The sequence below is a fragment of the Pristiophorus japonicus genome, chromosome 7 (assembly GCF_044704955.1).
Source record: "Pristiophorus japonicus isolate sPriJap1 chromosome 7, sPriJap1.hap1, whole genome shotgun sequence".
NCBI lineage: Eukaryota > Metazoa > Chordata > Chondrichthyes > Pristiophoridae > Pristiophorus > Pristiophorus japonicus.
In genome coordinates this window covers 76,837,805-76,981,983 of record NC_091983.1, presented here as the reverse complement: position 1 = coordinate 76,981,983, position 144,179 = coordinate 76,837,805, and the positions used below count along the sequence as shown (strand labels likewise).

The 144,179-nt window shown below is 47.4% G+C and overlaps 1 long non-coding RNA gene across 1 annotated transcript; it reads left to right on the top strand.

Annotated features, from left to right (window-relative positions):
• Positions 1–54,851: 54,851 nt before the first annotated feature.
• On the top strand, positions 54,852–124,387 carry LOC139266792 (uncharacterized). Its single transcript, XR_011593772.1, has 6 exons — positions 54,852–54,974; positions 102,798–102,952; positions 118,169–118,473; positions 120,585–120,668; positions 123,319–123,417; positions 123,700–124,387. It is a non-coding gene; the product is annotated as an uncharacterized lncRNA (long non-coding RNA).
• The last annotated feature ends 19,792 nt before the right edge of the window (positions 124,388–144,179 follow it).

Here is a 144,179-nt window from a genome sequence, read left to right as displayed (position 1 = left end):
TGAATCGCAGTCTGATGAGCCAATCACAGACAGCCCATTCGAAAGGCCGATTGTCTCGCTGCCTCCTTCCTCCCTCCTGTTCTTCCCCCTCATCCTCCTCTTCCTTGTCCTCTTCCTCCTCGTCCTCCTGCTCATCCTCCTCTGCCTCATCCTGCTCCTGAGGTGGTCCTGCAATCCCTGCTGGCAAGAGTTGCGCTCTTGCGATGGCTAAGTTGTGGAGCATGCAGCGGACCACCATAAAATGGGACACCCACTCTGGCAAGTAACGGAGGGCTCTTCCCGAGCAGTCAAGGCAGTGGAACCATTGCTTCAATAACCTGATGGTCTGCTCGATGATGTTCCTGTGGCAGCATGGATCTCATTATATGAGTCCTGGGCACGAGTTTTGGGGTTGTGGAGGGGAGTCATGAGCCAGGTGCAGAGCGGATAGCCCTTGTCTCTGAGCAGTCATCATCGAGCATGATGTGGTAGCTGGAACAGAGCTTACACACTAGTCTGGCACAAGCTAAAGGCAATATGGCTGCTGCCGGGATAGCAGGCATTGAAATTCGCTCTCTGTGGTCCCACACCAACTGCACATTAGGGAGTGAGTGATTTTTAGCAAGTGTTGTACTTTGAATCCTTTCAAAAATAATGAGGGACTTTTGTACTTGTCAGAACTGATACCAAATAACCTTGAAATGACTAAGAAAAACTCTTTTAGTAGCAGGAACTAGCACACAGCCACTCAAACTTCAAAACATTGACAAGTCCGAGTAATTAGTGAGGATCCCTATAAAAAGCATTGCTGCAGCCAGCTTCCTGTTGCTGCACACCACCTGGAGTTGTCTTTGCTTTCTCCAGCCGGTAAGTACCTTGGCTAAAATGAAGTTGGGAGATCGGGTAACCAGTGAACATTGCACATTCACTGGCATCATGATCTCCATCATGGCGAGCTCCTTGGCCATCGAGGTTACCGGCAGTGCTACTGGCGTGCGGCGCTGGAACCGGCATCAGCTGTCATTACAGCTATCAAGGGCATTTTAGCACCATTGTGGTGCTAACATGTGGCGCAAACTATATGAATTTCTAACCCACTATTTCTAGTGTTAATTAAAGGCCAAGGAGTATTCTAATTAAATATAACTTTTTTGGTGCATCAGTCTGCATATTCCTTTAAAATAATATTTTTCACAGTGACTTGAATGTGCAAAATTATTTTAATATTTCCTGTGAAGTCAGATAGCGCCCTCCTGCCTTCTCCCTCACGATTGACAGAGTGCAGGCAGCTTGACTTTAGCTATTATTGTTGGGAAAGCAATGGGTTGGGTAATGTAGAGAAGCAGGCCTGAGAAATGGCTCCATTTTTCGGGGAGAATGGAGGGCTGGAAGGAAGATGAGTGCTTTGAAATATTTGTCACATATGGATTTTTTGAGACTGGGATTTATCACGGAGAGATGGGAAAATTGCCGAGGCTAGAACTGATTGCAGAGATTCAGGGGTGAAATGGCTGAGACTCAGATTGATTGTGAAGAAGTGAAGGACAATTTCTGTTAAGCTGTCACTGATCACGAGACAAGCATATGATGAAACTAGTGAAGCAAAGACTTACTGTGATAAAGTTTTACAGGTTGATGTGTATTTGACCATTTTTTTCAGGAAAAAAAAGGTTAATAACCCTGGGCTGCAATACACAGTGGGGAGATAGTAGGATACTAACGTGCAAACACTGGAAAATTCCTGTCTCCACTATTTTAGTTGTTGCTAAAACTCATTTAAAACAAATGAGTTAACACCTCCAAAAATAGTGGAAAGGAACTTCAGATAAACAATTAGGCACTCATTAAGCATTTTCTACGTTACACCAGTGACTACACTTCAATGGTACTTCATTGGCTGTGAAGCACTTTGGGACGTCCTGAGGTCGTGAAAGGTGCTATATAAATGGTATTCCATCTTTCTTTCTTTTTCTCTTAAACAAGCAATCCCAGAAATTCCTTACTGCTGCGAGTCCAGAGGGAGACTTGCAAAGAAGTGAGACTGGGAATAATTTTAACACATAACTTACTCTCAGGTTTGCGGTTTACTGCGTGTGAATACAATGGTCACCAAAGTTAACCCTGGTTGTAATCCCGGTGGTTTGCCGAAAGTGACCTTCAGTACTGGAGTATGCAGGGCCTGCAAAAGGGCACCTCATTAGCATTGGGATAGGCTCGAGGATACAACTCTTCAGGCGCATCTCCAGCATGCCCCTGGCCCATATCCATGGGTAATCACACGACCGTTGGGGAAGGGACCAGCCATCACCGCTGACATCACCAATGTCCCTATCATCTCCTTGAGCAAGGAGTAACTGTCAAAGGAAAAATACATTTTTCAGAGTCCAATGCTGCTTGCCTGGCTTGGATTCCACCAGTAGGCACACGTAAGTTCTTGTGTAGGATGGTATAGAAACATAGAAACATAGAAACTAGGTGCAGGAGCAGGCCATTAAGCCCTTCTAGCCTGCACCGCCATTCAATGAGTTCATGGCTGAACATGAAACCTCAGTACCCCATTCCTGCTTTCTCGCCATACCCCTTGATTCCCCGAGTAGTAAGGACTTCATCTAACTCCCTTTTGAATATATTTAGTGAATTGGCCTCAACTACTTTCTGTGGTAGAGAATTCCACAGGTTCACCACTCTTTGGGTGAAGAAGTTTCTCGTCATCTCAGTCCTAAATGGCTTAGCCCTTATCCTTAGACTGTGATCCCTGGTTCTGGACTTCCCCAACATTGGGAACATTCTTCCTGCATCTAACCTGTCTAAACCCGTCAGAATTTTAAATGTTTCTATGAGGTCCCCTCTCATTCTTCTGAACTCCAGTGAATACAAGCCCAGTTGATCCAGTCTTTCTTGATAGGTCAGTCCCACCATCCCGGGAATCAGTCTGGTGAATCTTCGCTGCACTCCCTCAATAGCAAGAATGTCCTTCCTCAAGTTAGGAGACCAAAACTGTACACAATACTCCAGGTGTGGCCTCACCAAGGCCCTGTACAACTGTAGCAACACCTCCCTGCCCCTGTACTCAAATCCCCTCGCTATGAAGGCCAACATGCCATTTGCTTTCTTAACCGCCTGCTGTACCTGCATGCCAACCTTCAATGACTGATGTACCATGACACCCAGGTCTCGTTGCACCTTCCCTTTTCCTAATCTGTCACCATTCAGATAATAGTCTGTCTCTCTGTTTTTACCACCAAAGTGGATAACCTCCCATTTATCCACATTATACTTCATCTGCCATGCATTTGCCCACTCACCTAACCTATCCAAGTCACTCTGCAGCCTCATAGCATCCTCCTCGCAGCTCACACTGCCACCCAACTTAGTGTCATCCGCAAATTTGGAGATACTACATTTAATCCCCTCGTCTAAATCATGAATGTACAATGTAAACAGCTGGGGCCCCAGCACAGAACCTTGCGGTACCCCACTAGTCACTGCCTGCCATTCTGAAAAGTACCCATTTACTCCTACTCTCTGCTTCCTGTCTGACAACCAGTTCTCAATCCACGTCAGCACACTACCCCCAATCCCATGTGCTTTAACTTTGCACATTAATCTCTTGTGTGGGACCTTGTCGAAAGCCTTCTGAAAGTCCAAATATACCACATCAACTGGTTCTCCTTTGTCCACTTTACTGGAAACATCCTCATGTTATATATGCATGTCAATGTATGTACTGTAACACCTGACCACTGAATGTACCTTCATCCTGTATACACTATACCTGTACCACCAGAGGGTGCTGCTGCTGGAGACCTAAGGGTCACCTGTACATTGCAGGTCACCAAGTATAAAAGGGAGCTCACATCTTGGTGTCCTCACTCTAGGAGCTGCAATAAAGAACTAAGGTCACTACAGTTCAAGTACTATACTCTTACCCTGTGGAGTTGATATTAGAGTGCTTGCATACACAACAATTGGCGACAAGGTTACAAATTTCCAAGCACAATATGTCTAACCTAAGCAACTTCCAACAATTCGCTGATGTGGAAGATTGAGATGCCTTTGTGGAAAGGCTAGAACACTTTTTCATCGTGAACGACCTGGCTGGGGACTCACTGACCTTGCTGGAAAACAAGCGCAGAACCATCCTGCTCAGCAGTTGTGGGCCCAATGTCCACGGCTCGTCAGGGACCTGCTAGCCCCAGCGAAGACGACAACCAAGACCTATACGGAGATCGTAACTTTAATACAAGAACAACTCAAACCCAAAGAGAGCATCTTCACAGCCAGACACCGGTTCTACACCCACTGGTTGCCCGAAGGCCAAGAAATTGCTAAATATGCTGCAGATCTGAAAAGATTCGCTGCACCGTGTGATTTTGGCGACCACCTCACCGAAGCACTAAGGGACATCTTCGTTATTGGAATCGGCCACAAGGGCCTCCTCCATAAACTGCACTCTGAGGACACTACGGTCAGCCTGCAGAAGGCAATCAAAGTGAGCCAGGCATTCATGATTTCGGTCTGCGACTCCAAGAGGATGATGACTCACCCCCAGGACTCTAACCCGACAAGTACAGTGAACCGAATGGCGACTTTCAGAGGCAAGACTGCTGCCTGAGTCCCGCAACCCTGAGTCCGCCACATGGGCCAACCGGCTAGCCCCGTGCTGGCGCTGTGGAGGAAACCACAGGGCCCACCAGTGCCGATACAAAGACTATACCTGCAAAGGCTGTAACACTAAAGGTCATCTTCAGTGAATGTGTAGAAGAAGTTTTACTCACCGAGTCGCTGAAGAGTTGGCCGATCACCCGGGCTCCAGAACTGATGAAGATGAAGCTGCTCAGCCCCTGGAAGAGGTGTACGGGATATATACCTGCTCCACTGAGAATTCCCCATGGCAAATGGAAGTAGAACTCAACGGGGTTCCAGTCTCGATGGAGATCGACACAGGGGCGAGCCAGTCATTGATGAATCAGACGGCCTTTGAGAAACTCTGGGACAACCCCGGCAAATGACCCAAAATGTCCCCAATCCAGGCAAAGCTGCTCACTTACACAAAAGGCACCATCCCGGTCGTTGGCAGCGTGGAGGTCCAGGTATCCCATGGCGGCGTGATGCACAAGTTTCCCTTGTGGATTGTTGCCGGTGATGGTCTAACGCTGCTGGGGAGAAGATGGATGAAGCAAGTCCAAATCTGTCGGAGCGATGAAGGTCTCTGGGCCCCGGCGATCGACATCCTGCGCCGTCCCAAACTTGGATCCATTGCAGCACCTGAAAATCCTCCCATCCGACTCGACTGCGCGGCGACGACACAGACTGCACAACTCAGCGGCGAGATGATCCAACCTGAACGACCAGACCTCACCTTCCAGGCTCCAGTGGCAGGACTCCAAGGGAAGAAGATCGGCGCAAAAGGTAGATTTCCAGCATCCATGGCAGAACCTGGGGCGAGAAGGATCACCTCAGCCTACCTCGTGGAGAGAAAGAAGTTGGTGCCCACACCACGAGGCGAAGCACCTGGAATCAAGACGGTCACGGCCAGACCACGAGGGGCAGCATTAAGGGAGCAACACGTGTTACCGAGCGTCGAACCGGATTGGGGTAAAGATTGCAAGACCCTCTTAAAGGAGACCGGCAACCCAAAACAATTAAAGGGACAATTCCACTCTTGGCACAGCGTGCCAGTGATATTAAAGATAAAAGTGTAATTAATGAATGCAGGTATACAAATGTACTGTTGAATGGTGATGCCGGCAATGCTAATGGGAGAAATGTAACGAATATTTCAAAAAGTGATGTAAGTGACAAGTTTGTACTGTTGAACAGTGATGCCAGTAATGCTAACGTGACAAATGTAACTAACAAAGGCAGGTATTCAAATGTAACCTTTGTACAGAGATACTGATAGCACACAAGAAAGCGTTGTAAGTGACAAATGTGAAAGTGTAAAGAGATATAACAATGTCGAGTCGGCTAGTTGCGATCGGAGCCAATGTATCATGTACGCTAATGATAGAATGAGAAATAATACCGGGTTCTACATGTATACTGACAATGCCAAAAGTAACCCCCCGTGGGAAACACCCAGGTCCAGCGGGCTACCTGATCATGTAGCCTGTGCTTCCGGGACCAATGTGATGTCCCAGGAAGGGTTCATACACACCCAGTGGGAGCATACCCACTGTAGGGACAGCGGTCAATGGGCAGAACAGCCACCACCTTCACCTTCACCTTCACCCTGTATACACTATAGTATGAGTTGAAGAGGATTTACTGTGATTGAATGGCTGCATTACAGGGAGCAGTGTGCGGTGGCGCGGTCCCGGCCTGCAAGACCATCAGCAGGCCGGGGCCATCAGAGGGAGCAGCAGCAGCAGCATACCACTGCAGGAGGGCGACGGCTGCGAAGTCAGGTCGCTGATTGAAGTGCGGGCAGGCACATCAGGAGGGGCGAAGGAGCGGTAAGAGGAAGTGACCGGGGCCCAGAAGAGGCGTGACTTCGGGGCCCAGAAGGGGTGAGGGCCCAGGGGCAGCATGGGCCAGCCCACACTGTGATATGTGTGCGCGCTCGGTCCGTGCAGCAGAGCTGGTCTCCAGTCGTCTGGGGTAATCCTTGCTACTGGACCAAGACCTAGCTCTGTCAAGCTAGTGTGCAACGGCCACCACACGTTAAAAAACTCCAACCACAGGCATCTTCCACCCTCCAAGATGTAGTTCGGGATCTGAAATATTAGGTCCTTCATTGAAACACGTGAACTCATCCTTTTTTGGCATGGAAGCAAGTCATCCTCGCTTCGAGGGACTGCCTATGATGAAACTATACCTGTACCACCAGAGGGTGCTGCTGCTGGAGACCTAACGGTCACCTGCACATTGCAGGTAACCAAGTATCAAAGGGAGCTCACCTCTTGGTATCCTCACTCTAGCAGCTGCAATAAAGGACTAAGGTCACCACTGTTCAAGTACTATACCCTTACATCGTGGAGTTGTTATTAGAGTGCTTACATACACAACAGTATGCTTCTGCTCGCTGGGCATACACCCACCATGTAAACATTGTGTTCCATCTGAGGAGCAGGAGTGGGAACGTCCAGCTTAGGGAGTCTCTGTTCCTGACCCATCCCTGCCTATTATGTGAACCTGGAAATGGTGGAGATACGGCATAACTGGATCTCTGCTGCTTCTGCTGGTCGCCTGCCAGAGTTATAGTGGGAGACCAGCATAATCTCCGTGGATGTTAGCGACAGGATCTGTTCACAATAATCAGAAAGTAGAATTAACAGGTATTTCAACTAATATTGTTTGGGATTTCTTCTCAGGTAAAAATATTATCAAATCGTTTGAATAAATCTATACACCTACACAAGCACACAGAGAGGGCTGGATTTGGGGCTTTTAGTATGTCGGGGCATTAATCGCGGCGGGGCGTTAACTTAGCGCCTGAAAATAGTTTGCGCCTTTGACTGCAAGTTTCACAGAAAATGTAAGTTGGAGGAACGTTGGCGTTAAGTCAGTCATTGCACAATGAACTTTGTGTGCCTGAGCCGAAACTTGCGTTGATAAAGGAGGTGGTCATTTTGCGCACGTGCAGTGACATTTATTTTCCTCCCGTCGCAAACGCTAATGTAGGGCGTGGCAGCTTCATGCATATAAACTGTCCCACTTCAGCCACTTCTGCATAGATGGAGGAGCAGGATGGAAGGCAGCATGCCAGGTGCTTCAGCAATGAGGTGAGGGAGGCCTTACTCAGTGCAGTGGAGAGGAGGTGGAGGTGGTCCTCACTCCATCTTGCTGGGGGAGCAAGACCACTCCCACCTGTATTTAAGAGGCTGTGGAGCGACATAGCAGAGGAGGTCTCTGCTGCAGACATTATGCCCAGAACTGGGACACAATAGCGAAAAATGTTCAACAACCTTACCAGACTCTTCAGGGTGAGTACCACTCACATTTACGTATGCCTTCTTTCCTTCTAATGTGAATCTCACACACGATGTGAAGTCTTTCAAGCAAAAGTCTTGCTGTCTGCGATGGTTTCACAATGCATAAGAAAGATCAAGCTTACTTCTGCACCCATTGCCTTCTAAGGATCGATGCACATTAACTCACGAATTTACATTCTTCCTCACAATACACTCGCACTGCTGCTGTCACTTTCAGAAAGATCACCTACAGTCCCTATGTTACATCCCTCTAACCTCCCAGCAATCACTAACGAAGCTCATGCAACTTCGAAACAGATTGAACGTAAGCCACTAGAACATTCAGACAGTCTCACCTATTGTACTACGGTAGGCATCTGTGCTACAACAGGAGAGTAACCCTTTCTGAACCCTTCCTATTTTTATCTTTGCAGTCGAAGCACTCCCACAACAGAAGGGAGCAGCTGCACACAGGCAAGGGGCCGTCTGAAATACTGCAACTTAATGATGTCGAGGAACGGGTGTCAGCCCTCATTGGAGTAGCCACTCGAGCAGTTGCTAGGGACGATGTGTGCCAATTTCGGGTAGTGAAGGTATTTAAATGGATATGGCACCTGAAGAAGTTGCATTGAGACGTATAAAGAAGTGGCGGCAGCCCTTCAAATGAACATGTGCAATGCCACCTTCCTCATATCACCCTGCCCCCTCCCCTGCTTGACAAATCTTCGAGAATTTTTTGAAGATGTAACTAGTAGAGTGGATAAGGGAGAACCAGTGGATGTCATGTATTTGGACTTTCAAAAGGCTTTTGACAAGGTCCCACACAAGGGATTAGTGTGAAAATTAAAGCACATGGTATTGGGGGTAATGTATTGACGTGGATAGAGAACTGGTTGGCAGACATGAAGCAAAGAGTAGGAATGGCAGGCAGTGACTAGTGGGGTATCACAAGGTTCAGTGCTGGGACCCCAGCTATTTACAATATACATTAATGATTTAGCTAAAGGAATTGATGTAATATCTCCAAGTTTGCAGATGACACTAAGCTGGGTGGCAGTGTGAGCTGTGAGGAGGACGCTAAGAGACTTGGACAGGTTAGGTGAGTGGGCAAATGCATGGCAGATGTAGTATAATGTGGATATATGTGAGGTTATCCAATTTGGTGGCAAAAACAGGAAGGCAGAATATTATCTGAAGGGGAAAGCCATATAGGACAGAGATGAGGAGAAACTTTTTCACCCAGAGAATTGTGAACCGATGGAATTCTCTACCACAGAAAGTTGTTGAGTCCAATTCGTTGGATATATTCAAAAGGGAGTTAGATGTGGCCCTTACAGATAAATGGATCAAGAGGTATGGAGAGAAGGCAGGAGTGGGGTACTGAAGTTGCATGGTCAGCCATGATCATATTGAATGGCGGTGCAGGCTCTAAGGGACGAATGGCTCCTGCACCTATTTTCTTTGTTTCTATGTTTCTATGTGACAGATTAGGGAAAGGGGAGGTGCAACGAGACCTGGGTGTCATGGTACATCAGTCATTGAAAGTTGGCATGCAGGTACAGCAGGCGGTGAAGAAGGCAAATGGCATGTTGGCCTTCATAGCGAGAGGAATTGAGTATAGGAGCAGGGAGGTCTTACTACAGGGTCTTGGTGAGGCCACACCTTGAATATTGTGTACAGTTTTGGTTTCCTAATCTGAGGAAAGACATTCTTGCTATTGAGGGAGTGCAGCAAAGGTTCACCAAACTGATGCCCGGGATGGCAGTACTGACACATGAAGAAAGACTGGATCGACTTGGCTTATATTCACTGAAATTTAGAAGAATGAGAGGGGATCTCATAGAAATGTATAAAATTCTGATGGGATTGGACAGGTTAGATGCAGGAAGAATGTTCCCAATGTTGGGGAAGTCCAGAACCAGGGGTTACAGTCTAAGGATAAGGGGTAAGTCATTTAGGACCGAGATGAGGAGAAACTTCTTCACTCAGAGAATTGTGAACCTGTGGAATTCTCTACCACAGAAAGTTGTTGAGGCCAGTTCATTAGATATATTCAAAAGGGAGTTAGATGTGGCCCTTACCGCTAAAGGGATCAAGTGGTATGGAGAGAAAGCAGGAATGGGGTACTGAAGTTCCATGATCAGCCATGGCCTACTCCTGCACCTATTTTCTATATTTCCATGTTTCTAACCACACATATGTGTTTTTGTGCCTGCAGAAGATCTGCCACAATCAAGCCAGCCTTCCTGGGACACATCAACCTCAGGCCATGGTTGTGATGATGAGGCTGTAGGCAAAACCAACATAACTGAGCCGCAGAGCCCACCAGTTGCCCTGCCTCCACATTCTTCATCTGGCGACAATGAGATTTTGAGGGTTCTGAGCCTTCGGCGGCTCCTGGCCCCAGTCGCCTACAGCAACGTAGCACGAGAGGGCAATCTTGCAGGTCAGCTCTCTGGAGGGTGTCGGTAAAGTCGGTCTGCTCAATGACAGGCAGACATGGAACTGAACTTGGTGGAACTGCCCAGGGAAACACAGGAATGCACCGTGAGCTCATGGCTGCATTGGGATGGACCCTAGAGAGCATGGACAAGCTTACTGCAACTGTTGTGGAAGCAGCATCACAGATTGAAAATGCAACTCAGGAATCCAGCGAGGCCATCATTGCCCACACATAGAGGTTGGTGGCCTCGCGCAGCGACAGTGGCATTCCCGAGTGTGTGGTGCATGCCCTTTAGCACGTTACAGCATCGCATGAATCACAGGCACAAGTTACGCTTCAGCTTGGTGATGTGATGAGGTTGATGACTACTGCCATCCTCTCTGCGTTCCCCACTGTCCAAAGGGGAAGTGACGGTGCAGAAGCAGACCAGCAAGTTGTACACACATTGTGCTCTGGATGCTGAGGCCCAGCCCCGTTAGTGAGTCAGTGGCTCCCAGGAAATGGAAGGCGCTGTCCTTCCTCAGGATGACAGCATTCCAGCTCCCACCACTGACTCGCCAACCATGCACCATACATGGTTGACACCCCAGCTACCAATCACTGCGTCCACCGATGATGAGGTGCAGCAGTCCGTAGTTGAGCCTTCCAGGGTCCAGGGTGCCCTCAGACACCGTCTGCCTTGTCTGCCCCTCCAACACAGCAGGCTCTAGCAGCCTTGCTGTGGGCACTGAGGCCTCATTGAGGAGGAGCAGCAGGCCTGGGAGAGTGCTGGAGGGAAGGGAAAAGGGCAAAAGTATGACTAAGAGCCATTAAGGGCTGGCACAAGGTTGAGCTCATTCAGAATTGTTCACATTATCAATAGTTGTATCTGAAGAAATGGATTAGTTTCTATTGACTTGCTGCAGGAAGCAGTTTTGTGTTTATTTAGTTTTGACATTATCATTGTATCATTTTGGGTTGTTGGGGGGGACCTTGTTCGTTATTGATGTTAATAAAAATGTAACTTGGAACTTTGCCATTGGTGGCTTGTGTCTCATTGCAGAATTCAGTTTAGTTGAGCCATTCAAGCAAACCGGTCAATGATGAGCTGCTGATGTAAGGCACTTGCTGCGGCTGCATCTCCAAGCTGCATACCCTGTAGTTGTGGTGGATAGCAATGGGTTCCTTGGCAGGCTCATCTTCCTTGTCCTCCTCCTGAGGTGGTCCTGTAATCCTCAGTGGCAATGCCTAGCCCCTCATGATGGCTAAATTGTGTAGCATGCAGCACACCTCAATGAATTTGGAGACCTGTTGAGGGGAGTATTGAAAGCTGCCTCCAGAGCGGTCCAGGCATTGGAACCGTTGCTTGAGCACACCGATTGTCTGTTCAATGATATTGCATGTGGCTGCATGGCTGTCGTTGCTCAGCTTCTGTGGTGGGGTTCCGAAGGGAGGTCATGAGCCAGGTGGCTGGGCCATAACCTTTGTCCCTGAGCCAGCCCTGCCTTTGTTTTTGTCGCTGAAGCATTCGTGACACACTGCTCTCACGCAAGATGAAAGCATCATGTGCGCTTCCTGGATAGTGGCAATCACTGTGAGGATGCGCTGCGTATGGTCGCAGACCAGCTGTACATTTAGGGAGTGGTATCCCTTTCGGTTTCTGAAGACCTCTGCATTGTGTAATGGTGCTTGCAAGGTGATGTGTGTGCAGTCAATGACTCCTTGAACCTTGGGGAAAGCTACAATTCTTTCTAAGCCTAAAGTCCTTGCATTCTGGCTGTCCCTGCTTATTATGAATTTTATGAAGTCTATTCTGTGTGCGTAAAGTGCTCTTGCAACCAGGCAAATGCAGCAATGTGCAGTGTGCTGAGAGATGCTGCATATGTCCCTTGCTCATGCCTGGAAGGAGCCGGAGGCTTAGAAGGCCATCTCCATAGTCACCTTCACCTCGACGGGCAGCGCAGTCTTGTTGGCGCTAGTAGGCTGTGGGTCTGCCTGTAGGAGCTGGCATATCTCTGTCAACACTTCTAATCAGAAGCGCAGTCATCTAACACAGTGCACCTCAGAGGTATGAGCGATGTTCCCTGTAAACCCGTAAGGGGTAAGGCCTCCTCCTCATATGTCTGCAACCTTTTCTAATCCATGGCCCAACATGGCCAAGAACTCTTCTTCCAGCTTGAAGCCTCCTGCCAATAGCAACCAGCATGATACGCTGGTGAACTTGTATTGCCCCCATTGAAATCTCTCACTGACCTTGTAAGCAAAGTGTCATGGTATATAAAAGTGCCGTTTGTAACTCGGAGCCTCGTGCAGCGTTCTGCGCGCAACCATAGCAGCCACTGACAACTGCGATACAAGATCCTCCAGCCTCCATTTAAATATACCACCAATAGCGCCTGGGTCTTCCTGGTTTCTTCAGGTATTTCCTGGGGCAGGTGTTAAATGAGGCGTGAAGGCCGAATGTTCCATCTGGGGCGCAAGCACAGCCTTGCATGACGATTGACATCATAATCATGCTGAAAACGAAGGGCGGGGCAGTAAGTTTTTGCACGGCACAGACCAATAGCTGAATGTTCCAGCCGGGCGTTAATCCTGGATGCCAGTCATAACGCCCAAAAACAGCATTTTACGCCTCGCCGGGCGCTAACTGAGATGCAAATGAGCCAAAAATCCAGACCTCCCAACAGTAGTGATAAGATTGTAATCAGGAGCAGGAGCCAGGGTGATTTTTATCCTTGTTACCCAGGGATGCTCTGGACATTTGCCCTATCCACAATGCCATTGCAGTTGAGATTAGCTAATGCAGCACAAAGCAGGGTTCGAACCTCAGACCTTGCTGGCCTGTCTGCCTCTAAAAACAACAACACACGGTGCTCCATTGGTGCTGCAATATCATTATTTCAATGTTTTTTAGCGCTTCATGTCGGAAGTGGAGCACTTAATCAAGCACTGGCTGTGCAACGCTGCCATATTTAAAGGGCTCTTCCCTCCCTTAAAGGGAACGGCCATCGTTGCAAGCTCTGCAATTAAAGGGAACGGCCATCGTTGCAAGCTCTGCAATTAAAGAATCACCTTCCTGGACCACCAAGGGAGCGGGGGACTCATGCGATCAGCCCAGCAGGAAGCCGCAAAGAAAACAGAGTATCACAGCGAAAACAAAGATATGTTTTTTCTTTTACTTACTTTGCCCACCTCGCCTTTAATTATTGCCGCGATAGTGGCCTGGCTGCCCAATTCATGCCTCCTGCAGTTGCCGGTGTTTTCGTCCAGTGCTGCTGCAGGGGACAAAAGTCCATTCCGGGGCTGGGGCGCTAACGGGGCAATGCGCATAGTGATGACATCACGATCTCCGGACGCAGGAAATCGGGGCACAACGCCATTGTACCGCCACTAAACTCCCGCCCAATATGGCAGGAATAGTTGTCAATGCTGCGCCTGGGCACGAATGCACTTGTGCCCCATTAGCGCCCCCGGGGGCACTAATGGAAGAGGCAAATGCACTGAATTTCTAGGCCTTAGAATCATAGATTCATAGAGCTAGATTTTCCACTTTCTTTGCATGCTTAACACCCACCTAACGTCCATTTTACCGCTGAAATGACGTATAACGTCCATATATCGCCCATTGAGCCACAAAATGGAAACTGGCGGGCATTTTTCGGACACTTATCGGCGAGCGTTACTTTCCCCATGTGCGTAACGCCAGGAAAAAATAATACCGTCTGCCCACTTTTTTTGGACGGAATCGTCAGAATGGGCGAAATCAACGGCCATAATATCGGCCAGCGTTAGTTTCTGCACAGAATGAACGGCAAGATTCAATAATACCGCTTGCCCATTTTTTTTTGTCATAAAGATCACATTTGCCAAAACTAACGCCCGGAGATTGCCCAGCATTACTTTCACCACCTCACACACATATATCGCCCACAATATCGCTTGCTCAAAAAACCGCCCGGAAAAAGTGGAACTAACCGGAACTACTCACATGGACGCCATGTTCTAAATCACATGTCGCATCATGAGATTTAACGCTACTGCCCATTTCATATCGCTTGCAGTAACGCCCAATTTCAAAAATGGAGACTAGGTGCGTTGAGAATGGGTGAGAAGTCGGCGATCTGAAAGCCCATTTTTACCGCCCACGCTGGAAATAATGCCCATTTTTGGGTGATCTGCACAAAAGTGTAAAATCTAGCCCATAGAATGATACAACACAGAAAGACATAATTTGGCCCATCGTGTCTGTGCCGGCTCTTTGGTAGAGCTGTGCAATTAGTTCCACTCCCCTGCTCTTTCCCCATAGCCCTGTACATTTTTTCTTTTCCATTATTTATTCCATTCTCTATTGAAAGCTAGTATTTCTACTAAATCTGTTTCACTAACCCTTTTAGGCTGTGCATTCCAGATTATAACAACTCGCTGCATACATTTTTTCCCTCATGTCACCTCTGGTTCTTTTGCCAATCACCTTAAATCTGTGTCTCTGGTCACCGACCCTTCTGCCACTGGAAACAGTTTCTCCTTATTTCTCATCTACAAGAAAAAGCACTCGCTGTCAGAAATTACAAATGTGTTCATCTTAAAAATGTCACTGTGTCAATTCTGACAAAAATAAAATCAGCTACTGATAATCAAATCAAAACAGCATCATCTTTCAGATCTGAAATCAACATCATGTAAATCCAATTTCACTTTCTCTTATGTTAATGCAATACCAAAGTTTTAGTATGGGTTGCAAAATTGAGAGCTATATAACCTTTGCTTCAGAATTAATAACATTCTGTAATGCTCTGACATACTTCATAAATACTTCAACCCATCACTGCAGGCAAATTCATATCTGGCAGGACCTGTAAGGAATCTAAAAGTATGAGTAATTTGTGTGCTAATATTAAATAACTGTTAGTATGTTTACTGGACAAGATGAATTACTAACTTTATTAAAATCTTTAATTATAATTGTGAACACCATGCAGATGCAATAAATCCTAGTATAAGCAGAGATGATTTTCAGAAAATAAAAACTGCCAACCCGTTTTTCATTTTTCTACAAGCACACAGAGTGGTGATATAATTTCTATTGAAAAATTCCATCACACCACTAGTATATGATTCATTGTTGAGAAATATGTCTCTTTTTACTCTCTCCACAAAGAACATTGCCAGACAATTTTCATGAATGCAAAGCCAATGTATAAACTCTTTACCAGTGCCACTGCTTAGATAACCACTAGAAATCCTGGCCCAAAATTCCTAGACCTGGGTGGGTGGGAGAACGTGGTATTTGAGGCAGGTTTTGATTCTGCAGGATCTCCAAGCCTTGTTTTACCTTGTTAAATTCTGGGGGGAGGTGTGGGGGGTGGGGGAAGGTTGGGCTTTTCTATCATCCATCCCTTTCCAGTCTGACATGACTCAAAGAAGCGGGACTCTTGGGGTGAAATTGCCTGGACCAGAAGTCCCGCCAGTTCCACTTTTACTGTGGAAGTATGCTTGCATTAATCAGATGTTATGGCTGCGCCAATGTGGTGCTAAGGTCTAGTGCTGGAGAGGGCCTAATCAACCATGAATTGGGATGAGGTCGACACTGATGCCTGAAGTAACACCCACTGCACTTCTGGTACCAGAGTGGGATCCAGAAAATACAGGCCAATATTTTCTATGAAAGGGAATTTAAATTGAATTCAGTTAAGTGTTAGAAAAGTTAAGAAATGAAACAGAGTAATATTCTGTTTACAAGGTAAAGAACATCCATTTATCTAACACCTCATATAGCACCTTATCCCATAGTGCTTTACAATCACGGTTTAAAAAAAATGTATTTACTGTTATTACATGAACAATTGTGGCAACCAACTTGTGCACAGCAAGCTCCCACAATTGGTAAATTAGATAAATGGCCAGTTAATCAACTGTTGGATGGTGTTGTTTGAGAGAGGAACATCAGGACAACTTGTTCTTCAAATAATGTCATGGGATTGCTCAGAAATGGGGATGTCCGCTGATGACTGCACAGTGTTCAGTGCCAGTAACAACTCCTCAGATAATGAAGCAGTCCATGCCCACATGCAGCAAGACCTGGTCGACATTCAGGCTTGGGCTGATGTGGCAAGTTACATTTATGCCACACAAGTACCAGGAAATGACTATCACCAACAAGCAAGAGTCTAACCACTGTCCCATGACATTTAACAGCATTTTCATCACCGAGTCGCTCACCATCAACATTCTGGGGGTCACCATTGACCAGAAACTTAACTGGACAAACCACATAACTTCTGTGGCTACAAGTGCAGCTCAGTGGCTGGGTATTCTGTGGTGAGTGTCTCACCTCCTGACTCCCCAAAGCCTTTCCACCATCTACAAGGCACAAGTCAGGAGTGTGATGGAATATTCTCCACTTGCTTGGATGAGCGCAGCTCCTGTAAGATTCGTCCAAAAAATTAGCGTGCACTTTTGAACTTTGCTGGGACATATTCACTGTACAGCAGAAGAGCTGATCTGGAGCAGGTCCAAACATGTTTAAGTTGAATACACACAACTGGGCAGGAATGAGAATGGCTGAATGCAGTAACATCATGGTTGATGAGCGCCTTTTGTCATGTAATTGGAACCCATCAGTGAGACATTAAGTAAAGTGGCTGAGGTTTCAGGTCATCGAAAGACGAAGGAAAGCTATTTTGACCACAGACTCATCATAGCCACCCATCGACAGCCCAGTTGTCAAAGGGGCAGGCAAAGACTTGATTTTTGCTTTTCAGTTGGACAGCCTCAGGCGGGAAGGACAGTTGGATTTTAAGCAGTCTTGCAGGTATAAGAACGGCAGTTGGAAGTCATCTCTCTCTCTTGCCTCTTCTACCCCTGTTTGCAACACACAAGGACCGAGCACTCCATCTGGAACGGAGAGAAGAAACCACCATCTATGAGCCAAGAGAGTCTTGCTACTTCAACTGGGAGGCTGATCTTGAGACTGGACTTGAATACCACAGTTTGGTACAGACCCAGAAGATACGCCTCATTGGGAGAAGCAGCAAGTAAGCCAGAGGGGTAATTAGTGAGCATTTATCCCAGTCCACAGATCTTTAAGACCACCACATAATGTGAAAGGATGTCGTGTGTCCCAAACAAGCTTTAGGAGTTTTCAGGGGAGGTATTTTAGATGTGGGTACTTCGCTTTGGGGCCTGTTTCGACAGGCCACACTATGTATTGTACTGCATTTGTTTGTTTTACACACCAGGGTGTGTGTGGTTTTACTGGGTGCAGGTGTGTGTTTTAACTTTAATAAAGCATTGCTGGTCGAGACCGAGGTATTTGTCCATGACTTGCTCATCTGTTCCCTACAGTAATAATTACCAGCGTTAGAACTATTGTAAAGTGGGTTTTTTTTTTAAATATCTAAGAGATACCACTTTCAGAATCTGGTGACCGTGGCACGATGCTGGGTGTACTGAACAGAGAGTTATGGAAGATATTAAGGCCAAGAGATTGGCAATGGTGGCTAGGATTTCCTCATATATCTTTGGGAAAGTTAACGTAACACAACAGTGGGTACTAGACCTTTTGTGAGCTCAGAGTCCGGAGGACAAAGATGCTGAGTGGATGGGGAGTAAGGAGCATAGAAAGGCAAAAGAAAAGGCCATCTGGCTCCTGTGTCTGCAGAAGCAAGTCTAGCTGCTTAGGGAGCAGGTTGGTAGGCTTAAGGCAGAGCTCAAAGACTCCGAGGAGCAGTCAGCCGCAAGGGCCGTGGTAGGAACGAGGCTTTTAGATGAGTTGAGCGAAGAAAAGCAGGAGAGGCACACTCAGGAGAAAACCTCCCGTAACAAAAGGGAGTATCTGCAGTGTCAGGTAGCAAAGGCCAAGCTCAAGGAGCAGGTTGCACGGGAGGAGACCGCTCATCTAGCGGGTAAAGTAAACGGGCTGGATGGGCAACTGAAGGATATTAAGACAGCTTACAGGGTAGCTAGCAGTGGCAGGTTTGAGAGTTGGAATCACGGGCCTTGCCATGAAAAAATCCAAAGCTTGACTCAAGCTCTTGCCAAAGCCAAAGGCATGATTTGCTTGATGGCCCCAGGGGAAGCTCGGGTGGATTGGGAAGAGGAAGAAGAAGATAGCGAGGATGGGGGCCAGGGTAGGGAGGTCCGACCACAGCTTGAAGTGCCAAAGGGATTGATGTAGCCCATTAGACAGCAGAAGTACGGTGCGCCTGTAGACGGCCAAGGTCAGGGGGTGCTGCAAAGCGATTTTGTGGTCCCATTCACAACCCCACAGCTGCAAAATATGATTTCAAGGGTGCCCAAGCTTACCAATGAAGGAGACACATCAGTCCACTTCACGGAGGTGGAACAGGTGGGAGGGATTAATGGGTGTAATGAAGCAAAGGTTCACAAGCTGTTATTATTTTTCCTGGAGTGGAAGATGTATCAGGCCCTATCTGCTGAAAGCAAAAGGGGGCAGGGAACCATAGAGGGTTTAAAGGAGAAAATCCCAAGAGCCATGGGTTACACCCAAGGTAGTCCATTCTCCGGGTGGAAAAGGTGCTGCACCTGGCTGGGAAAGCACCTCAGGCTTTTGCGGACTGGCTCTGGCCGGTCTATAATAAAGTCTGTCATGGAGTGCTAGACCAAGCGCAGTTGCAGGGGGAGCCAAGGAACCATTGGCTCAGGACCCTAATGTCAAAAAGTTTGCTCCTGATTAGGGTAAAGTCCGAGGACTGGTTTGACCCTGAGAATCTCCAGAACATGGAGGCCGATGTGCTCTGGCACATGACACTGGCATTTAAGGCCGGTATAGAGGAAGAGGTCAAACCAGTTAAAGGGAAGGTTCACGAGTTAAAGGCCAGTGAGGGTAGTTAAAAGGAATGGCGCCAGGAAGGGGGTAGCTCAGAGCGGGCTAGGACGTGTTTCGGGTGTGGGAAGACGGGACACTGGAGGAGAGACTGCCCGGCCCCGAGAGGGGCAGGGCAAAGGGGATTCTCCAGTGCCTAAGACAAAACCTGTCGAGGCGAAGGGACCGATCCCGGAACAATTTGATGTTCTGGTGGCCACCCTTCAGACAGCTTTTGTGCCAGAGCAGTGAAGGGTAGATGCTGCCGTGAGCAGGGAAATCCCGACCGCTCAGGTAATCCCACCACTCTGACTAGCACGCACCCAGCCTGAGTACCTGTGTTCGTTCACGTACGATGAGTGGAGTAGACCATGCGTGAAGATGGGGGTGGAGAAGGTAGTGGGGAAGTATTTGATGGACACCGGGACTTTCAACACGGTGATTCACGCAAATAATCCGATTACCTCACCATGGTCTAGCAAGGTTCCACACAGTCTGGTGGAGTTCATAGGGAACGAGCAGACGGGTCACTCGCCAGACTGCTAGCCATCGATTTAGGATCACGCCACACAAAATGGAAGTGCGTCCTGCTGAAGTGGGAGCAGCCGGAGTCAGGAGTCCTAGGTGCCGACTTTATGTTAGCCCACAGAACCATAGTGGATTTAAGGAATCACTGCCTTTGGGGAGCAGTGGGTTCCGATAAGGAGGAAGAAATTGTAGTGATCCCAAGGAAAGGGAAGGTAAAGGCACAGTGCATACGGTGAAGCCAAAGAGTAGTTACGACCGAGAGCAATGGGTCAATACTACCCCGGCCGAGTACCAGGCTTACATGCGGGACAATTTTGCATCGTTCGCCACACAGAAACACAACTGCGGTAGGATGACGGGGGTAGAAGTCAGGGTACAATGAGACCCTATGTACCGGCCGCAGAAACAGTATAATTTCCCCAGGGAGGCAGCGGCCGACTTAGAGATGGCACTGGGATCCCTGGTAGCCCAGGAGGTGTTGAGGGCCAGACGTGAACTCTACACACGTGAACTCTACATTTTGGAAACCGGACCAGTCGTGGAGGGACACCATGGACTATCGGGTGCTCAACAAGAACATCCCAGCTTGCATGCCCACTGTCGTTGTAAAGTCCTTACTCAATGGCACAAAACACACACGAGGCACATTCCATGGACAAGGTCACTCTGTGACCTGAATCTTTATTCACAGGACCAAGAAGTGATGACCCTGCATGGGACCTCCCTTTATATACATAGAAACATAGAACATAGAAACATAGAAACATAGAAAATAGGTGCAGGAGTAGGCCATTCGGCCCTTCTAGCCTGCACCGCCATTCAATGAGTTCATGGCTGAACATTCAACTTCAGTACCCCATTCCTGCTTTCTTGCCATACCCCTTGATCCCCCTAGTAGTAAGGACCTCATCTAACTCCTTTTTGAATATATTTAGTGAATTGGCCTCAACAACTTTCTGTGGTAGAGAATTCCACAGGTTCACCACTCTCTGGGTGAAGAAGTTCCTCCGCATCTCGGTCCTAAATGGCTTACCCCTTATCCTTAGACTGTGACCTCTGGTTCTGGACTTCCTCAACATTGGGAACATTCTTTCTGCATCTAACCTGTCTAACCCCGGCAGAATTTTAAATGTTTCTATGAGGTCCCCTCTCATTCTTCTGAACTCCAGTGAATACAAGCCCACTTGATCCAATCTTTCTTGATAGGTCAGTCCCGCCATCCCGGGAATCAGTCTGGTGAACCTTCGCTGCACTCCCTCAATAGCAAGAATGTCCTTTCTCAGGTTAGGAGACCAAAACTGTACACAATACTCCAGGTGTGGCCTCACCAATGCCCTGTACAACTGTAGCAACACCTCCCTGCCCCTGTACTCAAATCCCCTTGCTATGAAGGCCAACATGCCATTTGCTTTCTTAACCGCCTGCTGCACCTGCATGCCAACCTTCAATGACTGATGTACCATGACACCCAGGTCTCTTTGCACCTCCCCTTTTCCTACTCTGTCACCATTCAGATAATAGTCTGTCTCTCTGTTTTTACCACCAAAGTGGATAACCTCACATTTATCCACATTATACTTCATCTGCCATGCATTTGCCCACTCACCTAACCTATCCAAGTCGCTCTGCAGCCTCACAGCATCCTCCTCGGAGCTCACACTGCCACCCAACTTAGTGTCATCTGCAAATTTGGAGATACTACATTTAATCCCCTCATCTAAATCATTAATGTACAGTGTAAACAGCTGGGGCCCCAGCACAGAACCTTGCGGTACCTCACTAGTCACTGCCTGCCATTCTGAAAAGTACCCATTTACTCCTACTCTTTGCTTCCTGTCTGACAACCAGTTCTCAATCCATGTCAGTACACTACCCCCAATCCCATGTGCTCTAACTTTGCACATCAATCTCTTGTGTGGGACCTTGTCGAACGCCTTCTGAAAGTCCAAATATACCACATCAACTGGTTCTCCCTTGTCCACTTTACTGGAAACATCCTCAAAAAATTCCAGAAGATTTGTCAAGCATGATTTCCCTTTCACAAATCCATGCTGACTTGGACCTATCATGTCACCTCTTTCCAAATGCACTGCTATGACATCCTTAATAATTGATTCCATCATTTTACCCACTACCGATGTCAGGCTGACCGGTCTATAATTCCCTGTTTTTTCTCTCCCTCCTTTTTTAAAAAGTGGGGTTACATTGGCTACCCTCCACTCTATAGGAACTGATCCAGAGTCAATGGAATGTTGGAAAATGACTGTCAACGCATCCACTATTTCCAAGGCCACCTCCTTAAGTACTCTGGGATGCAGTCCATCAGGCCCTGGGGATTTATCGGCTTTCAATCCCATCAATTTCCCCAACACAATTTCCCGACTAATAAGGATTTCCCTCAGTTCCTCCTCCTTGCTAGACCCCCCGACCCCTTTTATAACCGGAAGGTTGTTTGTGTCCTCCTTCGTGAATACCGAACCAAAGTACTTGTTCAATTGGTCCGCCATTTCTTTGTTCCCCGTTATGACTTCCCCTGATTCTGACTGCAGGGGACCTACGTTTGTCTTTACTAACCTTTTTCTCTTTACATATCTATAGAAACTTTTGCAATCCGTCTTAATGTTCCCTGCAAGCTTCTTCTCATACTCCATTTTCCCTGCCCTAATCAAACCCTTTGTCCTCCTCTGCTGAGTTCTAAATTTCTCCCAGTCCCCAGGTTCGCTGCTATTTCTGGCCAATTTGTATGCCACTTCCTTGGCTCCCACAAGTTCACCCTCTATGGTCAAGGAGTGCATTGCTTAAGTATATACAGTATTGCAGTGGTGTTACATAGAGGTTACATACATGACATCACCTCCCCCCAAAGTCTTATTGGGATCACAGGGTAAGTCTTTCAGGTGGTTTACACTCCCTTGTGGAGCGCTGCAGTTGGGGCTCTGGTTGTTGAGCCTTGGCGTGAGTGTCTATCACTTATGGTGATTCCGGCCTGTCCAGGCTGACCGCCGGGACTGTGCATCCTGCTGAATGTTCTTGTTGCTCGTTCACTGGCGGTGGTGTGAATACCATCTCATGATCTTCCTTGGGTTCCTCAGTGTCTATGCTGAACCTTTTTTTTACTTGGTCCAGATGCTTACGGCATATCTGCCCATTGTTAAGTTTAACCACGATAACCCTGTTCCCCTCTTTGTCTATTACAGGACCCTCAAGCTATTTGGGGCCCACGGTATGATTGAGGACAAATACGGGGTCATTTATTTCTATACATCTCCCCTTTGAGTTTCGGTTATGGTACTCGTTTTGGGACTGGCGCTTGCCCTCAACTATGTCGGTCAGGACTGGGTGAATGAGGGACAACCGAGTTTTAACTGTTCGTTTCATAGGTAGCTCAGCGGGCGGGATCCCCGTGAGAGAGTGCGGTCGGGACCTATAGGCCAGCAGGAGGCGCAATAGGGGGCATTGAAGGGAGGGTCCTTGAATCCTGAGCATGCCTTGTTTAATGATTTGGACCGCACGTTCCGCCTGGCCATTGGAGGCCGGCTTGAACGGTGCTGTCTACACATGGTTGATGCCATTGCCCGACATGAACTCCCGGAATTCGTAGCTCGTGAAACATGGGCCATTATCGCTAACAAGGATGTCTGGCAAGCCATGGGTTGCAAAGACCACACGTAGACTCTCCACAGTGGTGGATGTCGTGCACGAATTCAAAATTATGCACTCGATCCATTTCGAGTACGCATCTGCCACAATGAGAAACATTTTTCCCATGAACGGGCCCGCGTAGTCTATATGAATACGTGACCATGACCTGGTGGGCCAGGGCCACGGGCTGAGTGGGGCCTCCCTGGGGGCATTACCCAGCTGGGCACATGTCGTGCACCTGCGAACACAGTGTTCCAGGTCTGAATCAATTCCCGGCCACCAAACATGTGACCGGGCAATGGCCTTCATCAGAACGATGCCTGGATGCTCACTGTGAAGTTCCCTGATGAATGCCTCCCTGCCCCTCTGGGGCATGACTACCCGGCTGCCCCATAGTAGGCAGTCAGCTTGGATGGAGAGCTCATCCACCCGCCTGTGAAACGGTCTGACCTTCTCAGGGCATGCTCCCTGTGCGGGTGCCCAATCCCCAGTCAGGACACATTTCTTGATCAGAGATAGGAGGGGATCTCTGTTTGTCCAGATTTTGATCTGGCGGGCTGTGATGGGGGAGCCTGCGCTGTCAAAGGCATCAACAGCCATGACCATCTCAGTGGTTTGTTCCGCTGCCCCCTCGGTGGTGGCCAGTGGAAGCCTGCTGAGCGCATCAGCGCAATTTTCGGTGCCCGGCCGGATGGAGTAGTCATAAGCAGGCAGCATGAGAGCCCATCGCTGTATGCGGGCTGACACGTTGGCATTGACAGCCTTGCTCTCTGACAACAGGGATGTTAATGGCTTGTGGTCCGTTTCTAATTCGAACCTCCTGCCAAAAAGGTACTGATGCATTTTTTTTACACCATAGACACACGCGACTGCCTCCTTCTCAACCATCCCATATCCCCGTTCTGCTTGAGAGAGCGACCTGAAAGCATAAGCCACAGGTTGTAGTTGGCCCTCAGCATTACTCTGCTGCAACACGCACCCAACCCCATAGGACGATGCATCACATGTCAGAATAAATTTCTTACAGGGGTCATACAGGGTCAATAACTTATTTGAACAAAGTAAGTTCCGCGCCCGTTTGAAAGCCCGTTCTTGACAGTCTCCCCAAAACCAATCACAACCCTTACGCAGGAGCACATGAAGCGGCTCCAACAACGTGCTTAAGTTCAGCAGAAAGTTCCCGAAATCGTTCAAGAGTCCCAGAAATGAACGCAACTCCGATGTGTTGCAGGGCCTGGGTGCTCGTCGAATCGCCTGTGTTTTGGATTCGGTGGGCCGAATCCCATCTGCAGCAACCCTCCTGCCCAGAAACTCAACCTCAGGAGCCAAAAACACACATTTAGACTACTTGAGTCGCAGGCCTACCCGGTCCAGTCGGCGTAGCACCTCCTCCAGGTTGTGGAGATGTTCCTCGGTGTCACGATCCCTGAAATACGATTGTTCCAGGAATGGATTTAAGCAGGCTTTCCATGTTTCTTTGAAAAATCGCGGCCGCTGATCGAATGCCAAACGGGCACCTGTTGCAAACGAACAGTCCCTTGCGCGTAGTGACGGTGGTCAGTAGTTTAGATTCGTCGACCAGTTCTTGGGTCATGTAGGCTGAAGTGAGGTCCAACTTGGTAAACAGCTTGCCGCCTGCCAGTATGGCGAAAAGATCCTCCGCTCTCGGGAGCGGGTATTGGTCTTGTAGGGACACCCGATTGATGGTGGCCTTGTAGTCGCCACAGATCCTGACAGAACCATCCGCTTTTAGGACGGGAACGATGGGGCTCACCCAGTCGCTGAATTCAACAGGCGAGATGATGCCCTCTCTCAGCAAACGGTCCAATTCGCTCTCAATTTTCTCCCGCATCACATACGGCACCGCTCTGGCTTTGTGGTGCACTGGTCTGGCATCCGGTGTGATGCGTATCACTACTTTGGTACCTTTGAACATCCTGACGCCAGGTTAGAATAGTGACTCAAATTGTTGTAGGACTTGTGAGCACGAACTTCGCTCCACAGATGACATTGCATGCACATCCTTCCATTTACAGTTCATCTCAGCTAACCAGCTCCTTCCCAGCAGTGCGGGACCATTGCCCGGGACAATCCAGAGCGGCAGCCGGTTCACTGATCCATTGTGTGTGACTGCCAACATTGCACTGCCTAGTACTGGAATGATTTCTTTGGTATACGTCCGTAGTTGTGTCTCAATGTGTTCTAGTTTGGGTCTACTGGCTTTGAGTGGCCATTGCTTTTTGAATTGTTGAACGCTCATGAGTGACTGGCTGGCCCCCGTGTCCAGCTCCATGCGTACAGAGATGCTGTTTAATAAAACCTTCATCATCATTGGTGGCGTTTTGGTATACGAGCTGTGAATGTTTGCCACATGAACCCGCTGAATCTCAGCATCCATTGATTTGCCCCAAGAGTCATCCTGCATCACAGACCCCTCTTCTCGTCCATCCGCCTTGTAAGTTAGCCTGGTTACAGGCTTCCTGCACATTCGAGCTAAATGGCCACTGAGGTTGCAATTTCTGCAGACAAATTGTTGAAACCTGCAAGTCCTGGCAGAGTGTTTGCCCCCACACCTCCAGCATGAGCTGAGATTCCCATTGTTGTGAACAAAGGAGCTATGACCCAGCATTCCTTGCTGATTGTCCCTTTGACTGCCCTTGAGTACCCTGTTAGTGGATGTCAATGGCCCCATCCCGGACCGCATTGTCCACTGTGATGGCACAAATGTCCGTTCAGCCTGCCATTGTCTCTGTTGAAAACCTACTCTGGGGTTTATTGCTGCCTGGGGTGTGTCAAACTGCCCTTGCCTGCCTGCGGGGCTCTGAGTCGCGTTTATGTTAGTGAATCCCTGATCTCCCGTCGCATTGGAGGCAGAATTGCGCGTGTGTATTATTTTGGTTTCCTCCTCCCCCGCCATGAATGTCTGAGCCATCAACGCCGCCACTTCCAAATTCAAGTCCTTGGTCTCAATTAACTTTCGGAAAATCCCCACATGACCAATGCCCTAAAGAAAGAAATCCCTTAACATCTCCCCCCTGCAGGCATCTGTGAACTTACAGAGGCTGGCTAAACGTCGGAGGTCCGCATCGAAGTCCGGTATGCTCTGTCTTTCATGACGTCGGTGGGTATAGAATCTGTGTCGGGCCATGTGTCTGCTGCTCACCGGTTTGAGGTGCTCACCGATTAGTTTGCTGAGCTCTTTAAAGGTTTTGTCCGCCGGCTTTTCGGGTGCTAATAGGTCCTTCATGAGCGCGCAAGTCTTAGGTCCGCAGCTGGTCAGCAGATGGGCCCTTCGCTTGTCGGCCACTGCATCTACGAGCCATCCTGTCATGACAAAGCTCTGCTGGAGCCTCTCAATGAAATCGTCCCAGTCCTCACCAACATAGTACCGTTCTTCTGTGCTACCGGTGGCCATTCTCGTGGGTCGTTGATTCCCGTTTCTCGTCGCCAATGTAAAGTCCTTACTTAATGGCACAAAACCCACGTGAGGCACATTCCATGGACAAGGTCACTCTATGACCTGAACCTTTATTCTCAGGACCAAGAAGTGATGACCCTGCGTGGGACCTCCTTTATATACCTGGATGACCAGGTAAGGAGTGTGTCCCACAAGTTCACCTGCTGTGGTCAAGGTCTGCATTGCTTAAGTGTATACAGCATTGCAGTGGTGTTACATGGAGGCTACATACATGACAGTCGCGGCCGTAGCCAGATCCCACATGATGAAAGTGATAGCCAGATCCCACGTGTGGTGGCCCGGTATCGACTCTGACTTAGAGTCCTGTGTACGGCAATGTAGCGTGTGTGCTCAGTTGAGCAACATACCCAGAGAGGCACCACTAAGTTTGTTGTCCTGGCCCTCCAGACCATGGTCAAGGATCCATGTCGACTATGCGGGTCCGTTTCTCGGTAAAATGTTCCTGGTGGTGGTGGATGCTTTTTCAAAATGGATTGAATGTGAAATAGTGTCAGGAAGCGCCGCCACCGCCACCATTGAAAGCCTGAGGGCCATGTTTGCCACCCACAACCTGCCTGATATACTGGTCAGTGATAACGGGCCATGTTTCACCACTGCTGAATTTAAAGAATTCATGACCCGCAATGGGATCAAACATGTCACCTCGGCCCCATTTAAACCAGCCTCCAATGGGTAGGCAGAGCGACAGTACAAACAATCAAACAGAACCTTAAAAGAGTCACAGAAGGTTCACTCCAAACCCGCCTGTCCCGAGTACTGCTCAGCTACCACACGAGACCCCACTCGCTCACAGGGGTGCCCCCGGCTGAGCTACTCATGAAAAGGATACTTAAAACCAGACTCTCGCTGGTTCACCCCAACCTGCATGATCAGGTAGAGAGCAGGCGGTAGCAACAAAATGTAAACGATAGTCGCGCCACTGTGTCACGGGAAATTGATCTGAATGATCCTGTGCATGTGCTAAACTATGGACATGGTCCCAAGTGGATTGCGGTTACGGTGATAGCTAAAGAAGGGAGTAGGGTGTTTGTCGTCCATCTAGACAATGGACAAATTTGCAGAAAGCACCTGGACCAAACGTAGGCTGCGGTTCACAGACTGCCCTGAACAACCCACAGTAGACACCACCTTTTTCGAGCCCACAACACACACCCAAAGGATCAACGACACCACCCCGGACCAGGAAATCGAACCCATCATGCCCAACAGCCCAACAAGGCTAGGCTCACCCAGCAGCCCTGCAGGGCCAACAACATGCCAGCCCAGTGAGGGCACAGCCAACACACCAGAACAGACATTTGTACCGAGGTGGTTCACCAAGGAAAGAAAGGCTCCCGACCGCCTCACCTTGTAAATAATTTTCACTTTGACTTTGGGGGCGGAGTGATGTTGTGTAACTGTAAAGCATGCACTCCCATGTTCTACCAGCAGGGAGTGCATCCCCTGAAGTCCCAAGGGATCCTGTTCCTCACTCTGGAGTGTCTTAATAAAGAGTGAGGTCACTGTTACTTTAACCTCCCTGTGTGCTGTCTCATGTGTGTTAGGAACACAACACTGGTTAGGAGGAGTAGCAGGATCCCACGATCGACAATGCTGTGGTCACCTCCTTACACTCCACCATGGAACCATAAAAGACCCAGGGTTGTAGAGACCTAGCATGGCCACCCAGAGACGGGTGGCAGTGTATATAGTTTCCTTCTCAGTTGCTTGTTTTTACAGAGTGTGTTTTGATGAAGCCAGACCTGTGGAGGTATACCCAATCACAGAAAGGTTGTTGTTTCTTTGTATCTTCACAGGGAGCCGAGAGAAAGATGGAGACAACCCTGGTAATCATTCTTTGGAGTTTGGCCGGAACAGGGTACAGCAGGAGGGGGGAACGCCGAGTTGTCCTTCCTCTACGGATGTACTGGGGGGAATTGACCCACCATGACCCAGGAGGGTAGGACAGGGGACACGGATGGGATGGCAGCCTACTTCCACGAGGGAAGGTGGCCAGGGTGGCTGGGGTTGAATTTGACGAAATACTCCAGCCACGCTGGGTTCACATACGGGGAGGCTTCCATACCGTGTCCTAGACTGAAGGCCACAGCCACACGGGTTGGAGTGACCGAGGGCAAGCGCGTATGCTTGAAGTGCAAGGGACACATTCCCCTGGGACGGTGGTGGTGGCTCAGTAAATTGAGTCAGGACACGGGGAACCAGACAGCAGACTGGGAACGACTGGGGAACGATACGTACCGACAGATCTCGAGGTCAAAGGGGGGAGTGGAAGTGTGTTGGGACAAGTGGTGGAAGGAGGAACAGGGAATTTGTGTGTGTGTGTGGGGGTCAGAGCGGATCTGCCCAGCAGGTGTGTCGATTGCCTTTTCGCGGCAATGGCAGGAGCCGGGGTTGGGATCAGATGGGATCGGAGTATGGACTCCTGCGTGATCCCAGACCCTTCCAACACAATAAATGCCACTGAATTTGTAGCACACAAGAGGAAGCCCCTGCCCACAGCCCCACCGGTACAGACAACAGAAGTTAGGGGTCCAGCCACCACACCAGGCCCAGGGAATGGTTTAGTTTTAGACTGGAAAGGTTTTATTCCAGGGGATGCATTTCACAGTCGCGTAAGTCATTTTAAACCTAACCAGGGTACATCTGCCTGAGTGGTGTCCAAAAGAAACTGAGCAGCTGTCTGAGGTGCTCATTAAAGAAATGTTCCGCCAGTTCTTTGAACGCAGTTACAAGAATGGTAGTCGGGAAAGATTGCACGATATGGGAGTGAGGGATAACGTTAGTCCGGGGAGGCAGAGGCAAGGGGTGCTCAATGATGTTGCTACGGCGTTTAGCACGGGTACATCTCTCGTCAATAGTATGGGCGACGTGCAGCTGCAGATGCAGATCAGTGGTTTAAAGGACCAGCTGTGGAAAATCCTGGGGGAAAGGAACGCGGTGGTCGGGTCGGAGTTAGAGGAGGATCAGGCAATGCCTGTCCATTTAAAGGAGGTTATCGCAGAGCTGGAGACACATGCAAAGACTGTAAATGCATTAATATGGGAGGACAGGAATGCCTCGGCGTAGACAGCATGAAACGAAGTGTGCGTGTTGTACGGTGCTTGGTGGCTGAGCGAGGGGTGCAGTAATTTAGAGGACCTCCAGCAAAGTCGCGTTCCGTCTTGGATCAGCAACTGGTACCTCACAGCGCTCAGCCGGTACAGTAATTCGATGAGCCTGTGTCAACTCCATCTAGCCTTTGAAGCCTACCCAGTCCCAGTGAATTGCGGTCAGTTCAACCACACGATCATGGGGATACTGTTGCGTAGGCCGGTAATGGGTGGGACATCACAGCCAGCGCCGGTATTCAGGGTGGAGAACATTGGGGTCATACGGGAAGGAGTGCATGTGCGGTATCATGCGGTCCCACTATTGGTTATAAAGTGGGAGCACGCCATGACCGGCACTGACTTCAAGGGGTATCAGAGCAGGGGTGCGCACACCATATTGTGTTCCCAGCATTTGAATGCGTCCGATCGGCCTGAGTGCGGGTTTGAATTCAAGAGTCGAGAACCCATCAATTGCACCATGGAGGGGAGGGCCCAGAGCCATGTTCCACCTCAGGTGGCATATGCGGGCGATGGGGCATACTGCGTAACCACGAGTGTGGACCGGTATCGAGTGCACAGGGACACTTGGTGTCCGGTCACCGACAGCACTTTCTGCTTCAAACCCCACGTCGAAGTTCAAGTGGCACAGGAACGTATTATTCCGATCCCAGAACCATGCACGGTACACATTACGGTAAACGACACAATCCCGAACCTGCAACAGGACATTACCCAGTTCGGGTATCAGATTCCTTTTCTTCCGGAACACCGAACAACGTTATTAAAGGCCATCGAGCTATCCCAAAAATATTATTTCACACTGGAACAGACAAACCAGGACTCAGGGGAAAGAATTAAAGGGATAAATTCCCCACCCTGGTGATCTTGATATAAGTGTGGAGGTTCCTCTGTGGATTCAGATATGCTCACATGCTCTTGTTATTGTACAGTTTTTGATTCTGATATACCTGTTGTGTATTTCTTGTAAAAAGAGAAGTCAGGCGCTCCAGAGTCAATGGGAGGCCGTAGTTAACGAACCTTGAATGTAAGTTTCTGTATCTGTATGGTAACAATGCGGTGCACTGTTGTTTTTCAGGGATGTATATTCGGGGTGTTAAACGTAAAGTATATAGGGTTGGTTGGACCACGACGTGTTTTCACCAGCAGGTGTTTGATGTTCCAGAAGTATCCTTGAAATATCATAGGGGCGACTGTAAGATTCGGCAAAAACATTGGCGTGAATATTTGGACTTATAAGTTTTGAACTTTGCTGGGACATATTCACTGTACAGCAGAAGAGCTGACCTGGAGCAGGTCCAAATATGTTTAAGTTGAATACACAGCAACTGGGCGGGAATGTGAATGGCTGAATGCAGCAACATCATTGTTGATGAGCGCCTTTTGTCATGGAATTGGAACCCATCAATGAGACACTAAGTAAATTGGCCAAGATTTCAGGCCATCGAAAGACGAAGGAAAGCTTTTTTGACCACAGACTCATCGGAGCCACCCATCGAGGGACAGCCCAGTTGTCAAAGGGACAGGCAAAGACCTGATTTTTGCTTTTCAGTTGGACAGCCTCAGGCATGAAGGACAGTTGGATTTTAAGCAGTCTTGCAAGTATAAGACCGACAGTTGCTAGCCATCTCTCTCTCCCCTCTTCTACGCCTGCTTGCAATGCACAAGGACCGAGCATTCCATCTGGAACGGAGAGAAGAAACCACCATCTATGAGCTAAGAGAGCCTTGCTACTTCGACTGGGAGGCTGAGCTTGAGACTGGACTTGAATACCACAGTTTGGTACGGACCCAGAAGATGCACCTCATCGGGAGAAGCAGCGAGTAAGCCAGAGGGGTAATTGGTGAGCATTTATCCCAGCCCACGGATCTTTAACACCACCGCATAGTGTGAAAGGATGTTGTGTGTCCCAGCCAAGCTTTAGGGGTTTTCAGGGGAGGTGTTTTAGATGTGAGTACTTCACGTTAGGGGCCTGATTAGACAGACTACACTGTGTATTGTACTGCATTTTTTTGTTTTACACACCAGGGTGTATGTGCTTTTACTGGGTGCAGGTGTGTGTTTTAATTTTAATAAAACATTGCCGGTTGAGACCGAGGTATTTGTCTGTGACTCGTTCATCTGTTCCATACAGTAATAATTCCCAGCGTTAGAACTATTGTAAAGTGGAGGTGCTTCGAAAACATCTAAGGGAAACCACTTATACTCCAACAACACACAAGAAGCTCAACACCATCCAGGACAAAGCAGCCCGCTTGATGGACACCCCATCCACTACCTTAAACATTCACTCCTTCCATCACTAACATACCGTAGCTGCAGTGTGTACCATCTACAAGATGCACTGCAGCAACTCACTAAGGCTTCTTCAACAGCAGCTTCCAAACCTGCGACCTCTACCACCTAGAAGGACAAGGGCCTCAGACACATAGGAACAGCATCACCTCCAATTTGCCCTCCCAGTCACACACCATCTTGACTTGGAAATATATTGCTGTTCCTTCATGGTCGCTGAGTCAAGATCCTGGAACTCCCTCCCTAACAGCAATATGGGAGTACCTTCACCACATGGACTGCAGTGGTTCAAGAAGGCAGCTCACCTCCACCTTCTCAAGGGCAATTAAGAATGGACAACAAATGCTGACCTTGCCAGCGATGGCCACATCCCAGGAATGGATAAAAAAAAAATCTGCTCAAAAAGCAGACAAAGCATCAGCTTAACGTCAACACCTCAGTACTTCATTATATGCTTAAATCCAAGCTGGTATTATTTATAGATGGAAGACTTAGGGCATATTTTCCTGTTTTGTTAAAAATGGAGGTAATCCAATTTTAAAATATTTCTGACCCACTAACAACATGATGAAAGTGCATCATTTTGGAATTTGCTATTGTGTTGAATGCAATTTCACTCGCAGCAATAAAAATCACAGATGATCACAGCACAGCATTAATAATGATCCCCTAACACTTCACAAGAAAGTAAAGATATTGCATTTATATAACACTGAGGCACAGCTTTTAGAAGTGTTTCAAAACCATTGACAGAAAATGAATTACTTTGAAGTGTGGTGGTTATTGTTACGTAGGCAATTGTGGCAGCCATTAGGTGAGGGGGGTCAGCATTGACCGACCATATCAACACAATGGGGGAGAAATTCTGCTGCTTTGCACCTCCCGTTAGCACCTGCAGGGGGTATAAGGGGCTGCTAAGGTGTTACCGACCATGCGTGGTAAATTCACCGACGCCTGCAAACTTCCCTGGCAATTTTGCACTGGCTTTAACACTTACTGCCTCACGCTCTTTCACCCCATAGTTCGTGACATTATCCAGTGTGTAGCGTCCCGTTAGCGCCCTGGATGTGATATTCGCTCCCACCCCCTGCAGCATTGCAGGGCATTAACAATATCAGCTGCAGGAGACGTTGTCACCTTGGCTGGCTGTTGGGAGCACCAATTAAAGGGAGTGGTGGTCAGGTTCATTTATTATTATTTATTATTTATTAATGGCCTCAGTCTGGTGTCTTTTGCTGTTTTTGCACTCCACGATTCATCAGCCCTGCACTCTGAGTATTTGGAGCTGTTATGCTCTTAGCACAGGTCCCGTGGCCCCTCAGAGATGGCTTCACATCAACATTCGCCCTTCCTTTTAAGTGAGGGAAGGAGCCTCCAAAGACGGCAGCGCTGCACTGAACACTTTTCAGCGCTCTGCCGCTACCGCCCCTCTCACTAACTTTGGTGCTCTAAGGGAAGTGATGGCGCTTGACTTAGCGCTCCACTTCCCTCTTGGAGCGCTAAAGCAGAAGTTCCCGAGATCAAAAAATCTTTTCCGCCTGGTGCAAGAGCAGGGCAGAGACTGGGTACTCTGCGATGGCCGGCTCACCTGCTGATCCCATAAAGCCTATCCACCATTTACAAAGTCAAGAGCGGTTTGGAATGCTCACCACTTAACTGGGTGAGTGCAGCTGGAACAACACTTAAGAAGCTTGACATTATTCAGGTTACCACAGTTGGCTTCATCAATGCTCTTGCCACTGGAATGTCGCCACCACTTCAATCACTGATGCACTGTGGTTGCAGTATATACTATCTACTTGATGCACTGCAGCAACTCATCAAAGTTATTTCAACACCGCCTCCCTCCTCTGTGACCTCTACCACCAAGTAGGACAAGAGGAGCAACTTGGTGGGAGCAGCATCACCTTAAAGGAAATTGTATATTTTTATCCACAGTTTATAACTATTTGCCTTATATTGTGGAGGGCTGATTTGATGAAATCCACACATTAATTTGAGCAATGGAAATCATGGGAAAGTGCCTGCCATTTTGTAATTTATGCTCCAGTGGCAGCATGCATTGAAAAAAATCATCCTTTTTTTTAGTTTTTATGCAAGATACTACTCCTCGCAGTGACACTGTAATTGCACGGAGACTAGAACTAGAGGACATGATCTTAGAATAAGGGGTCGCCCATTTAAAACAGAGATGAGGAGAAATTTCTTCTCTCAGAGGGTTGTAAATCTGTGGATGTCGCTGCCTCAGAGAGCTGTGGAAGCTGGGACATTGAATAAATTTAAGACAGAAATAGACAGTTTCTTAAACTTAAAGGGGATAAGGGGTTATGGGGAACGGGCGAGGAAATGGAGCTGAGTCCATGATCGGATCAGCCATGATCTTATTGAATGGCGGAGCAGGCTTGAGGGGCCGTATAGCCTACTCCTGTTCCTATTTCTTATGTTCTTATGCATGCTGGAAATTAGTGAATTTCTTTTGGCTCTGCTTAACACTTATCAGACAGAAGCCCGTCAAATCGATACTGTTGATTACTAACAAATTTATACAGCTAGAAAAACAATCACCCAAGTGCTAGAAACTAAATAAATTGCATCACAGGACTTAAGATAAAGCACAATCAAATCAAAATAGCCCGAGCATGGACAGCACCTGTCAGTCACCACATTTGATCATTGTCAAGTCTTTAATGAGGTATTAAGTAGTGAGGTGCTTCACTCTCCCTGATTGCCTGCTCAAAGGTAAGACTGTACTTCATGGAGCTTTAGGGGTTTAAGGATCAAACCACGAGTCATATATTAATTAGTTATGGTTCTGATCTATCTACAACAGACACAGAGGCAAAACATGGGCTGTAGGTAAGTAAATGTCATTGCAAGAAAGGCTATAACTGGTATAGATTGGATAGCTCGCCCCTTCTTAGAATTGTTTGCTTATTGTTTATTTTAAAGCTCTGCAAAAAAAGCCATTCAAAGTCATTTCACCTCTTCCAACATGATGCCACCACAAAACAAATCTTCCCCTCCCCACTGTGCTTTCCAAAGGAACACTGATTGACTCTTACACCATCCCTACCACCTGCTCTCCTTCTCCTGACTGTTCACGTGCCATCACCTCCTCCCATGCCATGATCCCAGGGCCTCCAGGGTGAGAGAGCACAAGACAATTGTACTGTACTGTATGCGCTATTCACAGTGCAGTCTCTGCTACATCAGGGAGATCAAACGTAGATTAAATGATCGCTTCGCCACCAATGTAGCCCCGAACTTGTTGTCGTGTGCCCTCTCCTCTGACAATGCTGAACTCTCTTTGGCCTTCTACATTGGTTCAATGAAGTTTAATGCCAGGTTGTGGAACAATCCCTTTCTACGAGGCACTTCGTAGCCCTATGGCCTTAATATTGACTTTGAAAACGTCAGACCTTAACTACAGCTCTCACTTTCCCTTCAGCAGGCAATGCAGACGACATGGAATGGGGGTGCAAGCGTTTCTGAAGATGGGGGTGGAAAGAGAGAGTTCATGCTTGGGGTGGGGCTTCCCCATTGAAACACTATGCTAGCAAGGAGGTCTTATCTCTTATTAATTATATATTTTTTTATTATTCGTTGGTCTTGCCAGTGTGGGCATCGCTGGCAAGACCAGCATTTTTGCCCATCCCTAATTGCCCTTGAGAAGGTGGTGGTAAGCGGCCTTCTTGAATATCTGCAGTTTGTGAGGTGAAGGAACTCCCACAGTGTTGTTCGGGAGGGAGTTCCAGGATTTTGACCCAGCGACGATGAAGGAATGGTGATAAATTTCCAAGTCAGGATGGTGTATAACTTGGTGTGGAACTTGCAGGTGGTGGTGCTCCCATGCGTCTGCTGCCCTTGTCCTTCTCGGTGGTAGAGGTTGTGGAATTTGTGAGGTGCTGTCGAAGAAGCCATTGCGAGTTGCTGCAGTTGCATATTATAGATGGTGCACACTGCAGCCACGGTGCGTGGGTGGTGGAGGGAGTGAATGTTGAAGATGATAGATGGGGTGCCAATCAAGCGGGCTGCTTTGTCCTGGATGGTGTTATACTTCTTGAGTGTTGTTGGAGCTGCACTCATCCAGGCACGTGGAGTGTATTCCATCACACTTCTGACTTGTGCCTTGTAGATGGTGGAAAGGCTTTGGGGAGTCAGGAGGTGAGACATTTGCCTCAGAATACCAAGCCTCTGACCCGCTCTTGTTGCCACAGTGTTTATGTGGCTGGTCCAGTTAAGTTTCTGGTCAATGGTGACCCCAGTATGGTGGGGTTTCTGCAATGGTAATGCTGTTGAATAGCAAGGAGAGGTGGTTAGATTCTTGCTTGTTGGAGATGGTCATTGCCTGGCACTTGTGTGGTGTGAATGTAACTTGCCACTTATCAACCCAAGCCTGAATGTTGTCCAGGTCTTGCTGCAATCGGGCATGGACTTCTTCATTTTCTGAGGAGTTGCAAATAGAACTGAACATTGTGCAGTCATCAGTGAACATCCCCACTTCCGACCCTATGATGGAAGGAAGATCATTTTTGGAGTAGCTGAAGATGGTTGGGCCTAGGACACTGCCCTGAGGAACTCCTGCAGCGATGTCCTGGTGCTGGGATGATTGACCTCCAACAACCACAACGATCTTCCTTTGTGCTAGGTATGACACCAGCCAAGGAGAGTTTTCCACCTGATTCCCATTGACTTCAATTTTACTAGGGCTCCTTGATGTCAACCTCAGTCAAATGCTGCCTTGATGTCAATGGTAGCCACGTCGCTCTGGAATTCAGCTCTTTTGTCCATGATTAGACCAAGGCTGTAATGAGGTCTGGAGTAGAGTGGTCCTGGTGGTATCCAAACTGAGCATCGCTGACAGGTTATTGGTGAGTAAGTATCGCTTGGTAGCGCAGTCGATGACACCTCCCATCAGTTTGCTGATGATTTGGAGCAGACTGATGGGATGGTAATTGGTCGGATTGGATTTGTCCTTCTTTTTGTGGAGCACAAGTTTTGTGCAAAATGGAATGTTGGCCTTTATTGCAAGGGGGATGGAGTATAAAAGCAGAGAGGTCCTGCTACAACTGTACAGGGTATTGGTGAGGCCACACCTGGAGTACTGCATACAGTTTTGGTCTCCTTATTTAAGGAAGGATATACTTGCATTGAAGGCTGTTCAGAGAAGGTTCACTAGGATGATTCCAGAGTTGAGGGGGATGACTTATGAAGATAGGTTGAGTAGGTTGGGCCTATATTCATTAGAGTTCAGAAGAATGAGAAATTATCTTATCGAAACATATAAGATTGGGCTCAATTTTCCCCAAGAGTTGCTCTGTTTTTTTTTGGAGTAGGCTGCTTTTTCTGGCCTAACTTAAAAATCCCCAGTTTTCCCACTTAATTTGCACCAACGTAACTCACTTAGTTAAATTTTTTTAGGTTAGTCTTTTTTTTCTCAAAAGGGGCCGTTACCAGCCACCTACGCCAGTTCTGGCCATTTAGGCAACTTTGGCCAACTAATAGTTACTCCATTTCTACTTAGGCCAGCGTATGTGGCCATTTGAGAAAACCCTTGTGGAGTGTTAAAGAAATCGGCGCAGGTAAGGAAATCGGCGCAGGTAAGTGCAGCAGCAGGAAAGATAAGAGAGAGGGGGAACGAGAGATGGGGGAGAAAGAGAGAGGTGGGGGGAGGGAGAGGGGGTGGGGGGAGGGAGAGGGGGTGGGGGAAGCCTTTGACCGGGTGGGAGGAGACCACTCAGCCTGGGCTAGGGGCGAGGGAGCGGACCGAGAGGCCACTTGGCCAGGGCTAGGGACGGGAGAACTCACCGGCAGGCAGGAGAACTCAGAGATCGCACAGGCAGGCAGGAGAAGTCATAGGACGCATGCAGGAGAACTGACAGAACTCACCGGCAGGCAGAAGAACTCACAGGTTACTATGGCAGCCCGGTCTTTTTGGTTTAGATCAAGGTTCCACCCCACTTGGGTTAGGCCACACCAGCATGAGGAGATCCTAAGGGGAAACTTATAACACTTTTTTTTGGCATACTTGGGCCACAAAAAATCAGGCGTAACTCTTCAAGCATGCTAAAAAAATCCTTTGGGGAAAATTGAGTCCAAGGAGGGGACTTGACAAGGTGGATGCATAGAGGATAGTTCCACTCATAGGGGAAACTCAAACTAGGGGACATAGTCTCAGAATAATGGGCTGACCATTTAAAACTGAGATGAGGAGGAATTTCTTCTCTCAGAGGGTTGTAAATCTGTGGAATTCTCTGCCCCAGAGAGTTGTGGAGGCTGGGTCATTGAATATATTTAAGGCGGAGATGGACAGATTTTTGAGTGATAAGGGAATAAATAGTTATGGGGAGCAGGCATGGAAGTGGAGCTGAGTCCATGATCAGATCAGCCATGATCTTATTAAATGGTGGCGCTGGCTCGAGGGTCAAATGGCCTACTCCTGCTCCTATTTCTTATGTTCTTATGTTCTTCAGCACGACAACCGAGATGTTTTCGGGGCCGATAGCCTTTGCTATATCCAGTGCACTCAGCTGCTTCCTGATATTACATGGAGTGAATCAAATTGGCTGAAGACTGGCTTCTATGATGGTGGAAACCTCAGGAGGAGGCCATTATGGATCATCCACTCGGCACTTCTGGTTGAAGATGGTAGCAAACGTTTCAGCTTGTCTTTTCCACTTGCGTGCTAGGCTCCGCCATCATTGAGGATGCTGATATCCGTGGAGCCTCTTCCTCCCATTAGTTGTTTAATTATCCACCACCATTCATGCCTGGATATAACAGGACTGCAGAGCTTTGATCTGCTCCGTTGATTGTGAGATCACTTAGCTCTGTTTATAGCATGCTGCTTTCACTCCACACTATTTAAGAAAGGAGGGAGAGAGAAAACAGGAAACTACAGATCAGATAGTAGAGAAAATGTTAGAATCTGCTGTTAAGGACTTGGTAACAGGGCACTAAGAAAATAATAATAACATTGGGCAGAATCAACACAGATTTATCAAAGGGAAATCATGTTTGACAAGTCTGTTAGAGTTTTTTGAGGTTGTAAATAGCAGAATAGATAAGGGGGAACCCGTGGATGTGGTATATTTGAATTTTCAGAAGGCATTCAATAAGGTGCAACACAAGATGTTATTAAACAAAATTAGGGCTCATGGGATTGGGGGTAATATACTAGCATGGAATAATGATTGGTTAATGAACAGAAAACAGATAGAAGGAATAAACAGGTTTTTTTCAGGTTAGCAGGCTGTAACTAGTGGGGGCAAGGATCAATGCTTGGGCCTCAGCTATTCACAATCTATATCAATGATTTTGAGGAAGGGACCAAATGTAATATGTCCAAGTTTGCTGATGCTACAAAGCTAGGTGGGAATGTAAGTTGTGAGGAGGATGCAAAGAAGCTTCAAGGGGATATGGACAGGTTAAGTGAGTGGGCAAGAAATTGGCAAATGGAATATAATGTGGAGAAATCTGAAGTTATCCACTTTGGTAGGAAAAATAGAAAAGTAGTGTATTTTTTAAATGGTGAGAGATTGGGAAATGTTGGTGTTCAGAGGGACCTGGGTGTCCTTGTACATGAATCACTGAAAGTTAAAATGCAGGTACAGCAAGCAATTAAGAAAGCAAATGATATGTTGGCCTTTATTACAAGAGGATTTGAGTATAAGAGTAAAGACATCTTACTGCAATTGTATAGGGCACTAGTGAGACCGCACCTGTAGTACTGTGTACAGTTTTGGTCTCCTTACCGAAGGAAAGATATATTTGCTATAAAGGGAGTGCAACAAAGGATCACTCGATTGTTTCCTGGAATGGGGGGATTATCATATGAGGAGAGATTGAGTAAACTAGGCCTAGAATCTCTAGAGTTTAGAAGAATGAGAGGCGATCTCATTGAAACATACAACATTCTTACAGGGCTTGACAGGGTAGATGCAGGGTGGATTTCCCCCTGGCTGGGGAGTCTAGAATCAGTGGTCACAATCTCAGAATGAGGGGTCAACCATTTAGGACTGAGATGAGGAGACATCTCTTCACACAGCGGCTGGTGAATCTTTGGAATTCTCTACCTCAGAGAGCTGTGCAGCTCAATCATTGAGTATATGCATGACAGTGATTGATTAAGTTTTGGACATTAAGGGAATTAAGGGATATGGGGATAGTGCAGGCACGTGGAGTTGAGGTAGACGATCAGCCATGAACTCATTGAATGGCAGAGCAAGCTCAAGGGACCAAATGGCCTACTCCTGCTCCTATTTCATATTTTCTTATGGGGCCGACTTTGGTGGCGGCCCATTTTTCAGCAGCCACCAGGTGGGAGGTCCGTTTTTGGTGCCTGCTGCCGCCGGATGTCGTCGAGAGCCGATTTCGGCACCATTGTGTAGGCGGCAGCGGGAGCGGCAGTCGGCGTCAATCGGCGGGTGGGAGCAGGCGGGAGCGGGACTCAGCGGCAAGCGTCATTAGAGTGCGTCAGGTGGCGTCCTCTCCACTCGGGTATTTTTGGAGGGCCTCCACTGCGTATGCACGGAATTTAGACATTTTTGTTTGTAGTTTTGTGGATGGGACCTGTAGTCCTTTTGTGGCCCTTGCAGGCTAATTGAGGAAGTGCTCATGGCCATAAAATGAGAGCCCTTAATTGCACCTGCGAGGGGAGAAGAGAGAGGAGACAGAGGAGAGAGGAGAGAGAGAAGAAAGGAGAGGGAGAAGAGAGGAGAGAGCAGAGAGAGAGGAGAGAGTTGGAGGTTAGAGAGAAGAGGTGGCATTGGAGAGGGGCCAGTCTGAGTTGCAGAGGGGGCAGTGTGACATATTTACACCCAGACTCTTGAGCAGACATTCCTCTGATCATAGAGGATGAGTGGGCAGAAAGCATCAATGAAGACTGCCAGAACCAGGCCCTGAGCTCCGTGGTTCAAGAACAGGAGTTGGAGGAGCTAGCGACAGAGGTGGAGCGCAGGTACAGCGGACTCACCCGGGATGAGCGTGGCAAGCCTTCACCAGCCCAATACTGACGTCTTTAGATGGACATAGGTGAGATGGTCAGTGCAATGGGCAACATGGAGCAGGATGGAGACCAATGTCACAAACCGTGCAGCTAAAATGAGCACAGATTTATTTGCCTCCTCCTGTCCAAGGCCAAAAAGGTTGTGTGCGCAATGTGTGTGTGTATGGTAGTGTGTATGGGGGGCATGAGTAAAGGGGGTAAAGGTTGCAATGTTTCTTTGTGTAGAGAAACCAAACAGCCAAACAGGCAAGCCTGAGTGCGACCAGAGGGGGTCCATAAGATGTGTTCCAATTCACCAGGTTGGAGGAGCGTGCGTTGGCATTGGTGGGTCATCGCGGCATTCCAACCACAAACGTTTCTGCAGATCCAGTGCTACCGCAGGGTAAGGCCACACTCATCTCCAGTGTCAGCGACACTCATGGCATGAAAGTACATGCAATGTTAGGGCACTCGCCATTGAACGCAGACTTTGTCGCCCATTATTGGTGTGGACATGTAGAGATGGAACTCCTTGCTGGCATAATGTGAGATAGAACGATTCACATCTCACTTTCACCAGCACCCTCCCCTCCCCGCCCACCCCCCCGCCACAGACTGAAATTTTGTCCTCTACTTGCAGATGCTGAGTCGAACATCATGGATTTAGAGAGACCATTGACCTCTGGCCTTCACAGAAGCCGTCACATCCCAGCATCTCCCACCCCGACATTCTCCACACCCGAGGACACCAGATCCTGCCTACACCCCCAGCCCACGTCACCCATGTCCACTGCTCCCACCTCTGCAACCCAGGGCCAGGAAGAAGAGGAGAGAGAGGAGGGAGAAGGGCCCATATTTGTGCCCCTTCACCTGGAGGAGCCGGAAGTGGCTGACATCAGCCTCCTGCCAAGACAGCCAAGAGTCCGCAGAACCTCGGTGTCTGGCTCAGGTTTCCTGGCGTTTCCAACAGATTCAACTGAAGCAAGCTCAAGCAAGAGCAGAGGCCGTGGCTCAAAGGGAAGCAAGACCCCACCACCCAGCAGCAGCGAGCAACCACCTGTATATGCAACACGGCTCGCTCTAATGAACCAGATGATGCAGCTATAAGCCACCGGCGCGGAGGTAAGTCGTGAGATGCAGCAGACCATGGCTGGGATAGCTGGCAGCATCGCCACATTCACCTCGCAGCACGATCAAAGGATGGAGTGCCTCCTCACAGTGTTGGAGCGCACAACAGAAAGCATTCAGGCCATAAGGCAGGAGATGATAGGGAGTATGATTAAGAAGTTTGCAGACAACACTAAAATTGGCTGTGTGGTTGATAACGAAGAGGAAAGTCAAGGACTGCAGGAGGATATCAATCTACTGGTCAGGTGGGCAGAGCAGTTGCAAATGGAATTTAATTCAGAGAAGTGTGAGTTAATGCACTTTGGGAGGACTAATAAGGAAAGGGTATACACATTAAGTGGTAGGCCACTTAATAGTGTAGATGAACAAAGGGATCTTGGAGTGCTTGTCCACAGATCCCTGAAAGTTGCAGGCCAGGTGGAAAGGTGGTTAAGAAGGCATACAGAATGCTTGCCTTTATTGGTCGAGGCATAGGATATAAGAGCAGGGGGGTTATGCTTAAATTGTATAATAATTTGGTTAGGTCACAGCTGGAGTACTGCGTGCAGTTCTGGTCGCCATATTATAGGAAGGACATGATTGCACCAGAGAGGGTGCAGAGGAGATTTACTCGGATGTTGCCTGGAATGGAGAATCTTAGTTATGTGGACAAATTGGATAGGCTGGGTTTGTTCTTATTGGAACAGAGGAGGCTGAAAGGAGACCTCATTGAGGTGTACTAAATATTGAGGAGCCTGGACATAGTGGATAGTAATGGCCAATTTCCATTGGTGGAGGGGTCTATTATGAGAGGGCATAGTTTTAAGGTGGTTGGTGGAAGGTTTAGAGGGGATTTGAGGGGGTGGGGGGGGGGGCTCCTTTACGCAGAGGATTTTGGGGATCTAGAACTCGCTGTCTGGAAGAGTGGTGGATGCAGAAACTCTCACCACTTTTAAGAGATGATTGGATGGGCATTTAAAGTGCCATAACCTGCAGGGTTACAGACCTAGAGCTGTTAATTGGGATTAGACTAGATGACCTTTTGTTGGCCGGCGCAGATATAATGGTAAGCACTGCAGGGAATCGAATACAGCCAGGGAGATCTCCTGGACTAGTTTCGATCGCCTGGATGGGTCGGAGAGGAATTTTCCCAGATTTTTTTCTCCCTAAATTGGCCTGAGTTTTTATCTGGTTTTTGCCTCTCCCAGGAGATCACATGGCTCCGGTTGGGGTAGAGTGTAGAAGGTTTCTGTCATGTATGTAACCATCATGCAACGGTAATCTTTATATAACTGTAACCTTCATGCAACTCCTGTACACTGTATTTATATCCTAGAAATACACAACCTGACCACAGGGGGTGAACTTGTGGGAGACACTCCTCACCTGGGTTTCCAGCTTTAAAAGGGGAGGACCCACCCAGGGTCAGCACTCCTTGGTCCTGGGAATAAAGGTTAAGGTCACGTAGTGACTGTGCCTGCAGTACATGCCTCGTGTGAGTTTGTAGTACGGTGCAGGGACACCACATTTGGCGACGAGAAACGGGAATCACCGAACCACGAGGATGGCCACTGGTAGCACAGGGGAACGTTACTGCGTGGGCGAGGACTGGGACGACTTTGTGGAAAGACTCCAGCAGAGCTTTGACACGAAGGACTGGCTGGGAGCGACAGCGGCTGACAAGCGGAGGGCACATTTACTGACCAGTTGCAGACCACAGACATATGCGCTGATGAAAGACCTGCTCGCTCCCCAAAAGCCAGCGGACAAATCCTTTGAAGAGCTCAGCCAGCTGATCAGTGAGCATCTGAAGCCGGTGAGTAGCATACACATGGCCCGGCACCGGTTCTACACACACCGGCGTCGGGAGGGACAATACATCTCGGACTTCGTTGCGGACCTGCGGCGCTTGGCCAGACTCTATAAGTTCACAGATGCCTGCAGCTGGGAGATGTTAAGGGACTTTTTCATTGAGGGCATTAATCATGCTGGGATTTTCAGGAAGTTCATAGAGGCCAAGGACTTGACTTTAGAAGGGGCGGCGTTAATAGCTCAGACCTTCATGGCAGGGGAAGAGGAGACCAAGCTAATTTACACACGCAGCCCTGGTCCCAACGTGGCGATGGACCAGGGAGTTAACATTGTGAACGCGGCTAGGGACTCTGCAGGCAGGCAAGGGCATTTTGAAACTGCCCAGGCAGCAACAGACTCTAGGGTGGGCCAGCAACAGGGACAATGGAAAGAGGATCGTCAATTCACGCCATCACGAGGAACAATGCGTCCCACGATGGGACCATTAAAACCCACCATCAGAGTGCTTAGAAACAACCAAAAGGGCAATCAGAGAGGAATGCCTGGTAACAGTCCCTTTGTTAACAACAAACTCAGCTCGTGCTGGAGATGCGGGGGTAGACATACTGCGAAAAGCTGCAGGTTCCAGCAATATACCTGTAGGATTTGTAACGTCAGTGGACACTTAGCCAGGATGTGCAAAAAGGCTGTGGCGAGGCTAATCTGCGAGACAGAGGAACCAGACAAGGGGTCTGCAATGCAGGATAATGCCTGGGGAAAAACCATGGATGCTGAAGTTCAGCGGGTTCACGTGGCTGACATCCACAGCTCATACACTAAAACACCATCCATGATGATGAAAGTTTTATTGAATGGCATCCCAGTGCGCATGGAGCTGGATATGGGAGCTAGCCAGTCATTTATGAGCGCCCAACAATTTAAGAGACTATGGCCACACAGAGCTAACAGGCCCAAACTGGAACGCATTGACACGCAGCTACAGACGTACACCAAAGAGATCAACCTAGTGCTAGGCAGTGCAAACTTGGTGGTAACACATAATGGATCACAGAACCGGCTGCCACTCTGGATCGTCCCGGGAAATGGCCCCGCGCTCTTGGGGAGGAGTTGGCTAGCCGAGATGAATTGGAAATGGGGGGATGTGCACGCCATTTCATCTGTGGAGCAAAGTTCATGCTCACAGATCCTACAAAAATTCGGGTCACTGTTTAAACCCAGTGTCGGAACGTTCAAGGGCACTAAAGTAGTGATACGCATCACTCCGGATGCCAGGCCAGTGCACCACAAAGCCAGAGCGGTGCCATATGTGATGCGTGAGAAAATTGAAAGTGAATTGGACAGACTGCTCAGAGAGGACATAATTTCGGCCATTGAGTTCAGCAACTGGGCAAGTCCCATCGTTCCTGTCCTTAAAGCAGATGGCTCGGTCAGGATTTGTGGCGACTACAAAACCACCATCAACCGAGTGTCGCTGCAAGACCAATACCCGCTCCCGAGAGCGGAGGACCTTTTTGCCACGCTGGCAGGTGACAAGCTGTTCATGAAGCTGGACCTCACTTCGGTCTACATGACACAGGAACTGGCCGAAGAATCCAAGTTTCTGACCACCATCACGACGCACAAGGGATTATTTGTCTACATCAGGTGTCAATTTGGCATTCGTTTGGTGGCAGCTATCTTTCAGCGGAACATAGAAAGTTTGCTCAAATCCATTCCTGGAACAATCGTATTCCAAGACAACATCCTTATAACGGGTCGAGACACCGAGGAACACCTCCACAACCTGGAGGAGGTGCTACACCGACTGGACCGGTAAGACTTGCGGCTGAAAAAGGCCAACTGAGTGTTTTTGGCCCCAGAGGTCGAGTTTTTGGGCAGGAGGTTTGCTGCAGACAGGATCCGGCCCACTGAATCAAAAACGGAGGCGATCCGCCAGGCTCCCCGGCCCGGCAACACGTTGGAGTTGCGATCATTCCTGGGATTTTTAAACTATTTCGGGAACTTTCTGCCGAACTTAAGCACATTGTTGGAGCCATTACACATGCTCCTGCGTAAAGGCTGTGAATGGCTTTGGGGGGACTGTCAAGAACGGGCTTTCAATAAGGCAAGGAATCTGCTGTGTTCTAACAAACTGTTGACTTTGTATGACCCCTGTAAAAAACTGGTTTTAACGTGCGATGCATCATCCTACGGGGTTGGGTGTGTGTTACAGCAGGGTAATGATGACGGCCGACTCCAACCGATGGCTTATGCCTCCAGATCACTCTCCCAGGCAGAACATGGATGCGGCATGGTCGAAAAGAAAGCCCTCGCTTGTATTTACGGTGTGAAAAAGATGCACCAGTACCTTTTCGGTAGACGGTTCAAGCTCGAGACGGACCACAAGCCGTTAACATCCCTGTTGTTCGACAGCAAGGCTGTCAATACCAATGCGTCAGCTCGCATACAGCGATGGGCTCTCATGCTGGCTGTGTATGACTACACCATACGACACCGGCCAGGCACCGAAAATTGCGCTGACGCGCTCAGTAGGCACCCACTGGCCACCACCGAACGGGCAGCGGAGCAAAGCGCTGAGATGGTCATGGCCATTGAGGCTTTTGACACCGCAGGCTCCTCCATCACAGCCCGCCAGATCAAACTCTGGACCAACAGAGACTCCCTCCTATCCATGATAAAGAAATGTGTCCTGACTATGGATTGGGCGCCCGCACACACGGTGTGCCCCGAGGAGGTCAGAGCGTTTCAGAGCCTGCTATGGAGCAATCGGGTAGTCATGTCCCAGCAAGGCAGGGAAGCGTTCATCAGGGAACTCCACAGAGAGCACCCTGACATCGTGTTAATGAAGACCATTGCCCGGTCACATGTATGGTGGCCGGGGATTAACTCAGACCTGGAACACTGGGTTCGCAGGTGCACGATGTGTGCCCAGCTGGGAAATGCCCCCAGCGAGGCCCCACTCAGCCCGTGGCCCTGGCCCACCAGGCCATGGTCACGTATTCACGTAGACTATGCGGGCCCATTCATGGGGAAAATGTTCCTGGTCGTTGTCGATGCATACTCGAAATGGATCGAGTGCATCATATTAAACTTGTGCACGACATCTATCACCGTGGAGAGTCTGCGTACAGTTTTCGTGACCCACGGCTTGCCGGACATCCTGGTCAGCGACAATGGTCCGCGTTTCACCAGCCATGAATTCCAGGAGTTTATGTCGGGCAATGGTATCAAACACATCCGGACAGCGCTGTTCAAGCTGGCTTCCAATGGCCAGGCAGAACGTGCGGTCCAAGTCTTAAAACAGGGCATGCTAAGCATCCAAGGACCCTCCCTGCAGTACCGCCTATCGTGCCTCCTGCTGGCTTACAGGTCCCACCCGCACTGGCTCACGGGAGTCCCGCCAGCGGAACTCCTCATGAAATGCACGCTTAAAACGCGGCTGTCCCTCATTCACCCAGCCCTGGCAGACATTGTTGAGGGAAAGCGCCAGTCCCAAACCGAGTTCCATGATCGAAACTCAAGGGGGAGGTTTATAAAAATGGATGACCCAGTATTTGTTCTTACCAATGCTTTGGGACCCAAGTGGCTTGAGGGCACAATAATTGGCAAAGGGAATAGGTTCATAGTGGTCAGACTAAACAATGGGCAGATATGTCGCAAACACTTGGACCAAGTAAAGAAAAGGTTCAGCATAGACACGGAGGAACCTGAAGAAGAGCATGAGATGTCACCCACACCACTGCCAGTGGACGAGCAACAAAGACAGCCCTCAGCATGCACAGTCCCTGCGGCCAGCCCAGACAGGCCGGAATCTCCTCAGGTGACAGAGATGCGTGCCGAGGCTCAGCCACCAGAGCCACAACTGCAGCGCTCCACGAGAGAGCGCCGACCAGCTGACAGACTTAACCTCTGAAACAAAAAGACGTAAGGGCAGAGGTGATGTCATGTATGTAACCATCATGCAACGGTAATTTTCATGTAACTGTAAACGTCATGCAACTCCTGTACAGTGTACTTATACCCTAGAAATGCACACCCTGACCACAGGGGGGTGAACTTGTGGGAAACACTTCTCACCTGGGTTTCCAGGTATAAAAGGGGAGGTCCCACCCAGGGTTAGCACTCTTTGGTCCTGGGAATAAAGGTTAAGGTCGCGTAGTGACTGTGTCTGCAGTACATGCCTTGTGTGAGTTTGTAGTACGGTGCAGAGACACCACAGTTTCAGTATAAGGGGTGTCGCAGTTGTGGTGAGGTGGACTGGTTGGGCTGGGTGTTCTTTGTCTTTCCGCCATTGTTCATTGTTCGTAGATTTAGATGTAACCTTCAGGGCTGCTGACCGAGGGCCGTGCGGCTCTTTGTCAGCCAGCGTGGACACGATGGGCTGAAATGGCCTCCAGCTGTGCTGTAAATTTCTATGTTTCTATGTTTCTATGTTTCTATGTTTCTATGGTTTCTGCACGCGTGCCGCAAGCCCCCGACCCCACACCCTCAAGACACACAGATGTGGAGCAGCAGGAGATCCCCGTGCCTTCAGTCCCGCACCCTACATTGTCACCGAGCTGCACACTTCTGCACACATCTCACTGCCCTCCTGCACAACCTCCTCAACCAGAGGCAGTTAGGGGCAGGGGAGGGCCACTCCGTTGTGTAGGAGTGGGTGAAGGGAGGTGGTGGTGCTAGGTAGAGGGGTGCGTGTTGCTTCCTCGTGTAAATATATGTATATGTGGATAATATTATGTAACGTTTGTCATTGTGGACTTGTAAATACACTCACATTGTTTACCCTCTGTTTGTGCGTGTGTCATTTTAATGTCATATTTGTGGTGTGTTGCGCGAAACAAACCTCTGTCCTGCAAGGCCATCTGCTTCATCAGGAATATCTACCATCCACATCTGACTGCAGTGTATAATGAGTCCTGTCATCAGGCCATCGCAAGACGACAATGAATGCAGGAAAACTGCCATTCAATTACTCTAATTTACCAAATTGCAGGGCAGACCTTAAGGCTTGCATTTCAATCCTCTTTTTGCGAGGCCAAACATGGAGGAGTGTCACCCCTGAGATGACATGGTTATCAATTACATTGCAGTACATTGTGCGAGACAATTAATGAATCAGCTTGGATGTACAACATGTGAGATGCTGAACACTTTTCAGTCACTCATAATAAATTTCCCTTCGTCATTAGCCTTCTCAATGAAGGACTTTCAGCAAGGTGCAACAAAAAAGCCTCCATTAGCTTAAACATATTTCAGTCGGTTTTATCACATCCAATTTAAACATCAACATCAGCAATAAAGTAATACAACATTGACCTAACTTCTTTCCAGCAGTCCCACTGATATGGTGTAGAATCCGACTGGCTGCCATGGTGTGATGGCCACCAGCATTCCTTCCCACCCGATGTGCCCGAGCTGCCCCATTGCACTCCACCTCTCCCTCCCTCCCTCCCACCCGATTTGCGATTGCTGGCCGACTGCCGTCCAGCTCAGTCCTGCTTTTCCAGAGCGATCCTTCTGGCGGGCGGCAGGTCGTCGGGAGGCCATGAAAAATCATCAAAATGGCCGTTCACAGACATCCAGCATGGGCAGGCGGGACAATGTGACGTGGGCGGAACCCTTTCACACCAAGTTCCCGCTGGACGGAACCTCGGCAGCAGATGGGCGGTTCCAGAGGAATCGCCCAGAAAATGACCATTTCCGGCAGGACCTCTGTGGCTGCGGACGGGACATCGATAAAAGTTTGGCCCTATGTTCTTAGCATGCATGTAGTCCTGTGTTGCAAGCATCCCAAGGTTGGTACCTTATTTTTAGGTACACCTTGTGCTGCTCCTGGCATGCTCTCCTGCACTCCTCATTGAACCAGGGTTGGTCCCCTGGCTTGATGGTAATGCTAGAGTGAGGGATATGCCGGGCCATGATGCTACAAATTGTGATGAAATACAATTCTGCTGATGATGGCCCACAGTGCCTCATTAACGCCCAGTTGTGAGCTGCTAGATCTGTTCTGAATCTATCCCATTTAGCATGATGGCAGTGCCACACAAGATGATGGAGGGTGAATAAACCTTTTTGGTAGTTGATGAAAGTGTCAGGTATGCCACAGAAATTGTTGCCAAAATCATTGTGGTTTGCTGTGTGCTCCAAGGCATGGGGGTGGGGGGGATGAATTTCCTCAAGGCTTCTACTGCTCTGTCGCTGTAACTTTAATGGAAGGTCGGCAGGAACCCCATTTACCCCATGTTGTTGCTCTAGAAATCCATGCAAAACATGGGCAGTAATAGAAAGTTAGAGATTTGAGATGAGGAATTTGAAGATTTATTTACCCCCTTACATTGTAGCTCATATATGTGGCAGGCTCTCAATAACAGATGTTCCATTGATTATCTCCTTCAAAAATATGCTAAATAAATTTCTGGCCACGCGTGGGATGAATAAACCTGGACTGGAATTATTTAAGTACTCCATGAAACACAATTGTTTTAATGCTGTTGGGATCAGGAGCCAGTGAAGGGAAGGGCATTGTCTGTTAAGGGCAGTTGGCCAGGATTGAGGGATGGATGCATGGGATAAATACCTATCCTGAAGCTTTTGTTGATCGCCTTTGGGGATTTGAGAGTACTTCTGCCACAATTTTTCTCAGCAAATTAAATAGGTGGTGTAGAATTTATGATAGGCTGGATTGCACATGGTCTCAGGAAGCAATGTCCTGAATGATTGAATTGCATTCTCTTGTTCTATGATGAAATCCTTAGTGCAGGCTAAGGCTGAGGAAGAAAGTTTTCATCCAGTGAGACAAGGCTAGATTCAACTTACAGAGCTAACAGGATATTTGCCAGCACACGTTGTCATTTGTAGATTCCTTTTGATTCAGTTATTTTAATTTTTTTTTAATTCAAAACTGAAGCTCTGATGTGGAACAATAAAAGATATTGTGCATTTTTAGAAGAGTTTCCAACTATCAATCAATCTGAACCTTTAATTTAAAAACTAACTCTAATCTATATTTAATGAACTCTCAGTCTTCAATTTAATTTAAATTAGATTGATTGATTCCAGTGATTTAGAAAAAAGCTTATAAAGTTCTCATACCAATCTTCCAGGAATTATTACTTCTTCGACTCGTGATTTTTTCCACCATTCCTAATGCTGCAGAAATGTAAAACACAGTTAAACCTATTGCCACCTTGTAAAAAAGGGTGCTTAAAAAAAGGCCTTGCTGTGCCAATCATTGGACCCCGATTTTAACTCCTGGTGGATTCCAGCTCAGGCCTGAGTTAAAGTTACATTCGGGGCTCAATGATATCATTGGGCCACAACATGCATATGTAAAGAAGGACTCTGTTGGCTCCAGGCACGTGTCCTTGCTGTCAGCTCAGGAGAAAATAAAATACAGCAATAGTTGAAATAGTTAACATTGATATTCGGGTCCCATCTACTTTTACATACCAAACTATTACTGTGCAGTGTAATATGTTTGTTATAAAAATTACATTGACCAAAGCAAAGGTAGCCAATTAAAAATAAGAATAAAGTCAAGAACACATGGAAATCACAAACTTAAGAATAATCTTTACTAGTTCATTAATTTTCCAATACTTGATCTGAAGTGTCTACAAATAAATTTCAATCACAAATCCCACCCTGTCGTAGCAACCATTTTGTGTCTGATTATGACTCTGTGAAGTGCCTTGGGATGTTTTTCTGCATTAAGGTGTTATATAAATATAAGTTATAATTGTTGTAGCAGTCGTCTTCACACTTACTGAAATTGTAATTTTGGAAGTAATACTAATACAAAGCAATTAGCAGATCTCCCATGCATTGCTTAAGTGAGCCAGAGGTTGTGCTGTTGCAAGTGGAGTGAAAAGGTCCACATGTCCAGTGAAATCATTTGGAAAGAAGTTTGAAAGAGTTGTCTTCAGTAAATATGGCCTCTAGTGCGCCAGTGCAGCCTTCGGCCGCCTGAGGAAAAGAGTGTTTGAAGACCAGGCCCTCAAAACTGCCACCAAGCTCATGGTCTACAGGGCTGTAGTAATACCCACCCTTCTGTATGGCTCAGAGACATGGACCATGTACAGTAGACAGCTCAAGTCACTGGAGAAGTACCATCAACGATGCCTCCACAAGATCCTACAAATCCCCTGGGGTGACAGATGCACCAACATTAGCGTTCTCGACCAGGCCAACATCCCCAGCATCGAAACACTGACCACACTCGATCAGCTCCGCTGGGCAGGCCACATCGTTCGCATGCCAGACACGAGACTCCCAAAGTAAGCGGTCTACTCGGAACTCGTTCACGGCAAACAAGCCAAAGGTGGGCAGCGGAAACGTTACAGGGACACCCTCAAAGCCTCCCTGAAAAAGTGCAACATCCCCACTGACACTGGGAGTCCCTGGCCAAAGACCGCTCTAAGTGGAGAAAGTGGAGAAAGTGCATCCGGGAGGGCATCGAGCACCTTGAATCTCATTGCCGAGAGCATGCAGAAATCAAGCGCAGACAGCGGAAAGAGAGTGCGGCAAACCTGACACACTCTCCCTTACCCTCAACGACTATCTGTCCCACTTGTGACAGAGACTGTGGTTCTTGTATTGGACTGTTCAGCAATCTAAGGACGCATTTTTAAGAGTGGAAGCAAGTCTTCCTCGATTCCGAGGGATTGCCTATGATGATGATTAATGAGTAGTAGTTGTAGTTAGTGTTGATATTACATAGAATTACATTGAATTATACAGCATTCAGCCCAAAGGTCTATACTGGTGTTTATGCACCACATGAGCCTCCTCGCACCTTACTTCATCTCACCATATCAACATATTCTATTCCTTTCTTCCTCATGTATTTAACTAGTTTCCCCTTAAGTGCATCTATGGAGATGATCTCATCTATGAGCTGAAGTTTATGCAGAGCATTGAAAAAGTCAAATCTGGAAGCATGGATGAGGATCTCAGCAGCAAATGAGCTGAGGCAGGGGTGATGTTAGATGGCACATGGCTTGTAATGTGTGCCATGTAATCTACCTATTTTCTTTTTCTGCCTGATATTCTACAGTCATGTTATGTCACTGCCGTTTCAAAGTCAGGGCTGGATCCTGAATGAAAGAATCAATGACAGCATTCCAAAGATAGCTTCTGAGGTTAATAGTCTGCAAAAACAATAAAGGGTTCATTTTACCTTCTCTTGCTCTAGGGAATGCCTAGTGCCCCTGGCATATAGATCAGTAAAAAGGTGCTGAAACATGGCAAGGTGGATCTTCTTTTATTTATATAAGTGTAAAATTAACAGTGTGATTTCAGGGCAACCAATAAGTAGGTAGCCAGGTCGAGCACTATAAAAGGGTGCAAAAATAAAATCTTTGGACTAAGGTTTGGAAGTTGAAGTTAATTGGCAGATTTCTTAAACCTGCTTTAAAAAACAATTCCATGCTCCGTTGGTTATGTCTCAGCCAAAGATAAGACAGGAAGCGATTAAAAGGGCTAGAAATTTCCCTCAGAGGGTTTTGACAGAGGAGTCACTGAATGAGGGAAGAAATTCATCCTTCCACAACTGTTGCATGCAAATGACGATGGAGGAGGTGGGAGAGAGTGGGGGCGGGGGGAGGTGGGAGAGAGTGGGGGCGGGGGGGGGTGGGTTGTGTGATGTGTCAAGGGCCACGAGTGGATTTCTCTCTCTCATCTGCCCATGTTATCATTGTTACCCAGGGCCACTATGTGGAAGGTGGCAGTAGACCCCAGGAATCTACTGCCTTGGATCTGAGGGGTGCCTGGACTTACCTGTGGGCCATTGCCGGACCAAATTGGTAAAGCGTTGAGTTGTCTTTGCACGCAGCCCCTAGCCATGGCCGAATGGCCTCACTGGGGCTGCGTGAATAAGGCTCCTCCCACGGCCAGCTCCTGCTCCCCCCCCCCCCCCGACCAGACCCGACACCCGCTCCCCCCCCACCCTGCCTCCGGACCGGACCCGACACCCACTCCCACCACCCCCCGCCGGACCGGACCCGACCCGACTCCCGCTTCCGCTCCCCCCCCCCCCCCCGACTGGACCTGACCCGACCCGACTCCCGCTCCCGCTCCCCCCCCACCCCGACTGGACCTGACCCGACCCGACCCGACTCCCGCTCCCGCCCCCCGACCCGACTCCCGCTCCCGCTCCCGCCCCCCCGACCCGACTCCCGCTCCCGCCCCCCCGACCCGACTCCCACTCCCCCCGCCTCCGGACCCGACCCGATTCCCGCTCCCGCCCCCCCGACCCGACTCCCACTCCCTCCGCCTCCGGACCCGACCCGACTCCCGCTCCAGCTCCGCCCCCCCCTCCGACTGGACCCGACCCGACCCGCACTCCTGCTCCTGCTCCCCACCCCCGCGACTGGACCCGACCCGACCCGCGCTCCCGCTCCCGCCCCCCGACCCCCGACCCAACCCCCCCCCCTGGACCCGACCCGACCTGACCCGACTCCCGCTCCCGCTGCGCTCCGCCCCCCCTGGACCCGACCCGACTCCCGCTTCCCGCCCCCGCCCCCGCCCCCGGACTGGATCCGACCTGACCTCCCCCTTCCCGACCTCCCCCTTCCCGACCTGACCTCCCCCTCACTCTCTCTCTCTTCCTCCCTCTCTTTCTCTCTCTTCCTCCCTCTCTCTCTCTCTCTCTCTCCCCCTCTCTCCCCCTCTCTCTCTCTCCCCCTCTCTCTCTCCCCCTCTCTCTCCCCCCCCCCCGACCCGAACCGAACCGAACCGAACCGAACCGAACCGAACCTCCCCGACCCGACCCAACGCCACCTACCTGTAAATCTGGTGCTGGGGACGGGCCCTGCCCGAAGTCTCGGGCCGGCCCGTTCAGCCTTCTGTCCCGAAAGGCCTGCCTGAACTTTCACACAGGTAGGAAGATGGTTTATTTAATCTTTTCTTTGCTTATAAATGTTTATTCAGGTTGGATTTATTTGTATAATATTTGTATAAGTATAAATAAGGATTTATTATAGAATTTAATGACTTTCCTTCCCCCCCCCCCCCCCACCTCGTTCTGGACGCCTAATTTGTAACCTGCGTCTGATTTTTTAATGTGTATAACAGGTTTTTTCAGTTCTACAAAAATCTTCACTTGCTCCATTCTAAGTTAGTTTGGAGTACGTTTTCACTGTGGAAACTTTGAAGTCAGGCGTCAGTGGCCGGACACGCCCCCTTTTGAAGAAAAAATTCTGTTCCAAAGTGGAACTGTTCTACCTGACTAGAACTGCAGAAAAAAAAATGTGGAGAATTGCGATTTCTAAGATAGTCCGTTCTCCACCAGTTGCTCCTAAAAATCAGGCGCAAATCATGTGGAAACTTGGGCCCCATATGTGGGTCTTCGATATATGGCCTCCTCAAAAATTTGCTGGCACCGGTCAAACCAACGGACAAGTCTTAAATAGATCTGTGTACGCTGGTTAGGGAACACCTCAAGCCAAAGGAGAGCATCCTGATGGCCAGGTATCGCTTTTACACGCACCACCGCTCCGAGGGCCAAAACGTGGCGAGTTTTGTCGCTGACCTAAGACGACTTGCGGGACAGTGCGAATTTGCAGGATCCTTGGGGGAAATGTTGCGGGACTTTATCATGCTTGGAATTAGCAAACTGCTGTCTGCCGAATCCCTAGATCTGAGCAAGGCCATCACGATAGCCCAAGCCTTCATATCAATGAGCGATAACCCGAAACAGATATCTTCACAGAATCGAAGCTCACCAGCAAATATTGTGCATAAAATAATGTTTTCAGCAGGCAGAATTGTAGAGGGCAGGGCCCAAATGACTGCAGAGGCCAGACCTAGGCCTAGAGTGACTCAGAGTCTGCCATGGGGCGTGAATGCATATCCATTAGCACCATGTTGGCGTTGCGGGGGCAGCCATAGAGCTCATTAATGTCGATTCAAGCCCTATGCGTGCAAGGGCTGTGGAACAATGGGGCACCTCCAGTGAATGTGAAAATGATCTCTGACTCACTATGTGGCAGAGTCAGGAGAGGACGACCGATCCAGCGAGAATCATGATGAACGAGCAGGAGAGGCAACTCAACCTGAGGAAGAAGAGGAAGTATATGGGATACATACCTTCACCACCAAAAGCCCTCCGATAATGTTAAAAGTTGAACTTAATGGTACTCCAGTCTCCATGGAACTAGACACGGGGCGAGTCCATCAGTAATGAGCCAGAAGGCATTCGAGAGGCTGTCGGGTGACGAAGCACAGCGACCCAAGCTGATCCTGATTCAGGCAAAGCTGCTCACCTGCACCAAGGAGCTGATACCAGTTATTGGTAGGGCAGACATAAGAGTATCCCATGAGGGAGCGGTGCACAATTTACCACAGTGGATTGTTTCAGGTAATGGGCCAATCCTGCTTGGTAGGGGTTTGATGGAACTGGAAAGACCTCTGCATACCTTCTTTGGTGAACGAAGTCTCCCCTTCTCAAAGGCTGAGCAAACTCCCACCTTCAGCTGAACCAGGTATTGAAGTGCAGATCCCCGAGGCACAGGCCGCTCATCATGACCACGAGGAGGTGAAGATCAACCAAGCAGCGGTACAGGCACGGTACCCACCACCCGAAGCTTATGACCTCTTCGTAGCAATGTAAGAGACTTCAGGTCGACCAAGCAGAGTGGGACACTGACCGAAATGATCCGAATGCATCTCCCCGATGCCAGAGGCCAAATCCCTGGGGAGGAAGATCGCGGCAGTCAGCATCACGGACACGGATGAGAGGGCGTCCAGACCACGGGACGAGAGAGTGTCCAGACCACGGGAGGTCACCGCAATGGAATGGAAGCAAGGAAGACGACTGGGTTTGGGACAAAGATAAAGGGGCGGCCGCTGAGAAGGCCAGGAACCCACTGCATTCCAATAAGTTGTTTGCACTATGTAACCCATGTGAGCAGTCTTTTGCGGCCAATGATGTACCATTATATGTGGTTGGGGGTACCTTACAACAAGCCAAAGTAGCTGACGAATACCAACCAGTTGTATATGTATCTAACAAAGTATTTGTAGCAAGTTATGTGTTACCGCATGGGGTCGGGAGTGTTGTGCAGTAAGCAAAGGTAGCGGGCTAGTCCCAAACTAGTGAACATGTATCCAATAAGTTAACCAAGGCAGCAGCCTGTATTCATGGGACTAAAGAGACGTACGAAAGAGTGTCCCAATATATGCTCGCGTCAGACAAGCTGCTCATCCCAAATGTTTGGGAGAGCAGAGGCACTCATTATCGATGCGTTGTTTCGAGAATGTCTAACACTGTCTGTGCACTGTAACATGATCTGCCACGGGCCAGGCACTGAGAACACCACTAATGCCCTCAGTTCGCTACTGTTGCCCACCACCGGGGTGGAAAAGGCGCAGCCTGCAGACCCAGTCACGGTCATGGAAGTGTTAGAAAGCGAGGGGTCAACCGTAACGGCCCCTCAACTTAGGACCTGGACCAGCCAGGATCCCACGTTACCGTCTGCCAAAGCTGACCTGTTAGATGGGATTTGGTAACCTATCCATCGCAGAGATGAAAGACCCATTCCAACGTTGCAAAGTAAGGCAGGGCGGCTACACACAGTCGGTGGTCTGGGGCCCCCATACTATGGCCCAAGGTCCACGGAGACCACTAGGTCTCCCGCCACTACCGAAAGTCTCAAGGCCATTGCGGCCATCCTGGGCTTGCTAGACCTCAAGGTCAGCAACAATAGCCCGGAGCAGGCAGCCCAAATCACTAAACCTAGCACCAAGCGTGTCACGGTAGACACCCTACAGACCCGGCTATCCTGGGTGCTATGCAGTCACCAGACAGAGTCACTCAGAACCGAGCCTTCCATATGCCATCAGCAGAGAATGCACCATAATTGCACGCCCCCCCACGCGACATCAGAATAAGTGAATTAGACCATGTTCAGGGCCCCAGTTGAGCCGCTAGCACCACATTAGCCAAGGGGAGGAATGGAGTGTATGTGATGAAAACGGAGCATTTGATTGTGAAACCATGTACTGGGCTAACGAGTAAAGCAGCTGGACAAGATCAAACTGTAAACGACAGACAACCAGGAACCACTGTGAAAGGACCTGGCCCCCAGCGACCCACTAACACGATCAACTTCGTCGTCAACCACGAGGATGAACCCACCATGTCAGGACTTCGACCCAGGCAATCGACCCAGGGGCGCAGGGCGCCAGATCGCCTCAACTTGCAAATAACTTGTACATAAGACTTTGGGGAGGAGTGATGTTATGTATGTATGTCAACCTCACCAATATGTAAGACTTGCCACCGGGGGCACACCTGTACGAGATCTAAAGGTCACCTGTGCACCCTGGGGCAAGCAGGTATAAAAGGTGATTCACCATGCTGCTTCCTCACTCTGGAGTCTGAATAAAGAGACCAAGGTCATAACAGTTTGAGCTTGCAATACAGTCCTGTAGATTTATTCTGAACATAACACAGGCAGCCATTGAAAATAGAGAATTTGGAAGTAAAATAAATGAGATATTGAAAAGGTTAAATGTTATCTTTCACCTAGCCTTCAGGTGACTAGACACCTTGCACAAAATTTGATTTGTTTTTAGCAGCTAATGCAGGAGTTAACAGCTGCCATTTGTCTGCACATTACTGGAAGAGGCATTATATACTTGTAATAATTTCATCTTTAAGGAAGGAACTGATACTGAATGTAATAAATACGTTTGAGAGATACTATAACCCTAAATAAATGAAAATAGAAGAAACTACCGATCAGTATGCAACTGCATTACGAGCTGATAGTAAGGCATTTGAACGTGTCGAACTGACAAAATCAACAATTAAAAAAAAAATCATTCACAGAATGTGGGCGTCGCTGGCAAGGCCAGCATTTATTGTCCATCCCTAATTGCCCTTGAGAAGGTGGTGCTGAGCTGTCTTTTTGAACCACTGCAGTCCGTGTGGTGAATGTATGCCCACAGTACTGTTCGGGAGTGAGTTCCAGGATTTTGACCCAGCGACAATGATGGGACAGCGATATATTTCCAAGTTAGGATGGTGTGTGACTTAGAGGGGAACTTGGAGGTGATGGTGTTCCCATATGCCTGCTGCCCTTTTCCTTCTAGGTGGGAGAGGTTGTGGGGTTTTGAGGTGCTGTCAGAATAATTTGTGGAATACAAGATAATTTGCTGGAAGGAAGATTGAGGGATCAAGGCATGCCTTTAGCCAAAACAGTACAAATATGTAGGACAGCAGAAGTAGTAAAAGAGTGGGAAAACAAGTGGGCCAAAGGGCTGTGCAGTACGGCGGTAATTAGGAAAGAACTAAAACACAATCAAACATCAACGCTAGAGCAGAGAGGTGGGGCTATCGTTATTACGGAGTCAATCGGACAGCAAATTCTGGACTCTGCACATGCACATTTAAACGCAGAATTCCAGAAGTTGCTGTTCGTGATACCCCACTCCTCCACAGGGTCTGTAGTAACAGTCCTTGCTGCTACACTCAGCACTGAAATCACTTAAATGGTTTGAATTTGCGGTACATGCCCGCTACTTACCCATTAATAATGTTAGAAAAAGTTAGGGCTAGTCTAAAGAGACACAAGATCCGGAATTTTGATGGCACTCAGCAGACGGGTTGGATGGTGGGTCAACTGTTACATTTAAAATGATTGACAGCATGTCATGACCCCACTGTCACCCACCACCATGCTACTTTCCCAGATGTCGAGTCTGTCAATTCTGAATAGACCCGACATGCAATGGCGGGAGAGACAATTTAGTTCAATCTGACCTGGTTAAGAGCCTATTAAAAAGAATTCTGAGCTGAACTTACCATTTTGTGAGGTTTGCCACAGCATTTACATTGCTTGGGATCATGTCAGGTAAGGACATCAGGAGTTGGGTGACCATGAATTAATTTCTTTACTTGACAGCTGCAATTGTGCTATAAATGCTCCCATCTCACAGCTGTTCACTTTCCAAGAATAAAAACTGTTGCTTACTGCATTTGGAAGACAGATTGAGCTTTATGCAGGTAGCAAGTGTTTGGAGCAAACTCTCTATCTCGTGTCACCTCATTGGAACAACCTCTCTCACCATTGACAGATCGCTTCTGTCAACTCTACTTTACCTGCCATCTATTACATTAGCATCGGCATCCTTGAAACTATCTCACCTTGGTCCTCAGAATCCCACCATGATTTTCCCCAACACCAGCAGCACCAACAACAACACCAAACTTCTCTACAATCAACTGCTACAGCATAGGACACAGGGCAGTAGCACCCAACCACATTGCTGCCCGGGACACCAGGGATTACCTCACTATGACCAGATTTACTTCATCCTGGCTGCCACACGATGCGCCAGGTTGGCACCACTCCACCATAAAGCATCCCTACAATGCCCGAGCCATTTCTTTCACACTCATGACCATTGTGGGGGTACCGTTATGTCTGACCATTCACTGGAGCTCACTACTCCACTTCCAAAGGTCCACATTAAAGAGGATCATTGCTTAGGTCACTTAATACCTGGTACAAATGGGCGCACTCCACCCATTTGTACCTTAAAATTGTAAAGATGATCTTACAATCAGCGTAGGGCCCCTGATTTGTGTATGTAACTAGCCTCCAGCTTTTTCAGGTGGGCATGCCGTGCATCCATACATGGGCCTTGGATTTCCAAGGAGCAGTTGAGGTATCGCCCCACCCCACGATTTTCAACTGCTGGCGGCTCACCTTTTAGCTAAGAAATGGCGGCCATCAGTTGAACATTACCCACTAGCTTCAACCTGACTAGATAGAAGACAATTATGACAACAGTTTATTTAGTGGGCACGGAGCACAACCTAGTTAACACCAACATTTTCTGTTCAATGAATAAGATAACGATTTGGAATTTGAGGATATAAGAATATAATAAATTTTCACCTTTAATGTTATATTTCTACAGCATTTTTAAAAATTCATACCAGCAGTTCAATTCATATGTTGTGTTTAACTAATTTAATAAGGGCTGAATTCATTGCTTCTTGTAAATGGATTTTATTTTAGTATCCATGTATATCATAAGTGACACAATTTTTGGACATATTTTGAAGATGCAAACTTTTTATTGAAATGTCACATTAAATTAAGCTCAATTAATCTTTAAAAAAAATTCAAATCATGACATTATCATGGAGTGTTGAAGTTGTCATGTGTAAATTAAATTTACATTATTACATTCAAAAGCTACTTTCTATTTGATTTTAGTAAATCATTTTCTTTTAAAGCTTTGTGTGTCATGTCAGGCACATTTTTGTTCTGATTTGCTTGATTTTTGCCCTACAAAGCCTACAGTACACAGATCATTCGCTGACTTTTAACAAGTGACAGAATAGTAATATCCTATAAATGAGGTAACCATCCCATTAACAGCTGAGTAGTTTCTAGGGGCTCAATTTTCCCCAATGCCATTTTTTTGGTGTGTTGCAAGAGTTACGTCCATTTTTCTTGGCCCCAATTACTCCCAAAAAAAGTAGCAAGTTTTCCCATTCAATTTTTTGAAATTGGCACTGAGCAGCTTGTCTTGTAGCCTCGGGGGGTTGAGCCTAACGTCTGCGCCGAAAAAACGATGCTGCCCCTTCTACGCATCCGCGGGGAAAAAAGGGACGTTTTTGATGTGATTCCTATGGGCACACATGCCCAGTACAGCTCCCGGTCTGCATTTGGCCATTTTTAAAGGGAGCCAGTTGTGTGTGAGAACTTTAATTCTCATTGGAAAAATCGGAGCTGCAATATATGATGCAACGCAGCGCAAGGGCCAAGAATTTCTTACAGGATGAAGTGGAGGCACGAGTTACTGTAATTGAGGCCAGATGCCACGAGCTGGACACCAGCAGAGGTCACAAAAAAGTTCCACCAAAAGAAATGAAGAAACGCTGGAACCAACTTGCAGAAGATTACTGTGCAATGGTGACCACCCCAAGGTCTGGAGGCCAGTGCAAAAAGAAATGGCAGGACCTTGGTCAAGTAATGCAAGTAATATTTTCATTTATTCAATGGAATTGCAATTGTAAATGTGACCAGCTGTATACGTCCCACCCAACAGAAAGACACCCTCTCTAAAAAGTTATGTTTTCATCTTTGCAGAGGAAGGTGACACATAATAAAAGGGAAAGAAGTCGAACAGGAGGAGGCCCGGCAAATCTGCACCAACTGACACCCTTGGAAGAGTGGGTAGCTGCTTTGATGGGTCCTGCCTGGAGAAAAAGCAATCACCACTGTACAAGTTGGGCCCACACTCGAGGGAGAGGATAAGTCCTGCAAATTCCACAGTCTGGCTTTGCTAGATGTTAAGTACTGTGCGGACTAGCCATGCTTCGGTTCATGGGGATGTCTCCATTGGCTTCGCTTCGACTGATGCAATGTGCTTTCTTTCATTGTGGTCCTTCAAATCAGCCTGCTGCCTGCACTGTGTGAGCCTTCTCAAAACACCCACCTTGCTCCCTCCTCTGCAGCTAAACATTTGTCTGTTCTGTTATATTTTGCAGAACTTGAGGCCAATCCTGATGATGCAGAAGTCGATTCAGATGCGGACGAGCCTGAAGGAGAACATCTTACAATCCCACCTTCCAGACCAAGAGCATGGGGATGAGGGGGAGGGGATGGATGCAGGCCCCACTGTTGTACTCATTCTGGAGGAGGTGCAGGTGCCGCCCATTGAGGTGCCACCTCGTTCCCTGAGTGGTTTGAGTGTTGGTGGGACATTCCATGGTTTCCCACCATCCGTGGCAGGGGATTCCAGTGGGAAGCAGCGAGGCACACCCAGGGCCCCACCGTCCCAGGCTGCGGGTCCCAGTGGGATGCAGCGAGGCACACCCAGGGCCCCACCGTCCCAGGCCGTGGGTCCCAGTGGGATGCAGCAAGGCACACCCAGGGCCCCACCGTCCCAGGCCGTGGGTCCCAGTGGGATGCAGCAAGGCACAGCCAGGGCCCCACCGTCCCAGGCCGTGGGTCCCAGTGGGATGCAGCAAGGCACAGCCAGGGCCCCACCATCCCAGGCCGTGGGTCCCAGTGGGATGCAGCAAGGCACACCCAGGGCCCCACCGTCCCAGGCCGTCGGTCCCAGTGGAATGCAGCAAGGTACACCCAGGGCCCCACCATCCCAGGCCGTGGGTCCCAGTGGAATGCAGCAAGGCACACCCAGGGACCCACCGTCCCAGGCCGTGGGCCCCAGTGGAATGCCGCAAGGCACACCCAGGGCCCCACCGGCCGAGGCTGCAGGTCCCAGTGGGATGCAGCGAGCCACACCCAGGGTGAAGAGAGGAAGGAGAGCTCGAAAGTGCGCTCCTGAGCTGCAGGATCTAACAGATGTGGTTCAGATGATGGCAATGAGTGTGGAGAGCATTGACCTTACCTGATCACTCCTGGACACCATCAGTAGGGTGGGTGATGAGGCATTGGGACTGTCGGGAGAAGTAACCACACTCTCACGAGAAATAGGAACACTGTGCGGGAACAGGAGGCAGGAAATGTCTCAGTCAGCCGAAGCAATGTCGGTGCACATGAGGGAGGGAATGTCGCAGGTAGCTGATGCTCTGTCAGTGAACTTGAGGGAGAGAATGTTGCAGGTAGTTGACACACTGTTGCTCAACATGAGGGAGGGCCTGTCACAGGTAGCTGAGACACTGTCGGGAAACATGAGGGAGGGAATGTTGCAGGGAGTTGACACACTGTCAGGGCACATGAGGGAGGGAATGTCGGAGATCCCTGCTGCAATAAGGGAACACGCCCAGATCCCGCGGCATCAGCTCAGAGTGGGAAACCAGAGTTTGAGCGGCAGCGTGTTTGAGCGGCAGCGTACCTGAGCGGGAGAGACCGAGGCCCAAGAGTGGGGATAAAAGTCGCAGCAGACCACAGCATACAGCCAGTGTAATTTCCTGGACTAGTTTTGATTGCCTGGTTGGGTCGGAGAGAAATTTTCTCAGATTTTTCCCCAATTGGCTTGGGTTTTTATCTGTTTTTTTACCTCTCCCAGGAGATCGTACAGCTCTGGGTGGGGAGAACTCTGCTGTGTGACATCGTAGGTAAGGCAGGTAAGTGATTGGTAGTGAATGTGGGCTAAGTTTTTCTTTTAAATTAACATATAGCATATAACTAAATTCTAAAAACTAACCTTTATTTGTTTAACTCATTTAATAAACTATATAGGGTAATGTGATATATTCACAGAGCACAGCACACACAGCTTCCTAACATGGCAGGCTGCTCTCTCGGAAGTCTCCCTCCCGAATTGCCTGGTTCTGTTTAATGATTAACTATGCACTTGCAGTACACAATACGTCCACATCCACCGTGTGGAGCTACAAACATTACTAGCTTACAGACATTACAGATAAATAATTGATTAACGCTAAACTAATTAATTAAATAAAATAATGGGAAAATAGGAGATGTGTTGCTGCTGCAATATGTGGGAGCTTCGGTCCAGGGCGATTACATCTGCGGTGAAGTGTCTACGGCTCGACGAACTTTGGCTCCAAGTTGAGGAGCTGGAGTTCGAGCTGCAGACATTGCGAGACATCAGGGAGGGAGAAAGTTACCTGGACCTTTTACTCCAGGAGGCAGCCACACCCTCTAGATTAAATACTTTAAAATTAACACGTGGTCAGAGACAGGAGGTTTTTACTGCGAGTGAAGCAGGTAAGGGGATCCAGGAGGTAGTATTGCAGGAACCTCAGTTCCTGCACTAATCCAATAGATTTGAGGTTTTTGCAATCCTTGCGGAGAAATGTGAAGACTGCGGGGTGGATGAGCAGACTGACAAGGCACCATGGTGCAGAAAGCCATTCAAGAGGGGGGAGAAAAGAGACAGACGGTTGTAGTAGGGGACAGTATGTTTAGGGGGATAGATAGGGTTCTCTGTAGCCAAGAACATGAGTCCCAAAGTTTATGTTGCCTACCCAGTACCAGTGTAAAGGACATCTGCTCCGGGCTGGAGAAGAACTTGGCGTGGGAGGGGGAGGATCCAGTTGTCATGGTACACGTAGGTACCAACGACATAGGTAGGACTAAAAAAGAGGTTCTGCTGAGAGAGTTTGAATCAGTAGAATCAGAGAGATAAATGCGTGGCTCAGAGGTTAGTGTGGGAGAAGTGGGTTTCGATTTGTGGGGCACAGGCACCAATACTCGAGAAAGAGAGAGCAATTCCATGGGGACAGACTAAACATGAACTATGCTGAAACCAGAGTTCAAGCAAGCCGAATAACTAAGGGGGTAGACGGGGCTTTAAACTAAATAAGGGCGTGGTGGGGGGGGGTGCGGGGGGGAGGACGGTCGCTATGGAGAGAAATCTAGAATGGTAAAGAGAAAAGAAAAGGAAGCAATGCAGGAAAGTGATTGTGGTAAGGATAACCAGATTATGTCAGGAAGGGACAGAGCATACAAACAAGAGTGCACTAATAAATAGGGTCCAGATAAGAAAAAATAGGGATAAGACAAATAGGGCTATAGTACAAAATAATGTTAAAATGTCTAATAATGTTAAAAAGACAAACCTAAAAGCATTGTATCTGAATGCACGAAGCATCTGTAATAAGGTAGACATATTAATAGCGCAAATAGATGTAAACGGATATGATATAGTTGCAATTACGGAGACATGGTTGCAGGGTGACCCTGATATTTAGGAAGGACAGGCAAAAAGGAAAAGGGGGTGATGTGGCGTTGTTAGTAAACAATGAAATCAGAGAAATAGTGAGAAAGGATATTGGCTCAGAAAATCAAGATGTATAATCAGTCTGGGTGGAACTAAGGAGCACCAAGGGGCAGAAAACATTGGTGGGAACTGTCTATAGGCCTCCAAACGGTAGTGGTAGTGGAGGGGACGGCATCAAACAGGAAATTAGAGATGCATGTAACAAGGGTACTACAGTAATCGTAGGTGACTTTAATCTACATATAGTCTGGCCAAACCAAATTTGTAATAATACTGTGGAAGATGAATTCCTGAAGTGTGTATGAGATGGTTTTTTAGATCAGTATGTTGAGGAGCCGACTAGGGAACAGGCTATCCTAGATTGGGTATTGTGTAATGAGAAGGGGTTAATTAACAGTCTCATTGTGCGGTGTCCCACACCAAGGCAGTCAGGGCCCACTGGAAGTAGCACTTTGAAGATCTCCTCAATAGAGACTCTGCCTTTGACTCGTGTTCTCGACTCCATCCTGCAGCACGCTGCATGCCACCACCTCAGTAAGACCCTAACACTGCACGAGGTAGAAAAAGCCAAAAGACAGCTTAAAAACAACAAGGCTATGGGTGCGGACGGAATCCCTGTTGAGGCATTGAAGTATGGCGGAGAGGCGCTGCTGCCGCGAATACATGATGTCATCTCTCTCATCTGGAGGGAGGGGAGCATGCCGGGAGATCTCAGAGATGCAGTAATCATGACCATCTTTAAAAAAGGGGACAAGTCCGACTGCGGCAACTACAGAGGAATCTCCCTGCTATCAGCCACAGGGACATTCGGCGCGAGAGTCCTCCTCAACCATCTTCTTCCCGTGGCCGAAGAACTCCTCCCGGAGTCACAGTGCAGATTTCGTCCCCTACGGGGCACAACGGACATGATTTTTGCAGCGCGACAGCTACAGGAAAAATTTAAGGAACAGCGCTAGCCCTTATACATAGCCTTCTTTGACCTTACAAAGGCCTTTGACACTGTCAACCGCAAGGGTCTATGGAGCGTCCTCCGCCACTTCGGATGCCCCCAAATGTTCGTCACCATCCTCCGCCTGCTCCACGACGACATGCAGGCCGTGATCCTTACCAACGGAACCATTACAGACCCAATCCACGTCCGGACCGGAGTCAAAGAGGGCTGCTTCATCACCCCAACCCTCTTCTCAATCTTTCTCGCCGCCATGCTCCACTTCACAGTCAACAAGCTCCCCGCTGGAGTGGAACTAAACTACAGAACCTGTGGGAACCTATTCAACTTGCGCTGTGTCTGGGCCAGGTCTCATCATCATCATACACAGTCCCTCGGAATCGAGGAAAACATGCTTCCACACCTGAAGTGAGTTCTTTGGTGGCTGAACAGTCCAATACGAGAGCCACAGACTTTAACAGGTGGGACACATAGTCGTTGAGAGAAGGGGTGGGTGGGACTGGTCTGCCGCACACTCTTTCTGCTGCATGCACTTGATTTCTGTATGCTCTCGGTGTTGAGACTCGAAGTGCTCAACGCCCTCCCGGATGCACTTTCTCCACACAGGACAGTCTTTGGCCAGGTGTCAGTGATGATGTCGCACTTTATCAGGGAGGCTTTGAGGGTGCCCTTGTAACATTTCCGGTGCCCACCTTTGGCTCGTTTGCCGTGAAGGAGCTCCGCATAGAGCACTTGCTTTGGGAGTCTCGTGTCTGGCATGCGAACTATGTGGCCTTCCCAGCGAAGCTGATCGAGTGTGGTCAGTGTCTCAAGGCTGGGGATGTTAGCCTGGATGAGTACACTGATATTGGTATGCCTGTCCTCCCAGGGAATTTGTAGGATCATGCGAAGACATCGTTGGTGATATATCTCCAGTGACTTGAGGTGCCTACTGTACATGCTCCATGCCTCTGAGCCTTACAGGAGGGCGGGTGTTACTACAGTCCTGTAGACCATGAGCTTGATGGTAGATTTGAGGGTCTGAACTTCGAACACTCTTTTCCTCAGGCAGCTGAAGGCTGCACTGACACACTGGAGGCGGTGTTGAATCTCCGCATCAATGTCTGCTTTTGTTGATAAGAGGCTCCCGAGGTATGGGAAATGGTCCACATTGTCGAGGGCCGCGCGTGGATCTTGATGACTGGGGGGCAGTGCTGTGCGGCAAGGACAGGCTGGTGGAGGACCTTTGTCTTATGGATGTTTAGCGTAAGGCCCATGCCTTCTTATACCTCAGTAACTACGTTGACTATATCCTGGAGTTCAGCCTCAGAATGTGCGCAGACGCAGGCATCATCCGCGTACTGTAGCTCGACGACAGAGGTTGGTGGGATCTTGGACCTGGCCTGGAGGCGGCGTAGGTTAAACAGCTTCCCACTGGTTCTGTAGTTTAGTTCCACTCCAGCGGGGAGCTTGTTACTGCGAGGTGGAGCATGGCAGCGAGGAAGATTGAGAAGAGGGTTGGAGCGATGACGCAGCCCTGTTTGACCCCGGTCCGGACGTGGATTGGGTCTGTAATGGATCCGTTGGTAAGGATCATGGCCTGCATGTCATCGTGGAGCAGGCGAAGGATGTTAACAAACTTTTGGGGGCATCTTAAATGGAGGAGGATCCTCCATAGACCCTCGCGGTTGACAGTGTCAAAGGCCTTTGTAAGGTTGAAAAAGGCCACGTATAAAGGCTGGCGCTGCTCCCTACATTTTTCCTGCAGCTGGTGCACTGCAAAAACCATGTCCGTTGTGCCCTGTAGGGGACGAAATCCATGCTGTGACTCCAGGAGGAGCTCCTCGGACACAGGGAGAAGACGGTTGAAGAGAACTCTAGCTACAACTTTCCCAATGGCTGATAGGGAGATTCCCCTGTAATTGCTGCAGTTGGACTTGTCCCCTTTTTTAAAGATGATCACGATCACTGCATCTCTGAGATCTCCCGGCATGCTCTCCTTCCTCCAGATGAGAGAGATGAGGTCATGTATCCATGCCAACAGCGCCTCTCCGCCATATTTTAGCACCTCAGCAGGGATTCCATCCGCTCCTGTAGCCTTGTTGTTCTTGAGCTGTTTTATGACTTTTCCTACCTCGTGTAACGTTGGGGTTTCACTGAGGTGGTGGCGGGTTGCATGTTGCGGGATGGAGTCGAGAACACTCGAGTCAATGGCAGAGTCTTGATGGAGGAGATCTTAGAAGTGCTCCTTCCAACGGGCCTTGACAGCCTCGGTGTCCTTGATGAGTGTTTCCCCGTTCTTGGCCAGCAGTGGGGTGGGGCCTTGGGAGTTTGGACCATAGGTGTCCTTGACTGCGATGAAGAATCCTCGCATATCGTGGTTGTCGGCCAGTTGTTGTATCTCCTGTTGTTTCTCCATCCATCACCTCAGGCTCAGAAATGCTCTGCTCTTGCGAACTATTCGTTCTTGTATCTCCTGATCATTCTCATCAAACCAGTCCTGGTGTTTTTTGGTTGAGTGACCAAATATCTCTTCACAGGTAGTGGTTATGGAGGTCTGGAGGGCAGATCAAGCGTTGTGGACATTCAACATCTCAGGGTCATCAAGGCATGCCAGGTTTGCTGTGAGGCACTGGCTGTATAGGGCTCCCTTAGCTGAGTCTTTAAGTGCCCCAGCATTGATTTTTTATGGCACTGCTTCTGCTGTTCCCTTCACTTTGGAGCTGTTAATGTCTATGATGGATTGGATTAGGCGGTGGTCCATCCAGAAGTCCTCAGCTCCTATCATGGCACGGGTGATGCGCACGTCCATGTGATCCTTGGCTCGGACGATGACATAGTCGAGCAGGTGCCAGTGTTTAGAGTGAGGGTATTGCCACGATGCCTTGTATTTGTCCCTCTGGCAGAACAGGGTCCAAGACCACCCCGACCTCTGTCGTCGAGCTACAGTACGCAGACAAAACCTGCGTCTGCACACATACAGAGGCTGAACTCCAAGACATAGTCGATGTATTTACTGAGGCGTACAAAAGCATAGGCCTTTCGCTAAACATCCATAAGACAAAGATCCTTCACCAGCCTGTCCTCGCCGCACAGCACTGAGCCCACTCATCAAGATCCATGGCGCGGCCCTGGACAATGTAGACCACTTCCCATATCTCAAGAGCCTCCTATCAACAAGAGCAGGCATTGACAACAAGATCCAACACCGCCTCCTGCACGCCAGTGCGGCCTTTGGCCGTCTGAAGAAGAGTTTTGAAGACCAGGCCCTCAAAACTGCCACCAAGCTTATGGTCTACAGTGCTGCAGTAATACCCACCCTCCTGTATGGCTCAGAGACATGGACCATGTACAGTAGGCACCTCAATTTGCTGGAAAAATATCCCCAACGATGTCTCCGCAAGATCCTACAAATCCCCTGGGAGGACAGTCGCAACAACATCAGCATTCTCATCCAGGCTAACATCCCTAGCATTGAAGCACTGACCACACTCAATCAGCTCCGCTGGGCAGGCCACATAGTTCTCATGCTAGACACGAGACTCCCAAAGCAAGTGCTCTACTTGGAGTTCCTTCACGGCAAACAAGCCAAAGGTGGGCAGCGGAAATGTTACAAGGACACCCTCAAAGCCTCCCTGATAAAGTGCAACATCCCCACTGATACCTGGGAGTGCCTGGCCAAAGACCGTCCTAAATGGAGAAAGTGCATCCGGGAGGTCGCTGAGCACCTTGAGTTTCAACGTCGAGAACATGCAGAAATCAGGTGCAGGCAGCAGAAAGAGCATGCGGCAAACCAGTCCCACCCACCCCTTTCTTGAACGACTATCTGTCCCACCTGTGACAAAGTCTGTGGCTCTCATATTAGACTGTTCAGCCACCAAATAACTCACTTCAGGAGTGGAAGCAAGTCTTCCTCGATTCCAAGGGACTGCCTATGATATGATTTAGGGAAGAGTGACCATAACATAATTGAATTCTTTATTAAGATAGAAATTGAAGTAGTCCAATCTGAAACTAGGGTCCTCAATCTAAACAAAGGAAACTATGATGGTATGAGGAATGAATTGGCTATGATAGATTGGGAAGATTCATTAAAAGGCATGGCGATGGATAGGCAATGGCTTATATTTAAAGAACGAATGCATGAATTGCAACAGTTATATCTTCCTTTACATAACAAGTATTGCTCACATGATTAAATTGTACCTTTGCAAGAAGCTCAAAATGGCATGCAGACGAGGTTCTTTGCTCTCTCTCCCCAAGGTCGACACCCTAGTCTGGACCATACCCAGGTCTGAGCAGGGGCAATGCTCAGGAAACACTCCAACCACCGAGCTTCAATTGATGCATGGTGTAGGCTTCTCATGCCTTTCATTCGCCTTTCACAGCCCTCCACCCACCCCCCTAGGCTTCTTTTCAAGCCAAGCCCTGAGCCCCTGTGTCCAGGTGAGGGATCGATTCTGCTGGCCGACACTCCGACCCTCGAGCCCGGTTTGGAGACATTCGGTGGTGGCATGTAATTTAAAAAAAAATGAAAACTTAAAGAATTCCATTAAACTTCCATTTCCTGCGTTTTAAGTTTTAAAAATTTAAGCTTGATTATAGATATTTATGTGTTCTTGACTCCCTCCAAAACTTTGCACAAAAACAATGGCGTCATTCTGTGCCGATTTTTTAAGGTGCGCTGGTGGTTTCTCGTAAGTGTCCAGAAGGTTTTTCGGGAGTGGTCACATACGCCGTCCTCGGAGAAATTTAAATTGACCTAATTTCCATAATTGTGAAAAGCTGGCGCAGACATCAGGTTATGCCACTTATGGCGCAAAAAAAAACAAACCTCAAAAAATCGTAACTAACTGAGTTATGCTGGCGCACAAAGATTGGGGAAACTTGGATTTTAAAATTTAGGCCAAAAACAGCATTGGGCGCCAAAAAAAACGGCGCAAATCCCTGGGGAAAATTGAGCCCATATATTGGAGAAATAGTGGGATTCTGCCACTGTGATTAACATATCTTCAATTGTTAGCTGAAATAAAAATGATACTGAGAAATGTAAAAAGTTATTGTTCTTAATAGAATTTTTCTGACGTACATTAAATTAAAGACTTGATTCACAGGAACAATTAATTCACTTTCAATTAACCATTTGCTATATTTGCTTAATATGATTATACAAAATGCCATTCTTAAGTCTGTATAAACAGCAGCAATTCAGAGGAAGGAATGCACAGAGAGTGTTTTAAGTCAAAGATCGATTTGTACTGCTCATGTCTGGGGTTGATACTATAGATATTCCATATCAAGCTATTCCCAACTATGTTCTCTATACTTGTCTCATCATTACCTGAGATGAGCTTCAGATAAAATATGAATAGTCACGGAATCTAAGACAAAGATCCAATTTGATAGTTCTGTTCATGAGTCTCTCTTTAATACAAGGAAATCCAACACAATTACCCAACTATATTGGTAGGGAAAGGATTGTATACTAATACGTGGACCAGTAGATCTAACTCAGTCTCTGCCCTATATTTAATAGTCCACTAACACTGAGAAAATCTTCGGTGATTGCCATGGAAAACGAACACTGGACGACTAAGTATGCACCCTCAGCTAGATCACCAGGACAGGGATTGTATCTTCTTGACTTTGCCTTTGTTACCTCTAGACTTGACTATTCCAACGCACTCCTGCTCAGACTCCCATTTTCCACCTTCCATGAACTTAAGCTCATCTAAACCTTTGCTGCCCATATTCTAACTCGCACTAAGTTCCGATTTCCCATCACCCCTGTGCTCACTGATCGACATTGGATCTCTTTTGAGCAATGCCTCGATATTAAAATTCTCATCCTTGATTTCAAATCACTCCATGGCATTGGCCCTCCCTATCTCTGTAACCTCCTCCAGCACTTCAACCCTCTAACCCTCTCCTCTAATCCTGACCTCTTGCGCATCCAACCTAGTAAAATGTTAATTGGAATAATTAAATTTACCTCGTCAATGACAAACAATGGCAATGATTTTCAGGAGCCTATGACCGCAAGTATGATGCCGCAAGTGCCCCTTATGTTCCGGGTTTATGTATGCGCTGCGCATGCACGAGAACCCAGAACTTGCGATCTGTCAAGAATCTTCCTGACAGATCCTCATTCCTTCGAAATGGACATTCACTGGCGGAGAGTTGGCCTATTTGCCCAACTCTTGCCTAGCGAATGCCCATGAAACACTTAAGATTTTATTTATTTCAGTGCTATAAAAATGTATTTTTTGGATGATTCCTATTAAGCTTATGGGGATTCTGTACATAAATGGAATCCCTATAAGCATAATGGAAACTTCCTTTTTGATTGGTTGGGCCTGCGCCTGTGATCCCAGGGGAGCTTGTGCATCACATGCGCCCTGAGATATGTCAGCGTCTACGCAGGCCTTCACATAGTGGCCCAGGAGCACGAGGTTCCCTGGATCCAGGACTATCAGGTAGGCGCGTACATTTATTGCAGTTCCGAGGCATCCGCCCGCAGGAAGCTTCTGAATTGCAAGTTCATGTCCATGCTGTAGACTAATGCTTAGATGTCAGCCATGGTTCAGTGGTAGCATTTTCATCTCTGATTCAGAAGGTTGTGTGTTCAAGTCTCATTTCTGAAACTTGGGGCTAGATTTTCCATTATTTTTGCATGCATAACCGCCCATTTAACGTCCATTTGCCAAATGAGGTGTAACGCACATATATCATCCATCTAACCACAAAGTGGAAACTGACACCCATGTCTTGGTTACTTATCGCCAAGCGTTACTTTCGGCATGAACGTAACGGCGAGAAAAAATAATATCGCCTGCCCACTTTTTTTGGGCAGAAACATCAGAATGGGCAAACCCAACGCCCATAATATCGCCCAACATTACTTTTGGCACGTACTTAATGCCGAGATTCAATAATACCGACCACCCACTTTTTTTTGTAATAAAGATCACATTTGCCGAAACTAACGGCCAGTATATCGCCCAGCATCACTTTCAGCACCTCGCACACATATTGCCCACAAACTCGCTCGCCGAAAAAAACGCTGTGAGAAAGTTGACCTGATCTGAACTAATCACAGCGGTGTGGACACCATTTTGTAAATCACAGGTCGCTTCATTGAAAAGGCTACTTCAACTTCAGGGGAGTTTGGAATTACTCTGGAATTCTTTTGAGGTGATGTGACCACCTGAACAGACATCTTATCATACTGTGGACAATTGGATTTTACTTTAGGTGTCTTAGTGGGGACATTTATTGCTTGTGAACAATCGGCATTATACGTATAGTTATTGGAATGGGGCCAGCCATTTCTCAGCCTGCATCGATTACAACGCAGATGCTGCAGAGTGCAAATGGCACAACGTTTAATCTACAGTATTATGTGCCCAATCTAAGATGTTCCTGAGGAGGAGGTCCAGACCATACACACCCCGTACTGACAGGGAGAAGCGGTCTTATCTCGACTTATCCGAGAACACCTGCCTTCGGAGACTGCACTTCCACAAAGTGGTTATCAGTGAGATATGCCAGCTCATCAGGGCAGATCTGCAGCCTGCCAGCACCTTCAGGACATCACTGTCTGTCGAGATCAATGTCACCGCGACACTGTCGTTCTACACATCCAGTTACTTTCAGGCCTCCACGGTCGACATTTGTGCTATATCTCAGCATGCCACACATTGCTGTAGTCGACAGGTCACTGAAGCCCTGTATGCACATAGGATGGACTTTATCAGCATCCCTATAACCATGGAGGCTCAGACTGACAGGGCTCTACCAAATTGCTAACTTCCCCATGGTGCAGGGAGCGATAGACTATACGCACATCGCCATGCGGGCACCTTCTCAGGAAGCAGAGGTTTTTTGCAACCGAAAAGGATTTCACTCCCTGAAGATCCAACTCATTGTCGACCACAACCAGATAATTATGACAGTGAATGCCAAATTTCCGGGCAGCATTGATGAGGCTCACATCCTGCGTGAGAGCGCAATATCTGACATGTTTACCAGTCAGCCACAAGCTCAATGCTGGATGCTTGGTGACAAATGACATGGCCACTGGCTGATGACCCCTCTGCGTGACACCCACACCGAGGCCGAGAAGCGATACAATGAGAACCACAGAGCCACATGCAATGTGGTCCTGAAAACCATCAGTGTGCTTAAGCAGCGCTTTAGAGTCCTGGAGCACTCAGGAGGGGAGCTACAATACAACCCTGATCAGGTTGTCAATTCGTGGTCGTGTGCTCCATGCTGCACAACCTGACTATCAGGAGGGGGTAAGAATTGCCAGAAGGGACTGATGGTCCACCTCAGGAGAGAGAGGAAGAGGAGGATGAAGGGTTGGACGCTGACCTAGGGCCAGACAATCAGGCTGACCATGCCCACGTCCCCCTCCAGACCGCAAGACAGGGCCCAAGGTGGCTACATAGCTGCAAGACTCTTACGTCAGCAGCTCGTAAATGAGCATTTTGCCTGAAAGAACGTTGCTGTTATTGACAAAGCTGACACACTGCTGTGTGTGTAGCTCAGACATCAATGGTGGGCATCACCTTGGTGCCAGTTAAAGTTTAAGTTAATTGAAGTTAAGTTTAATTATACCCTTTCATGTTCAGAATCACCAGCGTGTAACGGTCCAGCTATCTAAGACAATGCGCAACAAGGTTGTGTTAAATAAAAAAACATTTAATACGATCATTGGTCTGAAATCTTAAGTATAATGGTCAAAAACATCCCACCCCCACCCCACCCCCATACCTTACAACAAATTGCATACACCGAGATGGAGATATAACAGAGCCATCACCTGCGGACATGCACCTCACTTTTCTCCCCCCGTCCCCTTCTTCTTCCCACCTCTAGCCCTTCCCCTCCTTGCTCCACACTACCTGGTTGAGGTGCTCCTCAGGTGGTGCCTCATTGGGGGGGATGAAGACAGAGCCAGTGGTTGCACGGATACGGGAGCGGGGGGTACCGAGGTGGGGACATTCTCAGATCCAGAAGCAGAATCTTGCTCCTGCCTCTCGTGTCGTTGGTACTGGGGATGCAGAACCTAGGGATGGAGTGCCACGCTCGGAACACTGGGAGGCCTGTGCCACCAGTATTCCTGGCTATCGCCTCCAGGGCCTCTGCCATCCGTGGAATGTACTCCGTCATGGTGCTGGAGATGCCGGCCAGCTGTCGGGATATGCCCCCCAATGTCTGTAGGATCTGGTGAACTATGTCAACAGTCTTCCTGGACAACTCTACCATGTCGCCCATATCATCTGGCGCTCGTGGAGCAGACCTGCCGCGTCTACGAAACCTCCGCGGGTCGGTGCCATGCTGAGGACACCCGTATCCTGGGGCATGGGACGGAAGCCTCCCCATAGGTAAACCCTTCCCGGCTGGAGTAGCGAGTGGAGTTTGACCCCATCCACCCTGGCCACCTTCCCTCGTGGGCGTAAACGGCGAGCTCTTCCACACCCGGCATGCCGCCTCCTGCAGTTACGATCGGTGCTTTCTCTCCCGAGCACCCATAAATGAGGGATTCTTCCATGTCCCCTCGGTCACCGATGCTCATCCCCATCAGGGCGAACAGGAGTAGGACCCTTTTCATGTCGTTCTCCTTCCTGAAGGGACACATAAAACAAATAGCCCAGCCCTGAGAAAAGCTCTCCCACTTGACAATAGGTAATCGAGTTCCAATTTGAGCTCATTTCTTTTCGGAAGCTTAATAAAGTCTTTAACCAACTGGCTGTCTTTATTCCAGTTTCTGTCTCGGAACTGGTGTCTGTTTTTTAACTTAGTCATATTAATCTTATCGTCCTTGTAGTGCCTCTTTTACTGACTACAAGGTGGGATATTTTCCTTTCCCCAGAAAATACTACCAGTGCTTCCTTTAGTAGCTGTACTGATGGGTTCTTCATACCCCCAGATACTAACTGATCTGTGTTACTAGTGCCTCTTCTAATAGCTGTCAAGGTGGATTCCTCTTCTTATTCCAAAATGGGTTCTTACACACCTTCCCCAAATACTACCAGGTACATGTCACTAATCGGAGACCGGCTGCCACCCGAAATTCTTTCATTTCATGTACGTTTCACTACTTCTCTACGTACGGTTTCTTTAAGGTCGCGGTGACCTGAAACCATTACACTCTTAACTCTGCACTAAGCTAAATTCTTAAACATTCTGAAAACTCACATCATCCTATTTAGGTACACCTGCCACCCGTCTCCGTGTGGCCAGGTTAATCCCTGTTCTTCTCTTTCCTTCTTGGGCCTCTGGGTTTCCAGCATGGCTGGTGGTAAGTCGGCCTGTACCTCAGGACCCGGTGTATCTTGACCGGAGGTAGGTCTGAGTCCCACATTATCAGGGGAACGGCCCCTCCAGTGCTACAGCACAATGCCCCTTTAGGGGTGGCTGCAAAGTTCATTTTGTTACTTGAGGGATCTGCCTGGTTCATTTCGTGATCTGAGGGTTCTGCATAGTCGAGGGCTGCAGACTGTGGATTCTCAGTTGTTGGCTGGTCCACCACTATCTCTTCTGGGGATCCCTGCCCGCAGACTGCTCCCTGATCTTAGGTGCTCTTTTATGGCTGGTCACCCTCTCGGGGCTGAACCACTTAAATTGGTGCGCTGGTGACCACGGTGTCTTGGACCGTGGTGTGCGGAGAGTCCTTCTCAAGGCTCTGACGACTGGGGGTGCATCCGAGTCCCAAATGATTGGGGGGACAGCTCCTTCAGTAACACAGTTCACCGCCCCTCTAGGTACAGTCTGTGGGCCTGCCACGTTCCCTGTGGGATCTCCACAGTCGGGGGTCGTTGGCTGGGGGTCCCTGTCTTTAGTGCGGTTTACAGGTTGTGGCTGTCCCTTGCGTTTAGCTGCTGCCCCTGGGTTAAAATGTTTGCACTGGTTTATGTGGAACCACTTTATACACCGGTACATCTTTATGGCATAGGCCATGAGGCTTGCCTTGTCGACAAGGTGGTACGGCCCCATGTACAGTGCCTCAAAACCCCTGACTCGAGCGTAGTTCTGTACCATAGCCTGGTCCCCTATCTCCCACTCGTGGTGTTTGCGGGGCTCTAGCAGCAGTCGGTTGCTCTGATGCTGTTTTCCCATGTTGTTAGCAGCCTGCCAGTGAATCTGTTTCAGGTGTTCAAACAGATTCCTGACAAAGCTGTCCCGGTTCGCTTCCCGAAGCTGACCTTCCGTGAGTGCCGGGGCTAGTACATGGGTAAGGGTTCACATGGCTCTGCCGGTCATGAGTTCGTACGGGGAGTACCCCGTGCTCTTTGATTGTGATACGTCCTTACGACACAGTATAAATGCACACGAGGCCCATGCTTGAGAGAAGGTCAGTCTGTGACCTGTCCATTATTCCATAGCACTCAAGTGATGGAGGTGGGTGGGGCTTCCCCTTTTATACCTGAAGGTCCAGGTTAGGAGTGTCTCCCACCTAGTGGTCAGTGTTCTCACGGTGTACAACTTAGGTCAGTTTATATATGGGTTACAATGCTGGTTGAATACATGACATCACCTCCCCCCGCAAAGTCTTATTGGGATCACAGGTTGAGTCTCCCTGGTGGTTTACGCTCCCTTGTAGAGCGCCTGAGTTGGGGCTCCGGTTGCTGGGCGCTGGCCTGAGTGTCTGCTGTTTGCAGTGCCTCATAGAAACATAGAAACATAGAAAATAGGTGCAGGAGTAGGCCATTCGGCCCTTCTAGCCTGCACCGCCATTCAATGAGTTCATGGCTGAACATGCAACTTCAGTACCCCATTCCTGCTTTCTCACCATATCCCTTGATTCCCCTAGTAGTAAGGACTTCATCTAACTCCTTGGGAACTCAACATCCAGGGGTATTCAACATTCAGGAAAGATAGAATAAAAGGAAAAGGAGTTGGGGTAGCATTGCTGGTTAAGGAGCAAATTAAGGCAATAGTTCGGAAGGACATTAGCTTGGATGATGTGGAATCTATATGGGTAGAGCTGCAGAATACCAAAGGACAAAAAACGTTAGTGGGAGTTGTGTACAGACCTCCAAACAGTAGTAGTGATGTTGGGGAGGGCATCAAACATGAAATTAGGGGTGCGTGCAATAAAGGTGCAGCAGTTATAATGGGTGACTTTAATATGCACATAGATTGGGTTAACCAAACTGGAAGCAATACGGTAGAGGAGGATTTCCTGGAGTGCATAAGGGATGGTTTTTTAGACCAATATGTCGAGGAACCAACTAGGGGTGAGGCCATCTTAGACTGGGTGTTGTGTAATGAGAGAGGATTAATTAGCAATCTCGTTGTGCGAGGCCCCTTGGGGAAGAGTGACCATAATATGGTGGAATTCTGCATTAGGATGGAGAATGAAACAGTTAATTCAGAGACCATGGTCCAGAACTTAAAGAAGGGTAACTTTGAAGGTATGAGGCGTGAATTGGCTAGGATAGATTGGCGAATGATACTGAAGGGGTTGACTGTGGATGGGCAATGGCAGACATTTAGAGACCGCATGGATGAACTACAACAATTGTACATTCCTGTCTGTCGTAAAAATAAAAAAGGGAAAGTGGCTCAACCGTGGCTATCAAGGGAAATCAGGGATAGCATTAAAGCCAAGGAAGTGGCATACAAATTGGCCAGAAATAGCAGAGAACCCGGGGACTGGGAGAAATTTAGAACTCAGCAGAGGAGGACAAAGGGTTTGATTAGGGCAGGGAAAATGGAGTACGAGAAGAAGCTTGCAGGGAACATTAAGACGGATTGCAAAAGTTTCTATAGATATGTAAAGCGAAAAAGGTTAGTAAAGACAAACGTAGGTCCCCTGCAGTCAGAATCAGGGGAAGTCATAACGGGGAACAAAGAAATGGCGGACCAATTGAACAAGTACTTTGGTTCGGTATTCACTGAGGAGGACACAAACAACCTTCCGGATATAAAAGGGGTCGGAGGGTCTAGTAAGGAGGAGGAACTGAGGGAAATCCTTATTAGTCGGGAAATTGTGTTGGGGAAATTGATGGGATTGAAGGCCGATAAATCCCCAGGGCCTGCTGGACTGCATCCCAGAGTTCTTAAGGAGGTGGCCTTGGAAATAGTGGATGCATTGACAGTCATTTTCCAACATTCCATTGACTCTGGATCAGTTCCTATCGAGTGGAGGGTAGCCAATGTAACCCCACTTTTTAAAAAAGGAGGGAGAGAGAAAACAGGGAATTATAGACCGGTCAGCCTGACATCGGTAGTGGGTAAAATGATGGAATCAATTATTAAGGATGTCATAGCAGTGCATTTGGAAAGAGGTGATATGATAGGTCCAAGTCAGCATGGATTTGTGAAAGGGAAATCATGCTTGACAAATCTTCTGGAATTTTTTGAGGATGTTTCCAGTAGAGTGGACAAGGGAGAACCAGTTGATGTGGTATATTTGGACTTTCAGAAGGCTTTCGACAAGGTCCCACACAAGAGATTAATGTGCAAAGTTAAAGCACATGGGATTGGGGGTAGTGTGCTGACATGGATTGAGAACATACCATCCTGGAGTCTCGGTTGTGGCCGCAGAAACGCCTATCTATTCCCTTTACAATTGAATCCCCTATCACGACCGCTCTCCCACTCTTTTTTCTGCCCTCCTGTGCAACAGAGCCAGCCACGGTGCCATGAACTTGGCTGCTGCTGCCCTCCCCTGATGAGTCATCCCCCTCAACAGTACCCAAAGCAGTGTATCTGTTTTGCAGGGGGATGACCACAGGGGACTCCTGCACTACCTTCCTTGCACTGCTCTTCCTGTTGGTCTTCCATTCCCTATCTGGCTGTGGACCCTTTCCCTGCGGTATGACCAACTCGCTACACGTGATACTCACGTCATTCTCAGCATCGTGGATGCTCCAGAGTGAATCCACCCTCAGCTCCAACTCCGCAACGCGGACCGTCAGGAGCTGGAGGTGGATACACTTCCTGCACACATAGTCGACAGGGACACTGGAGTCATCCCTGAGTTCCCACATGGTACAGGAGGAGCATAACACCCGACCGAGCCATCCTGCCATGACTTAACCCTTAGATACACTTAAATTGGCAACAACAATGTTAAAAGTTACTCACTGATATAGAAGAGAAAAAAGAAAAACTACTCACCAATCACCAGCCAATCACTTACCCTCTTGGCTGTGACGCTGCTCCCGACTGCCGCCGATGCTGGGCCCCGGACTCCCTGCTGTGCCTCAGGCCTGTCCGGACTGCCCACAGTGACTGGGCTCTCCTCCCTTTGGTTCCGGTGTTCGGTCACCTGTGGTGGAGTGAACTCTATATCGTGTTCTTCCTCTGCTTCTTCTATGGGGTTGCTGAATTTCCTTTTTGTTTGATCCACATGTTTGCGGCAGATTTGTCCATTGGTAAGTTTAACTACCAGAATCCTGTTTCCCTCTTTGGCAACCACAGTGCCTGCGAGCCATTTGGGCCCTGCAGCGTAGTTGAGGACAAAAACAGGATCAGTTACATCAATACATCGCGCCCTCGCATTCCTGTCATGGTAGTGATATTGTGACTGGCGCCTGCTCTCGATAATTTCTTTCATGGTGGGGTGTATAAGGGATAATCGGGTTTTGAGCGTCCTTTTCATTAGTAGCTCTGCGGGTGGAACCCCTGTGAGCGAGTGTGGTTGGGATCTATAGGCCAACAGGAGGCGTGATTAGCATGTTTGTAGGGAACCCCCTTGGAATCTGAGCATCCCTGTTTGATTATCTGCACTGCTCGTTCTGCCTGGCCGTTTGAGGCAGGCTTGAACGGTGCCATTCTAACATGGTTAATTCCATTGCCTGCCATGAAGTCCTGGAATTCAGTGCTTGTGAAGCACGGGCCATTGTCGCTTACCAAGATATCCGGTAGACCGTGGGCGGCGAACATTGCCCGTAGACTTTCTATCATGGCAGAGATGTGCTTGAATTTAAAATGTCACACTCGATCCATTTGGAGTAGGCGTCGACTTGAGGAGGCTTTCCATATTTCGTTGGAAGATCGCGGCGCCGGGCGAATCCCGAACGGACATCTGTTGTACTCAAACAACCCCTTGTGTGTCGTGATGGTGGTCAGCTTCTTCGACTCACTCGCCAGCTCCTGGGTCATGTAAGCTGAGGTCAGGTCCAATTTTGAAAAAAGTTTGCCACCGGATAGCGTCGCAAAGAGGTCCTCCGCTCTCGGTGGCGGGTACTGGTCTTGGAGTGACACCCGATTGATGGTGGCCTTGTAATCGCCACATATCCTGACCGACCCATCCGCCTTGAGCACCGGCACAATCGGGCTCGCCCAGTCACTGAATTCGACTGGCGAGATGATGCCTTCCCTCAACAGGCGGTCCAATTCGCCTTCTATCTTTTCCCGCATCACGTACGGCACCGCTCTGGCCTTGTGGTGTACTGGTCTGGCGTCCGGGTTTCTGTGAATCACTACCTTGGCCCCCATGAAAGTGCCAATGCCGGGTTGAAATAATGAGTCAAATTTGTCCAGGACCTGTGAGCATGTTACTCGCTCCACAGAGGAACTTGCATTGACAACGCCCCATTTCCAGTTCATGACAGCAAGCCAACTCCTCCCCAGTAGTGCGGGACCGTCCCCTGGGACAATCCAGAGTGGCAACCTGTTCTCCGAATCTTTGTGGGTCATGACTACCGTGGCGCTGCCTAGCACCGGAATGATCTGCTTTGTGTAAGTCCGTAGTTGTGCGTCAATCGGCGATAATTTTGGCCTCCTGGCCTTGGATGCCCACAATTTTTTGAACTGTTTGATACCCATCAGGGACTGGCTGGCACCCGTGTCTAACTCCATTGATACTGGGATGCCATTGAGGAGCACTTTCATCATTATCGGTGGCGTCCTGGTGTATGAACTGTATACGTGCTCCACATGAACTCGCTGAACTTCAGCTTCCAGCGATTTCCCCCAGTGTCCATTTCTGCAATTTCTGCAGGTATTTTGCTCATCTCTGCAAACTCTGGCTGAATGTATGACTCCACGCCTCCAGCATGAGTTGCGGTTTGAAACAAAAGGTCCCTTGCCAGTCGATCGTCCCTGACTGCCCCTGTTATTGTCCTTGAGTGCACCATTAACAGGTGTTGATGGCCCCATTACTGGCCGCATTGTCCCTTGCAATGGCGTGAATCGCTGTTCAGCTTGCCATTGTCTCTGTCGAACTCCCCCTCTGGGTTCGACTACATGTTGCGGCATGCCTGACTGTGCTTGTCTGCCTGGAGAACTGTGTGCTGCTTTAACAATGTTGAATCTCTGTCCCAACCATTCCTTAACACAGTACCTCTCGTCTGTTCTGCTAGTGGCCATGCTCGCGTGGTTTAAATCCCAGTTTCTTGTCGCCATTGATGCGTCCTTACTCCACAGTATAAATGCACACGAGGCCCATGCTTGAGAAAAGGTCAGTCTGTGACCTGTCCTTTATTCCTTAGCACTCAAGTGATGAAGGTGGGTGGAGCTTCCCCTTTTAGACCTGATGGTCCAGGTTAGGAGTGTCTCCCACCTAGTGGTCAGTGTTCTCACGGTGTACAACTTAGGTCAGTTTATACATGGGTTACAATGCTGGTTGAATACATGACAGATTGGCTGGCCTGGATGCCCATGAGGACCAGTGGCAAGACTCCTACCCATTTCTTGGGTGAGTCCCTTGTCTCCTTACATAACCTTTCTTTGATAGCGCGGTTTAAACGTTTCACAGGCCCGAATGACTGCGGGTTGTGGGCGACATGCCATTTTCCCTCGATGCCGAGCACCTTAAGGGTCTCCTGCATCACCTGCCCGGTGAAGTGACTCCCCTGGTCGGACTCCACGTACTGTGGTAGTCCCCAACGAGAGAACACTTTTCTGACCAGGATCCTAGCTGTTCCCAAAGCAGTGGCTGTTCGGCATGGGAAGGCTTACACCCATTTAGTGAATACATCCACCAATACTAGGCAGTACTTGTAGCCTCCCTGGGCAGTGGGTAGGGGCCCGATGTAATCATTCTGGATCGACTATCAGGATACCTCTACCCTCCTGATATGTCCCATAGACACCTTCCTTTTCTGGGGGTCAGGGTTGTTGGCAGCACACACCAGACTGCTCGCACAGAACTCGCGGACGTCTTCCCGGAGTCCTGGCCACCACCCTGCCTGTTCCACCCATTGTCAAGTGGTCTCAGGTCCGAGGTGTCCTGCCCCTGGACCCTCGTGGGCCAGCTGAAGGAACTCTCTCCGGTGTTGTTGCGGTACCACCCATTGCTTCCCCGTGAACAGCATGCCTTCTTCAATGGCAATAGCTGCGGCGCCATACGGGCCGTCTATCTTTTCCCCTTTAGCTAGCGTGTTCAGGACTGTTTTGAGGACTGGGTCTTGGGTCTGAACCATTTTCAGGTCCGGTGGCAATGCTACCCCTGCTCTCCCTGTCATCCCAATCCTGCTCCTAACCGCTGCAATGAGGCCTGGGTTGTACGGATCCCAGAGCTTGCCCGTGAGAGCACCTTGCTTGGCTAACATGTCAGCATGCTGGTTTCCCTTGCTACGGGGTTCAGTGGTTGAGTGTGCCTTCACTTTGTGTGTATAGACCTTCCCTTCCTTCCCTATGGCTGCCATGATCTTTTCCAGTAAAAGCTTAATTACCAGGGGTCTCCCGTCTGCAGATGTGTATCCGTGACGGGACCAGATAGCCAGGTATTCCGTGCACGAATTGCATGTGAACATACAGTCCGAGCATATCGTGTACGGGATAGGGAATTTCTCGAGGTGTGTGACCAGGTACACCAACGCTGACAATTCAGCATGCTGGGCACTCATAGTACAGGGGAGTTTAATCGCCAAGGCAATGTCTGCCTCTGGGTCATAAACTCCGCAGCCTGTGAGTCGTTCACCGGCAGATACCATGCTTGAACCATCCACATAGATCTCTCGGCCTGTGGGGTGTAACCCGGCTCGAAAGCCTATGTTAATTTCCCATACCCCTTCTACGGAACACCGGTGGGCTATCCCTGGATAAATCATGTTGGCTGCGAGCCTCGGCTCATAGAGACCCTTTGCCCTTAGATCCAACTGAGAGAGGAGTAGGGTCCAGCGAGCAATGCGGGCACTGCTCACTGTCCCGTCCTTGATTCTCCTGTCCAGGAGCATTTGGGTGGGTGTGTGATGGGTAAGGAGTGTGATAGGGGACCCCCCTGTGAAGATCAATGATCTTTTCACAGCCCAGTGAGTGACTAGGAGGCGCCTCTCACAGTTGGAGTATCCCTTCTCCACATCCGTGAGTATCCTGGAGGAGTAGACCACTGGTCTCAGCTGGCCGTGTCACTCCTGGAGCAGTACTGCGCTCAGACCGTCCCCACTGGTTGCTACCTTCAGGAAGAGCTCTTTTCCTCCATCGATAGCCCCGAGAGCTGGCATGGTCTGCAGGTCTTTCTTGAGCTAGATAAATGCTGCCTCGCAACCTTCGTCCCATTCCCATTCCATTCCCTTGTGTAGGAGTCGGAGCAGAGGGGCTGCTGTGGCTGCATAATCCTTAATGAAATTTCTGCAGTACACGGTTAGCCCCAGAAAAGATCTTACTCCTGCCACTGTGTTGGGGGCTGGTAACTTCTGCACTGCTTCCCTTCTAGCTTTGTCAATGGCTCTCTCCCCAGCGTGCATAGTCAGTCCCAGGAATTTTACCTCCTTCTGGCCGATCTGTGCCTTCTTGGGATTTACTTTAAACCTTTCCTCCTTCAGCAGCTCCAGCAGCTCGGCCAGCAGTGGGCCATGCTCCCCACCCTCATAAGTGAATAGGAGTAGGTTGTCCACATACTGGACCAGCTGCTGGGGTCTGCTGAAGTTCTTTAAACAGTCAGCCATACATTGGTGAAAAAGCTAGGGCTGTTGTGGAAGCCCTGGGGGAGATAGTTCCAAGTGTATTGCTGGCCCTTAAAAGTAAAGGCGAACTTGTACTGGTCTTCTCTTCGTAGGGGGATGGACCAAAACCCATTGGAAATATCCAGCACCGTGAAGGTGGTCGCGAAGGCTGGGATACATCCAATGAGGTCGGCGATGGCAGCAACCGTGGGTGCACAGGCGGGGATGTTACAGTTGAGTACTCGATAGTCCACTATGGCTCTCCAGGAGTTGTTCGATTTCTTAACCAGTCACAAGGGAGAGTTCATATGGGTAAGTATTGTTCTCAATACCCCTTGCTTAGCCAAAGAACCCAAGGCTGTTTCCATGTCTGCCTCCGCCTCCCTGGGGAAGTTATACTGTCTCTGCGGTCGGGTCATGGGGTCCCCGTCTATGCTAACCTCGACCCCGTTTATCCTTCCACAGTTGTGTTTGTGAGTGGCAAAAGCTGCAAGGTTTGCCCTCACATACTCTTGGTACTCCATTGGAGTGTTACTGACCAGTGATTCGAGGTCGTAACCATCCTTTGGCTTCGTGGTGCACACCGTCCCTTTGCCCCGTTTGTCTGGGATAACCACCACCTCACTCTCCTGTCCCGTGCATACTGCCCCCCAAAGACAGTGGTTCCTTAAATCCACTAGGATCCCATGGCCTAGAATAAAATCAGCCCCCAGGCTCCCCCTCCCTTCCTGTTCCCACTTCATTAGGACAGAAGTCCACTTAGTGTTCCCAAATGACTAGGGAGCACAACGGGGAATGATCCAGCCTGCTCAGTGCCTGTGAAACCCACTAAGCTGTAGGGGACCCCACTAGACAGAAGTGAGGTGGCGGGGTTAGCTGTACAGACAAAGGTGCTTGATCCACCGGTATCAAATAGATAAGTCCCCTTCATCTTTTCCACTTCCATCTGAACGGTCGGTCTCCCCCATGCATCATAGAAACATAGCAACATAGAAAAAATAGTTGCGGGAGTAGGCCATTTGGCCCTTCGAGCCTGCACCACCATTCAATAAGATCATGGCTGATCATTCCCTCAGTACCCCTTTCCTGCTTTCTCTCCATACCCCTTGATCCCTTTAGCCATAAGGGACATATCTAACTCCCTCTTGAATATATCCAATGAACTGGCATCAACAACTCTCTGCGGCAGGGAATTCCACGGGTTAACAACTCTCTGAGTGAAGAAGTTTCTCCTCATCTCAGTCCTAAATGGCCTACCCCTTATCCGAAGACTATGTCCCCTGGTTCTGGACTTCCCCAACATCGGGAACATTCTTCCCACATCTAACCTGTCCAGTCCCGTCAGAATCTTATACGCTTCTAAGAGATCCCCTCTCATCCTTCTAAACTCCAGTGAATACAGGCCCAGTTGATCCAGTCTCTCCTCATATGTCAGTCCAGCCATCCCTGAAATCAATCTGGTGAACCTTCGTTTCACTCCCTCAATAGCAAGAACATCCTTCCTCAGATTAGGAGACCCAAAACTGAATACAATATTCCAGGTGAGGCCTCACCAAGGCCCTGTACAACTGAAGTAAGATCTCCCTGCTCCTATACTCAAATCCCCTAGCTATGAAGGCCAACATACCATTTGCCTTCTTCACCGCCTGCTGTACATGCATGTCAACTTTCAATGACTGATGAACAATGACACCCAGGTCTCGTTGCACTTTCCCTTTTCCTAATCTGCCTCCATTCAGATAATATTCTGCCTTCGTGTTTTTGCCCCCAAAATGGATAACCTCACATTTATCCACATTATACTGCATCTACCATGCATTTGCCCACTCACCTAACCTGTCCAAGTCACCCTGCAGCCTCTTAGCGTCCTCCTCACAGCTCACACTTCCACCCAGTTTAGTGTTATCTGCAAACTTGGAGATATTACACTCAATTCCTTCATCTAAATCGTTAATGTATATTGTAAAGAGCTGAGGTCCCAGCACTGAACCCTGCGGCACTCCACTCGTCACTGCCTGCCATTCTGAAAAGGACCTGTTTATCCCGACTCTCTGCTTCCTGTCTGCCAACCAGTTCTCTATCCACGTCAGTACATTACCCCCAATACCATGTGCTCTGATTTTGCACACCAATCTCTTGTGTGGGACCTTGTCAAAAGCCTTTTGAAAGTCCAAATATACCACATCAACTGGTTCTCCCTTGTCCACTCTGCTAGTTACTTCCTCAAAAAATTCGAAAAGATTTGTCAAGCATGATTTCCCTTTCATAAATCCATGCTGACCTGGACCGATCCTGTCACTGCTTTCCAAATGCGCTGCTATTTCATCCTTAATGATTGATTCCAACATTTTCCCCACTCCTGATGTCAGGCTAACCGGTCTATAATTACCTGTTTTCTCCCTCCTTTTTTAAAAAGTGGTGTTACATTAGCTATCCTCCAGTCAAACTCGAGGGAACACAGGTGAACAGGCTGCGCCTGTCCTAGTCACTGTTTTGGATGGGATGGAGCAGATGGGATTTCAGTACTGGTGGCGGCAGCTACCCCCCCAGGGCCATCTAGCATTGTTCGGAGCGCAGTCATGAAGGTGTCAAACATGTGGGGAGAGACTGGTTTCCCGGTCTTGGTCTTTTGGGCAGGGGTTGAAGAAGTTTTCCCTGCGCTACTCTTCCATGGATTCCTACAATCCTTTCTCCACTCTTTCCGCACCCGAAGGCGGTACGCTTGATATCGGATGGGTTGCCCCCCTCCTGGTGCCATTCCTTCTTATCATGACTAGGTCTGTGTTATATATTCACAGAGCACAGCACACACAGCTTCCTAACATGGCAGCAGCTCTCTCGGAAGCCTCCTGAAATCTACTTGGTTCTGTTTATTATTAACTCTGCAATTGCAGTACACAATACGTCCACATCCACAGTGTGGAGCGACAAACATTACAAGCTTACAGACATTACACTTCTCCCTCCTTAATGAAGAAGTTATTATCACAAACATCATACATAACTTTCATGTTTATACATAACACAGGATATAAACATATTTTTTTCCATATTTACAAACTTAACTTTACCACTTGTTTTCTGTTTCGAAGAGGATACCGTCGCTCTTGAACAGAACCTTTCAAACATGGTGTCGAATCTAAACTCATTCGAGGCTCATCCTGAGGAACGTTTTCTTCCACGGAATTTCCTTGATTTTCATTTCAACTTACTCTAACTTCAGGCTCTTTGTTTTCCTGACTCAGACTCAGACTTTCATTCTAGAAACATAGAAAATAGGTGTAGGAGTAGGCGATTTGGCCCTTCGAGCCTGCACCTCCATTCAATAAAATCATGGCTGATCATTCCCTCAGTACCCCTTTCCTGCTTTCTCTCCATATCCCTTGATCCCCTTAGCCGTAAGGGCCATATCTAACTCCCTCTTGAATATATCCAATGAATTGGCATCAACAACTCTCTGCGGCAGGGAATTCCACAGGTTAACAACTCTCTGAGTGAAGAACTTTCTCCTCATCTCAGTTCTAAATGGCCTACCCCTTATCCTAAGACTATGTCCCCTGGTTCTGGACTTCCCCAATATCGGGGACGTTCTTCCCGCATCTAACCTGTCCAGTCCCATCAGAATCTTATACGTTTCTATGAGATCCCCTCTCATCCTTCTAAACTCCAGTGAATAAAGGCCCAGTTGATCCACTCTCTCCTCATATGACAGTCCAGCCATCCCTGGAATCAGTCTGGTGAACCTTCGCTGCACTGCCTCAATAGCAAGAATGGGTACTTTTCAGAATGGCAGGCAGTGACTAGTGGGGTACCGCAAGGTTCTGTGCTGGGGCCCCAGCTGTTTACACTGTACATTAATGATTTAGATGAGGGGATTAAATGTAGTATCTCCAAATTTGCGGATGACACTAAGTTGGGTGGCAGTGTGAGCTCCGAGGAGGATGCTGTGAGGCTGCAGAGCGACTTGGATAGGTTAGGTGAGTGGGCAAATGCATGGCAGATGAAGTATAATGTGGATAAATGTGAGGTTATCCACTTTGGTGGTAAAAACAGAGAGACAGACTATTATCTGAATGGTGACAGACTAGGAAAAGGGGAGGTGCAAAGAGACCTGGGTGTCATGGTACATCAGTCATTGAAGGTTGGCATGCAGGTGCAGCAGGTGGTTAAGAAAGCAAATGGCATGTTGGCCTTCATAACAAGGGGATTTGAGTACAGGGGCAGGGAGGTGTTGCTACAGTTGTACAGGGCATTGGTGAGGCCACACCTGGAGTATTGTGTACAGTTTTGGTCTCCTAACCTGAGGAAGGACATTCTTGCTATTGAGGGAGTGCAGCGAAGGTTCACCAGACTGATTCCCGGGATGGCGGGACTGACCTATCAAGAAAGACTGGATCAACTGGGCTTGTATTCACTGGAGTTCAGAAGAATGAGAGGGGACCTCATAGAAACATTTTAAATTCTGACGGGGTTAGACAGGTTAGATGCAGGAAGAATGTTCCCAATGTTGGGGAAGTCCAGAACCAGAGGTCACAGTCTAAGGATAAGGGGTAAGCCATTTAGGACCGAGATGCGGAGGAACTTCTTCACCCAGAGAGTGGTGAACCTGTGGAATTCTCTACCACAGAAAGTTGTTGAGGCCAATTCACTAAATATATTCAAAAAGGAGTTAGATGAGGTCCTTACTACTAGGGGGATCAAGGGGTATGGCGAGAAAGCAGGAATGGGGTACTGAAGTTGAATGTTCAGCCATGAACTCATTGAATGGCGGTGCAGCCTAGAAGGGCCGAATGGCCTACTCCTGCACCTATTTTCTATGTTTCTATGTTTCTATGTCCTTCCTCAGATTAGACCAAAACTGAACACAATATTCCAGGTGGGGCCTCACCGAGGCCCTGTACAACTGCAGCAAGACCTCCCTGCTCCTATACTCAAATCCCCTAGCTATGAAGGCCAACATACCATTTGCCTTCTTCACTGCCTGCTGTACCTGCATGCCCACTTTCAGTGACTGATGAACCATGACACCCAGGTCTCGTTGCACCTCCCCTTTTCCTAATCTGCCGCCATCCAGATAATATTCTGCCTTTGTGTTTTTGCCTCCAGAATGGATAACCTCACATTTATCCACATTATTCTGCATCTGCCATGCATTTGCCCACTCACCTAACCTGTCCAAGTCACCCTGCAGCCTCTTAGTGTCCTCCTCGCAGCTCACACCACCACCTAGTTTAGTGTCATCTGCAAACTTGGAGATATTACACTCAATTCCTTCACCTAAATCGTTAATATATATTGTAAAGAGCTGAGGTCCCAGCACTGAACCCTGCGGCACTCCACTCGTCACTGCCTGCCATTCTGAAAAGGACCCGTTTATCCCGACTCTCTGCTTCCTGTCTGCCAACCAGTTCTCTATCCACGTCAGTACATTACCCCCAATACCATGCGCTTTGATTTTGCACACCAATCTCTTGTGCGGGAATTTGTCAAAAGCCTTTTGAAAGTCCAAATACACCACATCCGCTGGTTCTCCCTTGTCCACTCTGCTAGTTACATCCTCATAAAATTCCAGAAGATTCGTCAAGCATGATTTCCCTTTCATAAATCCATGTTGACTTGGTCCAATCCTGTCCCTCCTTTCCAAATACGCTGTTATTTCATCCTTAATGATTGATTCCAACATTTTCCCCACTACTGATGTCAGGCCTTACCATCAGACTTAGGTACAACAATGGGTATAGCCCAATTACATTGATCTATGTTACAAATAATGTTCTCAGTCTCTAGTCTTTTGAGTTCTTGCTCAACTTTCTCCTTGAGCGCACATGGTACAGAATGTGGCTTGTAGTAAACTGATCTAGCATCCTTCTGTACCCTGACACTCGCCTTGAAGCCTTGGATCGGACTGTCCGTTTCGCAGAACACCTTCGGATACTTCTTGATAACCTCATCCGTTGATGAAAATCTCGCTTCCACACAGAAAATCTTACTCCAATCCAGCTTCAGTGAGCTCAAACAATTTCTTCCTAGTAAGGCAGACTTGTCTCCTTTCACTACTATTAGAGGAAACTTCTGAAATTGATCTTTATATTTCACCAGTACAGTGATACGACCTACCACAGGAATTTTCTCTCCCGAGTAGCTTCGCAGCTCTATCTTGGATTTCTCCAGTAGGGAATCATGCAATTTGTTGCGGTACAGTGACTCTGGTACTACACTCACGGATGCACCCATGTCAATTTCCATTGGTGGCTTGAATCCCGCAACAACTATGTGGATTTTGATGCTTTCCGAATCGCTGTCCGTTAACCTCGTGCTCCTGATGACATGTAACTCTAACATCTCCTTGTCATGTTGTTGTTCTTCCATGCTATGTAGTCTCTTGGGGTTTCTACTCATAGCTTTGAACGCTGGACTCATAGCTTTAAAAACTGGTTTACCCTTCAGTCTGCATGCCTTCGCAAGTTACCCAGTCTTTCTGCAGAAGAAACACTCTGCCTTCACGTATGGACAACTTTGAGCAATGTGTTGTCCCAGGCACCTATAGCACGACTTCGACGCTCTGTTAGAATTTCCAGTTTCTGAGACTTTGGGCCCCCATCGTCTTTTACTTTGAACCTGCAGGTGATTTACCTCAGTTGACTGACGGCCGTAATCATTATGTAATTCTCGGGGATATTGTTCAGCCTTGCCCATTGACCCCGCTGTCTGACAAGCAATCTCAAAAGTCAAGTCATCCATCGTCAATAACTTCCTTCTGATCGCATCATTTTTCACCCCACAAACAAAATGATCCCGTAATGCTCGGTTTTGAAAGTTTCCAAAATTGCAGTGCATCAATAGCTTTTTTAATGCTACGATGTAATTACTGATACTTTCATCAAACTTTTGATTCTGAATCCCGAAACAATAGCTTTCAGCAATTTCTAACGGTTTGGGGTTACAGTGCTGCTCCAGCTTCATTAAAATCTCTTTAAGCATTGTGTCCTTTGGCTCGTCAGGCACAAGCAGATTTTCAAGTGTGTCATTCAATGCCGGACTTGCCTCCGATAAGAAGATCGCTCTCTTACGTTCCTGGACTGCATTGTCTGGAACTTAGATTATGTTATTTGCAGTGAAATACATTTCTAGCCGATCCTCATACGCTTTAAAACGTTCAGGTCGTGTCCATATTCCCCCAAATGTCCGATTACACCTGCCATTTTAATCTCTAGCTGTTCACACCGTGTGCTGTATTTTACCTCGGATTTTGTAGCTTTTTTCCAAAGACGGAAACTTCTAAAGTCTCTCTGTCGGCTGGTTGAATCCTTCACCAACAAAATTTAAGCTTTAAATCATCAAAAAATCCCATCTCATCGCCAAATGTTATATATTAATAGAGCACAGGACACACAGCTTCCTAACATGGCAGGCAGCTCTCTCGGAAGCCTCTGGAAATCTGCCTGGTTCTGTTTATTATTAAACCTGCAATTCCAGTACACAATACGTCCATATCCACAGTGTGGAGCTACAAACAGTACAAGCTTACAGACATTAAAGTCTGATTTCATGGACCCTTCTCTTGGGTGGGTGTTCTTTCGTCCCTCTGCCATTCCGGTAGGCTCGGGTCAGTTGCCTGACCACTCCCTCCTCGGTGGCATGGGGATCTCTCAGTCAAACCAGGCCTCAGCCTTTGCTTTAATTAGTGGTGAACTGTTTGCCGCCAGGCTTCGGAGCCACCGGACTCTCTTGTCCCGGGTTAGGAGATTCTAGTTGAGGTCCCCACCACAGGCGCTCGGGTACACAGGCCACAGTCTATCTGCGAAAGCCTGTGGGGTTTCCCCTATGAGCTGCACTGTCTTCTCCACTCTGGAGAAGGGACTCTCGTCATTAAAGCCCATGGCTTCCAGAATGTCCTCCCAGATGGCAGCATATGTCCTCTGCCCCCTTTTACATAGAAACATAGAAAATAGGAGCAGGAGTAGGCCATTTGGCCCTTCGAGCCTGCACCGCCATTCAATGAGTTCATGGCTGAACATGCAACTTCAGCACCCCATTCCTGCTTTCTCGCCATACCCCTTGATCCCCCGAGTAGTAAGGACTACATCTAACTCCTTTTTGAATATATTTAGTGAATTGGCCTCAACAACTTTCTGTGGTAGAGAATTCCACAGGTTCACCACTCTCTGGGTGAAGAAGTTTCTCCTCACTTCGGTCCTAAATGGCTTACCCCTTATCCTTAGACTGTGACCCCTGGTTCTGGACTTCCCCAACATTGGGAACATTCTTCCTGCATCTAACCTGTCTAGACCCGTCAGAATTTTAAACGTTTCTATGAGATCCCCTCTCATTCTTCTGAACTCCAATGAATACAAGCCCAGTTGATCCAGTCTTTCTTGATATGTCAGTCCCGCCGTCCCGGGAATCAGTCTGGTGAACCTTTGCTGCACTCCCTCAATAGCAAGAATGTCTTTCCTCAAGTTAGGAGACCAAAACTGTACACAATACTCCAGGTGTGGCCTCACCAAGGCCCTGTACAACTATAGTAACACCTCCCTGCCCCTGTACTCAAATCCCCTCGCTATAAAGGCCAACATGCCATTTGCTTTCTTAACCACCTGCTGTACCTGCATGCCAACCTTCAATGACTGATATACCATGACACCCAGGTCTCATTGCACCTCCCCTTTTCCTAATCTGTCACCATTCAGATAATAATCTGTCTCTCTGTAATCTCACATTTATCCACATTATACTTTATCTGCCATGCATTTGCCCACTCACCTAACCTATCCAAGTCACTCTGCAGCCTCATAGCATCCTCCTCGCAGCTCACACTGCCACTCAACTTAGTGTCATCTGTAAATTTGGAGATACTACATTTAATCCCCTCGTCTAAATCATTAATGTACAATGTAAACAGCTGGGGCCCCAGCACAGAACCTTGCGGTACCCCACTAGTCACTGCCTGCCATTCTGAAAAGTACCCATTTACTCTTACTCTTTGCTTCCTGTCTGCCAACCAGTTCTCAATCCATGTCAGCACACTACCCCCAATCCCATGTGCTTTAACTTTGCACATTAATCTCTTGTGTGGGACCTTGTCGAAAGCCTTCTGAAAGTCAAATACACCACATCAACTGGTTCTCCCTTGTCCACTTTACTGGAAACATCCTCAAAAAATTCCAGAAGATTTGTCAAGCATGATTTCCCTTTCACAAATCCATGCTGACTTGGACCTATCATGTCACCTCTTTCCAAATGCTCTCGGCAGAGAGGGACTGGTACAGCTTGCCGTCCAGTGAGAGGAGGAGCATTTTTGCTGTCTCGGTATCGTCGCACCCATTAATATCCCCTGCCTGTTCCACTTCCATAAAGCGAATTGAGAGGTCACCCTTCGGAGTGAGCTTTCCCAGGTGGCTTATCATAGCCCTAAGCTATTGGGTCGTGTGGGGAACCACAAATTGACTTTCCAGAGGTCCTTGACCCCCACCACTGGTGGGCGGGCCAAACTACTGTTGCTGGACTTGGCACACCGGCCCCGGCTCTGGCTCTTCCTGCTCTGGCTCGCCCACCTCTCCCTGCTGCCAAACCGAGCTGAAACTCGGCGCCACAGGTGGTAGTGATCCGCTATCCCTGTCCGCCCCGCAACTCGTTCACCCCCCTGCTGCCGAGCCGGTGCCGTCACTGGTGCCACAGGTGGTGGTTGAACGGTTTCCTCCTTCTCTTCCAAGTTTACCTGGGCTGCACCCTGGGCTTATTCGGCATACCATGATTTTTGCCTTTGACAGAGCAAGGGTTAAACTTCTGATTTGTTTCTGGCAGGGACCGTGGTCTCCTGACTCAAACCAATTAGTGCTAGCTACTTTGTAAGCTGCCTGTACGTCTCTTAACCTCTCCTCCTGCTCTTTTACTTGAAGGGTAAAGCGAGTATTTTCTTCCCGCAGTACCTTTTCATTATTCTTAGCCTCTGTGACCTGACACTGAAAATAGTCCTGGCTGTTCTTGAACCTCTCTATTAGCTGCGTCTTTCCGTGATTCAACTTATGGTGTTCTCCCCATAACCTTTCTCCTGCCATAGCTTTTTCATGTGATGTTTCTGCACATTCCCACAGTTCTGCCTGCAGTTTTTATCTAGGAGCTGGACTTTTCACTGACAGCAGGCCAACCAAATTGCCTTTTCTAATGATTCCTTGTGGTCTTTGCTTGCAGTCTACTGGGCCGCAGTTTTTCCCGGTCACTCAACGCGCAACAGACCAAGCACCCATTCCTTAGTGACATTCACTTTCTTATACACATAAGAGGAAATCCTCTCTTCCACCTTAGTTCTTTTCGCCAAAACAGTACTCTCTGCCTCACATCCTCTGTACCAAAGTCCTGCCGCGGTCGTCATTCTGTAGGGGGTGGTCTCGGGGTCAGGTTCACTTCTGACCTTCTGAGCGCTTCGAATCACTCCCACTCCCTGGGTTCTAGACTTTGGATTTATTTGGGGATGTGACAAAGTGCAAGAGACAACTGGTTTTGGTGCAAAGAACTTTGATTTTATTAAGGACAAGAAAGTACAATGTCAAAACTGGTCATCACTGGAATAAGGAACATTTTATCACACGTTCAAAAGGGGTTACAAAAAATGATACACCTCCCACCTCCCAATGCCTAACTCGGACTAGGTTGAACTCTAGGGCAAAACAAGAATAATGCTCACCAATCCTCTTATGGTCAGTTAGCAATGGTTCGCGGTTTCAGGGTTCGCTGGACTCTGTAGGTTCTGCTTGCCGTACCCCGAATGTTGTGGAAGACTTCTTACTGCATAGTCTTTAGTTGGGTGGTGTCCGCTGATGCAGTGGGGCACATATTGAATGAATGGGGTGAGTACCCACTTTCTCAGCAGTAGGTTTAAAAGTTATTTTCGGTAATGTTTCACCTGTTGGTAGCTCGGAACAGATTGTAGAGTGGAAACTTTCAAATCTTCGGTTTCTCCTTGAGGAATTTTGTTCTTAGAATTTGACGATTGCTGTGGTTTCGATGTTACCACGTTGGCTGTGGTCAGTTGATGCCGCGATGGCGATGTCCAAAGTTACTGGGAACTGCTTTTCTCTGCCTTGATGTTGTTCTTCCTTCTTCGTCGGTAGCAAAGCAGTGTGGCCCAGGAGTGTCGTCGAGGCTGAAGATGCCGATGTTTAGAAGAGCTGTGTAGAAGGCTGTGTAGCAAGTTCTCTGGAAGGCTCATTAAGACTGCTGTGTTTAACCCGTAAATCAGGGCCTCAGTTATACTTTGGGAGTCGTTCTAATCTGCATGCCAAATCAACACCGATTCTTTGTCTTAATTTTGGCGGGCTTGATATTTCTTTGTCATATTTTGACAGGCTCATTAATGGTAACTCATTTCAGATTTGTCGATCTGTCAAATTCGTTTCTCAATCGGGAAAATTAGTTTTGGTATTTGTGTTTGTCTGCCTCGGTCTGGGTTTTCCATGTAGGCTGAATGGACCATTAACATTATGTATGCGCTGGATGGGTTTCCTGTTTAGAGCTATGACTGGCTAGCTCTGGACCGATTGTTGCTATGTTAATGTAATGGGGAGAAGGGTTTACGAGTTTACGCAATTCTCCGGATAATTTGTTTATCTCCAATACCCCAGACAGTTTCAATACCCAAAGACTGGCTTCTTTAGAGGCTAGTTGTTCCTCAGTTTTGCAGTCCTTTTTCCACATGGACCCAATATGCCTTTTAAAATCCCAAACTTGGTTAAAACTCAAAGTTTCTTCCACATGCATCTTAGGATCCCAAACTTTCTGGCTGATAGTCCCAAATCGAATTTCCTTTCCAATGAGTCCAAACACTGTGGGGTGGGGGAGACGTGGTTTCTACGAATTTTGCAATCTGACACTGCTCTCACCAGTGTCAGTCTCCACAGCGTGCTGGGTCACCTCCTCCACTTCCTCCATTATAGGCACCAAATTCTTGAAAATGTCTGGCTGGTAACAGCTAACTTCTTTCACACAATTTGCTATAAAGCTCAAAACTCTCCCTCATACCTCTCAAAGCAGCTAAACAAACACCCACACCACACCCACACACGCCTTCACTCCCTCTCTGCTCCCTTTCTCTCTGTCTCCTCTTGAATCGTGGGAAACAAGCGTTGCCATGCTGTTGCTAAGGACGATGACACTTTACGGCAGAAGGTCAGAGAGATTTAACGGTAACGCCCATTGCGGATCGCTCATGGTAATGCCCAATTTTTAAAATGGAAACTAGGAGCTTTGTAAATGGGCGACAATCCGACAATCTGAAAACCCATATTTACCACCCACGCCGGAAATAATGCCCATTTTTGGGCGATCGGCACAAAAGTGGAAAATCTAGCCCTTGCACACATGCTGTAGGCCGACACTCCAGTGCAATACTAGGAGGGTGCTGCACCGTTGGAGGTTCCATCTTTCAGATGAAACATTAGCCGAAGCCCTGTCTGCTCTCTCAGGAGAATGTAAAATATCCCATGGTGCTATTTTGAAGAAGAACAGGAGTGTTTTCCGCAATGTCATGGCTAATATTCATCCCTCACCCAACATCCCTCAAACAAATTATCTGATCATTATCTCATCGCTGTTTATGAGACTTTACTGTGTGCAATTTGGTTGCCTTGTTCCCTACATTACAATAGTGACTATACTTCAAAACTTACATCATTGGCTGTAAAGCATGTTGGAATGTCCTAAGGTCAGGAAATGCACTGTTTAAAATGTTTCTTTTTTTTTACAATAATAAATATGATAGCATATAGCTACAGCTGAGATCAACTGGGATACCAGGAATTGAGCCCAGGACCTCTTTAGTCTGCATTTCCTTAACCTCATTCCTGTTGGTGCATTTACTAACTGAACTGTTAGGAGAATGTTTTATTTTAGTAATTTAATATTTTTTATATTGGCAGTGAAGTGAGCCTGCAATAACCCATGCTCTCTGGAAACCAAGAATGCTATTTTGGAAAGTCAGCAACTGAAAAAGGGTTAAGAATGTTAATTTCCCTGGGCTGAAGGTCTGGCATTTATCTCCAGTCTAGACTGTATCTTGTTGGTGATGTAATTTTAGACAAAGTTATCTTCTTTTCCAATTTTGCTCCTTTGAAGTTTTTGTAAAATAAAGAAAGAAAAATAATTTAGTAAATTTGCACTACTGTATTCAGAAACAGAAGGAGAAAAGGAATATGTAAATATTGAAGTTGACATACGAATTTTCCCAGGTCTTTGTTTGATCATATAAGAAGTTCCAGGAAGGCAATTTAAGATTGAACATAAATTGATTCACAGTTTAAAACTATTTGAATTAGACCATTTATGAACTCCAAGTCATCAAATTCAAAACAGTTTGGTTAAGGCTCGGTCAGAATGAAGAAAGCGTTGATGCAAATACAAAGACAAAGCACCGTTTGTTCACATACAATACCACTCTCACTGCTTTGCCATTGTTCTGTGAATGCACAGTGAGTCTTTGCGTTCCATTTTACGTGTGTTGCTATTCTGAACAACTGTTCACTAGTGTCTATTCTGAGAACCTACTGTCAACACCAATAACTTGCATTTATTTATATAGCGCATTAAACATCGTAAAATGTCCAAAGGCGTCTCACAGGAACATTATCAAACAAAATTTGACACTGAGCCACAAGAAGAAATAATTGAAATAAAAAGAGAAAATGCTGAAAATATTCAGCAAGCCAGGCAGCATCTGTGGAGAGAGAAAAGAATTAACTTTCATGTCGATGACCTATCTTCAGAATTGGAAAAAGTTAGAGATGTAACAGGTTTTCAGCAAGTGTAGGGGCAGGGAAAGGGGGGAGAGGAGGAAAGAAAAAAGGGAAGGTCTGTGATAGGGGAGAAGGCAGGAGAGATTAAATGACAAAAGGAATGATGTTGCAAAAGGAGATGGTAATGGAATAAGTAAAGAAACCATGCCTGTGTACCTACTCTAACTATTTATGTTTGAAAGGATGATGTGGGCAGTAAGTAAATGCAAATTCTGCCCCACTTGCCAAGTCATATTGGAGGTAAAGCACTGTTCTGGAGTAGGTATTTTTGTATAATGATATGAAGGACAAGGACTTGGCAGCAACTTTTGCTGTTAGAATGTACTTTATTTACTGAAACATAGTAAACCAGCTAGGCCAACACAATGCAAACTTGTATCTATTATATTCCAAAATATAATACAACTGAAAGAAAAGTGTATTTTAGTATTAACCAGTATGGAGACGCTTGACCCAGGCATGACGCTGGCATCTTCTAATGTGTTTGACTTCTACTATATTGTATTAATTGGTTATTTGCCACACTTTAAATGATCTTAAATATTGTTATAGCTATCTGATACAAAGCAAAGAAGATATCAATTCAATGTTATAAATTAAATTGTTTCATAATTGGTTATGGCAATTTTGAGGAAGTGTGCAATTTTAGAAGTTCCATGAAGTTAAAGGTTGAATGAATATTCGGTAGAAATGTAAAAGAAAGTAAAGTTAATTTATTAAGGTTCATGCAAATTACAAATGACTTGAGTCTGTAATAGACTGTGAATAATAATAGGTAAATTGAAGAATGAGTGTGCTGGGGACAGAACATATTTCCATTTAAGAACCAAACCTTCTAGGTCAGATATCATTCTGGATGTGCTAATCTCAGGTTTCTCTTAAAATGGATTGACAATCCAGTTTTGGAGGTATTCCCTGTACAATAGCGAATTCAACTTCCAGTTTGTCTAGTTTAGCAACTCTTTTTGGCAGTTCAAAACTGAGTGAGTAATTAGGTGTTGAATTTGAAGTGGTTTTCTATTAGAGACTCATGTCCACAAGGGGATTGTTTTAAGATTGGAGCAATTTACTTCGTCTGTGACTATCATTGATCTTCATTTCCTTTCCCTTGGCTGGATGAAAAACTGGATCACTAGAGGTGAAGGTCACTCAATATACCAGAGCTAAATGCACCATCTGGATTATTAACCACATTTAGAACAAAGCACTGGCTCTTAACATCTACAGAATAAGAAATCTTAAAAGGAAGTTGCTGCCCTGAAAATCCAAGAGCCGAGATGTGCCCTAACCCTATCAAAGTTCTTGGGTTTCAGGAGTGGTCCCATGATAGGAATGGCCTATGCCCATACCAGTAGATAATTTGCCAATTTGGTACTACATTGTTGTCAAATGTGAAGATATTGAAATTTCTCTTGATATCCCTCACATTTCAGATCATTACACAGCTTGCATTACAAAGGAAGAAGATGAACCTCCTGGTGCCAGAATGTTGCATAATTACATATTATATTTAACACAAGTAATTGCATCACCTAGTGTATTTATGCATCTGATTGAGAGCAGTATAATCCCATTTTGTTGTGCAGAGTGGAACTTTATAAAATATTTTGGGGATTTCAGCTACCCTGATATTAATTGTACAGAAGGGGTAGGTAAAGGGGATAAGGGAATAGAGTTCCTACACTGTGCACAGAACTATTTTCTAACTCAATATGTAAAAAACCCAACAAGGGAGGATTCACTATTGGATCCAGTAATGGGAAATGAACCAGAGCAGATAAGAGAAGTAAAAGTAGGGGAACATCAAGGCAATAGTGGCCATAATATCATAAACTTTAAAATGATAATTGAGAAGGACATAAGTATGCTGAAAACCAGGGTACTAGATTGGCAAAAATCCGATTTGGAGGGGCTGAGAGTAGAATTTGGGAAAATAAAATGGGCAACAATATTAGCAAACAACGATGTAGAACAGCAATGGGAACCATTTAAAATGGTGTTCAACAGAGTGCAGGAACAATATATTCTGCTAAAAAGAAAGAACAAAGTAAAGACTAATGAGACTTCATGGATGAATAAAGCCATAAGGGAACAATTGAGTGTAAGGAAAGAAGCACGCATTAAGAATGTAGACAGCAAGGGAGTGCATGATGAGGGAGAATATGAAAAGATTAGGAGAGAAGTAAAAAAAGCAATTAGGAAGGCAAAGAGAAACTATGAAATTAAATTATCAAGGAACATAAAACAAAATAGTAAAATATTTTACAGGCACATCAATAAAAAATGGAAGATTGGAATGGGAATAGAGTCATTAAGGGATAGACAGGATAATACCACAGGTAATGATAGAGAGATGGCAGAAATATTATTTAATTATTTAGCTTCAGTATTTAGAAGATAGAAGAGGTGGACATGACATTGAATGATGAGAGTAGTAATGAGATAAGTGCATTTAAAATAAAAAGAGGGGATATATTAAATAAATTAATCAAACTCAAAGAGAATAAAATGCTCGGTCCAGATGGATTGCATCCACACATTTTAAAAGAATCTAGGGAAGAGCTTGCAGAGGCGTTATTACACATATTTAAAACATTTTTAGAAAAAGGTGTATTGTCAGAGGACTGATGGATAGCTAACATAGGCCCTGAAATTCGTCAACTGCTGCTCCCGCCCATTTCTCGACATTATCCCGGCGGTCCTTGCGTTTTTACCGGCCACTACCGCCGGGGCCAATTGGGCATGAGATTCATCCCAGTTTTCTCTGCGGGAGCAGGAGCGGCAGGCAGCGGGAGGCAGCGGCCGGTAGCAGGCGGCAGCGGGAATTGGCGGTAGGTGCAAGCCTGTCGACTCGGGCAAGATCGGAGGCCGTGTACTGCACATGCGCGAGATTTGGAATTTTTTTTGTCGTTTTTTTGAATGCTGAGCTCTCTTTTCCTGCAATTGGGGCTGAGGGGTCAGCTGCGTATGCACATGAAAGCTCAGGAGTGATTTGCATCTGACACTTAGTGAAAGAAGTCATTGAGAGAGAGAGGGAAGAGATCATCAGACATCCACCTTGAAAATCTATCATGAGTGGTAGAAAAGTTGCCAGGACGTCCAATGCAGGGATGCTCAGAGCTCTTCGGTTTACAGATGATGAGCTGGAGGCACTTGTCTGTGAGGTGGAGCGCCATTACAGAGCGCTCACCCGGGATGTTCGTGGCAAGCCAGCCCCACCCCAATATAAATGCATTTGGCGGTTGATTGGGGAGGCCGTGTCCGCAGTGGGCACCATGGTTCGTGATGGAGACCTGTGCAGAAAGAGATGTAATGATGTGGTAACGTCAGCAAGAGTTAGTAAAGATCATATTGATGCACTCCCGTGCTACTGAAAAAGTATATGCACCCGTACTGTGTGTGTTTGTTTGTGTTGCATCTGCAAACCAGTTAAAGATTGCAACTTTTATTTCTGCAGAGGAAAAGAACAGCCAATGCCTCAAAGCAGTGTGTTACGGGAGGGGGCCCACCACAGGTCATTGAAGTGACTGACATCGAGGAGCGTGCCTTGGCATTGGTGGGTGACCATTCGTGCCACCACATATGGTGGTGCCGATCCCATGCTACAGTATGGTAAGTTGATCATAATCTCTTGTCTGTGTTACGCTCATGTCATGCAAGGTCAAAAGCATTTTAATGTACTGTCTGTCGGCCATTTAGGATGTGGTGATGTAGTACTGGTAGTCCTTGAAATAAGACTGTGATATACGTCACGGTACTCATGTCAGCATTACCAATGCCCCCCCCCACTCCACCGGCTGCTAAACCCTGAAATGTTGTATTATATTTGCAGGTGTTGAATCAAGAGCACCGACTTAGACACCCCATCCACCTCTGGCACACAATGGCCATGTGCAACACCAACACCATCCACCTCGACCTCATCAGAAGCCCGCGCCAGCAGCTCCTCTGCCCTCCCCCCCACCCCACCCACTGCTCAACATCCCCCATAGCCCCCGCATCCACCTCCACAACCCACAGAGACGACCAGGAGGAAGAGCAGGGAGAAGGGCCAATGTTTGCCCCACTTGAGCACAAGGAGGTGGAAGAGGAGGACATCATCCTCTTGACATGTGTGCCACCTGTGCGCACAACATCGGTATCGAGGTCTGAGTTTTTGGGCTTCAATTCGGAGGAAGCTGGACCAAGCATTGTGAAGCGCTGCACCCATGCCGTTAAAGCTATCACATTGCATCCACCCAGGTTGATGCAGCAAGGAGATGATGATGCAAGACGGGCGGAAGCAATGCAGGAAATGGTTCAGCTGTCGAGGATGTGCATCGACCAAGGTCGAGACCTCCTCCAGGCCATGGCTGGGATAGCTGCCAACATCGCCTCGTTTGCAGAGCAGCATACCAACAGTATGTTGCAGCTGATAACTGCAGTGCAGTGAACCATCGACTCTGTCCAGCATCCAGCATTGTCCTTGTGGCTGATTGTTAAACAAGTCAGATACAATGCTCGCTCACAGGATGTGAGCATCATGGATGTTGACCGGAAATTGAGCATTCACTGCCAGTATAATTTGCTGATGGTCGACAACCAGTTGGACATTCAGGGAATGGAATCCCTTGCGGTTCCTGAAAACCTCTGCATCCTGAAAAGGTACCCGCATCGCGATGTGTGTACTGTCTATTATTCCCTGCACCTTGGGGAAGTTTGCATTTGTAGATAATCCTAGAGCCCTCTTACTCTGTGCCTCCCTGGTCATAGGGAAGCTGATCAAGTCCCTCCTGCGTGTGTACAGGGCTTCAGTGACTTGTCTAATGCAGCGATGTGTGGCATGCTGAGAAAGTCCGCAAATGTCTCCAGCTGTGGCCTGAAAAGAACCCGAGGCATAGAACGACAATGCCGTGGTGACTTTGACCTCGACGGACAGTGCAGTCCTGATGGTGCTGGCAGGCTGAAGATCTCCCCTTATGAGCTGGCATACCTCAGTGATAACCTCTTTGTGGAAGCGCAGTCTCCGAAGTCAGGTGGTGTCAGGCATGTCGAGTTAAGAATGCTTCTCCTTGTACTTGCGGGGGGTGTAACATCTGGTCCTCCTCATCAGTCTGTCACATCTTACATTGAACACATAATGCAGTGGAGCATTCCTTCGGCGATCTTGAGTCTGCTGCATGTAATTGGTGTAATTTACCAAGAGGGGGTAAAGAAGGACATGCCCCACTGCAGTAGCTCTCTGTTTTCCACCGATTGGTCACAAACAAGGAATGTCCCGACGAAGACACCTATGCAATTCTAATCGGTCACAGTATGGCCAAGATGTTTGTAGAGATGTTCACATCAACTCCAACGACTTGCAGAGTACATCCAAACTCCGCCGAGGTTGAAGCACAGCCTCATCATCATCATAGGCAGTCCCTCGGAATCGAGGAAAACTTTCTTCCACTCTTAACATGAGTTCGTAGGTGGCTAAACAGTCCAATACGAGAACCACAGTCCCTGCCACAGGTGGGACAGATAGTCGTTGAGGGCAAGGGAGAGTGGGACAGGTTTGCCGCATGCTCTTTCTGCTGCCTGCGCTTGTTTTCTGCATGCTCTCGGTGACGAGACTCAAGGAGCTCAGCGCCCTCCCGGATGCACTTCCTCCACTTAGGGTAGTCTTTGAACAGGGATTCCCAGGTGTCAGTGGGGATGTTGCACTTTGTCAGGGAGGCTTTGAGGGTCTCCTTGTAATGTTTCCGCTGCCCACCTTTGGCTCATTTGCCGTGAAGGAGTTCCGAATATAGCGCTTACTTTGGGAGTCTCGTGTCTGGCATGCGAACGATGTGGCCTGCCCAGTGGAGCTGATCAAGTGTGGTCAGTGCTTCAATGCTGGAGATGTTGGCCTGGATGAGGATGCTAATGTTGGTACATCTGTCCTCCCAGGGGATTTGTAGGATCTTGCAGAGACATCGTTGGTGGTATTTCTCTAGCGATTTGAGTGTCTACTGTACATGGTACATGTTTCTGAGCCATACAGGAGCGCGGGTATTACTACAGCCGTGTAGACCATGAGCTTGGTGACAGTTTTGAGGGACTGGTCTTCAAACACTCTTTTCCTCAGGTGGCCGAAGGCTGCACTGGCGCACTGGAGGTGGTGTTGGTTCTTGTTGCCAATTCCTGCTCTTGTTGATAGGAGGCTCCCAAGATAACGGAAGTGGTCCACATTGTCCAGGGCCGCGCCGTGGATCTTGATGACTGGGAGGCAGTGCTGTGCAGTGAGGACAGGCTGGTGGAAGACATTTATCTTACTGATGTTTAGCGTAAGGCCTATACTTTCGTACGCCTCAGTAAATATGTCGACTATGTCCCGGAGTTCAGCCTCTGAGTGTGTGCAGACGCAGGCGTCATCTGCATACTTTAGCTCGACGACAGAGGTTGGGGTGGTCTTGGATCTGGCCTGGAGACGGCGAAGGTTGAACAGGTTCCCACTGGTTCTGTAGTTTAGTTCCACTCCAGTGGGGAGCTTGTTGACTGTGAGGTGGAGCATGGCAGCAAGGAAGATTGAGAAGAGGGTTGGGGCGATGGCGCAGCCCTGCTTGAACCCGGTCTGGACATGGATGGGGTCTGTAATGGATCCATTGGTAAGGATCCCCGCCTGCATGTCATCGTGGAGCAGGCGGAGGATGGTGACGTACTTCAGGGGGCATCCGAAACGGAGGAGGACGCTCCATAGACCATCGCGAATGAAGCACAGCAGCCTTTTAAAGGACACGACATGTGATCTAGAACATGGCGTCCATAACGCTGTGATTAGTTCCGGTTAGTTCCACTTTTTCTGGGCAGTTTTTTGGGCAAGCGATATTGTGGGCGATATGTGTGAGAGGTGGTGAAATTGACGATGGCTGATCTCATGGCCGCTAGTTTCGGTAAATATGCTCTTTACGATAAAAAATAGTGTGCGGGCGGTATTATTGAATCTCAGCATTAAATCAGTGTGGAAAGTAATGCTGGCCGATATTATGGCCGTTGATTTCGCCCATTTTGATGATTCCGCCCCAAAAAAGTAGGCGGGCGATAATATTTTTTCCCGGCGTTAAGCCCATGGGGAAATAACACTCGGCAGTAAGTTTCCTAAAAATGTCCGTCAGTTTCTATTTTGTGCCAAAATGGGCGGTATCTGGGCGTTATATGTCATTTCAGCGGTAAAATGGGCGTTAAGTGGCCATTAAGCATGCAAAAAATATGGAGGTTCTAGCCCATGACCTTGCCAGCTGGCTCATGACCCCCTTATGAAAGACTCAGATAGAAGCCAAGAAGCGCCACAACGAAAACCATATAGCTGCACACAATATCGTTGAAAAGACAATTGGAGTTCTGAAGCAACGCTTCCAATGTCTAGACCACTCTGGAGGTAGCCTGCAATACCATCCTGAGCAGGTTGCTCAGTTCGTTGTGGTGTGTTGCATGTTGCACAACCTAGCTTTTAAGAGGGGACAGGAATTGCTAGATGGGTCCCCGAACCCTTCAGGAGAGAGGGGTGGAGGAAGAGGATGAGGAGGAAGACAGGGACATCAAGGAGGACGAGGTCGAGGAGCCTGGCGATGAACCCGTACCATCACCCCCCTCGACACCACAGGGGAAGCCTCGTGGTGCTTTAGCAACTGCAAAACTATTACGTCAGCAGCTCATAAATGAACACTTTGCTTGAATGTCGAGAGTTACGTTTCACCCTTGTATGGCCATGTATGTAACACTTACAATGATTGTTACTCCTCATTTTCCAGAAGTGAATGAGACACTGTACAAGAATGGGTTAGTTGAATAAAAATTTTTTATAAATGTAATTTGTATTTAACTTTAATAAATGTTAATAAAATAAAACAAAATAACTAATTGTTCTCAATGAAAATTTTATAAAACATTATCAACAACAACCAGCAACAACAACAACAACAGTAAAAACAACTTCCCCCCCATAGCCCCACCCTCCTAGAATTCTACTTGTGGCCACCTTTCCCAACACCTTTCCTCCCCAATCCCCCCGTGATCCTTGACCCTGCCCCTCTCCTCCTCCCGCTATTAATACCCCTGGCCCTGCCCATGTCGGGACCAGTATGTCGAGCAGCAGTGTGATATGTGTGAGGTCCGGAGAAGTTGGGGATGTTGAGGACCCGTCTTCAAAGTTGGAAGAAAGTACTTCCTCCCGACGATCAGGCGCTGTCACCATTGGTGGTATAGCACCTTGGGGTGCAGTGCCATATCCCAGGACCGTCGATTGCCACATAGCATTGGCATTGATGGCCAGGTTAGTCTCCCTCACCGCCGCCATCAGATCCGCCATGTCCTCTGATTGACGGGCTGCTAAAGTGGCGATGTTCCAAACAACCCAGCAATGGCCTGGAGGAGCTCTCGACTCAAGTCGATGCTTATCCTAGACAGTCCCACCATGTCCAGGCTCGCATCTGCCGGTCTCGCAGAATTCCCACCTTGCCGGATCAGCCGCTGTGGATTTAACAAGGGAGTCGGTGTGCTCAGCTGCATACCGCTTGGTCCCTCTTCCTTGGACTGAAATCCAAGAAAGTTGGGTTCCGACGAGGAACCAGTGGCCTTCAAGTCCCGCCACCCCTCCCTCCTCCTCCACCATCACTGTCTCAAAGTTTTGGGGAGTGTTCTCCTCCTTCTCATCAACCATCTCTTCCACCACCATCTCTTCCACCACCGTCTCTTCCACCACCGTCTCTTTCATCCTCATTTGCTTCAATAACTCCTCTCTGGGAGTGGCAGGTGGCTCCTCCTGTGCAAGTGTAAAAACATAACATTAATGGTTGGCGACAAGGGAGGCGAGGGGAGGGAGGGGAGGGGTCAGAGGTAACATAAGAGCAATTCACTTTGCACAGGCTTATGTGGAGAACAAACATATATTACCGAGAATCATTACATGAAACTATCATAAGCAGAGTTGACAGAAACTGCATTACATAACAAAGCTTGAGTCGTTAACAGTATGTTGCTTTCCAAGTGGCAGAGTGTGATCAACCTAAAATTCATGTCAGAACTAACAACATTTTGTGCTCCCAGCATTACATTACATTCTACATTATATTGACATAACTTAACATGATTGTAGTACAGCCCAGGGATTATGCAGACTTACCCTCCACGAGAACTGATTCAGCACCAATGGCGGTGTGATCATACGCTCCAGTCAGGGCTGCAGCGTGTTCTTCCAGGTCCGTCAATTCAACCCTCTTCGGCGGACCATTTTATGCAGCTCCGCCCCATTGCTGGCTAATTTTTTCTGCAAAGGTGACAAAAAATATGTGTAAACTAATTTCACAGCTATTATTACGGAACACACACATACATATATAGGTAGACATCCCCAATTAACCATTCCAGTCCTTTCGTCAACGAGTGCACCTTTTAGGTTTTGTTAGGACGCAAGTGTTGCATGATGAACATAATAAAATACAGAGGATTAACACAATGAGATCGATGATGGGAAATAAAAAATGACACCAAGCTTTACCCTACTTAAGAGTAATTAGTCAATGCATGATAAAAGTTATTGCTTACTCTCACCGACCCAACGATGTCATTCCATCGTTTGCGGCACTGGTTCGGCCCCCGCATCACGAACACGATGGATGACACCGCCTCAGTGATCTCTCACCATAACTTCTGGTACATGTTTTGTGCAGGTTTTCCCTGCCCACCCCGTGTCAATTGCTCCCAGCGAGCCTCCACTTCGTGCACCAACGATTCCTGAGCTACTTCACAAAAACACATGACCCTCCTCCTCCCACCTTTCTCCCTTTCCACTTTCATATCTAGTCTTTACATCTTCATTATTTATTATTTATATTTATATTTAAATTATTATTATTTCTTCTTCTTATTTTTTTTTAATCTTGTAGTATTATTATTATGTATTATATTATGAATTATGAATTACAATAATGCTCCAAATCTTTTTAAGATACTTAAAAAATAACTGCTCTCTCTCTCTCTCTGTGCAGGCAACGATCTCCACCTCAGCATCCAGCAACCCTCTCTCACTCTGCTCTGCGCATGCGCTTGGTCAACTCTGACACCGAAATCATGGAAGAATGCCAGCGTATGCGCAGAGAGAAAAAAAATGCTGGTTACTAGGGGGTCTGCTTGCTTTTACAAAGGCCAGTAGATCGCCAACTCCGAGGGACTTCACCACTGCCTGCTAACGCTGAATACTGCCACCACTGAGAATTAACACGGAAAAATCACGGGAGCGCACCTTAGTGGTATTCCGGTGGTTCTAAAGACACAACTGCCGCAATACCGCTAAGATTTGGGCGGGGGTGATCTAGATGTAAATTCTAGCCCTATATGTTTTAAAACACTTAAGCTGGTAAAAGTAAGCTATGCGTCTGCTTTTACCAGGTGTAAAAGTTTGAAGGCCATTTGCTGGACATGTGTTGGGCAAATAGCCCAAACTCTCCCGCATGGATGTCCTTCTCCCGGGGATGCGGAGGATCTGTCAAGAGAAATCTTAACAGATCGGAAAAGCCGGTTTTCTGTGCATGTGCATTGCTCCCCAAAAAACGGCTTTGGCGAGGCCTTGCGCACTTCGTACAGACCTGGCAAGGCTGGAATTTTCAGCCCATTATATCAACAGAAAAACTTGCTGCAAAGTTGAGCCTTAATATTTGGTTATATCCAATAACAGTGGACTTAAAATAAACATTGAGGACTGTTCGCATTTGACCTGTGTCATACTTGACCCTGAAATGAGTTTTCGACCACATATCCGCAGCACAACTAAGACCACCTATTTCCACCTCCGTAACATCTCCCGTCTCATTAATGGTGCTGTAAATATGATTAAGGTTGAATAAATCCAATAAATTTCACCTGCAACAACGTCTGCATCTGCAATGGTTTCTCTTCCCACTCCCGCATCATTTTCTCTGGTGTCCCCCAAGGATCTATCCTTGGCTCCCTCCTATTTCTCATCTAAATGTTGCCCCTTGGTGACATCATCTAAAAAGACACTGTAAGTTTCCACATGCATGCTGATGATACCTGTGGGAGCGAAAGCCTGTATTTCTGAAATGCTTCGGCGCAGTCTGGAGAAATCGAAGGGTTTGAAGGTTGAGGATTGAGATTTGGATCAAAACAGGATGTTTTGTTCAAAACAGGCTGCTAGATGATATGGAGCCATTTAGCCATTTAAATGTGTCTATCTGATCACCTGTATGTTTACAGTACTTCATGGTGGGAGTCGATTTAAGGCAGTGAGATTTGTCTCCAGGATAATGACACAAGACTCCCAAAGCAAGCGCTCTACTCGGAACTCCTACATGGCAGGCGATCCCTAGGTGGGCAGAGGAAATGTTTTAAGGACACCCTCAAAGCCTCCTTGATGAAGTGCAATATTTCTACCAACACCTGGGAGTCCTTGGCCAAAGACCATCCTAAGTGGAGGAAGAGCGTCCGGGAGGGCGCTGAGCACCTTGAGTCTCGTTGTCGAGAGCATACAGAAAGCAAGTGCAGGCAGCGGAAGGAGCGTGTGGCAAACCAGACTCCCCACCCATCCTTTCCTGCAACCACTGTCTATCCCACCTGTGACAGAGACTGTAATTCCAGTATTGGACTGCTCAGTCACCTGTGAACTCACTTTTAGAGTGGAAGCAAGTCTTCCTCGATTTTGAGGGACTGCCTATGATGATGAATGAGTAGCTGGTCATTTATCTGTATGTTAATTATTCGTATGCATCGTCGATACTATCTAAGCATGGAATCAAAGAAACTCCTCTGCCGATCACCTGGTTTGTGTACAGTAATTCATGACATCGTCTGTATGTTAATTATTTGAGTGTACCATTTGTATGTACCAATGCAGAAATCAAACGCAGGCAGCGGAAAGAGTGTATGGCAAACCAATCACACTCACCCTTTCCCATAACGACTATCTGTCCCACCTGTGACAGGGACTGTGGTTCTTGCATTGGACTGTTCAGCCACCTAAGGACTTATTTTTAGAGTGGAAGCAAGTCTTCCTCGATTCCAAGAGACTGCCTATGATGATGATGTACCATTTGTTGCTATGCGAGGAAACAACCTGGTTTTTGTACAGTAATCCATGACATCATCTGTTTGTTAATTATCTGTATGTACTATGCAAGGAAATGAGAGTTCAAAGGCTTTTTTGGTATAAAGATGAGAGAAAATGCTGTTTGTATCATGAGACACTGGAAATTCGAAAGGTGTGTTTCTCAAAAGCAGCTGCTGGAAATCGGAACAAGCAGAAAGCTGGCCATGTGAAGTGTCTCAGTAACTTGCATGCTTGGTTTGTATAAGTATGAATGTTTGAATAAAAGACCTGATCCTGCCATTAATACAACTGAGTGTGTGTGTAATTTGATGTTTAAAGCAACAAAGCGAATGAGCAAGAAAGCTGTACAACAACACCCAGCTCTATCTCACTACCACTTTGCTCGACCTCTCCACGGACTCTAAATTGTCAGACTGCTTGCCCGACATCCAGTTCTAGATGAGCAACAAATTTATGGGAAGGATTCTGACAGGACGGGGCAGGTTGGGTGTTCCCGGTGTTGGGTGGGTCCGGAGCCGGGGGGGGGGGGGGGTGGCACGCTCTTGGGATGGGGGGTAGGCTGTTTGGGGCTGGGATTGGGAGAGACTTCTTCACTCGGGGAGTTGTTGGCCTGTGGGGTTCCCTGCCGCGGAGAGTTGTTGATTGGATGTGTTCGGGAGGGAGTTGGATGTGGTCCTTGTGGCTGGGGGGGGTCGGAGGGTGTGGAGGGGGGCGTGGGGGGGAGGTTCTGGGATGGGTGATCAGCCATGATCGTGTTGAATAGTGGTGCAGGCTCGAAGGGTCGAATGGCCTACTCCTGCACCTATTTTCTATGTTTCTATGTTTCTAATATTGGGAAGACTGAAGTCATTGTTTTCAGCCCCCGCCACAAACTCCGTTCCCTAGCCATTGACTCTATCCCTCTCCCTAACATCTGTCTGAGGATGAACAACACTGTTCGCAACCTAGGTGCCATATTTGACCCTGAAATGAGCTTCCGACCACATATCCATAGCATAACTAAGACTGTCTATTTCCACCTCCATAACATTGCCCATCTCCGTCCTTGCCTCAGCTCATCCATGCCTTTGTTACCTCCAGATTTGACTATTCCAACGCACTCCTGTCTGGCCTCCCACATTCTACCTTATGTAAACTTGAGATGATCCAAAACTCGGCTGCTCGTGTCCTAACTCGCACCAAGTTCCGTTCACCCATCATCCTTGTCCTCGTTGACCTACATTTGTTCCCGGTTGCCGAGACTCCAAGCTCTGGAATTCCCTGCCTAAACCTTTCTGCCTCTCTACCTGTCTTTCTTCCTTTAAGATGCTGCTTAAAACGTACCTTTTTGACCAATCTTTTGGTCACTTGCACGAATTTCTCCTTATGTAGCTCGGTATCAAATTTTTTGCCTGTAATCTTCCTGTGAAGTGTCGTGGGATGTTTTATTGTGTTAACGGCGCTATATAAATGTTGATGTTGTTAAAAACAATTTTTTTTAAGATAGGCATAAAATCCTTGAACAAGTAGGAATTACACCTTTAAAAAAGTCTTCAGGAAAATGAAGTATCTTGGTTTAATTTCTGAGATGGGTCACATTGGCTGGAATTTTCTGTACCTGTGCGGGCGGTCGGCGTGGCAGGCCGTGACCCCATTGTTGCTTCCATCCTGCTGCAGAAATCGACTTTGCGATAATGGGGCCCACCCTGCACATTACCCGGTCCTATCAAATGCTGCGGGTCTGATGACGACATCCATGACGCGTATTTAGCCAATATATTTAAAGGAGCCATGGTCACATTGCATTTGAAGATTCATCTAGGAGTGTGCAGACAGCACTGGAGGTTTTGATCGCTCTAAACAGTTGGAGAGGTGACAGCACAGAGGCAATTGGCTGTACCCAGGTCCTCCGATGACTCACTCATATGCTTGTGGAGGAAGTCAGAGCATGCAGGGAGGTACTCTTCCTGCGGAAGAGACCTCCCCAGGAGACAAAAAGAGCCTGGCTCCAAATTGCAGATAAGGTCAACAGCAGGGATGTGTTCAGGAAGACCTGTGTGCAGTGCCAGAAACATTTCCATGATCTCATTAGATCTGGAAAGACAAGAACAAAGCCACATTTAACCCCATCCTGCTGTGCCTCTTATCACATCTCCATCACTCTGCCTTCCCAACCATTCTCCTGCACATCAACATAACTTGCACATCCACCCATTCCTCTCCCTCTATCTACATTATCACATCCCCATCTTACTAGCCGCCCCTCACACTCAGCCTCATCCTAATGCAATCATACCAACTAACAACATGCAAGGAGCCCACTTGGCATTGCCACCCCAATTCATCAAAATCTCCCTCAATGATGAAACCCTTACATTCCATCATTCTCATTCACTCTCACTCAATTTTCCCTTCTTTCCCTCCTTGCAGGAGAAGAGAGCGCACAATCAGAGGGAGAGGGAGAGAACTGGAGGTGGGCCTCCATCATTTGCGACCCTCACAACAGCAGAGGAAGCTGCATTGGAGTCTCAGGAGTGCCTGAGCAGTTGGAGCTGGGAGACGGAGAGCAGGGGGCATCTCAGCAACCTGGTGACAGAATTACATATCATGCATTACATGGCACACATCAGTCACTTATATAGGGACTGATGTCATCAGCCACTGAATGGTCATCTTGTGCATAATGATATGTGAACCCATTCTTCATATGGCATATCTAACTCATCTGTTTTACTCTCCCACAGGTCCATCAATAGCACACCCCCGCCCTCCACTGTCTAGGGTGAAGAGCAAGATGTCTCCTCAGAGGAGCCTCCAGCCTCAGAGGGTGCAGCGTCATCAGACATAAGCACACCCAGCACCAGTGCAGAGAAACACATCTCGGTGGGTCCAACGCAAGATAGTGTTGTCACCAGGTCTGTCACAAGTCACAAGTGAGCAAGAGCAGATGGTGGGGACAGGGACAGCAATGAAGACTCCTTGCTGGAGGGCATTGGATGCTCCCAGCTCTGCTCAACTGCATGCAGACACTGAGTCTCAGGGGCCATTCATAAAGAAATCAATTCTGGAGGTGCAAGAAGAAGTGCAGGAGGCTCTGTTAGATTTTGTAGCTGCGATGTCTGCAAATGTTTAGAGAATAGAGGAGTCCATCTCCAACATGATTACCACCGTGTCGCAGGCAATGGTGGCTGTAAGCATGGTCTCTATAGAGAATAGTGGCAGAGGCTCATATGACTAGGAGGCATATAAACATAGACTTGGGTCCTCATGGCCCCACTGATGTGAAGCAAGGAGCTCACCAGCTCCTTACTAGCAGGGAAGTGTGGGTGGCCCATGAGAGGGATGATGGTGAGAGGGGAGAGGGAAGTGTGGGCTCATCTCAAAGCACTTACACTTCTCCCCCATTGCCTCCCCATCAGTCAGAGCTCAGATGGCTCCTTGGATCATGGAGGCTAACTCTGCCCCTGCAGAGTCGCAGGAGGAGCAGACTTTGGTGGGGCCATCACAGGCTCTAAAACCCAGAGGAGATCTGCCAAGAGTGTCTAAGCAGTCGCAGCAGGGAACTGAGCAGTCTGCCTCTACCTCTGTTGAAGCCACAGGGTTAGCACCTCGCAGAAGCACGCGGAAGAGAAAGATGACACACAAGTTGATTCACAAAAGTAGCTACTTGGATATTTTAGTCAATGTTAATGACAAGTTTCCGCTAATGTGATGTCAATCATTAAAATCTTTATTTTCACCACTTTCTTGTCTTGGACAAATTTGTGTGCACTTTTGGAAGTGGCTTAGTGAGTTGCAGTTAACGGTGAGACATAATGGCACCTGCAGCAATGGTGGCCAATATGAAAGGAATGGCTTGGTTATTGAAGGGACTCTTTTTGGTGTTTCTGTGGGATGGGGCCACACTGTTGCAGCCATAGGGGTGTACTGCGTAAATCTAGACATGGTGAGGCCATCCCTGGCACCCATGCTGATGGAATAGATGGCAGGTCAAGTAGAGTTGACAGAAGTAATCTGCCACTGGTAAGAGAGGTTCTTCCAATGCGGTGACACTGGATGGAAACCTTGCTAGAAAAACTTGCAGCCTGCAAAAAGTTAAATCTGTGCTGGCAATGCAGGGAAATTTGAAAAGTCGGAGGAAAAGTTTTTAAACTGTCTGACAATTACCTGTTAATGATTTCAATGAAGTCGCCTGCCTCTGCCATCTATTCCATCACATGGGTGCCAGGAATGGCCTCATCATGTCCAGATTTACTTCACTTTACGCAGTACATCCCTATGGCTGCAACAGTGTGGCCCCATCCCACAGAAACACCATAAAGAGTCCCTTCAATAACCAAGCCATTCCTTTCACATTGGCCACCATTGCTGCAGGTGCCATTATGTCTCACCGTTCACTGCAACTCACTAAGACACTTCCAAAGGTGCACACAAATTTGTCCAAGACAAGAAAGTGGTGAAACTAAAGATTTTAATGATCGGGTCACTGCCGCTCTGGCAAACGCGCCTGAGGGAAAGACACATGGAGGCAGGATGACGCCGGGTTCCCGACTCGTTCCAACCTTTTTCAAATTTCCCATCTGACCCGCCACCGATCACACCCGCACAGAGCTCAGAAAATGCCGTCCATTGTGCTTTTGCACATGTACACATGTGCACACCTGTGCTTTCAGGTACTAACCTGGTTACACAGACAGGATTACGTGTACCTGTGAGTAGGTTCATGTGTCAGTCTATGCATATCTTTCTGTGTCTATTTAGGGAGTGAAGGTAATGTTTTGGCAAGTCATAGTTCACAAACTGAACTGAGTGAGGTGAACAATCTGTTGAAACTTCTTTCTGGTTTATCCTCAGAGGTTGCAAAATATTCCCACTCCTAGGGCCCAATTTTCCCCAACCCCTTTTTTCGGTGCAATTACCCTTAATGCGGCGACTTTGCATGCTGGAAACGGCGCCGAACAAAATTGGCCCCATCCTGCCTGCTCTGCTGAGTCTCCCGTGTCTAGCGCGGCGTACATAGTGCAGTGGGGGGCAGAGCAACAGCCCAGCGCAGAAAACACTACCGGCAGCTGTCCGCATGCGCATGCGTGTTCTGCGGGCTGTGAGCAGGACCCGATGCTCGTAGCCCCTATCCCTGGCCGAAGGGATGCCCCGATGTTCGCCGCACCCTATCCGTGGCCTAAGGGATGCCCCGATGTTCGCTTGGTGAGTGGGGAATATTCTGCAGTATTTATTCAGGGTCATTCAGAGTTGTCAGAAATGGAGTGCAAAGGTTGGGAATTTGGTAAGTGGGAATTCGGCGCAGAGAGAGGAAGGAGGTTCTGTTTTTTGGTTTCAATACTTGTAGTGGTTCATGTTACATATTTAAATATTTCATATAATCTACCTATAACTTAAACTAGATCAAGTAATGAGTTAAAAAACTATAAGCAACGTAGATTAAATTGATGTTAAAAGGTTGTTTCCCCTGGCTGAGATTATCCACTTTGGACCCAAGAAAGATAGATCAGAATAAATGGTGTGAAGCTCAGAACTGTGGTGCTTTAAATGTACTAATCTGCGCCGAATTCTTAACTGCCCGCAATATTTTTCAGAGCTGGCCACATTCGCTGACCTAAGTCGATTTGGAGTAAGTTTTAGCTGGTCAAAGTGGCATAAATGGCCAAAACTGGCGTAAGTGGCTGGGAACGCCCCCTTTTGAAAAAAAAAACTATACAAAATCGCACCTGAGTTACTCTGGAGCAAATTTATTGGGGAAAATGGTGTTTTTTAACTTATGCTAGAAAAACTAACTTACTCCAAAAAAATTGGAGCAAGTTATGGCCAAAATTGGGCCCTTATTGTTTAACAGTTGATACTTGGAAGCTTTGGGACAATAACTTTGCAATTACTTAAAATAATTTTATGGAACCTGTTTTCCACATTAACTAGGCCAGAAAAGTCACATTTATTAATCTTTGCATATTTCTTTGCTCCCTGTACCAGGTAAATTAGTTCAAATGCCTATATGTTTGTCTTTGTTTTTCTACACTTGAGCCGCTAACAGACCCTCTTAAACATTCTTTGTCCTCTCAGCATCTTCAATCAATGGGGTCATTATTCACAATCCTCAGTTGGAGCTGTACCAACTAAGAGTGCATATTGGAATTTACTGCATGAACTACGCACAGTTTTTCTGACCATATAATGGAGGCCAGACAAGGATGCGCAACAGAGCCAGAATTTCCTATTAGTGCTTTCAGCAGGCAAAGATCCCTGCCACAACCACAAAGTTGGAAAATTACCACACAAGACTCATTGTAGTTTTCCAACTAATTCTTTCCTAGGTTCTTAAACCATTGAATTGCTAACTTCTTACGATATTTCCTTCCTCAAACAATCTGCAGCTCTTAAAACTCAAGCTTGGCATTACATAATTACTACTTTTACCTTACCTCCTGTTTTTGACCTTCGTGATATCTCGCACTATGGGCCTTGATTGTTCACCTAGATTTCACAATTGAAAAATAGCAGTGACTGGCAAGTAAAATAAATAAATATTCATCAACCAGTTAAAATTATTGTAAACCTTTAAAAAAAAATTTTTATTAACATGCATGAAGATAATACATATTGGGAGCAGATAGTTTAAAAAAAAATGAACAACTTCTGTCCTGACAGTTTGAAAAAATATGTTCCTTAACTAAAACGGCTAAAGATAAATGATCTGGCATCAGACAGGTTCTGATGGTATACAAGCTTGATTAGTGATGTGTTAGACTATGTTATGAAACTGATTATTCTTTCAGTTGGATCCAGGCAGTAGAGCACGCCGTGCAGCAGATCTCATCAAACTTTCTTGTGTGACAGCTACCAAAGATCAGAAGTGAAATGAGTTCCGACAGTCTCAATTCTATTCCCAGTTGACATGAATCCACAGACCTTGAACCTAATATAGTTTTAGCAGGCTTGGAAAGGTACAGGACCGGCTGATTAGAGGATGGATGCATCACGCTAGAGTGCAAACGTGTTGTCGTGGCGTTTGAGTTGGGATGCATCGTTGGTGCACTGCATCCAACTTTGTCATCCTTCACTCCAGTGTTTGTAGCTGTTGGTGAGTACAAAATTAAACAATAAGGCTCGCTGTACTTGTCATCTCTTATTTTAGAGACCAGTTGTGGGCATTTTACGTCATCAGCAGCAGCTGTATGTAATCCATAACCAGTTCCTGGCTAAGCATCAGTGTGCAGGCAATTCAATAGTGATAAGACTTTTTAATAACAATCATCTCTTTTCTGGTATTTGAACCACGAATACTGCTTTAATAGATAACACAGTTTTTATCTGAACGTGCAACATTCACTTTTTAAAATGTTTAAATTTAATGGGTTTATTCTCCTTTTAGAGAAAAGTCAAACTTTGATTTGTTAAAAGCAATGGTAAATGAATTGCTTTGACATTCTGCTTGCCTGGTGGTAATTGCATAAAATGTGTAAACTATTTACAAATGTCCTTTTTCTGTGGTGTTAAATTTATTACTCTTGGCACCAAGATTGCAAATGTGCAAGATATATTTATGTTCTTTTCCAATAAGTGAACAAGCATTTATAGTCAATTAAAAAAATCTATCTGGGCTTTGCTGTTAAGCCTGCCTCATTTATCTCATTTAGAGTGGTGGAAATAGCATAGCTTGCGGTGTCCTGTATATTTCACGGATCAGTGCTGTCTTTGTTAACACATTTCAGGTAGTGACACTGTGCACAGTGCTGAAAGCTGATGTGTCTGTATATGTTGCTGACCTTCAGTTGTGAGAACGTCCCTCCCAGCTCAAAAAATGTACCTCATAAAAAGCTGTATGTTTTCCGGAGAAGCAGACTTCCTCTGAAATGAGTTAGATGTGAAACTCATCCATCCTAATTGCTGCTTAAAATGTGTGTTGATATAAGTGGATCTGCTTCAGCATAGTGCAAATTGGCCAATTTTAATTCCCACTGCTCTGTAGCACCAATTTTACACTGATGAGTGCAATGATCCCTTGATCTGGTTTAAAAGGAAGATCGTGCTACAACAGGTAGGTATGAATTGATTTTGATCAATTTGATCTGAATAAAATATGATCTGTTGAGTCAGTGTGATATGAGAAACCATGATCTGATCCGATATTACATATTCTCTGAGATAGTATGTATTCTAATGGATTTCTCTCACTCTAATACAGACGTTATAATCAACACCTTCAATAGCACATAAATATTTGATCTGACTCCCACAAACAATCACAGCGATAGCCTGAGCTACTTGTTTCTCCTTTATTCTCCTTATCTTTTTGGCCATTTGTCATTCTATTTTCCATTCAAATATGTAAACAAAATATGTCCACATAGGAAGAATATGCACAGATCACATGTTGAAATTAGGGGGAAGAAATTGGGCTACTTTGCACCTCCTGGTAGCACCCCCAGGGGAAGCTAATGAGGCGCAAATGAGTTTGCGACTGGGTGAGGTGCTGTTAACGACTCCCGCCATATTGGGCGTGAGTTTAGCGACGGCGCTACAACGTTGCATCTCGATCTCCTGCACTCAGAGATCATGACATCACCACCATGCGCATTGCCCCGTTAGCACCCCAGCCCCTAACTTGGGTTTCGCCCCCTGCAGCTGTGCAGACGATAACAGAGGACGCATACCGGGCAGTCAGTCGCTACCAGAGTGAAAATTAAAGTGTAGGTGGCCGACTGTTGAAAAAAAAACTCACCTTTTCGTTGCCGCTCCGGATGCAGTTTCTTTGCAGGATTGGGGCTGCAATCACTCAGCCCACCATTCTGCTTGAGTGCTGGGCTGATCGTGCAGCATCCCTGCTCTGCTCTCCAGTGGTCCAGGTAGATGCCTTCTTCTTTGGCAGAGTATGAGGTTTGGGCACTTCCCTTTAATTGAGAGAAGAGCCCCACGGACACGGCAGTGCTACGCGGCCCACTGCGTAGTGTTGTTGAGGTGTGTGCCCCGTTACCGCCCCAAGAAGGAAGTGGAGCTCCACTACCTTCCGGGGACAGTAATCCGAATTTATCAAGCACAACGTTTCGCATCTCCCAGATGTTACTGCCCTCAAACGGGCCGATACGGAATTTTCAGGCCCAAACACCTTCACCGACACCTTTAATTCTTACTCATTATCGGTTGGATTCTGAAAGAGCATATGGCAATTCTTACTTTTGTATCTTTGTCTAGAGCCAAAATCCCTGGAAATTGATATAATCGAAAATGCACAAGATGAAAAAAGAAGACAGAGGAGTTAAGATGATTATCTGAAAGGTGAAAAAAATCTGTCTTTCCTTGGTCATTAATTGATAAAAATGTTATCACCTTGATATTAATCAATTATTTGCAATGTAGTTGGATCATAATGTGCTTGCAGTCATGATGTTACTGTTGGAGATGTAATCATTTTAACTCTGAAGAACTCTGTCCTCTGGAGATTGGATCAAAACTACCCAAGCCCATTTCATCTAAACCTTTAACAGTTGTCAGCAAGAGATTTTCATCTCATCTCACCATCGAGGCTCAATTTAAATTAAAATCCCACAGTTAAGAAGACAATTGTAACTCACTGCACCACATAGATTTAATCTAAAGTGTTTTTAATTATTGTTTCTCAAGATGTTTAATGAACTGGAAATGTGCTGTAGATTCTCATTTTTTTCTCCATACATAATTGCACAGGTGAAAATATATACCTTTCTGTTTTATTTCATGCACCTATGTCTGCGCAAATTATTATCAATATCATCTCCTTAAGTTAAGTGGCTCCCCTCAAACTTTGTTGTGCCATTTGCAATTAGTTTCGTATTTTTCATTCAAATAAATCATTAACATAAATGATAAATACAATTCATGCATTACAGCTTTAACTTTTAATCAAAACTTATGGAATACAAGATGAAATAAAGCTAAACACAGCAATGAAACTAAATAATATAGTACAGTTGTTGTCGGCTTTTCCCCATTTTAGCAATGCCACTTTGAAAAATAAAACTCTCCATGATATAATAAAACCTGACTTGGTTTATCTAATTTTAGCATCAGGAAAGTCTGAGTGAATATAGGTTTGTACTGAGATTTCATTGCGGACTGTTGTTTTATGTTGCTACCCTCATTTTGGTTGACAAGATCATAATTAATGAGCATATGCAACATGGATTTTATATTTACTGCTGATGTGAAAATTATAAGTACAAGGTCATACTTTTATGCACCAATATAAGCTGATAAGATATCTGTAATTCATGAGGATTACTTCATATTAGGGAGGAAAACAGTATAATTTCCATTTTATGAATTTCTTAGGCTTTGAATCTATTTACATGAGCTCAAAGAAGAGAAAATAAGGGAGGAAATTTTCTATGACACCATCTGAACAATAATGTGGGGGTCAGATCGCCCGACTGCTGTAGAACTCATCCGATTCTCATCGCATTGATTTCAACAGGTGGGCACTCTGCTCCAGCACATTACTGACCAAGTGATGAAGTTGAAAATCATACCGAACATCTCTAATACACAGATGACGTACTGACGTCTTTCACTAGTCTCTCTCTAGCATATATACTTTCAGCAAGATCAATGACAGTCTATGATGCTGATCTCCTGCACTTCATTTATTTAGCCTCTTAGCACTGAACATAAAAATATTTACTCTTGGGAACTATCAAACCTCTGTAATTTCTCACATGTTTGAATTTGTAGCACAGTTATTTCAGCAGTATTTCTATAATAAATGATCATTCACTAACCCTTCAGGCCTTTTATCATTTTCCATTACTACTTCCTTCTGAAAGAATATTCTGTAAATTGCATGGGGATGATTTTAATCATATGCTAAATACAGGTGTGAATACAATCTATATTAATGACTTGGATGAAGGGATTGAGAGTAATGTCGTCAAATTTGCTGATGATACAAAGATAGGTGGGAAAGCAAGTTGTGAAGGGGACACCAAGGCCCCGAACTTGGTGGGAGCTAAGGCCTGCCCGTTTCACATTGGTCCCCGGGTGGAACATTAGTTTTTGTCGCCCGCTACAGCTGGGGCCAGTCGAGTGGGAGTTTAGTCGCGGGTCTGTCGGCGGCAACGGGAGCGACAGGTAGCAGGAGTCGGTCGGCGGGAGAAGATGTGAACAGACGGCAGCAGCAGTGGGCGGTGGGTGCAGGCCTCTCCACACGGCAAACATCGGAGGCTGTGCACCGCGCATGCGCGAGATTTAGATTTTTTTTTGTATTTTCTTGTGGGCAATTTGAATATATTTATGCTTGGGGTCGTGACAGGGGTCGAGTACACACCACACCCGTATTGCTTGCATGACATCCGACAGTGGCGCCCTCTGATGTCTGGTGACCCCAAGCATACATAAATTACAGCGATTACATCACTTTTCCCCCAATTGGGGCTGATGGCACAGCTGCCCATGCACATAAAACCTCGCTACTCACTTGCAGCTGCCAGTTGCGGAGGCGTCAGATTTGGAGAGAGAAAAATAAGATCATCATCGGCCATCCATCTAAGAAAGCTGTCATGAGTCCAAAAAAAGCTTCCAAGAAGTCTAATGGAGGGAGGCCCAGAGCTCCCTGGTTTACTGAGGTGGAGCTGGAGGAAGTTGAATGTGAGGTGAAGAGGCGTTATAAAGACCTCACCCGGGATGGTCGTGGCAAGTCTGCACCACCCCACTATAAATGCCTTTGGGGGAGATTGGTGAGGCCATGTTCTCAGTGGGCAACATTGTGCGGGATGGAGACCAATGCAGGAAACAATGGAACAATATTGTTGTGTCAGCAAGAGTAAGTAAACATGTATGCCCTTATTACTCAAAAACGGTTTTCTGTCCGTTGTGTCTGTGTGTGTGTGTGTGTGTGTGTGTGTGTGTGTTGCATGAGCAAAACGGGTAAAGACTGCAACTTTTATATCTGCAGAAGAAAAGAGCATCCAATGCATCAAAGCAGAGCGGCATGGGAGGGGGCCCATCAGATGTCATCGAGGTGACTAGCCTAGAGGAGCGTGCCTTGTCTATGGTGAGTGACCACCCCCGTGCCACCACACAGAGTGATGCAGATCCCTTGCTAGAGCATGGTTAGCGTATCTGAATCTTCGGTCTGTGTCATGCTCATGTCATGCAAGGTCATGTAATGTTATGTCAAATGCTTTTTACTGCACTGTGTGCCACTTATTAATGGTGTGCTCATATAGCAATGGAAGTCCTTGAAGTAAGAATGTGAAATGTGACGGATCACATGTCAGCATGACCAACCTCACGCCCCTCCGCTATACACTTAATTGTTGTCTTCTACTTCCAGATGGTGATTCGGACAGCACCGATCAATGCACCCCATCTACCTCTGACTCACAAAGACTGTGTCAAACACCAACGCCTTCCACCTCGACGCCATCAGCAACCCAACACACCCACTCCTTCCTCCACCCCCCGCAGATCACCCAAATCCACCGCATCCACCTCCACCACCCAGAGTCATGAATACTAGGAGGAAGAGGAGGGAGAAGCCCCAGTTTTCATTCCACTTGAGGTCGAGGAGTTGCAAGAGGAGGACTCCAGCCTCCTGATGTTCGGCCAACATCAGTTTCGGGGTCCGACTTTTTGGGCTTCGAATCGGACGACACGGGAACAAGTGTTGGGAGGCACAGAAGCCATGCTGGAAAAGCTACCAAGCCGCAATCACCCACGATAATGCAACAAACCGATGACATTGAGGATGGGTGGCAGCAATCCAGGAAATGGTCCAGTTGTCGAGGACGAGTGTTGAGATCGGCCGAGATCTGCTGCAGGCCGTGGCTGGGATAGCTGCCAGCATCGCCACCTTTGCGGAGCATTCTGTCAGTATGTTGTGACTCATCAGTGCGGTGAAACGAAACACCGACTCTGTAGAGGCCATGCCGCAATCAATGCTTTCAGGCTATTTCATGCAACCCTCCGATGACACACCAGTGAGGCCAACAGATCCTGAGGAGCCGGAGTTGCCAGTGGATTCCATCTCACCTCCTACATTCTTTCCAAGATGAACAAGCAGCAGCGCTCCTGCTGCCCTCCTGCACAATGTCATGGAGCAGAGGCGGTGAGGGGAAGGGGTGCAGGTCACCGTGGTGATGGCGGAGCCATGAAGAGGAAGATGGGCCTCACATCGAGGGGGGGAAAGAGAGGTGGTGGTAGTGGATAGAGGGTTGGGTGTTGGTGCTGGTGATGTTGTAAAGTATTCATTAAGTTGTTGCTGTTGCTTCATATGGTTCATTTGGATTGTCACTTGACTGGTTTTGAAGATAATGTACACCTTTTTGGATTCACTTGTTTGCATGTTCTGCCACTTGCCATGCTGCACTATTCAATACAGACATATTGTTCACCAACTCTTAGTCGTTGTTTAAATTTATATCATCTGGAGTACGTGCTGAGAAACTGACAAATCTCCTTCAGGTGAACTGGTTTCTGAGCAATATCTTGGCATCCACATATGATGCGACTCTTTAATGGGTCCTGTCATCAGGCGATCTCACAACAACAAGTAAGGGTGACCAATGCAGGAAGGCTGCCATTGAATGAACTTCAGTCCACATTTTCTGAGGTGCAACATCACCGAGCACCACCCCTGATATGACATGTTCTTCAGTGACATTGCAGTCCATTATATATATTTTCCCGATTTCTATACTTGAGGTCATGTTGTTCTCAGGTTCACATCCTTCCACCTGACAGAACCTTACATAATTTCATTATTGCCTTTATACTTTGACATAAGCTCATACCATCTGACACTCACATTATCTCAATAAATCTGTTGTGCCTGCAATGTTGTAAAAACCCTTATAGCACACCTCCATTGAGCCTTACTGTATCTCACAGATCATTTCCACTTCCTATACACATCTGCCCTTCAGCAGAGCACTTTTCATTTACATCTGTGACGTCTTGCTGTGCAGTTTAATTTCCATCTGTGAACTCATTCTGAGGGTGTGATAATGGTGCAGCATACGTATGTTACCCGGGATGTGCAGCTCTGGACCACTCTGCGCGATTGTCCCTCCCGCCCGATTTACAGCCCGCTCAGGCCAGCTTTTCCCAGCGGTCGTTCTGGCGGGCGGGAGTAACATCTTAGAGGATCCCAGACCACCAAAATCACATTTTGTGAGCCTCTGGCATGGGCGGGCGGTAGGAAGTTGTGCCGGTGGTACTTGCCCGAAGAAGCTCCCGTCGCGCGGGACCTGGGTGGCACATGGGCAGTACATGAGGAATCTCGGCAAAACCATTTTGGGGGGGCACTACCTCGGTGACTGTGGGCGGTATTGGGTGACTCATTGACCAACTTCAGCCCAAAGAATCTGTAAAAGGATATATATAGGTTAAGTAAGTGGGCAAAAATTTGGCAGATGGAGTATAATGTGAGAAAATGTGAGGTTATCAACTTTAGTAGGAAGAATAAAAAAGCACATTTTTACTTAAATGGAGAGAGATTACAAAATGCTGCGGTACAGAGGGATCAGGGGGTCTCGTGCATGAAACACAAAAAGTGAGTATGCAGGTACAGCAAGTAATCAGGAAGGCAAATGCAATGTTGGCCTTTATTGCAAGGGGGATAAAGTATAAAAGTAGGGAAGTCCTGCTACAACGGTACAGGGCGATGGTGAGACCACACCTGGAGTACTGCGTACAGTTTTGGTCTCCTTATTTAAGGAAGGATATGCTTGTACTGGAGACAGTTCAGAGAAGGTTCACAAGTTTGATTCCTGAGGTGAAGGAGTTGTCTTATGAAGAAAGGTTGAGCAGGTTGGGCCTATACTCATTAGAATTTAGAAGAATGAGAGGTAATCTTATTGAAACATATAAGATTCTGAGGATGCTTGACAGGGTAGGTGCAGAGAGGATGTTTCCCATGGGGAATATAGAGCTAGGGGGCATAGTTTCAGAATAAGGGGTCGCACATTTAAAACTGAGATGAGGAAGAATTTCTTCTCTCAGAGGTTCGTGAATCTTTGGAATTCTCTGCCGCAGAAAGCTGTTGAGGCTTGGTCATTGATTATATTTAAGGTGGAGATAGTCAGATTTTTAAATGGTAGTGGAGTCAAGGGTTATGGGGAGTGGGCAGTAAAGTGGAGTTGAGGCTAAGATCAGATCAACCATGATCGTATTGAATGGCGGAGCAGGCTTGAGGGGCCAAATAGCCTACTGCTGCTCCTATTTCTTATGTTCTTATGTTTGTTCTATGTGAAGTTGCCGGTGCTTCCCCTGTATCTGCCTGAACCCTCCAGCGGGAAACCCGACCCATTTTCAGGCTTAGACCTCATTACAGTACAGTCGGCAAGCTCAATGAGCACCAGCGGGCATCACTGAACCAAGGGGGCCACAAATCTGGCAGATCCATGAGCAAGTCAAGCCAGAATCGGGAGTGAGGTAGGGGGTGGTGAAGGGAGTAGGGGAGGTGCTTCAGGGGGTCTTACTCAGTGGCTGGCAGCTGGCTGCAATATTATTGTGGGACCATGAGGAATTCCCCCCGCCCACCCCACTACCTCATGCCTGGCGAGCTGCCTCGGGCAGCGACTAGCATCTGCAGTTTATCTGATTAATATTATCTATAATATTAATGAGGCCGGCAGACCAATTTCCCATGGCGCTGCCACCAGCCTCTTTAGGCACGTGCAATGCATCCCAGATTAGACCTTGATTTGGACATGATTCAATTTCTAGGCCAATTAATTGCACTATGGCTTTCGATATACGGCATGGAAATGGATTAGATTTCCAATACAGGACTGTTTGCCTTCTGGATATGAAAAGTAGGAAAATCTACACAAATATAACCTCAAAATTACTGTGTGTGGTAATGCTTAACACAGTTGTATGACATTCATCCAGCTGCTATTCATCTGGTGGCCCCCGTGACCTGCGAGAGAACAGCTCCGCAGGTCAGGCTATAAAAGAGCTGGAGTAGCGTACCACTTCAACCTCCAGCGCGAGCTGCTCCAAGTATGTGCCGATTTTGAGATGGGCGACTGGGTGACATCATCAAAATCCTGGTCGCCGTTTTGGAGCGTGGGCAGGAACATCGGCAGGACTCAGGTACAGAGTGAGAAGGTCGGGGCGGATGAGCGGCGAGTGTTTGTGGCGCGATGCGGTGAATGTTTATGGCAAAGGAGCGGCGAGAGATTGTGCCGGAGGTGTGACAGATGAAGATACGGGGCCCAGAAGAGCCGAGGGCCCAGGGGCAGCACGGGCCAGCCCACACTGCGACATGTGTGTGCACTAGGTCCGTGCAGCAGAGCAGGTCTCCAGCCGTCCTGTTAACCCTTGCCACTGGATAAAGGCCTAGCTCTGTCAAGCCAATGTGGTAGCTGGTGTTTAATGGTCACCACACATTAAAAAAATTCACGCACAGGCATCTTCCACCCCCTCAATTGGAGTTCAGGACTGGAACATCGGGTCCTTCATTGAAACACCTGTGAACTCATGGATACAAGGCATCCTCGTTCGAGGGACTGCCAATGATGATGATTTCCCATAGCTCAGGCCGGCAATGTCGATGTCGAAACGTCTGAGTTCCCGGGCAGTGATAGCAGTGCGACATTCAGGTCTGTCCTTAACCAAGACTCCGTCTTTGATGTGAGTGTCCTTGACTCCATCCCACAGCATGCTACCCACCACCACCTTGGCACAATTCCAGCCTGGCATGAGGTAAAAAAGGCCATCCGACAACTGAAAAACAACAAGGCCTGAGGAGCAGATGGAATCCCCACTGAAGTACTAAAGCATGGCGGAGAAGTACTCTTGGCATGAATCCATGATCAGATCTCTCTTATATGGAAGAAGCAGAGCATACCAGGGGATCTTAGAGACGCCTTAATCGTAACAATCTTCAAAAAAGGTGACAAGTTTGATTGTGATAATTGCAGAGGAGTTTCCCTGCTGTCTGCTACAGGGAAGATTATCACAAGAATCCTCCTCAATCGCCTTCTTCCAGTGTCTGAAGTGCTCCTCCAGGAGTCACAATGCGGATTCCGCCCACCAAGGGGCACAACGGACATAGAAACATAGAAATATAGAAAATAGGTGCAGGAGTAGGCCATCCCGCCCTTCGAACCTGCATCACCATTCAATAAGATCATGGCTGATCATTCACCTCAGTACCCCTTTCCTGCTTTCTCTCCATACCCCTTGATCCCTTTAGCCGCAAGGGCCATATCTAACTCCCTCTTGAATATATCCAATGAACTGGCATCAACAACTCTCTGCGGTAGGGAATTCCACAGGTTAACAACTCTCCGAGTGAAGAAGTTCCTCCTCATCTCAGACCTAAATGACCTACCCCTTATCCTAAGACTATGCCCCCTGGTTCTGGACTTCCCCAACATCGGGAACATTCTTCCTGCATCTAACCTGTCCAGTCCCGTCAGAACCTTATATGTTTCTATGAGATCCCCTCTCATCCTTCTAAACTCCAGTGAATACAGACCCAGTCGATCCAGTTTCTCCTCATATGTCAATCCTGCCATCCCAGGAATCGGTCTGATGAACCTCCGCTGCACTCCCTCAATAGCAAGAACGTCCTTCCTCAGATTAGGAGACCAAAACTGAACACAATATTCCAGGTGGGGCCTCACCAAGGCCCTGTACAACTGCAGTAAGACTTCCCTGTTCCTATACTCAAATTCCCTTGCTGTGAAGGCCAACATACCATTTGCCTTCTTCACCGCCTGCTGTACTTGCATGCCAACCTTCAATGACTGATAAATCATGACACCCAGGTCTCGCTGCACCTCCCCTTTTCCTAATCTGCCGCCATTCAGATAATATTCTGCCTTCGTGTTTTTGCCCCCAAAGTGGATAACCTCACATTTATCCACATTATACTGCATCTGCCATGTATTTGCCCACTCGCCTAACCTGTCCAAATCACCCTGCAGCCTCGTAGCGTCCTCCTCATAGCTCACACCACCACCCAGTTTAGTGTCATCAGCAAACTTGGAGATATTACACTCAATTCCATCATCCAAATCATTAATATATATTGTAAAGAGCTGGGGTCCCAGCACTGAGCCCTGCGGCACTCCACTAGTCACTGCCTGCCATTCTGAAAAGGATCCGTTTATCCCGACTCTCTGCTTCCTGTCTGCCAACCAGTTCTCTATCCACGTCAGTACATTACCCCCAATACCATGTGCTTTGATTTTTCACACCGATCTCTTGTGTGGGACCTTGTCAAAAGCCTTTTGAAAGTTCAAATACACCACATCCACTGGTTCTCCCCTGTCCCCTCTATTAGTTACATCCTCAAAAAATTCCAGAAGATTTGTCAAGCACGATTTCCCCTTCATAAATCCATGCTGACTTGGACCAATCCTTTCACTGCTTTCCAAATGTGCTGCTATTTCATCCTTAATGGTTGATTCCAACATTTTCCCCACTATGATGTCAGGCTAGCCAGTCTATAATTACCCATTTTCTCTCTCCCTCCTTTTTTAAAAAGTGGTGTTACATTAGAAACCCTCCAGTCCATAGGAACTGATCCAGAGTCGATAGACTGTTGGAAAATTATCACCAATGCATCCACTATTTCTAGGGCCACTTCCTTAAGTACTCTAGGATGTAGACTATCAGGCCCTGGGGATTTATCGGCCTTCAATCCCATCAATTTCCCTAACACAATTTCCCGCCTGATAAGGATATCCTTCAGTTCCTCCTTCTCACTAGACCTTCGGACCCCTAGTACATCGGGAAGGTTATTTGTGTCTTCCTTTGTGAAGACAGAACTGAAGTACTTGTTCAATTGGTCTGCCATTTCTTTGTTCCCCATTATAAATTCACCCGAATCCGACTGCAAGGGACCAATGGTTGCCTTCACTAATCTTTTTCTCTTCACATATCTATAGAAGCTTTTACGGTCATTTTTTATATTTCCGGCAAGCTTCCTCTCGTACTCTATTTCCCCCTCTTAATTAAACCCTTTGTCCTCCTCTGCTTATTCTAAATTTCTCCCAGTCCTCCGGCTTGCTACTTTTTCTAGCTAATTTGTATGCCTCTTCCTTGGATTTAACACTATCCTTAATTTCCCTTCACCACGCGACAAATCCAAGAGAAATGTAGGGAGCAGCATCAACCTCTGTACATGGACTTCTTTGGCCTCACAAAGGTTTTCAACTTTGTCAACCATGAAGGCTATGGAGTGTCATTCTGAAATTCGGCTGTGTTCAAAAATTTGTTTCCATCCACCACTTGCTTCACGATGACATGCAAGCAGTGATCCTTACCAACGGATCCATCACAACCCAATACAAATGCAGACCGGGGTCAAGCAAGGCTGTGTCATCGCACCAACGCTCTTCTCAATCTTCCCTGCTGGAGTGGAACTAATCTACAGGACAAACGGGAAACTGTTCAACCTCCGTCGCTTCCAGTCCAGATCCAAGGTTGTCCTAATCTCTGTCATTGAACTACATTATGCAGACGACGCTTGCATCTGTGCACACTCGGAGGCCGAACTCCAAACCATTATTGACACCTTCACTGAAGTGTATGTGAGTCTGGGCCTTACATTAACCATCCATAAGACAAAAGTGATCTACCAACCCACCCCCGCCACACAGCACTACCCCCGGATTATCAAGATCCATGACGAAACCTTGGGCAATGTGGACCATTTTCCATACCTTGGGAGCCTTCTGTCAGCAATAACAGACATAGATGATGAAGTCCAACACCGCCTTTAGTGTACCAGTGCAGCCTTCGGTCGCCTGAGGAAAAGAGTGTTCGAAGACCAAGATCTCAAACCCGGCACCAAGCTCACAGTGTATAGAGCAGTAGTGATACCCGCTCTCCTACATGCTTCAGAGACATGGATTATGTACAGTAGGCACCGCAAATTCTGAAGAAGTACCACCAATGCTGCCTCTGCAAAATCCTGCAAATCTATTGGCAGGATAGGCGCACCAAAATCAGTGTCCTCTTTCAGGCCAACATCCCCTGTATCAATGTATTGACCATGCTCAATCAGCTCCGATGGATGGGCCACATTGTTAGCATGCTCGATGCTGCACTCCCAAAATAAGCACTCTACTCTGAGCTCTGTCATGGCAAGCGAGTCCCAGGATGGCAGAGAAAATGCTTCAAGGACATCCCCAAAGCCTCCTTGAAAAAATTTAACATCCCCAGCGTCTCTTGGGAATCGCTGGCCCAAGACTGCTCAAAGTGGAGGAAAATCATCCATCAAGGCTCCGAATACTTCGAATCTCTTCATTGGGAGCAGCAGAAGGAGCATACGACAAACCAAGCACCCCACCTGCCTATCCTTCGAACCACCATCTGCCCGACCTGTGACAGAGATTGTAGATCCCACATTCGTCTCATCAGTCACCTTAGAGCTCATTTTAGTGTGGAAGCAAGTCATCCTCGTCTCCGAGGGACTGCCTAAGAAGAGAAGATTTCAACAGAGATGGGAACCTATTAAAATAATTGGGTTAACACCTCTATTAAAACAGTGAAGAGAGAAATTTCATGTAAAAGTGCTTTAAGTATTCATTGGTTAATATCGTACGCAGTAATTTTTAGTGTTTCATATTTAACAGGTACTGTTGAATTCTAATAAATGCATAATTTGCTGTGAAATATAATAATTGGGCAAGACTGCACTATAATGGAAGAAAATAGGATTGACATGCTGCAATTATACACTGAACCAAATATAAATTTAGATCAGATATTCAAAATCATCTAATTTGTGGGGATAGGGGCCCCTATTTTCGCAACGATTGGGCGCCGTTTTTTGGCATTCAAACATTTTTTGGCGTCAAATCCTCAGTTTCCAATTTTCGCCAACGTTTGTATGGCGGCGCCGACCATGTGCGGCAGTTTAAAATTTTTGCTGCAGACAGGAGTGAAAACAGGCTCGGGCGCCGTTTTTGTGCAGCTAGGTGATTTTGGCCGTCCATGATTTTTTTCAATGCGGCGCACATTGCCAAAAAGCCCCGAAAAAAAAACCCCTTCTGTGAACGTAAGGAAATCGGTGCAGCGCACAAAAGGACATTGGGGCCAGGCAAACAAATACAAAATAAAGTACAAATACATGGATTTTTTTGGATTGGGTACTCTGAAAATAACTCTGGAGTGAGACAATTTAATAAACAAATGTATAAGTTTTTCGGCAGGAGGGAACTGAAATAACTTTGCTGGGTTAGGGTTAGGGTGGTTCTTTTTCACTCAAATCGCGACTGTCCACCCCAACACAATCATTGCTGGCCGGGCTCCAGGCACAGGTCGGGGGAATGCCGGTGGGCAGAGTCGCGGGCTTGGCCAGACACGAGCACCAGAGCCCCGGAGAATTACTGTAGTCAGCATCTGAAATGGGACGTTTCATGCACAGGCACAGCAGCAAGCTAGAATTTGTCACAGGTGACTCAAGGGAATCACTGTACAAACAAACAAACAAACGCATGCGCAGATCAGGGTGTGGTCCGAACTAGGGCACCACCCAGCCTTGTGGAGCAAAACGGAGAGGAGAGGTGTCAGTAATTTAAGTATTTATCTGCATAATAACAATAATAATGTGTGCAATTTTTAGCATGCTTGATGTGATAAGGGCATTGGCCATACATGGCATTCATATGCAGAGGCGACGAATAATTCGATGCCGATATCGGGGAGACAGACTGATGGGGAGGAGGCCTTACCCTCAGCGAGTCTATAGGGAGAAGCGTTCATACCTTCAACTGAGTGAGGCAAATTGCATTCGCAGGCTGCGATTCAGAAAGGAGGTCATCACTGAGATCTGCCAACTAATCAGGGCAGACATACGGCTTAGAAGTGGAAGAAGGACTGCCCTACCCATAGAAGTAAAGGTAACAGCGGCACTTGCATTTCTAGCTTCAGCTGGGGACGTATGCTCGATCTCGCAGCACACCACCCATTGCTGCATTTGCAGGTGACTGCTGCATTGTATTATGCCAAAAGGAACCAGTTCATCACTTTCCCTATGGCCACACAGGCAATGAGAGACAGAGCTGTGGGGTTCTCCAGAATTGCTGGCTTCCCCCCCAGGGTACAGGGTGCCATTGACTGTACCCACATCACCTTGAGAGCACCCTTACAAGATTCCAAAGTTTATCACAACAGGAAAGGGTTCCGCTCCCTAAATGTACAGCTGGTGTGCGACAATCTGCAGCAGATCATGGCAGTGGATGGCAAATATCCCGATAGCATTCATGATGCTTTCATCCTATGTGAGAGCATTATATCTGCAATGTTTCAGGAGCTGCCAGAAGGGCAGAGGTGGTTACTCAGACACAAAGGTTACGGGCATTGCCACCTGGTTTATGACCCCCCCTATGCAAACCCCGCACTCAGGCAGAGCGTCTGTACAATATGTCCCACATATCAACACAGAGCACCATAGAGAGGACAATTGGCATTTTAAAGCAGCGTTTCTGATGCCTGGACCACTCTGGAGGCTACCTGTAATACTCCCCTCACCATGTCTCTCAGTTCACTGTTGTGTGTTGCACGCTGCACAACTTGGCCACCATAAGGGGACAGGTACTGGACATTGAATATCCTGCTGAGGGGAGAAGGAGGGATGAGGATTCGGGGAGGCTGAGGAGGAGGAGGAGGAGGAGGACCAGCAGTAGGAGGAGGAATCACCTCAAGCAGCAGGACAATGGTGGAGGAGGATAGGGTGACCAAGGGGACCTCAAGCCATTGCTAGATGTAATGTCTGTAAGCTTGTAATGTTTGTAGCGCCATACTGTGGATGTGGACGTATTGTGTACTGCAACTGCAGAGTTAATAATAAACAGAACCAGGCTGTATTGGAGGCTTCCGACAGAGTTGCCTGCTATGTTAGAAGCTGTGTGTGCTGTGCTCTGTTAATATATCACATTTGGCGATGAGATGAGATTTTTTGGATGATTTAAAGCTTAAATTTTGTTGGTGAAGGATTCAGCCAGCTGACAGAGAGACTTTGGAAGTTTCTGTCTTTGGAAAAAGCTACACAAAATCCGAGTTAAAATACAGCACACGGTGTGAACAGCTAAACATTAAAATGGCAGGTGTAATGGGACATTTGGATGAATATAGACACGACCGGGAATGTTTTAATGCGTATGTGGATCGGCTAGAAATGAATTTCACTGCAAATAACATAATCGAAATTCCAGACAATGCAGTTCAGAACTGGGCTGTGTTGGAACATAAGAGAGCGATCTTCTTATTGGAGGCAAGTCCAGCATTGTATGAAACGCTGGTAAATCTGCCTGTGCCTGACGAGCCAAAGGACACAATGCTTAAAGAGATTTTAACTAAGCTGGAGCAGCACCATAACCCCAAACCGTTAGAAATTGCTGAAAGCTATCATTTCTGGATTCGGAATCAAAAGTCTGATGAAAGTATCAGTGATTACATCATAGCATTAAAAAAGCTATTGATGCACTGTAATTTTGGAAACTTTCAAAACCAAGTATTACGAGATCGTTTTGTTTGTGGGGTGAAAAATAATGCGATCAGAAGGAAGTTATTGATGACAGATGACTTGACTTTTGAGATTGCTTGTCAGACAGCAAGGTCGATGGGTATGGCCGAACAATATTCTCGAGAATTAAATAATAATTACGGTCGTCAGTCAAACGAGGTAAATCACCTGCAGGTTCAAAGTAAAAGACGGTGGGGGCCCAAAGTCTCAGAAACTGGAAATTCTAACATACCGTCGAAGTTGTGCTATAGGTGCCTGGGACAACGCATTGCTCAAAGTTGTCCATACGTGAAGGCAGAGTGTTTCTTCTGCAGAAAGACTGGGCATCTTGCGAAGGCATGCTGGCTGAAGGGTAAATCAGCATTTAAAGCTATGAGTAGAAACCCCAAGAGACTACATAGCATGGAAGAACAACAATAGGACAAGGAGATGTTAGAGTTACATGTCATCAGGAGCACGAGGTTAACGGACAGCGATTCAGGAAGTATCAAAATCCAAATAGTTGTTGCGGGATTCAAGATACCAATGGAAATCGACACGGATGCAATCCGTGAGTGTAGTACTGGAGTCGCTGTACCTCAACAAATGGTGTGATTTCCAACTGGAGAAATCCAAGATAGAGCTGCGAGGCTACTCGGGAGAGAAAATTCCTGTGGTAGGTCGTATCACCGTACCGGTGAAATATAAAGATCAATTTCAGAACTTGCCTCTAATAGTAGTGAAAGGAAACAAGCCTGCCTTACTAGGAAGAAATTGGTTGAGCTCACTGAAGCTGGATTGGAGTAAGATTTTCTGTGTGGAAGTGAGATTTTCATCAACGGATGAGGTTATCAAGAAGTATCCGAAGGTGTTCTGCGAAATGGGCAGTCCGATACAAGGCTTCAAGGTGAGTGTCAGGGTACAGAAGGACGCTAGATCGGTTTACTACAAGCCATGTTCCATACCATATGCACTCAAGGAGAAAGTTGAGCAAGAACTCAAAAGACTAGAGACTGAGAACATTATTTGTAAGATAGATCGATGCAATTGAGCTACACCATTGTTTTGTACCTAAGTCCGATGGTAAAGTAAGATTGTGTGGTGATTATAAAGTAACCATAAACCAAGTTCTAGAGGGTAAGGTCCCCAATACATTGCCGAATATAGAAGATTTGTTCACAACATTGACAGGTGGTCAGATCTTCTCAAAACTGGATCTTACGCATGCTTACAGCTTGAACTAGATGAGGAGTCCAAATCATGTTTGACTATAAATACTCATCTCGGCCTATATCAATTTAATAGGCTACCGGTTGGAATGTCTTCCACCCCTGCCATATTCCAAGGGGTGATGAACCAGATTTTGCAAGGTATTTATTTGGATGACATACTAATTTCAGCACCAAATAGGCAAATTCATAATAACATATTGAATGAAGTCCTCAAATGGCTAGAGAAGCACAGAGTACGAGTGTCTGCTCGTAAGTGTGAGTTATTTAAAAACTCAGTGGAGTACTTAGGGAATAGAGTAGACAAAGACGGTTTACATCCGACCAAGGAAAAATTGGATGCAATCAGAAATGCACCCACTCCCAGGAATGTCACTGAACTTTGTTCATTCTTGGGTCTTTTGAACTATTATGGGAATTTCCTACCAAATTTGGCTACAGTGTTACATCCACTGAATGAACTTTTGAAAAAATAGGTCCATTGGAAGTGGTCAAAAGAATGCAACACAGCATTCAAGGAGTATAAAAGCAAATTGGTAGAGAGCACCATGTTAGTTCACTATGACATATCTAAGGAGATTAAACTAGCATGTGATGCCTCTCCGTATGGATTTGGGGCAGTGATCTCTCATGTATCACGGAGTGGGGAGGAGAGACCAATTACTTTTGCTTCACGCACTCTCAGTGCCAGTGAGAGTAATTATGCGCAAATTGAAAGGGAAGCTTTGGCATTAATTTTTGGGATCAAGAAGTTTCACAAATACTTGTATGGTCATAAGTTTACCATCGTTACGGACCATAAGCTCCGAACAGCAATCCTCCATCCAAAGTCCCCAGTTCCAACATTAGCTGCAGCCCGAATGCAGAGATGGGCTTTGATTTTGTCAGCATATACATATGATATTGAATACAGACGATCAGCTGATCACAGTAATGCTGATGCAATGTCTAGATTGCCTTCCCCATCACAAGTTACACCCACTAGAGAAGAAATGTTTTATTTTTCATACATTGATGAACTGCCAGTCACAGCTGAAGAGATTGGTAGAGCAACCAAACGTGACCCAGTGATGTCAAAGGTGTATGAGTATATTGCAAATGGATGGCCAAACCAGGTAACAGACAAAGATACACATCTATTCTTCATTCGTAGGAATGAATTATCAGTCGATAAAGATTGTTTCATGTAGGGTGCAAGAGTGATTATACCAAATAAATTCAGGTCCAAATTATTAGGAGACCTCCATGACCAGCACCTGGGAATGTGCTTGACCAAGAGTTTTGCACACAGTTATTTATGGTGGGCAGGTCTTGATAAAGATATCGAGTACATCATAAGTCAGTGTATGACATGTCAATCGGTAAGCAAGCAACCACCACCAGTACCATTACAGCCATGGAAATGGTCTCCCAGGGTGTGGCAAAGGCTACATATTGATTCTGCTGAATTAGATGGACAACAATTGTTCATTGTAATTGACAACCATTCGAAGTGGGTTGAGGTGTTCCCAATGTGGAAAATAACAAGTAAAATATTGGACATTTTATGAAGATTATTTTCTGCATTTGGCCTCCCTGAAGAAATTGTTTTGGATAATGGACCACAATTTCGTTCAGAAGAATTTGCACAATTCACGAGCAAACATACCAAGGTTCCACCATACCATCCTGCTTTGAATGGTGCAGCAGAGCGCACTGTACAAATTGTAAAACGTGCCCTCATAAAACAAGTGTTAGATCCAAATCCAAGGAAGCGACAGTTGTCATTGGTTCACAAATTGGCTAATTTTTTGATTACATATTGAAATACTCCTCATACAACTACATGTAGAACACCAGCAGAGTTATTTCTCAAACGACAGCCACGAACTAGATTCTCGTTGTTAAAACCAAGTCCGTAGAAGAGACACAATTAAGACAGGAAGAGAATCATGATAGAGGCAGAGTAAAAGAGAGAAGTGTGAAATTAAACCAGCAGGTGAGAGTGAATGGTTAAAGTGGTTACTAGGAAGATATGTGGTCCTCGCACATATTTGGTAAAGATGTTTGATAATGGACATGTTAGGTTTGTTCATATTAATCATGTTTTACCTACAGACATGGAAGGAGTTGAAGGTGGGAATGATTCAATTATTTCTGACTCATCAGATAGTTTTGATACATCAGTAGCAAATCCTAAATCCCATGTGCTGGAAACAAATCCAGGAGAGAATCAGAATGAAAGTCTGAGTTCGAGTCAGGAAAATAAAGAGCCTCAAGTTAGAGTGAGTTCAAATGAAAATCAAGGAAATTCCGTGGAGGAAAATTTTCCTCAGTATGAGCCTCGAATGAGTGTGAAATCGACACCAAGTTTGGAAGGTTCTGTTCGAGAGCGAAGGTATCCTCTTCGAAACAGAAAACAAGCGGTAAAGTTACATTTTTAAATATGGAAAAAAAATAAGTCTATATCCGGTGTTATGTATAAAAATGAAAGTTACGTATGATGTTTGTTATAATAACTTCTTCATTAAGGAGGGAGAAGTGTAATGTCTGTAAGCTTGTAATGTTTGTCGCTCCACATTGTGTACTGCAATTGCAGAGTTAATAATAAACAGAACCAGGCTGTTCCGGAGGCTCCCGACAGAGCTGCCTGCCATGTTAGAAGCTGTGTGTGCTGTGCTCTGTGAATATATTACACTAGAGACTTGCATCAGTGGCTAATCGGTGAACGTTTTTCTGCAAGAAGGCCAAATGGCGGCACGGTTGATTATAGTGTCGCACCATGTAGACTGCTTACACCTATTTGCACTTTTAATAATGTTGTGTTGGTTTATGTTGGTGAAATTCACAAAATAATGCACTGATTCTGGTTAAAGTAAAAGAATACGGGCCGAATTTCATCGATGTCCGCCTGCAGCCACCGAGATGCTGCCGGAAATGACCGTTTTCTGGACGATTCTTCTGGAACCGTCCATCTCCCGTCGATGTTCCGCCCACATGGCAGCGTCCCTCCCACCCTTGCCGGATGTCTGTTAATCGCCATTTGGATCACTTTTTGTGGACTCCCACCGACCGGCCACCCGACAGAAGGACTGCTCTGGAAAAGCAGGTCTGAGCTGGGTGGCAGTGGGCAGCAATCGCACATCGGGTGAGAGGGAGACAGAGGTGGAGTGCAATGGGGCAGCACTCGCAGATCGGGAGGGAGGGAGGGAGGGAGGGAGAAGTGGAGTGCAATGGGGCAGCTCTGGCACATCAGTTGGGAGGGAGTGCTGGTGGCCATCACATCACGGCAGCCAGTCGGATTCTGCACCATATCAGTGGGACTGCTGGAAAGAAGTTAGGTCAATGTTGCATTACTTTCTTGCTTGCTGATGGTGATGTTTAAATTGGATGTCATAAAACTGACTGAAATGTGTGTAAGCTAATGGAGGCTTTTTTGTTGCACCTGCTGAAAGTCCTTCATTGAGAAGGCCAATGGTGAAGAGAAATTTATTATGGGTGACTGAAAAGTGTTCAGCATCTCACATGTTGTACATCCAAGCTGATTCATTAATTGTCTCGCACAATGTACTGCAATGTAACTGATGACCATGTCATCTCAGGGGTGACACTCCTCCGTTTGGCCTCGCAAAAAGAGGATTGAAGTGCAAGCCCCCTGCAACTTGGTAAACTAGAGTAATTGAATGGCAGCTGTAATGTATGCATGCCTGGATTTACCTGCCACCAAGTGGAGCGACCATCGGAGGTCAATGGGCCACAGAAACACACGTGCAGCCCTTGTATATAAAGAAAGCCTCCATGTTTAATACTCACTTTGAGGGCTAATAACGTAGAGTCAGGTCGCATCTGATTGAGTTCACGGTATTAAGCCTATTGAGTTATTGCATACACAACAGCAGCCTTCCTACATTCACTGTCGTCTTGCGATGGCCTGATGACAGGACTCATTATACACTGCAGTCAGATGTGGATGGGAAGATATTCCTGATGAAGCTGAGGGACAGATGTGTGTTTCGCGCAATGCACCATACATGACATTACAATGACACACGCACAAACAGAGGGTCAACAATGTGAATGTATTTACAAGCGCATAAGGACAAACATTACATAATATTATCATATATACATACATTTAGACAAAGAAGCAACACCCACCCCTTTACCCGGCACCACCACCTCTCTTCCCCCCTCCCCCTTGCAGTGATGTCTGATTTCCTCTTCCTCCCCACGCCTACACGACAGAGTGGCCCTCCCCTGCCCCTCACTGCCTTTGGTTCAGGAGGTTGTGCAGGAGGGCAGCGGGATGTGTGCAGATGTTTGAGTATCTGTGAGAACGTAGGGCGCTGGACCGAAGGCACCAGGATCTCCTGCTCCTCCCATCTGTCCGCCTTGAGGTCGTGGGGTTGAGGGCTTGCAGCATGCGTGCAGAAGCCATCTCCTGCCTTATGGCCTCAACACTTTCTGTTGTGCGCTCCAACACTGTGAGGAGGCACTCCATGCTGTGATCATGCTGCTGGGTGAATGTGGCGATGCTGCCAACTATCCCAGCCATGGTCTGCTGCATCTCGCGACTTACCTCCATGCCGGTGGTTTATAGCTGCACCATCTGGTTCATTAGAGCGAGCCGTGTTGCATCTACAGGTGGTTGCTCGCTGCTGCTGGGTGGTGGGGTCTTGCTTCCCTTTGAGCCACGGCCTCTGCGCTTGCTTGAGCTTGCTTCAGTTGAATCTGTTGGAAATCCCAGGAAACCTGAGCCAGACGCCGAGATTCTGCGGACTCTTGGCTGTCTTGGCAGGAGGCTGATGTCAGCCACTTCCGGATCCTCCAGGTGAAGGGGCACAAATATGGGCCCTTCTCCCTCCTCTCTCTCCTCTTCTTCCTGGCCCTGGGTGGCGGAGATGGGAGCGGTGGACATGGGTGACGTGGGCTGGGGTTGCAGAAGGATCCGGTGTCCTCGGATGTGGAGAATGTCGGGGTGGGAGATGCTGGGGTGTGATGGCTTCTGTGAAGACCAGAGGTCAATGGTCTCTCTAAATCCGTGATGTTCGACTCAGTATCTGCAAGGAGAGGACAACATTTCAGTCTGTAGGTGGGGAGGAGGTGGGGGCGTTCAACCGCGAGTGCCTTAACATTGCAAGTACCTTCATGCCATGAGTGTTGCTGACACTGGAGATGAGTGTAGCCTTACCCTGCGGTAGCACCGGATCTGCAGAAACGTTTGTGGTTGGAATGTGACCATGCCCCACCAATGTCAACGCACGTTCCTCCAGCCTGGTCAATTCCACCACATCTTGTGGGTCCTCTCCGGTCGCACTCAGACTTGCCTGTTTGGCTGCTTGTTTTATCTGCACAAAGAAACGTGCAGCCTTTACCCACTTTGCTCATGCCTCCCATAAAAACACACATTGCACACACAACCTTTTTGGCCTTGGACAGGAGGGGCCAAATAAATTTGTGCTCACTTTAGCTGCCGCCACCAAATAGTTCCAACATTTGCGACATTGGTCCCCATCCCGCTCCACGTTGTCCATTGCACTGACCATCTGACCGATGTCCAGCCTAAGTTGTTGGTATTGGGCTGGTGAAGGCTTGCCACACCCATCCCGGGTGAGTTCGCTGTACCTACGCTCCACCTCTGTCACTAGTTCCTCCAACTCCTGTTCATTGAACCACAGAGCTCTGGGCCTGGTTCTGGCAGTCGTCATAGATGCTTTCTGCCTGCTCATCCTCTATGATGAGAGGAATGGCTGCTCAACAGTCTGGGTATAAATTTGTCACACTGCCCTCTCTGCAACTCAGACTGGCTCCTCTCCAATGCCACCTCTTCTCTCTAACTTCCAACTCGCTCCTCTCTCTCTCTCCTCGCTCACTCCTCCCTCCTCTCTTCTCTCTCTCCTCTCCTCTCTTCTCTGTATCTTCTGTCTCCTCTCCTGTCTTCTGTTTCCTGTTTCCTCTCTCTCTTCTCCCTTCACAGGTGCAATTAAGGGCTCTCCTTTTATGGCCATGAGCACTTCCTCAATTAGCCTGCAAGGGCCACAAAAGGTCGACAGGTGCCATCCCCAAACTACAAAAAAAAACACCTAAATCCCACGCATACGCAGTGGAGGCCCTCCAAAAACACCTGAGTGGAGAGGCCTCCACCTGATGCATTCTAATGACGCTTGCTGCTGAGTCCCGCTCCCGCCCGTCAACTGACGCCTGCGGCCCCTCCCACTGCCGCCCACACAACAGCGACCAAAGCGGCTCCCGATGGGACCCGGCGGCAACGGGCGCCAAAAATAATCTCCCGCCCGGTGGCCACCGAGAAATGGGCGGCCATTAATATCAGGCCCTAGGTTTATTAGACATTTGTACTTAACTTTAATAAAACATTTGACTTTTCAATGAAGAAATATCAAACTTTAAAATTTTCAATTAACATGTATCAAACTTTAAACTTCTCGCAAACTGTAACATTTCCAATGAACAAAACTTTATTGTATCAAACTTTTCTATTAAAACAAGTAACAGCAAGATACAAATATCTCTCCTCCGCTTATTCAATGACCACTAGCGCATAGTGCCCCTCTTGCCCGCCCTGGTACCTTCACCCTTAGCCCTGTCTGTTGACGCAGCACACTTCCTCGGCCCCTCATTGAGACCGAGGTTATATTTTTTTATTTTTCGTTGGTGGTGGGGTTGGACAGAGGCCGACCTAGTAGACACCTTTCTGGAAGGCCCGGGTTCATCTTGGTCTTCTTTTTCAAGCTGTGGATCACCCTGCGGCACAGTCCCTGAGGGTGGTCTGGGGATGATTTGAGGGGCAGCAGTTGATGCCACCAATCGGTGTTGTTGAATAACAACCTGGGTGTGTTCCCTTATTGCAGCAGCTACCTGCAAATTTCCATCACATATGTCAGACAATTTCCCCATCAGCTGTCCCGACAGTGCATTAAGTGCATCCACCATTCCCTCCTTAATCTGCCCCGCCAGTGGTGGTCATATTCCTCCAGACAGTGTTGCTACTTCTCCTGACAGTCCCGCAATTTCTCCCTTCACCTCACCCATAGTGTCTAGGAGCGACCCCTGGTTAGCTGCACACTCTTCCCACTTAGCCCGATGTCTATCTGCGTTTGTGGTCCAGCTATCCTTCCCACCCTCCATCGTCGTCTCCCACCTGTGCCTTGCTCCTTAACTCTATTGGGCATCTCTCTCACATGTGTGTTGCTGGAACACTCTGGGACCCGTATCCTGATCCATTGGCTCCACCAGCTACAGGTTCAATATGACCATCTGATCATGCTGGCCTTTATCCAGATCATCCTGCTCAAAATCAGGAAACAATTCTGCACCCTGTTCTGGATGTCCTTCGGTTGCTACTTCTGCTTGTCCTTCTGCTTGTCCTTCTGCTTGTCCTTCTGGATCACCCTTCTGCCTCTTCCTCATGCGCAGCTGCTGTAAAACATATCGAAAACTTCCATTAAAGCCTAGCTGGCCCATGCAGTATTTAGCCAATCCACAGTGCAAATTGCAGGGCTTACCCCATCTCTTTGATCTGGGCCCAGAATCCACATTGGTGGTGAGCTTTAATCAGATAAGAGATCCTCTGTTCCAGCTGGCTCAATTACAGCTTACTTGGTGGACCTCCACCAGTACGATTCCTGTGGTTCCAGATCTTTACATTCTTTAACTGCAAAGATAAAAATAGAACTTTTTAAGAGAGGGTCCTTTTGTGTGGTGGCACCAAACACACACACACACACACACGCACACACATTTACAAATATAATTGCAGTGCATACTTACTTTAACTAATTGTCCTAGGACCTGCCACTTCTTTTTTAGCTGCCCGCCGATTCTCCGGGTGATGGCTACTGCATTGTACTCTACAGCAACATCATTCCAACGTTCAGCCATTACAGCAGGTTTTACTTTTTTTCGCTTTTCCCCCTGAGTTGCTAGCAGATCCCATTTCCTCTCAAAGAAGTCTACCAGGGATACCACTTTGTGCGGGAGAAATCGAACAGCCCTTCCTTCTCCTCCTTCGAATTCCTCTTCCACTTCCCTCTCAGCCATGTTTTGCAGGTTTTAATGCTCAAAATTGCAGAAAAATCCAGCCAGCATGATCCGATCACTAAAGGAAAAACGATC